The 135,015-nt window shown below is 44.6% G+C and overlaps 41 protein-coding genes across 41 annotated transcripts in view; 16 read left to right on the top strand and 25 right to left on the bottom strand.

The window, feature by feature from the left end:
* KVR01_012226 (uncharacterized protein) overlaps window positions 1-1,461 on the bottom strand; it is a 2,311-nt gene extending 850 nt beyond the window's left edge. Inside the window, exons 1-4 of the mRNA XM_044788709.1 lie at window positions 1,297-1,461; window positions 1,078-1,124; window positions 655-1,013; window positions 1-487 (exon numbers count right to left, since the gene is read on the bottom strand). The exon at window positions 1-487 is cut by the window's left edge and continues 850 nt beyond it. Of these exons, the coding sequence (XP_044638804.1) occupies window positions 1-487; window positions 655-1,013; window positions 1,078-1,124; window positions 1,297-1,375 (972 nt within the window). The 5' untranslated portion in view covers window positions 1,376-1,461. The remainder of the gene's footprint in view (window positions 488-654; window positions 1,014-1,077; window positions 1,125-1,296) is intronic.
* A 2,368-nt stretch (window positions 1,462-3,829) lies between these two features.
* On the bottom strand, window positions 3,830-6,279 carry KVR01_012175 (uncharacterized protein). The gene is made up of 2 exons (XM_044789891.1): window positions 5,366-6,279; window positions 3,830-5,312 (listed from the first exon to the last, which is right to left on the bottom strand). Exons 1-2 carry the CDS (start codon window positions 6,104-6,106, stop codon window positions 3,960-3,962), a joined length of 2,094 nt encoding a protein of 697 aa, XP_044638753.1. The 5' UTR covers window positions 6,107-6,279; the 3' UTR covers window positions 3,830-3,959.
* Window positions 6,280-23,690: 17,411 nt separating this feature from the next.
* Window positions 23,691-25,784, bottom strand: KVR01_012206 (uncharacterized protein). Its single transcript, XM_044792402.1, has 3 exons — window positions 24,613-25,784; window positions 23,948-24,518; window positions 23,691-23,812 (listed from the first exon to the last, which is right to left on the bottom strand). The coding sequence occupies exons 1-3, from the start codon at window positions 25,032-25,034 to the stop codon at window positions 23,732-23,734; spliced, it is 1,074 nt and encodes a 357-aa protein (XP_044638784.1). The 5' UTR covers window positions 25,035-25,784; the 3' UTR covers window positions 23,691-23,731.
* A 1,274-nt stretch (window positions 25,785-27,058) lies between these two features.
* Window positions 27,059-28,859, bottom strand: KVR01_012201 (uncharacterized protein). Its single transcript, XM_044783521.1, has 2 exons — window positions 28,661-28,859; window positions 27,059-28,596 (listed from the first exon to the last, which is right to left on the bottom strand). The coding sequence occupies exons 1-2, from the start codon at window positions 28,778-28,780 to the stop codon at window positions 27,307-27,309; spliced, it is 1,410 nt and encodes a 469-aa protein (XP_044638779.1). The 5' UTR covers window positions 28,781-28,859; the 3' UTR covers window positions 27,059-27,306.
* A 328-nt stretch (window positions 28,860-29,187) lies between these two features.
* On the bottom strand, window positions 29,188-30,370 carry KVR01_012307 (uncharacterized protein). Its single transcript, XM_044784145.1, has one exon. It carries the CDS (start codon window positions 30,192-30,194, stop codon window positions 29,397-29,399), a length of 798 nt encoding a protein of 265 aa, XP_044638885.1. The 5' UTR covers window positions 30,195-30,370; the 3' UTR covers window positions 29,188-29,396.
* Window positions 30,371-31,550: 1,180 nt separating this feature from the next.
* Window positions 31,551-34,286, top strand: KVR01_012143 (uncharacterized protein). The gene is made up of 3 exons (XM_044791503.1): window positions 31,551-31,792; window positions 31,876-32,074; window positions 32,141-34,286. The coding sequence occupies exons 1-3, from the start codon at window positions 31,589-31,591 to the stop codon at window positions 34,093-34,095; spliced, it is 2,358 nt and encodes a 785-aa protein (XP_044638721.1). The 5' UTR covers window positions 31,551-31,588; the 3' UTR covers window positions 34,096-34,286.
* Window positions 34,287-40,293: 6,007 nt separating this feature from the next.
* KVR01_012171 (uncharacterized protein) lies at window positions 40,294-41,184 on the top strand (the record flags this gene model as incomplete). Its single annotated transcript, XM_044782998.1, has 2 exons — window positions 40,294-40,356; window positions 40,435-41,184. 2 exons carry the CDS (start codon window positions 40,294-40,296, stop codon window positions 41,182-41,184), a joined length of 813 nt encoding a protein of 270 aa, XP_044638749.1.
* Window positions 41,185-43,090: 1,906 nt separating this feature from the next.
* Window positions 43,091-44,037, top strand: KVR01_012273 (uncharacterized protein; the record flags this gene model as incomplete). Its single annotated transcript, XM_044789162.1, has 2 exons — window positions 43,091-43,110; window positions 43,272-44,037. The coding sequence occupies 2 exons, from the start codon at window positions 43,091-43,093 to the stop codon at window positions 44,035-44,037; spliced, it is 786 nt and encodes a 261-aa protein (XP_044638851.1).
* A 402-nt stretch (window positions 44,038-44,439) lies between these two features.
* Window positions 44,440-45,084, bottom strand: KVR01_012283 (uncharacterized protein; the record flags this gene model as incomplete). Its single annotated transcript, XM_044788264.1, has 1 exon — window positions 44,440-45,084. The coding sequence occupies one exon, from the start codon at window positions 45,082-45,084 to the stop codon at window positions 44,440-44,442; it is 645 nt and encodes a 214-aa protein (XP_044638861.1).
* A 1,287-nt stretch (window positions 45,085-46,371) lies between these two features.
* KVR01_012128 (uncharacterized protein) lies at window positions 46,372-46,614 on the top strand (the record flags this gene model as incomplete). Its single annotated transcript, XM_044782017.1, has 1 exon — window positions 46,372-46,614. One exon carries the CDS (start codon window positions 46,372-46,374, stop codon window positions 46,612-46,614), a length of 243 nt encoding a protein of 80 aa, XP_044638706.1.
* A 507-nt stretch (window positions 46,615-47,121) lies between these two features.
* Window positions 47,122-48,325, bottom strand: KVR01_012181 (uncharacterized protein). The gene is made up of 2 exons (XM_044784510.1): window positions 47,847-48,325; window positions 47,122-47,777 (listed from the first exon to the last, which is right to left on the bottom strand). The coding sequence occupies exons 1-2, from the start codon at window positions 48,224-48,226 to the stop codon at window positions 47,231-47,233; spliced, it is 927 nt and encodes a 308-aa protein (XP_044638759.1). The 5' UTR covers window positions 48,227-48,325; the 3' UTR covers window positions 47,122-47,230.
* Window positions 48,326-49,010: 685 nt separating this feature from the next.
* KVR01_012177 (uncharacterized protein) lies at window positions 49,011-52,115 on the bottom strand (the record flags this gene model as incomplete). The annotated part of the gene is made up of 3 exons (XM_044785854.1): window positions 49,011-50,470; window positions 50,893-51,245; window positions 52,045-52,115. The coding sequence occupies 3 exons, from the start codon at window positions 52,113-52,115 to the stop codon at window positions 49,011-49,013; spliced, it is 1,884 nt and encodes a 627-aa protein (XP_044638755.1).
* A 118-nt stretch (window positions 52,116-52,233) lies between these two features.
* On the bottom strand, window positions 52,234-53,109 carry KVR01_012140 (uncharacterized protein; the record flags this gene model as incomplete). Its single annotated transcript, XM_044794272.1, has 1 exon — window positions 52,234-53,109. One exon carries the CDS (start codon window positions 53,107-53,109, stop codon window positions 52,234-52,236), a length of 876 nt encoding a protein of 291 aa, XP_044638718.1.
* A 1,671-nt stretch (window positions 53,110-54,780) lies between these two features.
* Window positions 54,781-56,755, top strand: KVR01_012197 (uncharacterized protein; the record flags this gene model as incomplete). The annotated part of the gene is made up of 2 exons (XM_044782153.1): window positions 54,781-55,711; window positions 55,770-56,755. The coding sequence occupies exons 1-2, from the start codon at window positions 54,841-54,843 to the stop codon at window positions 56,753-56,755; spliced, it is 1,857 nt and encodes a 618-aa protein (XP_044638775.1). The 5' UTR covers window positions 54,781-54,840.
* Window positions 56,756-58,432: 1,677 nt separating this feature from the next.
* Window positions 58,433-59,782, top strand: KVR01_012310 (uncharacterized protein; the record flags this gene model as incomplete). Its single annotated transcript, XM_044787954.1, has 2 exons — window positions 58,433-58,784; window positions 58,853-59,782. Exon 2 carries the CDS (start codon window positions 58,877-58,879, stop codon window positions 59,780-59,782), a length of 906 nt encoding a protein of 301 aa, XP_044638888.1. The 5' UTR covers window positions 58,433-58,784; window positions 58,853-58,876.
* Window positions 59,783-61,500: 1,718 nt separating this feature from the next.
* KVR01_012309 (uncharacterized protein) lies at window positions 61,501-62,474 on the bottom strand (the record flags this gene model as incomplete). The annotated part of the gene is made up of 2 exons (XM_044791893.1): window positions 61,501-61,537; window positions 61,600-62,474. The coding sequence occupies 2 exons, from the start codon at window positions 62,472-62,474 to the stop codon at window positions 61,501-61,503; spliced, it is 912 nt and encodes a 303-aa protein (XP_044638887.1).
* Window positions 62,475-63,962: 1,488 nt separating this feature from the next.
* KVR01_012159 (uncharacterized protein) lies at window positions 63,963-67,046 on the bottom strand. Its single transcript, XM_044793126.1, has 3 exons — window positions 66,787-67,046; window positions 66,622-66,705; window positions 63,963-66,526 (listed from the first exon to the last, which is right to left on the bottom strand). The coding sequence occupies exons 1-3, from the start codon at window positions 66,806-66,808 to the stop codon at window positions 64,326-64,328; spliced, it is 2,307 nt and encodes a 768-aa protein (XP_044638737.1). The 5' UTR covers window positions 66,809-67,046; the 3' UTR covers window positions 63,963-64,325.
* A 211-nt stretch (window positions 67,047-67,257) lies between these two features.
* Window positions 67,258-68,801, top strand: KVR01_012262 (uncharacterized protein). Its single transcript, XM_044781737.1, has 2 exons — window positions 67,258-67,398; window positions 67,512-68,801. Exon 2 carries the CDS (start codon window positions 67,515-67,517, stop codon window positions 68,355-68,357), a length of 843 nt encoding a protein of 280 aa, XP_044638840.1. The 5' UTR covers window positions 67,258-67,398; window positions 67,512-67,514; the 3' UTR covers window positions 68,358-68,801.
* A 101-nt stretch (window positions 68,802-68,902) lies between these two features.
* KVR01_012217 (uncharacterized protein) lies at window positions 68,903-72,206 on the bottom strand. Its single transcript, XM_044785246.1, has 2 exons — window positions 71,747-72,206; window positions 68,903-71,687 (listed from the first exon to the last, which is right to left on the bottom strand). Exons 1-2 carry the CDS (start codon window positions 72,071-72,073, stop codon window positions 69,627-69,629), a joined length of 2,388 nt encoding a protein of 795 aa, XP_044638795.1. The 5' UTR covers window positions 72,074-72,206; the 3' UTR covers window positions 68,903-69,626.
* A 358-nt stretch (window positions 72,207-72,564) lies between these two features.
* On the bottom strand, window positions 72,565-75,380 carry KVR01_012270 (uncharacterized protein). The gene has a single exon (XM_044783093.1). It carries the CDS (start codon window positions 75,284-75,286, stop codon window positions 72,752-72,754), a length of 2,535 nt encoding a protein of 844 aa, XP_044638848.1. The 5' UTR covers window positions 75,287-75,380; the 3' UTR covers window positions 72,565-72,751.
* A 1,018-nt stretch (window positions 75,381-76,398) lies between these two features.
* KVR01_012167 (uncharacterized protein) lies at window positions 76,399-77,091 on the bottom strand (the record flags this gene model as incomplete). Its single annotated transcript, XM_044785198.1, has 1 exon — window positions 76,399-77,091. The coding sequence occupies one exon, from the start codon at window positions 77,089-77,091 to the stop codon at window positions 76,399-76,401; it is 693 nt and encodes a 230-aa protein (XP_044638745.1).
* A 2,156-nt stretch (window positions 77,092-79,247) lies between these two features.
* Window positions 79,248-80,735, top strand: KVR01_012268 (uncharacterized protein; the record flags this gene model as incomplete). The annotated part of the gene is made up of 1 exon (XM_044786350.1): window positions 79,248-80,735. One exon carries the CDS (start codon window positions 79,248-79,250, stop codon window positions 80,733-80,735), a length of 1,488 nt encoding a protein of 495 aa, XP_044638846.1.
* Window positions 80,736-81,959: 1,224 nt separating this feature from the next.
* Window positions 81,960-83,303, bottom strand: KVR01_012258 (uncharacterized protein). Its single transcript, XM_044794031.1, has 2 exons — window positions 82,906-83,303; window positions 81,960-82,834 (listed from the first exon to the last, which is right to left on the bottom strand). The coding sequence occupies exons 1-2, from the start codon at window positions 83,081-83,083 to the stop codon at window positions 82,053-82,055; spliced, it is 960 nt and encodes a 319-aa protein (XP_044638836.1). The 5' UTR covers window positions 83,084-83,303; the 3' UTR covers window positions 81,960-82,052.
* Window positions 83,304-85,653: 2,350 nt separating this feature from the next.
* Window positions 85,654-86,346, top strand: KVR01_012306 (uncharacterized protein; the record flags this gene model as incomplete). Its single annotated transcript, XM_044793711.1, has 2 exons — window positions 85,654-86,009; window positions 86,037-86,346. The coding sequence occupies 2 exons, from the start codon at window positions 85,654-85,656 to the stop codon at window positions 86,344-86,346; spliced, it is 666 nt and encodes a 221-aa protein (XP_044638884.1).
* Window positions 86,347-87,055: 709 nt separating this feature from the next.
* Window positions 87,056-87,994, bottom strand: KVR01_012195 (uncharacterized protein; the record flags this gene model as incomplete). The annotated part of the gene is made up of 1 exon (XM_044787264.1): window positions 87,056-87,994. One exon carries the CDS (start codon window positions 87,992-87,994, stop codon window positions 87,056-87,058), a length of 939 nt encoding a protein of 312 aa, XP_044638773.1.
* Window positions 87,995-88,414: 420 nt separating this feature from the next.
* On the bottom strand, window positions 88,415-90,705 carry KVR01_012280 (uncharacterized protein; the record flags this gene model as incomplete). The annotated part of the gene is made up of 4 exons (XM_044789021.1): window positions 88,415-88,678; window positions 88,749-89,537; window positions 89,606-90,499; window positions 90,571-90,705. The coding sequence occupies 4 exons, from the start codon at window positions 90,703-90,705 to the stop codon at window positions 88,415-88,417; spliced, it is 2,082 nt and encodes a 693-aa protein (XP_044638858.1).
* A 2,241-nt stretch (window positions 90,706-92,946) lies between these two features.
* Window positions 92,947-94,183, top strand: KVR01_012250 (uncharacterized protein; the record flags this gene model as incomplete). Its single annotated transcript, XM_044790818.1, has 3 exons — window positions 92,947-93,555; window positions 93,612-94,085; window positions 94,157-94,183. The coding sequence occupies 3 exons, from the start codon at window positions 92,947-92,949 to the stop codon at window positions 94,181-94,183; spliced, it is 1,110 nt and encodes a 369-aa protein (XP_044638828.1).
* Window positions 94,184-94,915: 732 nt separating this feature from the next.
* On the top strand, window positions 94,916-97,354 carry KVR01_012223 (uncharacterized protein; the record flags this gene model as incomplete). The annotated part of the gene is made up of 5 exons (XM_044786563.1): window positions 94,916-95,072; window positions 95,135-95,194; window positions 95,266-95,664; window positions 95,722-96,493; window positions 96,574-97,354. Exons 3-5 carry the CDS (start codon window positions 95,310-95,312, stop codon window positions 97,352-97,354), a joined length of 1,908 nt encoding a protein of 635 aa, XP_044638801.1. The 5' UTR covers window positions 94,916-95,072; window positions 95,135-95,194; window positions 95,266-95,309.
* A 251-nt stretch (window positions 97,355-97,605) lies between these two features.
* KVR01_012284 (uncharacterized protein) lies at window positions 97,606-99,283 on the bottom strand (the record flags this gene model as incomplete). Its single annotated transcript, XM_044784323.1, has 2 exons — window positions 97,606-99,099; window positions 99,164-99,283. 2 exons carry the CDS (start codon window positions 99,281-99,283, stop codon window positions 97,606-97,608), a joined length of 1,614 nt encoding a protein of 537 aa, XP_044638862.1.
* Window positions 99,284-101,414: 2,131 nt separating this feature from the next.
* KVR01_012304 (uncharacterized protein) lies at window positions 101,415-101,876 on the bottom strand (the record flags this gene model as incomplete). The annotated part of the gene is made up of 1 exon (XM_044787455.1): window positions 101,415-101,876. The coding sequence occupies one exon, from the start codon at window positions 101,874-101,876 to the stop codon at window positions 101,415-101,417; it is 462 nt and encodes a 153-aa protein (XP_044638882.1).
* Window positions 101,877-103,853: 1,977 nt separating this feature from the next.
* On the top strand, window positions 103,854-105,965 carry KVR01_012156 (uncharacterized protein). The gene is made up of 5 exons (XM_044789006.1): window positions 103,854-104,021; window positions 104,070-104,144; window positions 104,203-104,272; window positions 104,331-104,991; window positions 105,065-105,965. Exons 1-5 carry the CDS (start codon window positions 103,965-103,967, stop codon window positions 105,666-105,668), a joined length of 1,467 nt encoding a protein of 488 aa, XP_044638734.1. The 5' UTR covers window positions 103,854-103,964; the 3' UTR covers window positions 105,669-105,965.
* Window positions 105,966-106,366: 401 nt separating this feature from the next.
* KVR01_012265 (uncharacterized protein) lies at window positions 106,367-107,178 on the top strand (the record flags this gene model as incomplete). Its single annotated transcript, XM_044791269.1, has 2 exons — window positions 106,367-106,557; window positions 106,710-107,178. 2 exons carry the CDS (start codon window positions 106,367-106,369, stop codon window positions 107,176-107,178), a joined length of 660 nt encoding a protein of 219 aa, XP_044638843.1.
* Window positions 107,179-107,873: 695 nt separating this feature from the next.
* On the top strand, window positions 107,874-110,263 carry KVR01_012189 (uncharacterized protein; the record flags this gene model as incomplete). Its single annotated transcript, XM_044783290.1, has 2 exons — window positions 107,874-108,234; window positions 108,342-110,263. 2 exons carry the CDS (start codon window positions 107,874-107,876, stop codon window positions 110,261-110,263), a joined length of 2,283 nt encoding a protein of 760 aa, XP_044638767.1.
* Window positions 110,264-110,686: 423 nt separating this feature from the next.
* On the bottom strand, window positions 110,687-111,870 carry KVR01_012218 (uncharacterized protein; the record flags this gene model as incomplete). The annotated part of the gene is made up of 1 exon (XM_044784004.1): window positions 110,687-111,870. The coding sequence occupies exon 1, from the start codon at window positions 111,752-111,754 to the stop codon at window positions 110,687-110,689; it is 1,068 nt and encodes a 355-aa protein (XP_044638796.1). The 5' UTR covers window positions 111,755-111,870.
* Window positions 111,871-112,141: 271 nt separating this feature from the next.
* KVR01_012247 (uncharacterized protein) lies at window positions 112,142-113,354 on the bottom strand. The gene is made up of 3 exons (XM_044782439.1): window positions 113,249-113,354; window positions 112,629-113,195; window positions 112,142-112,566 (listed from the first exon to the last, which is right to left on the bottom strand). Exons 2-3 carry the CDS (start codon window positions 113,187-113,189, stop codon window positions 112,294-112,296), a joined length of 834 nt encoding a protein of 277 aa, XP_044638825.1. The 5' UTR covers window positions 113,190-113,195; window positions 113,249-113,354; the 3' UTR covers window positions 112,142-112,293.
* A 570-nt stretch (window positions 113,355-113,924) lies between these two features.
* On the bottom strand, window positions 113,925-114,884 carry KVR01_012147 (uncharacterized protein; the record flags this gene model as incomplete). The annotated part of the gene is made up of 1 exon (XM_044789004.1): window positions 113,925-114,884. The coding sequence occupies one exon, from the start codon at window positions 114,882-114,884 to the stop codon at window positions 113,925-113,927; it is 960 nt and encodes a 319-aa protein (XP_044638725.1).
* Window positions 114,885-115,379: 495 nt separating this feature from the next.
* KVR01_012138 (uncharacterized protein) lies at window positions 115,380-116,117 on the bottom strand (the record flags this gene model as incomplete). Its single annotated transcript, XM_044782447.1, has 1 exon — window positions 115,380-116,117. The coding sequence occupies one exon, from the start codon at window positions 116,115-116,117 to the stop codon at window positions 115,380-115,382; it is 738 nt and encodes a 245-aa protein (XP_044638716.1).
* A 421-nt stretch (window positions 116,118-116,538) lies between these two features.
* KVR01_012238 (uncharacterized protein) lies at window positions 116,539-117,802 on the bottom strand (the record flags this gene model as incomplete). Its single annotated transcript, XM_044781284.1, has 3 exons — window positions 116,539-116,737; window positions 116,817-117,446; window positions 117,489-117,802. 3 exons carry the CDS (start codon window positions 117,800-117,802, stop codon window positions 116,539-116,541), a joined length of 1,143 nt encoding a protein of 380 aa, XP_044638816.1.
* Window positions 117,803-118,863: 1,061 nt separating this feature from the next.
* KVR01_012301 (uncharacterized protein) lies at window positions 118,864-119,777 on the top strand (the record flags this gene model as incomplete). Its single annotated transcript, XM_044794836.1, has 3 exons — window positions 118,864-119,326; window positions 119,429-119,713; window positions 119,773-119,777. 3 exons carry the CDS (start codon window positions 118,864-118,866, stop codon window positions 119,775-119,777), a joined length of 753 nt encoding a protein of 250 aa, XP_044638879.1.
* Window positions 119,778-123,135: 3,358 nt separating this feature from the next.
* KVR01_012163 (uncharacterized protein) lies at window positions 123,136-127,437 on the top strand. The gene is made up of 3 exons (XM_044792996.1): window positions 123,136-123,533; window positions 123,586-123,806; window positions 123,868-127,437. The coding sequence occupies exons 1-3, from the start codon at window positions 123,241-123,243 to the stop codon at window positions 127,230-127,232; spliced, it is 3,879 nt and encodes a 1,292-aa protein (XP_044638741.1). The 5' UTR covers window positions 123,136-123,240; the 3' UTR covers window positions 127,233-127,437.
* A 54-nt stretch (window positions 127,438-127,491) lies between these two features.
* KVR01_012221 (uncharacterized protein) lies at window positions 127,492-127,866 on the bottom strand (the record flags this gene model as incomplete). Its single annotated transcript, XM_044792502.1, has 1 exon — window positions 127,492-127,866. The coding sequence occupies one exon, from the start codon at window positions 127,864-127,866 to the stop codon at window positions 127,492-127,494; it is 375 nt and encodes a 124-aa protein (XP_044638799.1).
* Between the last annotated feature and the right edge of the window lie 7,149 nt (window positions 127,867-135,015).

Genomic DNA, 135,015 nt, shown 5'->3' with positions numbered 1-135,015 from the left:
GTTTTCCAGGAAGTGGATGGCGATTGATGCGGCTGATAGGAAATGTCTGTTCCAATAGCGTGGGTCGAAGTTTTCGTGGGGTTCGCGTTCATAATCTTCCTGAGTTTTATGTTCATCACGATAATGTGCTGGATGGCGACGATCATGTTCAATCCCATCGCCTTCAGCGTCTTCAATAATGGTCCATGGCTTGTACAATGAGTGATATCTGATAATATCAGCAGCACGGTCAGTCGTGGGAACCCGATAAGACCCTGCTCTCCAACCAGGATCATCCTCCACGTCTGACCACGCCTTCTCTGACCAGGACTCTCGTGACGAGATCAGCTCCAGCGTCTTTAGCGCTGCTTGCCGCTGAAGAGATGGCACTTCGCCCCAGTAGATGGGGTAGCCTATGTTTGGCCAGTATACTTGTCGACCTGTGAAGTCGTGCTCTTCATCATTGAAGACATCAAATCGTGCGGCATAATTAGAAGGTTCGGAAGCCCTGAGAGCCAAGTTAGTCTTGATCATACGTCAATACGACTGGAAAAAGGTTGTGTGGGTCTTGCCGCAGCCAATCACCAAGGTGAGACGCGAGGGCCATGCCATGCTTAGAATATTGAAAAACAACGGTTGCATTGTGGAAGGAAAGATGATTTAGTGGCAACTTACAACCTCTGAATAAGCCGTAAGTGAGGCTCGAATTTGGGAAATTCTTCGGACACCGTTCGGCAAATTGATTCGTCAAAGTTTGGCACAGGCCACCAGTCCTTGCGAGACGAGCGTAAGGGGTGGTTGAAATTTTTCTCCTGGAGGCTTTGGAAGACAGCGTCCCACCATTCATCCTTGCTGTTGAGAAGATATTGCAAGTTGCTCTGCTTCGCAGGGGGAGCAACAGGGCGGAAGGTGATGACATTGGTCTTCAGTGCGAGGCCCCTCATCTCTGCTGCGATCTGCCGGCACGAGAGCATAAGCTCCAAGTCGATAGGCGCTCGAGTCCCGGTCGAAGTGGCACATCTGAGCTTGCCAGACTGTGATAGGTTTTCAGCACGTGCCCACCATCATGGGACATATAAATGAAAGGGGGGCTCTGACCTCAAAGTTATACACATAACCACCTTCGACTCGTAGATAGTGTTTGTCTGTTGTATGGTGTGTTAGATTCCAGTCATGCGAAAAACAAAAAATCCATCTAAACCAATAATGCGTCCCTTTAATCGACCGCAGAGGGCATCTGAAGCCTTCCGAGACCGGTAAGGAGCTTGGATCGGGAGGGGCGAGCAAACCTCCACGGGTGTCTATCTAGTTACTCACAGATGTCGTCCCTCAGCTCTCTGGGAAGGGCCAGCAGCATGCAGTCATCGCTTGGGTTCGATTTCTTCGAGTCCGCCATCGTGGAGGTTGTGAAGGCTGCGATATGGTGATGGTGGATGAGCGGGTGTGAGAGGTCGATTGTTAGTGGTCGACTGTGACCACGAAAAAGGTGCGGCTGATGAGAGCGACGGGCCGAAACATCGGAGTGCGGGGACCAGGCCTTATTATACGCTGTGGTACCCGGGTACGTTTTTACCGTTCCCGGGTGAGTCATCTGGCGAACTTGTAGGCGCTTAGGCCTTCTGGCACCTCGCTAACAAGGTAGTGGATCGACCATTGTAGACACTAAGTATTTGGGTTGGGACAGTGTGTGAATCGTAAAAAGGTAAAAAGGCAATCACAGTGTCAATGCGACGGCACGCCACGCCATGGAGAACCTATTCAGTTTTCGCTGCAGGCTGGTGGTGTCCGTCGTTCGATTAGCCCTGCTGCGTCCTCAAACACCCGGCCACCTAGGAATGAAGGACGTTCTTGATTAGTCCCTATTTAGATACACAGAGCGATTTCGTTGTTCTTTTTTTTTTTTTTTTTTTTTTTGAAAAAAAAAGTGTTCCCCTTTTCTTTCAGCATGGTTCTACTGTAGCCCTGTAAGTAGTCTCCTTTCTAATCCTTATATATATATATATATATAGAGCGTATGCGGCGCCATCACACAGTTGCAAACGCTCAAGACCCAGCGTTCAAAAAACAAACAGTATCGATTTCGTTCTTGGGTGGTTTCGTTCTTAATCCGTATACAGCCCGAAGGATTACACCACGACGCTCGTTCTGCAATAGAGTCACACCAGACTTCGTCGGATCGTCCGTTATTGACGCAATGCTGAAAATGAATAAAGCGAGAAAATATATGTCCTTGGCCGGAGGCCGGTCAGGATGGTGGAGGACGCAAAAGACCCCCGTGTCACATCACCACCCACGAAGACTTTGAAAACTGCGGCCCCAATCTGACAAGCAAGCTGAGTGATGCCGTCTGATGTGTCCGGGCGCTAGGAATCAGCCCGACACGGGGCGGCAAGGAGTAAGCTCACCGTGGCGGCAGACATTCGCAAGGGACGACGAAGCCCTCGAGTACGTCGTTGCTAACCGGGCGCGTGCCCCCAGGCAATACGTCAAGATCCCAAAGGACCACCCCGATACGCCCTCCTTGCGACGGCAGCCCTCCTTGCGCCGCCCGAGATGCGCGGCGCAGAGTAAGAACGCCACCGCGTGTATGACCTGGGAGGGTGGGTGAGCCTGGGGTCTCCCATAATAGCACAGAATATAAGTGAGGTTTGACATAGCGTTCTGTACGAGGGGATCGCATGCACAGTGCACACTCGTATGTGCCCTGAGGTATACACATTGCCCCTGGCAGACCTTTTTAAAAGTTGGCAAATGGCGGTTCCGTCACTCTGACCACCTGAACTCACTGCCGTCAACTCCGCTGTATCATATCGAAACAAAACGGAAGTTTTAAATAAAGGTAATGTCAGGGCCATGGGCTGAACGCCCGCAGGACCAACCAGTGGGTCCGTGCACTCTGCTTATCTTATCAGCCCAAGTGGCCTCCATACCTCTCGCGACGCGGGATTGCAGCTTCGCTGCCTCCCCCATACTATTCCTTAGGCAACTCTAGTTTTGAATCAACAATTCTTCGCAGACAATTTGAGCCTTCTTTTGCCATAGGTCGCGAGGACCGTCTCAGGTAACAAGGAGCCAACATCCACTCACCCAGCAATTATATCCACTCACCTAGTTTTTTTTTAAATCACTCACCCAATACAAGAATTTATATATAGAATCTATATAAAACTATACACCTAACTAGGATTCTTTAAATTTTTAATACTTTTAATATAAGCCCCTTTTAATACCCCTTCTAGTACACCTTTTAGCACTCCTTTTAATATACCTTCTAATATACCTACTAACTAAATATTTAAATATTAACTAAGTATTTAAATATTAATTAATTATTAGAAGATTAAAAAATAAAAAAATAAAAATAAAAACTATATTATTTCTAACCTTTTAACCCTTCTTTTAACTTTTTAATTCTTTAAACTTTTAACCTTTTAATATTAAATTAATATTTAAATATATATAGATTAAAAGGCTTAAAAAAGTATTAAAAGATATATTAAAAGATATATTAAAAAGTATATTTAAAAGTATATTAAAAAGGGGTTTATACTTAAAGTATTAAAAATTAAAGAAGGAAATTATACTATAAGGTCTTTTAATATTAACTTAAGAGGTACTTATAAATATAAGGGAGTTATTTAGAAAACTTAATACTAAATAAGCGGTTAATAGGAACTAGGTGAGTGGATATAATTGCTAGGTGAGTAGATGTTGGCTTGGTGATAAGGCTTGAAGTCTTTACCTGACCTCACACTTCATATATAGCACAGCACCCTGAGCGTTCTTGATGACATTGCCGAAGCCGACTCACTCACCAAAACATACTGTGGTCCATATTCTATATAAAACCATGAGGTAGATAGTTCTGTCTCTCTATATGTATATGTCTTTAAATCTCTGAAAAGTATTGTCATAATCTAGTACCAGACACATTGACGAGTCGCATGATGAATAACACGTCATTCCCCCTCCGCTCGCAATTACAGCTTGCTCTTGGCCCGGTTGTCCCGCCTGATCAGGTCAGGACTGTCCGGGTTGGAGTCATACACAACATCATTGAGGGGGTTGAGCGTGCTCGCGCGGAAGAACATGTCCTCGTACACGCGGCCGTCATACCGGCCCAGGCTCGAGTCGAGCTGCCAGTCCGGGAACCTCCACGCGTCGACGAGGCGCACGGCGTGGGGCCTGACCTCCTCGAGCAGCTTCATGACCTGCTTGCGCGCGAGCGAGATCTGCCGGATCGTCGTCGCCGCGCTGCTGAAGAACTCGCTGCTCTCCTTCTCGAGGGTGTGCAGCGCAAACAGCTTGAACAGCGTGTGCAGCACCGACCTGGTCCCGTCGGCCACCGCGCCGCCCATGCCCGGGCCGTGCAGCGCGTCCTTGAAACTCTTGACCACCATGTACTGCGCGTGCGCCGTGCTCAGCCGGTAGAAGTCCACCAGCAGCGAGTTCCAGGGCTGCTTCTCCTCGTCGCGCTTCTTGAGCGCGTCGAACGTCAGGTACGCCACCCGCCACGCGAAGGCGTCCACCAGCTCCTGGTCCGATCCGAGCACGTCGAAGGCGGCGCCGATGTCCTGGCGCTTGAGGAAGACCTTGAGGAACCGTGTCGTGTCGTTGTCGGCGGCCTTGCCGCTCAGCACCGCGCGTGCGGACTTGAGAAGGTACCGCGCCACCTGCTGCGTGAGCATGTAGTTGTCTCCCTCCCAGGTCACTGTCGGCAGGTAGTCGGCGTAGTATGAGCCGATTCCGCTGAACGAGCTGTAGCCGTGTCCGCCACATGCACGGCGGCAGACCTCAAGGCCCTCGGCCGCCACGGTGGAAGAGAAGGCCTTCAGCGCGCAGGACGTGCTGTGCAGGTCAGCGAGGAGGTCTGCGCCGGGGGTCAGCTCCTCGGGGCCGGGTCGTCGCTTGGAGTCGTTGCTGGGCGGCGGGTTGCCGGCTGCCAGGCGCTTCTGGTTCTCCTGGTACAAGCTGATCATGTTGCGACCTGTGAAGTGCAGGGCAAAGGTCGCGGCAAGCAGGGGCAACAGGCGGAACTGCACCATGCTGTAGTTGAGCACCTGGTTCTCGCCCACGTCGCTTCCCTTGGCGTCGAGATCCTGGAATTGCCGGCGCACCGCACAGTACCGTGTGGCAATTGTGACGCCACGAGCCAGGACGGCGCCGGACTCGAGCACGATGGTGCTTCGGACATAGGTCAGGGTGCCGTAGACAAGAGCTGGGGTTGGTGGGCGGATGTATTTGCTGGTCTCGGGGTCCACCTTGGAGAAGCGGGAGAGCATGTTCACATGCGGGATCTTGACGTTGTTAAGGAGCAAAAAGCCATTGTCCATCTGCAGAGGTGTCAGTCGAGGTCCGGTGGCTGTCACCAAGAGCTGTTACTGACCGTGTTGAAGCCGAATTTGGGACCGATATCTCCAATGTGGACATTCTCCAGCGGCTCGTGGGTCTTCAGGTCCCTGATGGGAACGATAAAGGGGTGGGGCCCGTACGCCTTGCCCTTGACCACCAGCTGCGCCATCACGACAGCATGGTTGGCGACCTTGCCCAGCGAACCGATCCACCACTTGGACGCCGTCAGGTGAGGGCTGTGCATCGTGAAGGTCTTGTCCTCAGGGTTCCACGTGGCCGTTGTCTCGAGGCCCCTGACGTTGGAGCCGTGGCCCAGCTCTGTCTGCGCGTAGCAGCCGATGATCTCGAACTTCTGTGCCTTCTCCAGGAAAAGCTTGTGCTGCTCTGGCGTGCCCTGCTCGCGAATCGTGGGGATAAACATCTTGTAATGCATGGCCAAAGGCGTGGCCTCGCCGGTGAGCTGGTATGCGTAGTCGAACTCATCCTGGGACCACTTGTGCTTGCGCGAGAGCTGCTCGATGCGCTTGCCGCGGGCCAGGGCGGCCACGAAGCGGTCCTCACGGCTCTGGAAATAGTTCTTGGACTTGTCGAAGACGGGCTCTGAAGAGAGCGCCTTCACAATTGCATCCTTCTGCTCCAGGGTCTTCTTGGTGAAGAGGAACTCGGCGAGTTGGTCGACGTCAATGTTGCTCTTGGCCCGCTCCTCCACGAGGATGTCAGCCCCTTGGGGAGACGCCGGCTTCAGCTGCTTGACCCAGTCTGGATTCGGAGGCATTGTGGGTCTTTGCTTTTGGTGGTGGTGCTGAGGTGACTGCGGCGGGATCGTGATCAGCAACACATCGGGGAAAGGGATGGGTTAAGGAATGCAGTTGGTAACAGCACGAGTGGCTTGGACGTCCGAGTGTGTGCTAGAGATGCCGAGGTTAAAGGAGTGAGCGATGGCGGATCGATGACATGGCCGAAAGTGTGTCCGAAAGATCCACATGAATCATGGTAGCGTCCGGCTGGGGTACCCCGTGCTGTTATCTGCGCCTGATTGATAAAAATGCCATGTGAAATGCGACAGGTTTACATTCAACTTGCTGGGCACCAAACTGGGTTACTATAACTTGTGAGTCCGCGACTTCCTCATGATGGCGGGGGCCACGTAGGCATGAAAAATCACGCGCAAATTCGAGACACAAGACAATTCGAGACACACAACTGTGGTCAACAGGAATGTAGAGCCGGTATCGGGCTCAGGGGCCAGGGCACGATGTAGTACACATCCATCGGTGCCCAGGCCGCTCGGTACAGAGCCGCGCCACACTACTGTGTACCCTGAATGAGTCCATGACGTGCGGCAAGTTATTAGTATAGCGTGGATCATAGCTCGGCTCCGTCAAGCTGGGAATGGCGCGCCGTGCCGAGGCGACAACCCCGTGGTTCAAGTTAGCTATAACTAAAGATCCTATTATTATATAATATATCTATTATTATTATAATAATTATATAATATTAAAATTAATAATATAATTAAACTTAAAATTCCTATTTTATTTAAATAATATAATATTAAAATTATAAATATTTATTCTTTATTAAATATAAAATTAAAATTTATAATTATAATTTTTAATTAATTTTAATTAATAAATTTATATTATTATAACTTAGTTCAACTTTATTTAAACTTTTTTAAGCTTTTAATATTATTCTCTTTAAAAGTTAAACAAAAAAATACTTTTAAGTTTAAATTTAAAATTCTTATAAGTTTTAATTTATTTAAAATTAACTTATAATCTTTAACTTTTAAAAATATATTAATTATTTTAAATATTAATAGCTTTTTAAAAATAAAAATTTACTTTTATATAATTATAAATTTAATTATTAATAATTATTACTTTTTATAAAGTTATTAAAATTATAAACTTAAATAATAAAAGTATAATTACTTTATTTAATTATATTTTAATTTATATAATAGATTAAGTAATTACTTTTAAATAGTTTCATTTATCTTTTAAGTTTATTAAAAAAATATTTATTTAAATAAAGTTAGAATTTTAAAAATAAAGCTTTATTTTATTTATTTTAATTAATTTATATTATAAAAGTTTAAGTTATATAGTAATTTTATATATAGTATTTAATAGTATTAAAATTAACTAATAGTTTAAAATAGTTTAAACTTTAAATAAATTAATAATATTATTAAATTAATATAATTTAATATAATAATATAAAAAATTTTAATATAATAAATAATATTATAAATATAAATTATAAAATTATTATAAAATGTTTTATATAATAAAATTATTAAATTAATCTTTTAAAAATATATTATATTTATTTCTTTAAAACTTTAATTATTTTATTTAATTTTAATAATAGAATTTAAAAATATATAATAACTTATAAATATTTATTATAAATTATTTATATTTTTAGTTTTAATATTAAAATTAAAAGTAAATATTAAAGTTTTAAAATAAAATATAATATATTTTTAAAATTACTTAATTAAGTTTATTATATAAAATTTATAATACTATAATTTATATTTATATATATTTATTATTAAAATATCTTTTATATTAATATTTTAAGTTATATTTAATTTATTTAAACTAATATTATTAATTTATTAAAATTAAGTTATTATAAATTATAAATTAATTTTAATATTATTAAATTATTATATATAATATTATTATATAATTTAAATAATTTAATTAAAATAGATAAAAATAAAGTTATTATTCTTTAAAGTTTAACTTTATTTAGTATAATTATTTATAACTCTATTATATTATAAGTAAAATACAAATAGTTATTTAATTTACTATATATTAATAAAGATAACCTTATTTTAATAAAGTAATTATATTCTATACTACTTTAGTTATAATCTAATATTTATAAAAATACTATATAATAATTATATTTATAACTATATAAAGGTAGAATTTTATTTTAAAGAAGTTATTAATATTTAAAATAGTTAATATATTTTTAAAGTTAAAGTTATAAATTAATTTAAAGGAAATTAAATCTATAAAATTTTAAACTTAAACTTAAAAGCTTTTTAAATTTAATCTTTTAGGAAAAATATTAAAAAGTTTAAGAAAAAGTTATAAATTAAAATAAATAAAGTTATAATATAATAAAATAATTAAATAAAATTAATTAAATTTTATAATTATAAATCTTTTAACTTATATTTAAAAGATAAAATATTATTATAATTTAAATTAAAAATTATAACTTTTAATATTTTTTATATATTTAATTTTAAAGTTTAATTTATAATTATATATTATTAATTTTTATAATATTAAAATTAAAATATTAATAATATTATTTATAAATTTATATAATAAATATTATAAAAATATAATAATTTAAAATTTAATAATTTATTATATTTTATTTTATATATTTTTAATAATATATAAAGACTTTTTAATATAAATATATTAATTATTATAATATTTAAATATTTTAAATATTTATATTTTATATTAAAAATAATTTTAATTTCTATTATATATTAATATTATATAAATAATATTATATAAAAAATAATATTTTATAAATAATAATATTAATTATATAATTTTAAAGCTATATTTACTTACTTAATAATTATATTTATTTATTAATTTCTACTATTTATTTATTAATATAAGATTTATATATAAAACCTATATAATTCTATATAATTACTAAACTTACCCTATATTAACTTTAATATTTAATATATAATATATTTAATTTATATTTATTAAATTAATAATAAATATTAAATAAAAATTTAAAATAATTACTATTTATTTATTTAATTATTATATATTATTTTATATTATTTTAACTATTATTACTTTATTATAAAAACGTTATTTATTATTTATCTATTTACTTTATTTAAATATTAATACTTATTTTTTATAATAATATACTTAATTTAATTTTAATAATTTATAAATCTCCTTTATTCTCTATTTTTTATTTTATTATATTATAAATAATAAATATTAATATATTATTATAAGTACTTTAATTTAATAAATTAATATATTAAATTATATTTATAATATATAATTATTAATTTTAAAAAAACTTTACTTTATTATTTAATATTATAATATATTAATTAATTTTATTAAATAACTTTAATATCTATTATTTAAAACTAATTTAATAATTATAATTTTTATAATATTATAAAAACTAATAATTATTATTTTAAATAATATAACCTTTTAAATTAAATATTATAAATATATAATATTTATTAATTATTTTAAAATAATTTATTATAATATAATTATTATCTAATATATTTTAAATAATAATAATATTATTTTAAAAGAATTTATATTTAAAAATATTAAAAAAAATATTAAAATAATTTAAAAATATAATTAAAATAAATATAAGAAAGTTAAAAAGCTATTTATTTTATATAAAATAAATTATTTTTTTAATTTATAATTAAAAAATAAATAAATATTAAATAAATATTTTTAATTATATTTTAATTATTTATTTTATATTTAATATATTTTAAATTTTTAAATTATTAAAATAAATAATTTATATAATTATTTATTATTTTAAATTATTATATTATATTATTAAAATAATATAATATTTTTATAAATTAATTTTAAATAAATTAAAATTATTAATTTATATATTTTATAAATAAATTATATTTAAAGATATTAATTAATAAAAGTTTCTTAATAATTAAGTTTTTAAGGTTAATTATTTATTAAATATTTTAATACTTTAATTAAATTATTATCTATTAATTTTTATATAAATAAATATTATATTTAATATATTATATTCTTTTTAATTAAAGTAATTTAATTTTATAACTTTTAATAATCTATTATTCTTTTATAATTTTATATTTATTAATTAATATAACCTTTTATTTATTTTATATTATTAATATAATATTTAAATATTACCTTTATATTTACTTTTTAACTTTTATTAATAAGTTAAATATTAATATATTTAATTTTATAATTTAAAAAGTTTAATATTATTATAATTTTAATTAATAAATATAAAACTTATTAAAAGTAATATTATATATAAATATATTTAAATATTTAAATTATTATATATTAATAATATTTAATAAATATTAAATAATATTTATAAAATTAATATATTTTAATATAATAAAAATATTTAAAAGTAAAAGAAAGTTTTTAAAATTTTTTATTATATATATAATAGATATATTATTTATAAAATAACTTTTAATAATAATAATAATATTTAAAAATAAAGTAATTAATTATATTTAAAATATAATAATTTAATATATTATTAAAATATCTATTAAATATTCTTTTAAATATAATATATTTTAATATACTTTATATATTAATTATAAAAGTTTTTATTATTATTTAAAGATATAATTTAGTTATTAAAAGTATATATATAATAATAATAAATATTTTTTTATTTTTAATTATATTACTTTAAAAGTTTAAAAATATTTTAATAAAAGCTATAATAGTTAAAAGTTAATATAATTTATTAATATTCTTTATTATTTATTATTAATAATTTTTAATTTTATAATAAAGTTATTATAAAACTATTATAATATAAAGTTTAAATTAACTTATCTCTCTTTATATAAAAGCTTTTAATATATTATAAATTATTTATATATTTATAAAGCTTATATTATAATAAAAATTAATAATATATTTTAATAATTAACTTTTATTTATATTAATATTAATTAGATATAATAATTAAAACTTTTATATTTTATAAAACTATTAGTTATAATAAATTATTTTAAACTTTTATATATTTAATTATTTATTTATAATTAAATATATAATAATATTTATTAAATAAAAATAAATACTTTTAAACTTTTATTATTAAAGTTATAATTTTATTTTAATAAATTAATTATTTAAAAAGTTAAGGTTTTAAAGTTTTATTAAAATATAATTTTAATAAAACCTTTTATTATTATATTTCTTATTTAATAAATATTTAATTATTATATATATTAATATTATTATTAAAGTTTATTAATAAAATTTTAACTATTTTAATAAAATTTATTATAATTAAATAAAATTATAATATTTTAATTATATCTTTTATAAAATAAAAATTAAATAGTTAAAAATAAATTTAAAATAAAAATAAATTACTATATATATAGGTTTAATACTTTATTTACTATATTAAATTATATTAATAAATAAAATTATAAAAAAATTATAATATAAAAATATAGACTTTATAATTAATTTAAATATAATTAATAAATATATTTAACTATACTATTTTAATTTATTTAATAATAAACTTATTATTAAGCTTTTAATCTCTTTATAATAAATTTAATATTATCTCTTAAAATTAATTAACTTTATTTTATTTTATTAATTAAAAAGTTATTTAAAGTTAATTATAAAAAATATAAACTTTATTATTAGTTTAAATATAATTAATAAATATATTTAATTATATTATTTTTTTAATTAATTTAATAATAAATTTATTATTAAACTTTTAATATTTTATAATAAATTAATATTATTTTTTTAAATTATTTAAATTTAAATTTAAATTTTATTTTATTAATTAAAAGCTTTTAAATTAATATTATCTTATTATTTATTTAATTAAAAATTAATTTTAATTAAATATAAAAATATATATATTAATTAAATATAATTTATATTTTCTTTTTTTATATTTTATTAAACTTATTTAATATATTTATTTATTTATTATATTTTCTTAACTATTTATATTAATATACTTTATATTACTATCTTTTAATATATTATAATTAAAAATACTTTTATTATTATTTATATTTTATAAATAAACTATAAAATATCTTTTAAATTAAAAAATATATAAAAAAACTAAATTAAACTATTTATTAAAATATATAAATAATATTAAATAATATAAAATTAATATAAAAATATTAATTAATAAATTTAATAAAAATATAAATTAATTTAATAAATTTTTAAATTAAAGAAATATATATAAATTATATTATTAAATAATATATTAATATAATAAAATATTAAAATAAAAGTATTAATTATAATTTTAATTAAATAAATAAAATAATAATAAATTTAAATAAACTATTATATTTATTAATTAATTATAAAATAATAAATACTATTATAAATTAAGGACTTTTAAGTTTAAACTATTTTAATAAAAATAATAATTAAAATATAAAATTAAAAAAATTATAAAAATAAAATATTTAATTATATAATTAAAATATAAAAATATATTAATAAATACTATTATTATAACTTAATAATAATTTATAAATTAATAATTATATTAAAAAAATTTATATAAATATAAAACTCTTTACTTTAATATAATATAATAAATATTATATTATAAAAATATTTTAAATAAAAATAATATATTAATATTATTATATTAAATATAATAAATAAAATATAATATTTTAATTATTATAATATATAATATAATTTATAAAAACTAAAACTTAAAATATAAATATTTAATATTATAATTTTAATTAATAACTTTTACTATAATTTATAAATATATTTTTATTTTATTTTTTAAAACTTTATTATTATATTATTTCTTTTTAAACTATTTATATTTTATATAATATCTTTTAATTTTAATTTTATAATAAAAATATTTAAATTATTATTTTATTAAAATTATCTTTTAATTATAAGTAAAAATAAATTATATAAATATAAATATTATTTCTTTTTAATTTTTAAAACTAATTATAATATTTTAAATTTATTAATAATATTAACTTTATATTTTAATATTAATTTATTTAAAATTATAATTATATTATTTATTTTATATTATTTATTTTATTAATAATATATTTAATAATTTTATATTTAATTTAATATTATTATAATTAAATTCTTTAATTATATTTATATATATACTTTTTAAATAAACTATATAAATTAATTTAAATTTTTATATTTATATTTAATATTATATTTTAACTAATATTAATAATTAAACCTTATAATATTAATTATTTTATAATTAAAAGTTTAATTTATTAATAATTTTCTTTTAAATAAACTTTAATTATTTAAATTATTTTAAAATTAATATATTTATTAATAAGTTTAAAATATTTATATTTATTAAATTATTAATTATTAAAATATTCTATTTTATAAATAATTAGTTAAAACTTTTAAAATTAAATAAAATTTTAAATTTAAATTAAAATATTTAATTTATTAATAATTCTTTAATTTTTAATAAACTTTAAATATAAATATTACTTTTATATTATATTTTTAAAAAGCTTATATAATTCTTTTTTAAATTATAAAAACTATATAAACTCTTTAAAAATATAATATATTTTTATTATTATTATAAATAATAATAAAAATTAAATTTAATTCTCTTTAAAATTTATTTCTAATTAAAATAAACTTATTTATAATTTATTTATTTATATAAAGTTAATATAAACTATTAAAATATTAATAATTTTTAAATTTTCTTTTTAAAAAATTAAATAATTTATTTAAATTTTAAATATATTAAAAAATTATTTACCTTTATAAATAATTATTATATCTCTATTATTTTTATTATACTTTTAACTTTAATATATAGTTATTAAAAGTTTTTATTTTAATATTCTTTTTTATTTTTATTTTCTTTCTTTTTTTCTTTTTTTTATTTCTTCTTTTCTTCTTTTCTTTTTTTTTTTATTTTTAATCTTATTATTTTTAATAATATTTTATTCTTTTAAAAAATAATTATATTTCTTTTACTTTTTTATTTTAAAATCTTTATAATTTATATTATATTTATCTCTTTTTACTTTTTCTTTATAACTTATTTTTAATTTTTTTATTCTTATAATAATTATTTAAAATATTTTAATTAAATAATATATATTATTATTTTATTTTTATTTATTTAACTTTTTATAATAAACTTTTAATATAATATAATATTATTTTTATTATTATCTTTAATTTTAATTATTATAAATTATTATTAAAATTAATATATATTTTTATAATATTTTAATTATTATATATATAAAATATTTAATATTATATTTTAAAATTATAAATTTAAATACTTCTTTTATTTAACTTTAAATACTATTTTTAATTTTAATTTTATAAATAATTATTAAAACTAATATATACTTTTAATAATATATTTATTATTATATAATAATTATCTTTATTTATTATTATTTATTTTATTTATTATTATTTTTATTATTATTTTTATTATTATATTTATTTTTATTATTTTCCTTATTATTATCTTTCTTATTATTATTTTTATTATTATCTTTTTATTATTATTTTTATTATATCTTTTTTTATTATTTTTTTATTATTATCTTTTATTATTATTTTTATTATTTTAAGTTTTAATTTTATAATAATAATATAATATAAAATATTTATATATAATATATATAATAATATAATATTAAAATATAATTAATATAAATAAATATAATATTTATACCTTTAAATACTTTATATAATTTAATTATACCTTTAATTTATAAATAAATTAAAAATAGTAATATAATTTATTATTATATAATATTACTTTTAATATTATTATAATAAATATATAAAACTAAATTATACTATTAAAATCTCTTTTAAAAATAAAATATTAATAAATTAAATATCCTTAAAAATAATAATAATAAAAATAATATTATAATATTTTTATATTTTATTTATAATAACTTTATATAAAATTAATTATTAATAAAAGAATATATAATAAATTATATATTTTAAAAAAATAAATTTTAAAGTTAAATTAATATAATATTATAAAAACTTTATAAAAATTAAATTATATATAATAAATTTAATAAATATATTAAATTTATTTATATTAAATAATTTAATTTATAATATAAAGAGTTTTTTATTTATTTTATAAATTATTTAATTATTAATAATATTATAATTAATATTTATAATATAATTTAATATTATTTTTATAATAAATATTATTATTATAAAATATATTTAATTTTATTTTAACTCTTTTTATCTTTTTTACTTTCTTTTTCTTTTATTTAAACTTAAATATAATATCCTAAATAAAAAAAATATTTTAAATAATCCTAAAATAAAATTATAATAATAATATTTTTAATAATAATATAAGTTTATTAAATAACTTTAAATCTTTACTTTAATTTAAATTTTAATAATAAATATTAATTAATAAAGTTAAAAATACTTTAAATATAAATTTATAAAAGTAAATATTCTTTTATAACTTAAAACTTAAGTTTTAATTAAATAATATTCTTTTTTAAATTAAACTTATTAAATCTATTATATATAATATATAAAAAAACTAAAAATTAATTTATATTTAAAAATATTATTAAAAAAAATAAAGTTTATTTATTAATTTCTATTTAAATAACTTTAAATATATCTTAAAATTTTATTTTATATTTAAAATAAAATAACTTTTATTAATATTTAAAATAAAAATAAATTTCTATTTTAATATTTAAAATAAAATAGCTTTATATAATTCTTAAAGTAAAATTATAATAATATTTTAAAATAATTTTAATAATATTAATTTATAATATAATTATAATTTTTACTTTAATTTAAACTTTAAATAATAAATATTAATAATTAAAATTAATAAATATTTAAAATATATTTATAAAAGTTAATAAAAATATTAATATTTAAATAATAATACTTTTAATATTTCTTATTTTAAAATTAATAAACTATATTAAATTAATAATAAATAATATATAATATAAATAATAATATTTAAATATTAATACTTTTAATATTTATATTATATATATATAATCTTAAAAATATAATAAATAAAAACTTTTATAATAAATTATATATTTATAATAAAGTATTAATTTAAAATATAAATATATATAAACCCTTTTATATTTTAATAAATTAATAAATATTTAATATTATATAAAATTTAATATTATTTATAATAAAAATAATTTAATATATAAAATTTAAATTTATATAAATTAACTAAATAAAAATATTTTATAAATAAAATAACTCTTTAAACTCTATTTAACCTTTAATTTATAAATAATAAATAATTAATTAATAATAATTAATACTTTATAATATAATTTAAAATTAAACTTTTATTTTATAATAATATTTTTAAAGTATTATTATAATAAATAAAATATTATATAAATATTTTAAAGAGTTATATTTAATAATTATAATTATTTAATATTTATTAAATAAATAATATTTTATTATTTATTTTATATATTTTAATAAAAATATTAATATTTATAAAAATATATATATAATTAAGTTATATATATATTATTAATAAAATTATTAAAATAAATTTATTTATAATATTATTTTAATTATAAACTTTTATAATTAAAGTTATTAAATTATTAAATTATTAAAAATATATAATTAAAAATAAAAATATAAAATAAACTTTAAATATTATAATATAAAATTATATATTTTAAATTTTAAAATTATTAAACTATTAATATTTTAAATTTAATTTATTATTTATTATTTATTAATTTTAAAAATATTATTAAATATACTTAATTAAATATATTTAATTTTATAAAAATAAATTAATATTAATTACTATATTTTAAAAAAACTATTAACTATTTTAATAAAGTTTATTAATTTATAAAATACTTTATATAAAAATAACTTAAATATAGTTAATTATTAATAATTAATAAAATAAAAATTAATTTTATATAAAAGTTTATATTTAGAAATAAAAAATTAAAAGTTAAACTTCCTCTTTTAAATAAAACTAATAATAAAGTTTTAAATAACTATTAAAACCTTTAAATTTAACTTATTATTTACTTTTATTAAATAAACCTTTAAAAAATCTTAACTTTATAAAAAAGTTATTTATATTAATACTTTATACTTTTAAAAAATTATTAACTATTATTTTAATAAAATTTATTAATAATTATAAAATATATTATATAAAAATAAATTAAACTTAAATTTAATAAAATAAAAAAATTACTTTTAATAAAATTTATATTTAAAAATAAAATATTTAATAAACTAAATATCCTCTTTTAAATACTATAAAATATATTACTATTAAAGGTTAAAATAAGCTTTAACTTTTATAATTTTATATATTTTTATAATCCTTTAACTATCTTACTTATTAAAATATTTTAATAAACTTTATTATAAGTTTAATTATATTAAAAATTAAAATATAAAAATTTAAAAATTAATTTATAATTATTAAATTTATTTTTAATATATATATTATTATTTTAATATTATTATTTTAATTAATCTTAATTTTTATAATATTTATAATAATTATTTAATAAAATTACTATTAAAAGTCTATTAATATTTATTTTATCTTTTTATTAATTTTTTATAATTTTAACTTTATCTTACCTATTAAAATATTTTAATAAACTTTATTATAATTTTAATTATATTAAAAATTAAATAATATAAAATTTTAAAAATTAATTTATAATTATTAAATTTATCTTTTAATATATATATATTAAATTAACTATTATTTTTAATTTTATTATTTTTAACTTTATTATTTTTAACTATTATTTTTAACTTTATTATTTTTAATTTTATTATTTTTAACTTTATATATTTAATTATTATTTTAAAAACTATATATATAAAATCATTATATTATATATTTAAAAATAAAGTATTTAATAAACTAAATATTTTTATTTAAATATAAATTAAGTAATAAATAATAAAATATATTAAAACTTTAAATAAATTATATATATAACTTTTAATAATTACTTTAATAAACTTATTATTATTATAAAATATTTAATTATTTATAATATATTTAATTATTAATTAAATAATCTTATAATATATTAAATATTATTTAAAATATTAATAATTTAATTATTAATTAAATAATTCATAATATATATAATAATTAATTTAAAATTCATATAATATTTTAATTATTAATTAAATAGTTTTAATATATATAATAATTAATTTAAAATCTTTTATATATTTAATTATTAATTAAATAATTTCTTAATATATATAATAATTAATTTAAAATCCTTAATATATTTAATTATTAATTAAATAATTCCTTATAAGTTTATTATTAATTAAATAATTTTTAATATATTAATAATATTTAAAATCCTTAATATATTTAATAAATAATTTAAAATCCTTAATATATTTAATTATTAATTAAATAATCCTTTAATATATTTAATTATAATTAAATAATTATTTAATATATTTATAAATAGTTTATTCTTTAATTATATTATAGATAATTTAAAATCTTTTAATATATTTAATTATTAATTAAATAATCTTTTAATATATTTAATTATTAATTAAATAATTTTTAATATATTTATTAAATAATTTAAAATATTAATATATTTAATTATTAATTAAATAATATATAATAGTTATTATAAATATTAAAAGTATTTTAAACTTTTAACTTTATTAAAGTTATAATTATTTTAATTTTTTCTCCCTTTTATAATCTTTTAATATTATATTATCTATTAATATACTTTTAATAATATATAAAAATATATTAAAAATTTATTTATATATAAATTTAAAAATTAATTATAATTATTAAACTTATCTTTTAATATATATATTATTTAAACTTAAATAAAATTTTAAATTCTTATAAAATAATTATTATAAATAATAAAAGTATTTCTTTATTATTATTAATTATATTTATTTTATATTATTATTAATATTTTATAAATTAATATACTTTATTAATTAATAATATATTAAATATAATATATATTAAAATATATATTTTAAGATTTATTAAATAATATAATTTTATAATTATAAAATTTATAATAAATTATAATACTTTTATATTTAATATTTTATAAATATAATATAGTTTTATAAATTAAAGTAACTATATAAATAAATATTATTATAATAAATAATATATTAAATATAATATATATTAAAATATATTTAAAGATTTATTAAATAATATAGTTTTATAATTATAAAATTTATAATATATTATATAACTACTTTTATATTTAATATTTTAAATATAATATAATTTTATAAAATAAAATAACTTTATATAAATAATATTAAAATAATAAGTATATATATTATATATAATATATATTTAAATATATATTTTAAAAAATCTATTAAATAATATAATTTTATAATTATAAAATTTATAATATATTATATAACTACTTTTAATAAATTTATATTATATAAATATACCTTTAAAGTTTAAAGTAACTTTTATTATTAAATATTTATATAATAAGTTAATATTATATTATATTATATTATATTAATTTATTATAACTTTTTTATTTAAATAAAACTTTTAAAAAAATAATATTATTATTTATTATAATAAAACTTTTTTATTAATATGATTTATTTCTATAAAGTCTTTAATAGTATATAATAATTAAAACCTATAAATTAATTTTTAAAATTTTATATAAATAAATTTTTAATATATATTCTATTAAAGTTTATTAAAATATATTAATAAATAAAAATAGTTAAAGGGACTATAGAAACTATAAGTTAAATATTAAATTAATAGTTATTAAATTATTAAAGACTTTATTATAAAGTTATTTAAACTTTAATTAAATATTAAGTTAATAATTATTAAATTATAAACCTTATTATAAGGTTATTTAAACTTTAATTAAATATTAAGTTAATAATTATTAAACTATTAAAAACTTTATTATAAAGCTATTTAAATTCTAATTAAATATTAAGTTAATAGCTATTAAGTTATAAACTTTATTATAAGGCTATTTAAACTTTAATTAAATATTAAATTAATAATTATTAAACTATTAAAACCTTATTATAAGGCTATTTAAACCTAATTAAATATTAAGTTAATAGTTATTAAACTATTAAAAACTTTATTATAAATTATTTAAATATAATTAAATATTAAGTTAATAATTATTAAACTATTAAAAACTTTATTATAAAACTATTTAAACTTTAATTAAATATTAAATTAGTAATTATTAAGTTATATACTTTAAACATTAATTAATATATAATATATTTATAAATATTTAATTTTTAAACTTTAATTAAAAATATATTTTAAATTTTATAATATTTTAATATTAATTTACTTACTATAATTAATATTAAACTATTAATTTATTTATATACTTTATTATAATTTAAATAAATAATTTTATTTTATTATAATAAAAGTATATAAAATCTTTTATTATATATATTATAATCTATATTATACTTTATATATATTAATTATAATTTATTTTATAATTATATATTTATTTAAATAAATAATTATATATCTTAATTTATTTAAATTATAATATATATAGTTTTAAAAGTAATATATTAAATAATTATTTTATTTAACTTTTAATAATAATAAAAGATATATATAAATATAAAAAACTTAATATATTTTAATTCTTTTAAACTATTTAAGTAATTTTAAAAGTAATATATTAAATAGTTTACTTTATTTAACCTTTAAATAATAATATAAAATATTATATTTATATATAATAAAAGTATTTTTATATAATATAAATTCTAATAAAATAAACTTAATATATATATAATAATAAACCTATATTTATATTATTAAAATAACTTTTACTTTTATAAAAATATTATATAAAATTTAATTAATATAAATTATATTAAGTTTTCTTATTTTAAAAGTAAGTATTTTAAACCTATATTTATTTTATATATATATAATAATTATCTTTTATTTATTATTATTATATTAATATATAAAATCTCTTTTACTTAAACCTTAACTTTATTTATATTAATTTCTTTTCTCTTTTAACTATACTTTATAATTAATTTTATAACTTTTCTATATAATCCTCTATACTTCCTCCTTTTATAACTTATATTTTACTAAATTAATAAAATTTTAACTTTAAAAATAATATTATATTAAAAAACTTAATAACTATACTTTTTATATATACATTATATAATTTAATTATAATATATATTAATATATACTTTATTAATTAACTCTTAATTATAAAAACTATAATATTTAAATTAAATATAGTTTTTATATAAATAATTACCTTTTATATATAATCTTCAATTTTAATTATTTTAAAATTATATTATTAAATTTATAAATTTCTCTCTATAAATTAACTATTTAAAAAATAAATAATCCTTAATCTACCTTTTACTTTATATTAATAAATCTTTAAATAACTTAACAACTTACTATTATTTATTTTAAAATAAATATAAAATTCCTATTATAATTATACTAACCTTTATTTTATTTATAAAAACTAATAATCTTTAAAGCTTTTATTATATTTATTATAATATACTATCTTATAAAAGTTTTCTTTATTATTTATTTATTAATATAATATTTATTATAATATAAATATATAATTAACTATATATTTTAATTATATTATAATTATTACTTTTAATAAATTCTTTTAATAATACTTTAATAATATCTCTTAATAAATTATTTAATATTATTATAAATATTAAAATTAATTTAAAACTATAATAATATTTTATATATAAATCTTTAAAGCTTTTATTAATTAATATAATATTTATAATAAAAATAAATTAATTAATTAATAATAAAGTCTCTAATATTAATTATAATAATATAGTATTAAAAATATTAACTTATATATTTTAACTAATTAAATTTATAAATAATATCCTCTTACTCTATAAATACTTATAACCTTAATATTTATTATAAAATATTATTATATAATACTACTAATTTAAAATATAAAAATATTTATTAAATATAATTAATATAATAATCTTAAAATTTAAATTATAACTTAATACTTTAATATAACTATTTTATAAATTAAAATTATAAAAATATTAATTATATAAAATCTTTATTTATTTATTAATAAATTAATAAAATATAACTTTAATATTTAATATAATAACCTTATTTAAACTCTTAATTTTAAATTATTTAATTCTCTTTTATTATTAAAAGTTAATATATAAAATATAAATAATTAATAAATATAATAAAAACTAAAAATAAAATTAATTAATAAACTATTATTATCTTTTTTAACTTTTATTAATATAATTATAAACTTAATATAATTATAATTATATAATTATTAATATAATTATTATTAAAATAATAAAATAATAAAATAAGTAATAATTAAATATTAAAATAAAAAAATTATTATATTTAATTAAAAAGAAGAATTTCTTTATTTCTTATTTAACTTAAAAATAAATATATAAATATTTAATTTAATTTATATAAATTAATTTTATTTTATTTCTATTAAATAATATATTTATTATAAAAATATAGTAATAAAAGTACTTAATATATAATTTTTAGGTTATTATAAAATAGGTTTAATAGATATATAATATTATATAAACTATATATATTAAAAGAGGTATTAAATAAGTAGATAATAAAAACTAGATAAATGGATATAATTATTAGGTAAGTAGATATTAGCTTTATAATTTTATTTAATATTATTATTAAAGTAATATTTTTAACTTTATTTATATATAATAAAATTATAACTATTAATATTAATATTATTTTATATATAAATAATATTTTATTTTATATTTTATAATTAAATAATAAAATTTATTAAAAACTTCTTTTTATTTTTTTTATTTTTTATATTAAGTTAAATAAGTTAATAACTACTTATACTATATTTTTAAAATTATTTATTATAGAACCTTCTTTTCCTTTCTATCTTATTAGAGTTATATTAAATTAATAAGTGTCTAAGCATACCTAGTAAATAATAAAACCCCTACCTATGCCCATGAAAGGAACCAACTCTGCGCCTCCCGTGATTGAGAAATAAATAGGTACATGTTATACACACAACCACCCTCTCCCCGTTCAAAATACCTAGCAGAAATGAGTTCCCACCCAAATCAGCACATATGCCGCGGCCGCGGCGTCGAATGTCCACGGCGAAACAGTCGAGACGCGGGGCGAGGGTAGCAAGTATCTCTCCCACCACCATCATACAACACCAAAAATCATGCCCCGCCTCCCCTAGCAACACACCACTCCTCATCCTAACATCTCTCCCATCCCCCGTTATCCGCCCAAGCAATACATCCCTAACAATATAATGGATTTACCCCCACCATCATGATCCCCCCCTTCAACACGAGATCGTCCCCCCTTCGTCCCCCTCTCCCGCCCTCACCCCCGCCCCCGCCCCTTCCCATCGCCCCCTGGATCACGCATACTGCGGCATGACCCTGTCGTGCGCCTGGTTCCACAGGGTATGGGTCCAGTTCTCCGGGAGGACATGCGATATCTGCAACACAAGGAAAAAAGCAGACACAGACGTCAGCATTTCGATTCGGAAAAAAACAAAAGGGGGGAAAAAAGAAAGAAAAAGAAAAAAAAAGAGTTCGGCCTAGTGCCGACGGAGCAGGTGCGCTTGACTGACCCTGGAGAGATGCAGCTGCCAGTTGTTGGGCCTGGGCCCCCTCACGACGACGGCGGCGCAGCCGGCCCCGGCCCCGCCGCCGCCGGGCAGGCCGTCGCCGTCCCAGTCCCCGTCCCCGAGGTACGTGCCCGGCAGGCCCTGCAGCGGGGCGTCGGCGGGGACGGCGGGCAGGTAGAGGACGAAGCGGCGCCTGGCGCGGGCGCGGAGCAGCCGGCGCAGGAAGGCGCGCTCGCTGACGCGCTTGTGCCAGGGCCGCAGGTCCTCGGAGTCGAGGTAGGCGTGCAGCTCGCGCAGGCGCGGCAGGGCGGCGAGGCGGCGGCTCAGGTCCTCCCAGGGGTTGTCGGCGGCGGTGACGGGGGCGCCGGCGACGTGGGGCTGGGGCCCGCCGCCGCCGCCGCCGTCCGGGCCCGGGAGGTAGAGCTCCGTGATGAGGGGCTTGACGCGCAGGCTGAGCTCGACGTTGCGGATGTCGCGGGCGGGGGCGTGGGCGCGCAGGAAGTCCCTGGCGACGATGATGTCGGTGAAGACGAAGGTGAGGGCGTCCTCGAGGGGCCCGATGCTCTCGGCGTACCTGGTGGGCGTGTTAGTCTTGAGTGTGGTATCAGATATGGGTATATATGTATGTGATATCAAGACACGGGAGATTCCATATGAAGGCTGCCTACCATCGCTTGCAGACCAGGAGGGGCGAGGACGGCGATGCGAAGCCGGGCCGGCGCCGCACAATGTCCCTGGGCGAGGCGGTCCTCCCCGTCCTGGGGTTCGTGGCCCTGACGGCGGCAGCCTCGGCGCACCGCCAGTGGGCGTTCCAGGGCGAGCGCAGGCGGGACTCCCAGGTGAGGGCCTCGACGCCGCGGGAGGCCTGGAAGCGGGCGTAGCGGATGTCGTCGTCGTCGGGGGCGGTGATGCAGGGGAAGGCGGGGACGACGTGGTCGCCGGCCGAGTGGACGTGCCAGCGCGTGTCGTGCAGGGCCCACAGCTCGTCGAAGATCTTTTCGCGGATCTCAAAGGGCAGGCGGTCGAAGAAGGGCGACGAGGCCTGCGGGTCGGCCGTCGCGGCCATGTCGGAGCGGAGCGTGCTGGCCATGCCAGGCTGGGAGCTAGGGCGGTCTGTAGTTTTGGGCTGGGCTGTGGGTTGTGGTTTTTGTCTGATGGGCAGAGCTCGGTCGGTAGCGTGGGTTGGTTGGTTGGTTGGTTGGCTGGTTGGCTGACGAGACGAGACGAGGCGGGCTGGTGAGGTCGACAAAGAGAGGGACAGAGCTGCAGGAGACTACGCTTGACTATGGTACAAGCTAGCTGGGTAACTGGGGCGTGCCTGTCTGGGTCATGGATGATGATTGATGGTTGCTGTTTGACGGGACGGATTGAAGGACGTCAGTCTGTCGCGGTCTCATGTGACCGTCTTGGCCAGACGAGATTAGAATGAGAAGCCGTCTGGAGCGAGACCCCCAGGGCGAGAAACCATGATGGGAGACGAGGCAAGAAAAGACAAAGCCCGAAAAGGGTGGGTGGAGAGGGCAGGTGGGAAATAGAACGGGCAAGATACGGCAGGACGGATGCTGAGCTGAGAGAGGTGCAGCCAAAAAAAAAGAGGGGAATGTCGGGATTTGATGGGTTTGGATAATTCCCCTGTTGGTCCCTCCTGTCATCGGCCTCTTTTCTCTCGCTCTCACCTCCTGCTGTCTGTGTTCGTGCACCTGCTGGGGAGGCGCCACTGCGGGCAGACTGGCAGAGTGGGCACACTTGAAAAGGGAAATGCTGCCTGACAATCCTCACCCCAGGTACGCACACGGTTGAGGACGTATGACGCCATTGCCCCCCAAGGTCCCCCAAGGCCCCCCAAAGAACACTGGACCCTGGATCACCCGCCCGCCTTTTTGGGGGTCCAAGTCTTGGCCACCCTGGGCGCTGCCTGCCAGCCCTGCCCTGCCAGACTGCCTGCCACCCAATTGCACGCGGCGGTTGGTGCCCGCCCCCGGGCTTGCCCCGTTTCAGCCTAGCCTTAACTCCCACCGTTGCACCCTAGGTCGCTCCTGCCCAGGTCCAGGGGTGAGATGTTAGTTAGTGCCTGCTCCCGCAGACCGGGTGCGTGCCAAACAGCCAAACAGGGCAGCAGGCATCGGACGGCGCAGACGGCCTGGGGATGTAACCCTGAAGGTTTAGTTATTCCCGAGGGCGTGTCAAAGATCTAGGTTAGGGTTCGACCTGCGCCCGTACTCGAAATTATACCCGCTAATATGACGATAATTACTCTGGTCGTGCCGGCCTGCCAGGAGTGCCTGACTCGCCGCACCACCGGTAAACCTGGCCGAAGGGGACGGAGCCGCAGTGGGATCGGACAGGGGTGCATCAGTCATGGGCTCATGTTGGTGCAGACGTATAATTCTCTCTCCATGGTTCCGAGGTTCCAAGGCTCCCTTCCGAGGTTTCCTCCCCAAGGCCTGATACGGCGTGACACCAACCGCACCTGAGCCGAATAATGTTTCAGCGCCTGCAACCTGCAACCTGCAGCATGCATCCTCACCACTCGCACGAACCAGCCTCTAAACCTTGTGATGGTTGGTTGGTCCCTGACCCGCCCTGGATGTATATCATGTGATGCCTGCTTACTTACGGATACCAAAGTACTTACCCACAACCTACCTTGTACATTGGACCCATCCGGTATTCAGCTCCTGTTCCAGAATACCGAGCCCCCACCGTGACACTCACTACTCGTTCCTCCCGCATCGGCAGTACGCAGCAGGGCCGAGTGGCAGTTGTGGGTACATACACGTGTAGTACGGGGCATGCCTGGCGATCTCCCTCAACTCTGCTCCCCACTTCGATCCCACCTCGATCGTGCTGAGATCGGGTATTATGGTGGCCGTCGGTCCTCCTTGACTCGGCACGGCGGTCACACGAACGACGAGTTTGTGCACTGGCACACTGTGTACGACAAGCTTCAAGCTTTGAGCGCAGTGACGGGCGGTCAGAGTCGATAAGCTGTGTCCTTGTGTCCTTGTGTGCTTGTGCTCCTGAAGTCCTTTCCGATCTGATGTTTGGGTTCATGTCCGAATCAGTGGCATCATGGCATGCAATAATATGCAATAGGACTGACTGACTGACTGACAGTCTCTATTTACCCGACCCCGGCAGAGAAATACCATGGCCGTAACGTCGAGGGCAGAAGAAAGTTGAACGGTGATATCGTCGTGGATACTTAGTCTTATTAGTCTACCCACAATAGGCACCCAACGTCTATCTATACCCAGCAACAACTTCAGACCCACTACCCATAACACCACTAGTAACATATCATCGATATACACCAACACCAACTGACTCGATATACACCAACACCAACTGACCAGTTGTCATCAAGCCAGCTTCCACAGCTTGTCAAACCGGTTCTCCGGGTCATACCGCCGCTTCAGCTCCCTCAGCCGCGCCGCATTCGCCCCAAACGCCCCCTCGGCGCTGATGCTGCCGTCGAGGTAGTTATTATACTGCCCGACGCCCTCGCCCCCGACCTCGTCCCCGCTGAACCCCCTCCGCCGTATCATCCCCGCCACCTCCTGCTTGAACGCCCGCACCGCCGCGTCCGACCGCGCGTCCCGCCAGCTCATCAGCACCGCGACGTTGAAGTACCGCCCGCGGTTCGCAAACGCCGTCGCCGAGGCCGGCACGCCGCGCGCCACGTCGCTGGGGAACAGCTCGTACCCGATGATGCTGCCGCGGAGGTCCTCCCCCCCGGCGCTGAGCCGCTCGATGCCGCCCCACCACGCCGCCGCCGCGTCCGCCACCACGCCCGCGTCCACCGGGTACGTCACGTTCGCCGCGCCGAACTGGTACCGCCCGCCGTGCGGCACCCCGCCGTTCGCGAGCCCGTTGACGGCCGCGTAGGGGATCGCCGCCGCCGTGTTGACGTGGGGCCCCACCCGGAGCAGCGGCGCGTACCGCTCCTCGCCCTCGGCCGCGCTCCCGTTGTGGAACACCTGCGCCACGATGGCCCGCCCCCGCTCCCCGCCCGGCCCCGGCGGCGAGTACCCGAACGCCAGCAGCATCGCCTGGCCGCCGTCCTGGGCCGCGAGCACCTCGTTGGCGCCCGCGACGACACCCTCCAGCTGCTCGGGCGAGAAGACCAGCACGCCGGCCCAGACGTCGCGCTGCGGGAACGCGCGCGACGTGAAGCGCGTCACGGCCGCGAAGCTGGTCCCCGCGCCGCGCAGGGCCCAGAAGAGGTCGGGGTTCTCCGTCTCGGACGCGGTGACGACGGTGCCGTCGGCGAGCACGGCCTCGGCCTCGAGGAGCACGTCGATCGTCAGGCCGTGGCGCGGCGAGAGGAAGCCGAACCCGCCGCCGAGCACGAGCCCGCCCACCCCCGTGTGGTTGACCGTGCCCCCCGGCGTGGCGAGCCCGTGCCGCGCCGCGGCGGCGTCGACGTCGGCCCAGAGGCAGCCGCCGCCGTAGGTTATCGTCTGGGCGGCCGGGTCGACCGTGACGGCGCGCATGAGGGACAGGTCGACCACCACGCCCTCTGGGCCCTTGGACGACTGGCCCGAGGTCGAGTGCCCGCCGCCGCAGACCGTGAAGGGGAGCGCGTGGCTGTTTGCCCACCTGATCGCCGTGCTGACTTCTTCTGCCGAGGTGGGCTTGATCACTGCGGCCTGGTCTCATGGTTCAGTGAGTGTTTGTTGTTGCGAGCCGGGCCGGTATCAGATAAGAACTCACAGTTCGCTGGACGCAGCTCGCGCTCCAGCGCTTGATGCTGTCCTCGTAGTCGGCATCGCCCGGCACGATGACCTTGCCGGCCTTGAGGTCCTGCTTCAGAGACTCGTAGATCGATGCCATGGTTTCTTGGGTTTTTCTCAGGTCGTGCAACACACCATTTACTGGTGGTTCAAAACTGTTGCGGATGTCTGGATACCAGCCCCTATAAAGACTCAATCAATATGAGCCAGCTCAGCTCGCAGGAGCGGGGGTGACAAAACAGCCCCCACTAAATGAGACGAACGGTCAGGGTCCAATCCTCATTGGGCAATTGCCCAGGATCGACAGTCAAGGATCCTCTCTAGGGCTTACACGATTCCTCGCCAAAGTGCCCTGCAATCCGAGGCTCTCGGGTGTTGATACTAATCACAACGGCCACGAGATACTAATTGTGCCCACAGGTGGCGAGACTTGGCCGGGCAAGAGTGGGGCGGCAGTGCTCACTGTGTCAGTCATGCCTATACGGGCAGTCAATATTCCAATCAATTGATGATCCAATGCTTGCAAATAGCCTGCTCAATCAATCCACCGAAGATGACGACTAATCACCACCCGCGATAGTTGCCTCTTGTCACGATACAGGAGACTATATGCCTATGGCAAATACCGGCATCACTTCTGCATGAATAGCGCAGTGGCATCACTCGTGACACCTCTCCTATGCCGTAGTAGACAATACTAGATAGTACCAGCGCACTCACCTCAGCGAAACATAAACCTTCGTAACCTCCTGCACCGACCCCTTAAACAACCTCCTCACCTCCCCATCCCCATCCTCAGAGCAGTGAAACCGCGCCACGACCTCCGCCCTGAACGGCGCGGGCGGGCGGCTCCACACCCGGTGCACAGAATCGTGCAGGCACTGTATCTGGACGCCCCGGAACCCCATCCCCGCCAGCCGCCGCATCATCTGCCGCGCCAGGTGGCCCATGAACCCCTTCCCCTCCTCCCCAGCCTTGGTGGCCGTCGAGTTCCGCAGCGCCACCTGGCCGGGGCCCGTCGCCTCCCGCGCGCCCGGGTCCCGCCCGTCGCGCGCGCTGAGGATCCTGTTGCGGTCGGCGAGCAGCGGCATCACCCCCACGAGCGGCGCGAGGCGCGCCGCGTCGATTTGGTTGAAGGCGTCGAAGGCCAGGGCCACCGAGAGGAGGGGGAAGTCCATCTGGCGCACGAGGTCCGCCTCGCCCGCGCCGCTGCCCGTGTCGTCCAGGTCCCAGTGGAGCTTGCCGCCCGCCGCGTCCGAGTCTGCGTGTTGGAATGTGTACTGGGTGTCGAAGATCCCCAGGGAGAGGCCCGAGGCGACCGCGTGGCTGACGAGGTAGTCCGAGTGGCGGAAGAGGTCGTAGCAGAGGCGCGTCTTGTTGTCGGGGTAGAGCCGGGACCAGACTGGGGAGGCGAAGGCGGTGCTGTGCATTATTATTGCGTTCGCCCAGGCTATGTGCTCGCGTGTTAGGGTGCGGATCTCGTAGCGGGGTGGGAGGGTGCGTTCGGTTAACATTTTATCGTGGGGGTTGTTGATTCAGATGAGGAGCTTGGTGGATATGTTTGTAAGTATGTATGTGGGTGATTGTGGTTTAATGAATAGTGGTCGTTGTGAAGTGTCTTATTTTTTGCGTGCGACACGTGGAGTGGTTGTCGCGGTCTCCGAGGGCGGCTGATAATGCAGGGTGCGTGCCGTTGCCTTGTTGCTGTGATACAACGGTCTGCTTTATGCTGCCGCTTCGGCCGATGTAATACATACAGGGTCTGCTTGTACGTAAGCCCTCGGTGTCACGCCGGGGCGACGTGCAGCATGTAGTAAGCAGGATGGTGACTATCGTAAGCTGGTCAGCACCCTTGATATCAATCCGAGCGAGCCAGTATCAGCCGCCAGAATGTTGCACTAGTTGGCGAGCTGTTGCCTAACTGTAAAGAGGTGGAGACTATACGAATTGAGACGAAAACTCACTGCAAACCTTGGAAGACATGCAACATTTGAAGAGCTTATAAACTTCCAAGTTAGTAGCAAACAGTTCATTCAAGTATGCGGATGATTATGTTTCACTTGAGCGACAACGTGCATAGCGGCTATTAGTTCTTAAATGTCTCTATGAGTAGACTTGAACACCCTGACTCGGCTTAGTATACAGTTAGCTTTAAAACCTTCACAAGCTTCGGACTCATTACTTGTTTTCTCACATTAGGTACCTAGGTAATGAGAGTAAATGTAGGATTTTAAGTGGTTTCGTTTTTTAATCCCCATACATATAAAATGTATGTGGCGCCTTCATGCAGTGGTAAATAGTTAATAAGGCAAGGTTTAAAAAAAAATACAGTGTTAATAACAGTGCAGAGAGAATACAGTACGTCTGTGGGCACGTGACCTCAGCCTCGTGCCGCACTGTAGGATTTCAAGGCGCTAGCACTAGCATGAGTCGTGGGCCTCAATGTGGACGACCATGTATCTTCATCAGTCTAATGTGTAAAAAGGTGAGCCATTTCTCCGTTGACGACAAGTTGCTTGCAGCGACGAGAGCAGAGTCACTGCGGATTGTGTGTGGTCAATAGACGCGACAAGTCGCTGGCAGGGTTTGGTCGAGGCGAGCGTATAATAATCGCCGATTGGGTATGGTCGAGCGGCGCGACACGCTTAAAATGGACCTCAGCCTTCGGAGCTGTCTTGATCAGGAAATTTTATGCTGTTGAACCGGTGGCTTGTAAAGCCTATTGGTTGCCATACGATGCGGCTGAAATTGTGGCTAGCTGCAAACTATATTGGTAGCACTAATCTATCCGACCTGTAAACTGCTCTATAAATGCTTCTTTTTCTCTTCTTTTGGTCTTAAATTTAGCATTATATTATCAGCACCATCGTGCGGCCCTCTCGCCTGCTCTCCGTCTCACTAAAGCAACATGTGCCTCGACGAGGACGCTGGGTTAACGCATTCTTGCATCCAGGCCTGTACAGCCTGCTATGTCTTCCAATATGACGCCCTTGAGCTTCTCGCAGACGGCAGGAGTGTGAACTTAGGAACGCTATCAGAGCTCCTGATAATCGCGAATCAGGGCTGCAACTTTTGCAAGTTCCTGCTCAAAGTAGCTATTGATTCCGGCAGGGTAAGAGATCCCTATCGTCCATGAGGTTGGGTGAGTTGAAATTTTCTGGTTCGATTTTAACATGGCATGCATTTGGCGTACAGCCTTTCAAGAACGACGCCAGAGTTGAAGCCATTCCCGTGGAGTCGTTCAATAGAAGCCCCGATCTTTCCAGCAGGCAACTAGATAAGATCAGCATTAGAGTTGCCGATCCATTCACATTTGGCCGGTCGGGCGGTACTGGGTTTATTCAGCAAGAAGAGTTCCACCAGTTCTCGGTGGACCTGGGTATTTTTACTCAAAGTGAGGCCCATCGGCTATTCAAGACCCATACACCACATAGGTATCTAATCAGTCAGTATGAAACAGCACCCGAGCTAAAACATCTCATCCCGAAGTTTCCCGCGAACCCCAGGGTGGCCACGGAAGATGTATTTGGAGAGATCGGTACTTGGATATCCGAATGTATTAATAACCACGACGGCTGTCCGAAATTTGTGGAGTCAACCCTCCCAACGCGAGTGTTAGATGTCGGGACTGCTACAGACCTACAACCCGACCATGTGAAGCTCCATGTCACCGCGAAAGGGGAATGTGGTCGCTACGCAGCACTCAGTTACTGCTGGGGCCCCGGCACGCAGGTTAAGACGCTGCAGGGCAACCTAGAGGAACACAAGAGGTCGATCCGGGTCACACAGCTCCCTCAGACCGTACAGGATGCGATTCGGGTCACGCGCGAAGTAGGAATCCGCTATCTCTGGGTCGATGCACTCTGCATCATCCAGGACTCACCAGACGACGACTGGCCGCGCGAGGCCGCTCAAATGCCTGAGATATACAAGAATGCCATGGTCACCATCTCGGCTGCGGCAGCCACAGACACCACCCAGGGATTCTTGGGAGACCGAGAACCCGTCTTGCAGTCTATCCTCCAATCTTCCCGTCTGCCGGTCTACAAGTACGTGTCGGACGACGACCAGGACGAGACGTTGGCGAATTTTGAGCTACTCGGTGAAATATTCCTCGCCCGGGATGAAAATCTTGGGTACGACATCAAAAAGTTTGATGACGAGGCAATCAACACTCGAGCATGGTGCCTGCAGGAATCCTGGCTGTCGCCTCGACTGCTGGTCTTTGGCTCAGGCCTTCCACGGTGGATATGTCTGGAGCACGAGAGAATGTATGGTGTGGACCACCCTAAGGATAGATACGACTGGGACACGCAGGACAAAGTCAGAAGACAGATTTTCAACGACCCAGTAAATTCCACATTGGTCGGCCATTCCCAACGAGCGAGAAGCGAGTACCTCCAGCAGTGGGGAAGCCTTTTCCACAACTACACTCGAAGAAATCTCACCTTCAAGACGGACAAAATGGCAGCCATATCGGGAATTGCCAAAGAGATGCAAAAGCTGCTCCAGGACCGGTATGTCGCTGGTCTTTGGGAGAGTTCCCTACCTCATTCATTGCTTTGGAATCATGTGAATGACGGGGACCCACCAACCGCCGTTGCCACAACAAGCAAAGAGAAGAGGAGGAAAAGAGACAAAATTCGCGGTCTCCTTACGTCACTCCTTTCCTCCACAGAAGCCTCTTCTTCTACTTCCTCCGCACCATACATTGCCCCGAGCTGGTCACCATTCGCCAACAACGGCACCGTATCCATGCATAGCTCCTGGGGACCCGAAGGACAGACCCTAGCCTCGATCACAGAGTTGGACCTGAAGCCAGCCAACCCCCTCGCACCCTTCCTAGCCCTGGATAAGCTACACGACCGCATGCAAATCACCGCACCCATGGCACAGATGTCCTATGAGGAGGTAGTCAGCAATTTCGTGATAGTAACAGATGGCAGCCCCCACATGTTCTGGGACTACATCATCCCCGACGGTGGGGCTGCGAACGAGCACCTCGGCCACGCGGGGGAACTACAGTGGAAATATCCAGAGATCAACCCCCAAGTGGCTGTCGATGCCCGCGTCGTTCTGGACCTGATCGGCGGCGGCGGCGGCGCGAGACCCCTGGCGCGACAACCCTCGGAACGTCCTGTCCCGCCTGATGCAAACCCAGACGATTGGCCGGCGCCCGCCGGGGGTAGTAAGAAACAAGCAGACCTGTGGCTTCTTGAAATTTCGCACACAAATTCTCCTTCAGGACTCGTCCTGGTGCGGATCAAAGGTTGCGAATTCAGGAGAATAGGGATGTTCGTCATGGCGCGAAATCAAGACCCTACTTATCAGTGGGTAAATGGCTATGAGGTCTCTGGACCGCGGAGGTGGGACTGGGATACGAGACTTAGAATGAGGTCTTGTATAGTCTTTTGAACACTCTTCGTTACTTTATAGGTTTACCTATTGGAAACCTTCGTCTAAGAGGTTTGTTGGGCGGGGGAGTGTTTTGAAACAACTGCCCGCTTTCCTTAGTGACAAAGGATATCAGATAGGCTCTGCAAACAAACTACAAGAATTTAGTACTTGAATCGATAAGTTTATTTAATAAAGGTTTTATTAATATATACATATATTTAAAAGAATAATTTTTAATTAAACTTCCTTTAATATAATTTATTTATATAATAATTATTTTTAAACTTAATTGTATTATATAATTCTTTTATAATATTTTAATTAATATTATTATTAAAATAATATCTTTTAATTATTTATATATTATAAAGTTAAAATTATAAATATTTATTTTATTATAATTATTATTATTAATATTATATTCTTTTAAAATATTAAAAGGTATTTTTAAATATATATATATAATAAAATCCTTATATAATAAATTAATATTACAATTCTTATTTAAATATATAATTATTAATTTTAAGATAAATTAAAATAAAAAGAATTTATAATACTTTATTTTTAAAACTTTTAAAGAAATATAATAACTTAATTTCCTTTTAATTTATATTTTTATTATAAATAATTATTAACTTTTTAAGAATTTAAAAACTATAAAAAAAAATTTTTAAAGTTTCTTTATAAAAAGATTATAAGAATATATATAAAGTTATTAAAGACTTTATATATAACTTTTAAGAAAGAAATAAGTAATTAAATAAAAAAATATTTATAAAATAAAGTAAAAACATAGTATAGCTGAAGCTATTGCTACTAATAGGACCGTTAATTATAAGGGGTGTGTTGGCACGGTATCAATCTGTAAGCTTATCTAGCGCTGACGCTCGCTTACTTCTATGGTTGCAATTGCCAGCTCGTCCCCAGCATACGCAGTTTGTACTTTTTTAGTACCAAGTACCTCCACTTGCGCTCAAATCCCAACTCATATCCGCAATTGTATTTGAACTTTGCTTGGATGCGGAGCTGAGAACTGCCACATCCACTCACCCCCTCACCAAGAAAGACGAGAGGATCCTGTTGGTCACCATAAAAGTGTTCTCCGTTTATACAGCCTTTAGAGAAATCCTGTGCAGTGTCTTCCTGCTTAGCGCCCGTTGAATAGACGATCTCAGACACGCCATGAATCGAAGCCCCCACTGAACACCCAGCTGGCCCCCGAGCGTTACTACTGTGTACCAGTGGTGACACCAGCTGCCAGCACCATCGCAACCTAACTATGGTTCACACAGCGAATCAATATCAACTTCACCCGGTTTCTCCACTCCATAATGGCGGCCTTCCCAGATACTGTTACCTTGGCACTGGCATCGACGATGAGAGAAGCGCCCAGGTCTATCTCACCCCCACTCGTGACTGACACTTCGTCGGACGTAGATGATATAGTCCGATGCCCCTCAGGAGCAATCTTGTCGACCGTGAGTGGCTCGTTGTCCGGGGCTGCGGCGACGAACACAATACTAACGAAGGCCCGCGCCACACGACTCGCATTATCGTGCGAGTCGGGGCGGAAGCAGAAGACCAACAGCGTAGCCTCATCGCCAGCCTCAGCATATGTTCCATGTGTAACTTTCTGGAGAACGACTCGCATCTGAACGTCATCTCCTATCCGCTCAATGACGTTTCAGCGTCCAAAGTCAGCCAGTGACGTATTTTGAGTTCTGAACGTCTTTCCTCCGCCCTCGGATGCATCCTGAAGAAGAGCGTCGAGGGCCAGGAGGGGCTCTTCGTTCGTCTCCCTGTGAGACTTTGACATCCGTCGTATATGTAGACATTGCACCCAGGCTAACTTTAAAGCCGACACGAGAGAGTGATAGTTTCAACGGCGGGGCTGAGACTAGGGAGGAGTGTAGACTGAGCAACGGTTGTACGTTACGAGTCCAGAGCGTCGGATGTTGGGGGGCGCCTGGAAATCTGTTGTTGTGGCCGCGATTATTTAGAGTACCAGGTACTTATGCAAGTCCGAGTACGGCAGTCAGCCAAGATCAATGCCCTGTCAGTCAGCAACTAGGTAGCCTTCGGGTCGGACAACTTTCCCCTGAGACAGGCGGTTATCCTGGTGGCTTGACTACCTAGGTATCCAGCCAGCTGGCGCCAATCAAGAGCACACTTTACAGGCGGGTGGGCAGCCTTCACGGACGACTTTCCCGATTCACCAAATCACGAGCGGCAAGCGACATCTGGACACGCCGCAGATTACAGGCGGCAAGCGACACGCCGCATGTTACAGGCGGCAAGCGACACGCCGCATGTTACAGGCGGCAAGCGACACGCCGCACATTACATGCGACAAAACTGCGATTGTAATCCAGTGCCAGTATAAAATGAAACACCTGATCCCAAATAAGTTTCCCGCGAGCCAATTTGTGTTCTTCCACGCCGAGGACCATAACCGAAGGTATTTTTTACGCATTGTTATCAGCATTTGCTTTTTCAACTAGAACAAATATTCACAGGGCAACAAACAGATAGTACAGAGCAACAACTTGAAGTATTGCTAGCCAACCGAGCACGCCATTCAACAAATTACACACCCATACCACCCCAACCAAGTACATCTAATACCCTCGCCAGCGACGATGCCCGTCCAAGCGACAACACCCAAGCCAGCAACAACGCCCCAGGCGCCCTCGCCAGTGGATCCAGCATCCAAGAAGGGGAAGCCCGTACAGAACTACCCCCCGAAGCAGCAATGATGAGAGAAGTAGCAAACCCAGTGAACCGCTAGGGTAGAAGCCATGAGAGGGAAGATATGGAATTACACAGTGATGCTGTGTTATGAATTAAGGTTGGGGCTTCAGGGATACATCTGGTTTCGCTTCTATTCCGCATACATCCGAGGACATACATGGTGCCTTCATGCGGTGGTAAGCGCTTAAGACCCAGCGCTTGAAAAGGATACAGTGTCGATAACTATAGTTTAAATACAATGGGTGCTGCAAGGATAGTACATGTTGCCCAATACCATCCGAATTCGACCTTGAATTTTTCATTTATTGCCCTATGAATATTCGTTCTCCTCTCAATCTAACGTTAGGTCTCAGAGGGGCTACTATTGTATCAAAGCGCAACCTACTGTTTGTTAACTGGGTTTTACGGATAAAAATACAGCCACCCTATACGTGGATCAATACACACTGGCCTGCCTTTAAACTCGCTGGGTCTGGCGATGAAGTCCATCCCTGAGAGCCTGAATGCTTTAAAGCGAAAGGGCACAGCGGATTTGATTTTGAATTGGATATTGCTGCCCTCGGTGACTTGCCAACTGGCCACAATAATGAGGAGCCCGAGCAAGTCGACTATGTGCTGGCCCAATTCGAAATTCAGTTGGCCACCCAAAAGGACGGTGAAATACAAGAGCTGCGGAAAGATAAACGCCGGGAGGTCCGGAATTCTCATAGCTGCAATCTTTTGAGCGACAACGGAATCAAGCAACTGACTCATTCAGAGGAAACCAAAATCCTCATGGACAGGCGTTTGGCCATGATCGGAAGAGCCACTGGCACTTTCAAACCCAGGAGGGACAGAATTTCCTGCACCACTTGGCATGCCAGCCCGGGGTGCGCAGTCGTCGGCCCTACCCAGCTTGGACGGTAATCGCTGCTATCTCAGCGCGGCCGGATTTGATGGCTGCGATGGATAACAAGGGCCGCACGCCACAGACAGGTAAGTTCTCATCCTGGCTCTCTTTATCCGAGGCCTTCATTCTGCAAGGCCTGGTGCTGATGGATCACCAGCGGCGATCGCGGAAAACAATGTCGTGTTCTGCAGCGCCTTTGTCTTCTCGAAAACAGAGGTATTACTAGAGTTACACCTATCGTATTATAACTATTGTTATCGGCATCGTGTTCTTTCTAAGCGCTGGGTCTTGAGTGCTTACCACCGTATGAAGGCGCCATGTATGTCCTCGGACGTATACGGAATAGAAGTGAAACCACATTGTTAGAGTTAGGCAAACACTTGCGGCGGGAATGCATACCACGCGACACCTATAACATTAGTGACACTGAAGTCACATGCTTACACGCAGCCCTGTCACCGCGACACCTCTATTATCAAAGCAGCTTGAATCGGCAAAGTTTCCTTGCCAGCCTTATCAGTATTGTCCCCAAGGAAATGTTCACTTTTAGAGATTCACAGGGTCGTACACCTCTCCATTTGGCTGTCCAATTCGAGAATTGCAACCTTCCCGCACAAGTCAAGGTCGTGGAGGCGTTATTACAACATGGACCAGAAGCTTTGGATGTCGAAAAGACGCTCGAATCAGGAAGATTGGTCTCAATCTATCAGTACCACCAACATTCACGGAGAAATGCAGAAGAGAGGTACAAAGTCAGACAAAGAGAGTTGATGGATCAAGAAGAGATGCAGGCCCAGCGGCTGCTGGGCCAGCTGGGAGACTTAAAAAAACAGGAAGGGACGATGATCGAGCACACTAGAATTGATGCGGAAGCTCTTGAGCCTCATGAGACACGTGTGAGTTCCAAGAAAGCAGATTCGATCCTCAAAGGCTCCAAGGAACCGCCGCCACCACCTTCTGAAAGCAGGGCCAGCGCCAATGCCTTTTCAAGAGGAAATGTTATGAAAGTCACGGAGGTGCCCTCCCGATCAGGAACTTCAACTCCTGCAAACATGACAGTTTCAAATTCTGTCGACAGCAGGCGAAGGGAAGCCGAGGAGCGCTTGCACCAAGAGCGGAAGGATGCGTCAGACAAGATTTTGGACTACATCAAGTTACTCTGTCTCAGGACCATGGGACCATGGAGCCAGAAAAAGCGTCACAATTTCTTCTATCTTCAGAAGGTGCTGAAGGTGAGTGCCTGGACCGAGACTGCGATGGAATGAACCGTTGATCTAACGCTCTATTAAGATAAGGCTCTGTGGTTTGACTTTGGGCCAAGGAAAGACATAACAAAGGCCAAGTTTGAAAAGGTGTTCGACCACCTCCGGTTCGAATCGGTGCTACAATATGTTGCTTTCCCTCAAATTCAACTGGAATCTACAGAAGAGGATGGTCGCGTCCAAGGTCAGAAGAAATGGAAACAAGACCCTTTGGTCGTCTTTTTCAAGTGGTTCAGGGACAAGAAACGGGGAGTGAAAAAGATCATCAGAGTCATAGTGGACGACTTCGAGGAACCTGCCCTCTCTCACCTTCCGCACAGTGATGAAGGCATAGAGCAGGCCCTTGATGGTTTTGTTAGTCGATCTGGAGCATGCTGGTGTGCGGTCGTTTTGGTACATAGGCGGATCTAACCCTCCCTATTAGGAAGTCGAGATCTTGGACTGGGCTAGACCGGACCTGTGCCCCTCGTCTTTGGACAAGATTGGGCAATCTCTAAGAGAAGTCAATCTGTACTGGAGTGGCAGCAATCCAGTCCTGAGAGCCTGGTCAGAAGCTGAAGGCCTCTGCAAATTGCGACACTTGAAACGGATAAACGTGATCAGAGTAGGAGTAAGGAAACATTTACACCCGTCATGTCTCTGGTATCTTCTCTCAATATTGCAATTAATACTGATCATGAATTCTAGGGTGTCCAATCGGAAAAGAGAATTGAAGATAACCTGAACAAATTCAAAGAACGATTGCATCAATCCTGGTTCCAGGTCTGGGAACATGTGAAACCTAGGCCTGAGTCTCCGGCTATCCACATCCATGCCAGCATTCCTGGGCGCCTGGGGGGAACTCTATCATATCATGGTAGAGGCTTACAGCACGGAGACGTGAACCCGAGTGGGATGAGTCCCCAGCATCTCAACCATCACAGGTGGATTGAATGCATGAGGAAATTCAGCGCGGAGTTCCGACAAGTCGTTGCAAGGCTGAAGACCGATACCAAATCCACCCACTCAAACATTCCAAGCCCCGTCGTCGTAGCTCTGATAGATGATGGTAATCTCCCTGCTCAAGATGCTCGCGACTTACCGTGTACTCTAAAAGGATTTTATTCTGACCATTTTCGGTGTTAGGTACGGATATGTGGCATAGTGATCTCAGCTTTAACAGACCTTCTAGGGGTAAAAGCTTTCAAAAATACGAACTAGGGTCTAGTTATAGCGGTGTGTCGCCCTGGTGGCACTCTTCAAGCGGGTTCGTACTTTTCTCCCAAGATGGTCTTGGACATTGGCTGACACGATCTTAGGCACGGCACATTAATGGCGCGTCTGATTGCTGGCATCTGTCCAAGTGCTGTTATATATGTGATCAAATTACGCACGGTATGTTCCCACGGTCCACGCTAGGGATTTAGCTCAGGGATCAAAGAGTAATTACTGATTATTTACGGCCCACGCCAGTTCGCTGCGCATAATTCGGAAAAGCTGCAGATTGACACCAAGAGTGCAATCGAAGGGATCAAACACGCTACGAAGCTGGGAGCCGAGATTATATCCATGTCCTGGACGGTGAAGCCGCCAGAGGAAGAGGAGACCGACTTCAGGACCGCGCTCCACGAAGCGCTCACGAGAGGATCATCCATGTTCTGTGCGGCTTCTGACCAGGGCAACTTCGCCGACCGGACGTTCCCACACGCTGGCAACCGCGATACCTTCCGGATCGGCGGGGCGACGGCGATGGGCAAAGCCTCGGACACGGTGGGCGACAGGATGGGGCTGAGCTTCCTCTTCCCGGGCTACGAGGTGGTGGTCGACCACTGGGACGAGGATAAGGGCAGCGGCGGGCCGTTTGACAAATTCGACGCGCACTCTGGCTCCTCCGTGGCCACGGCCTTGGCGGCTGGGCTCGCCGCGCTCATCGTCGAGTGCGTGCGCCTGGGCATGGTGCACACGAACGAGAGCCCAGAGAAGCAGAATGACCCGAATATCGCCATCACGCTTGGCGACCTGGCCCGGATCCGGAAGCCCCAGGCCATGAAGGAGGCAATGCTGTCCATCGGCATTGACATGAACACGGGAAATCAGTACCTGGAGGTCTGGCGACTGTTCGAGGCTAAGACCGCCAAGCTTACTGAATATGGGCGCGTAGCGGATACTAAGGGACAGATGGAGGTAATCGCGGGCCTAGCGCGTCATTTTCTAAGGAAGTGACCTTATATTAGTAGGGGCTATGTGCCATTCTTTAGAATGTGGAGGCTTTGGCTATATTGTATATTTTATTTAACTATTTATCTATTTATTATCTTCTTAACTTTTAGACTAACTATTAGCTTATACTTTAAGTATAAAGTTAATAATTACTTAATATATACTTTTAAACTTATTTATATATAGTAGAGTTACTAGCTTTCTCTATAGGGCTCTCTCTTCTATTATATTCCTTATATATTATATAAAAGTAAATAAATCCTTAATAATAAAATAGTATACTTAAAGAAGGAAGATTTAATTCTTAAATATTTAAACTTCTACTTTCCTTATATAGTATTTATTTAATATATAATAAATAAACTTTATTTAACTTTTAAAAGGTTTTAATTTTTTATAAAATTTATATAGAAAGGCTTTCTTAAATAAGTTTATTATTATAATATTATTATTTTATTAATAACTATATATTTAAGATAAAGATTATAATATACTTAACTTATTTAATAAAGGTAGATTTAAATAACTATATAATAAGTATATTAATAAAAAGAGTTAACTTATTAAGTTTTATATTATAAAATTCTTTTTTATAAAAGCTATTTTAAAATTATTTTAATCTTATTATATAACTACTTTACTAACTTATTATAGTAAATTAACTCTTAAACTATTTATATTAATAATTTTAATATAATACTATTAAAAGTAATACCTTCTAACCTTATTTATATAATATAAAGTTTAACTATATACTTATATATTATATTCTCTTTCTATTATTATTAATATTATATTTTTTTAAATATTAAGTTTTAAATATTTATTATTATATAAAAGTATTATATATATTTTATATATATAAAGATTAAAAATAAAACTATTTAGAATGTAGAGTACTTATTAGTACTAGGGATAATATAACTAACGACTAAGGGAATAAATAGGCCTTAGTATTTATTAGGGCTAGAAGGGTGGCTAATAGGATTAATAGCATAGTTTCCTAGCATTTAAAAATTTAATAATAGTTGTATCGACCCGAACAAAAATGAGGGAGTAATAAGGTAGTTAAAGTGGGTAAGTGAAAGAAATAATGTAAATATAATCCACTAGCAACAAGTAAACTGAGGTCGAATTTTGAAAGGTAGAACCTAACTTGATTAAAAGGCGTTGTAGACATCTGGAAGAGGTCTGAAATTGGGTCACTAGTGAGCTCCTGAAGTCTGGTATGAAAATAATGAATTTGAGGGAGTTGGCCACCAGCTGGGGCCAGACCTAGTCAGATTCTCCTTGGCACAAAATTTCAAACCGTTAAGAGTCGGTATGACGGATTTTGCACTCCCCTACTTAAATATCGACTCGCTCTTCCCAGAGAGGACTAGTCTACCCCACCACCACCCCACCCAATTGCAACCTCAAATGCCAAGCCTTTCAGGTACTTAAAAGTACCTCAACCACTTTTTATTGGGGGGTTTGGGGGTGAAGCCCCTATGGTTAGTGTTAGGGTTAGTGGTTAGTGTTAGGGTTAGTGGTTAGGGTTGGGTTAGTGGTTAGGGTCCTGGAATGTGAAAAAGAAGAGGGAGGAGGTACTGGCAAGTATTTTTGAGGATGTGAAAATTGAAGTCGAATTGACCTTTCCTTTTTGGGAAGAGCGAGTCGATATTTAAGCAGGGGAGTGCAAAATTAGTCATATCGGTCAAGAGTCGCTGCGATTTGTGTGGCCGTAAACTCACGATGCTCAGCGTACCGAGATCCGATGCGACATGCTAGGTACGCGTATTCTGTAAACATGGGTAACGACTTTATCCGGTCTAGCTCAAGGGTCTAGTGCCTACGAGTAACAGGAGGCAGGAAATGGGCCAAGCTGTCGCCAAGAGGGCGATATTCATGGGACCCGGGTACACACGTAATGTCCCTTCTGATCAGATTGTGAGTGCCGGGGAGAATAATAAGGGGAGGAAGTTGGCTGCTGTTGTCCCATTGACTCAAGTCCTCACAACCAAAAGTCACCACGTGTTGTACCCTCACAGCACCGAACACGGAAAGGTTCTAGTCCTGCACCACTGTATACTTACCTAGGTAACTATCAGAAAGGCCATGAGCACCACTTTCGCGGCAACATTCCACCCCTTCCCATGTCTCCCCATCGAGCTCCGCGCTCGCATCTGGGAGCTTACCGTCGAGCCGCGCATCGTCGAGGTGCGCGTGGTCTACCACCAGCCACACCCAATCAATATCAAGGGAACCGAGCCAGGCATGCAGACCGTGAGCTGGACAGTCAAGCGGCCGCCGCCGATGCGCCATCTGCGCTCATCTACCCCCGCCCCAGCCCAGCTGCAAACCTGCCGTGAAGCGCGCAGGCACCTGACGGCGCACCTCAGGACTAGTACCGAAGGTCGATATGAGAAGTCTTTTTTCGAGATCGCTGTGCGGCCCTACGAGGGTTTTGACCCAGTGCCTGAGGGTGACCCGGAGCGTGAGCGCTATGTCTGGTTCAACTTCGACAAGGACACGGTCTCCATTGGGGACACAGATATGAACGACTTTCGGGCTGTGGCCCACCAGATCCCACGGCTACGGCTTGAGCGGGCCCTCTCGAACGAGTACTTTGCCCGCAACGAGTCGCGGTTGATTGGCTGGTTGTTTAGGAATGTTGTTGAGGTTCATTTGGTCTGTCTGGAGGGAATCAGGTCGGGCTACTCGGTGGCCGGGGATATTGAATTTCCCTGTGGGCCCGAAAACGTGTACTTCGTTGACCCCGAAGGGATGGGCGGGGCCATCATGAACAGCATCGAACTGGACGCTATGGTGCTCAGGGAGTGCGAGGAGCTTTATGGGCCGGTAGAATATGACTGAAGAGGGATCCGGAAAGGGGTAATTTCCGGTGCGACTGCTATTGTATTCATAGTACTGATTTACCACAACTTCACCTTAAGAGGTACAGATGCCATCCCTACTAAGTCTAATCAAGAATCCAACTCAACGGGTCAAACTAGTATTTCGGTCCATCCTTCCAGCGCACCAGTCCGCAGTCAGGGAATTTGCGCCAGAGAATGGCATTGACCTCATGCAACGGCCGCTGCTCCATTGCAGAGTGAGCGCAGTGATCCGTATGGTCCCACTGTGACAGGTAGGAATCTAGAGTGTGCAGGCCTCTCCTGGATACAGCAGTGAAAAGCCTCCTATTCATCTCAGCGCAATGTCTTTGGTGATCTGTGGGTTGTTGGCAGGTGTTAGAACATTTCTCAAGGGGTGAGATCATGGGGAAAAGATATACTCACATTCCCACTCCACCAGCACATACTCGTGCTCGCCCTTGGCCACTTCATCCCAACTGACCTCCTCGGTCCGGTTCGCCTGCAGCCAGAACCTCCAATTTGTGTACTTCTTGAAATTCTCCTCCGTCTCTTCATCGTAGCAGTCTTCAGGTAGCCACGCACCGTACAGCATGCCATATCGACAGCCACGTGCCCTCGCTTCCTCAGCGCTATGGCCACAGGGATTAATCTGGGAGAACTCCGCGCTAGGATCCTTGTACACAGCAGGAATTACTCCCTCGAAGCCATACCGTACGTGGGTACTGTCAGTCTGGCAGGAGCTGCTACCATGTGCACCATGACTGTGTTGTCCGGCCATGCTGCTCGAGTCGTCTGTCGTTTTGCTGCTGGAGCCGCCCCAGACAACAATTCCAAACCAATTCATGAGGAAGGCTACCAGTCCTGCGTGTGCTATCAACACTAACAGGGAGGCAAATGACTTGAGTACAAAGTTCATGCGCCTCTTGGCGGGCCGCCTCCTGTTGATTTCGGGTATTTTTTCATCGTGGGATAGTAATGACTGAGACCCGTCATCAGCACTGAAAGATCTTCGGCCGATTGGTGAGTAGTCGTCTGTGTTTGCCATCTTGATCAATTTACTTGGAGGGACGAGTGAAGTTAAGACTTAATGAGGTACAGCAAGAAATAGATGCGAGGGAAGATGGACCTCTAAGAAAAGTTGGGCTAAGGGGACCTGAGGAGATCCCATGTCAAACCCTCGACAACCCCCCAACGCAGACGCCTAATTATGTTATAACAATAACTATCGGAGCGATCACCTCGGAATCAAGGGTTCGATCCAGACAAGGGTATTCTCCATCCCCACAGGGCTCTGAAAGGATTCACAGGATCCACATCTGCAGTAGTGGTTTCACGGGGAGCCATATCGAAGACAAATCCAACAATCCCAATTGGTTCGTATGGCGGTGACGGGCTGTATGAAGCGCGGAGAAGCGGATATTTGACCATGAGCAGTCGACCGGATGTCTCGGCTGCCAATTAGGAGAGGCAGGTCGTGATGCTGACAAGTCCGAAGCTTCGACAGGACAAGCTTATGGCCAAGAAATATAAGCAGTAGCAGTTATCTAGTTTCCGCTGTGTAACAATCATCACTTGTGAGATCCCATCACACAAATATCGCTTTGTATCACTCTCAAATGCCCAATTGAGCGGTGAAGTGGAACACTCACCAGCCATACCTCATCTGTCACACTTCAAGCTGATAGCCCACGCGGAAAGCCAAGGCGAAGGTGACAGCCGCTGCATATCGGGTCAGCTGATGGCTTCGGCGCGTGAAGCATCAAACCCGCGGATATTGACATATCCAGCTAGCAGCTGCTGCACCGCAAGGCGTCTCATGAGGGGTTCACAGCCTCGTAAGGGGCTATTCGCTGATCCAAGGTCAAATGATCCATGCAAGGAGGCACATTTCACTTCCCTCAGGTCACAGAAATAAGCGCTACAGCCTTCGTGGACAGTCTTGGCCGCTACTCGAGCAGCCACTGCGAAAGAGGGGCGGCGCGGCTAGGCTGGTGAAGGCAAATGCCGGTGGACTGAAAGGAATACATGGCGTTCTCCCAGGACTTGGCGTGTTTCAATAGACATCGGGGGGCAGAGCAATAGTGAGGACGCTGAAAATGTTGTCCGCGGGCGTGGGTTTCATTCGTGGGCTCGGTTTCCGAACAGGAATTGGCAAGTCGCGACAATTTCCGTCACGTTATGACAACATTAGACCTCCGGCCGCTCGGTGACACGCTTTAAAGCAGATATATGTTCTTGCTCGCCCTAGTAGAGTTCACCCTTATCGCGGTCCAGAAAACAGATTACAATTCATTATCAACTTGTCGAAAACCCTTGGCATACTATCTTCATCATGCATGCTTCATTCACTGCCTTTGTGGCCACACTTCTCATCGCCACTGCGGTGGCGGCTCCGGTTGTCAAAGACGATATCGAGCCATTCGCAGGTATCAAACGGGACGACGACATCGAGCCATTTGCTGGTATAAAGCGAGAGGAGGAGGTTGAGCCTTTCGCAGGCATCAAGCGTGACGACGATATTGAACCATTCGCGGGAATTAAGCGAGAGGACATTGAGCCCTTCGCTGGGATCTAGGCTCTAGAACCAAAAGGTACCATATTATGTGCTCATCCTCTGAATAAAAGGCTGACAGTTGATTCTCACGAAGTCACATCTATCAAGCACCATAATAGCCGCGCCTTCAACTCGAACATTGGCTGATCTGAGACCGACTCTACTGGGCTGGTAGTGATTGTGCGTGCGATATGGAAGCTAGCAGCACTTGTGTGGTCTTGAGAAATCTGAATCGTCCATTAGCTAAGAACTGGGCATGATGAGGCAGATACGTTGTCTCCCAAATACACACTCGTTGTCAAACAGCTCGTCATTCATTAGGTCTGACCTTCTCTGTGGTTGCAAAGAACCTACTCCTATTCTTGTCCTGATCACTGTGTGCCTATATTGTTGCCACCGATGCCTCCTGTCATGCAGGTGGTTGGAGCTGTCAATCTTGCCCGAGGTTGCCCCGGCGTGCACTGGTCAATGCAACTCCCCATTACGGTAAGTAAGACAGGTGAATCGATAGAGTAGTGCTTTACAATTCTCGAAGTATTTTCTTTTCAATTGAGACCAACCGTGAAAAGGTCAAGTTCACCGTCATCAGTCATAAAGACACACAAAATATATGACATGTGGAACAAGCTCCCCCCAATCAGGTGAAGATGATGCCTCCATCAACGATCTGCGTCTGCCCAGTGACGAAATCGCTGTCGCTGCTGCACAGGAAGCTCACCAGCTTCGCAACGTCCTCAGGCACGCTCACTCTTCCCAGCGCTGTAAGCTCCGAGACCATCTTGTCCATCATAGCGCCCTTCTTGACCTCCCGCCCTTGCTTCTTGGCAAGACCCTCATCGATGAGCTCCCACATTCCCGTGCCCACGATGCCCGGCGCGTATGCGTTGACGGTGATGTTGTGCTCCGCCAGCTCCATCGCGTAGGCCTGCGTGAGACCCCGGACGGCCCACTTGGATGCGCTGTAGTGTGAGAGCAGGGCGAACGGCTTGAAACCGACGATGGAGGATGCACCGATGATCTTTCCGGGGGCGTCTGGCTTGCAGGTGCCCTGGCTGATCATCTGCTTGGCGGCTTCAGCGTAACAGTTTTGAACGCCGTGTACGTTGACGGAGAACATCCGGGAGAAGTCCTCCTCCGTGAGATCCAGCAGGGCCTTGACCTGGGCAATGCCGGCGTTGGCAATCCTGATGTAGAAGAGGATGTCAGCTACGAATGTCCTGTAGTATTGCCTGTCACCAGCACATGCAACTTACATTGTGTGAAGGGGGCCTAGCTCCTTGACGCTCTTCTGGATCACATCTTTGACATCGCTTCGCTTCGTCACGTCACCAACGGCCGTGCATGCCTTCCTTCCCATAGATGTGATCTCCTTGACGACTTCATCGGCGCTGCTCTCCAGGGCGGGGATGTCATTGATACAGACATTGTATCCATCAGAAGCGAGCCGTAGGGCGATTGACTTGCCGATGCCCCTAGCTGAACCCGTGATTATGACATTCTTGCCGTCGACCTTCTTCCGGAGCAACTCGGCCGGTGCAGCTTTACTGGCAAAGCCAAGACGGGATGTCTGCCGCAGGACTTGAGGCTTGAAAGCCGCCCTCGCGATCGGCGCTGATTTCGTGATGGTGCTCATGGTGCTGGTTTTCTTGAAGCCGTGACGTCGATGCAGTTAACACATAATAGTGTAGTGTGCTTCTCCCTTGCGCTGTAAATAAGGGATTGCTGGATTCACATTTTATAGTGATCCGTGGCTCTCCCCGCATCGTCAACATGTCACCCTATCCCCTCCCCACTCCTATTCGCTCGTGTTGCTCGGGATACCCAGATAGGCCTTGTCATACGACACAGGATCTCCCCCGCATGAACTTGCGGGGACGCTAACTAAACTGTACGCCAACACGCGATATTATGGACCTTTCCAGATCAAAGGTCTGGAGCCTCCCTCCACTTTGGATTCTTTAATAAGTAGATTTCACTTGTTTCACGGTGAATAACCTTGGCAGGGAGCCACCTCTGTCGATTCTGGGAACCCTTGGGAATATGGGTTTCTTCAATTCAAATGCGGGCCATGTACTAGTATGGATTGCCAAGATTGAATCATATCCAACATCCGACCAATCCTCTGACCAGCTGGCCACTTTTCAAGCCAACCACACGTGCACCAACCGACATGTCATGGAACCATGCGCCGATTACCTTGAGCCTTCCCCGGCTGAAGACTGCACAGACATTCCCGCTGTATTCTCCGCCAACACAGCTACGGGGCTTCTTACTGTGCGAATTTTAAGAAAAGGTATAGTAGCATGATCGAGACTTTACATTTTACAATATTATGCTCACCCCGTTTCAACAGCATATACATATACTCCTAGCTGACCGGGCTGACGTAGTAGCAGTGTTGTGGAATTGTGGATCTCTCAAATTAAGCGCACCCGATCAGTCTCCCAATCCTTGAGCATGTGCCTATCGCTCCACTCTGTGGCTGGCCTGGATATGCTGTCGGCCTCTCTGCCCATTCTGTGGGAGGAATTCCAGGCGACCCCCAGCCTGCGGAAGCAACGTAAATGATCAAAGCTGCCCACCATCTCCACGAGAAGGGCGTGGTTGAGCAGTTCAAGAACATGGCCGTCATCTAACTTGTGAATGATTGTCGCCACATGTAAAAGATAAAGACTTCCCTCGACATAGTTTATGCCAGTAGTCTCTAATGATTCATCAAATATTCCAGTCCAGTATGCTTTCTCGTGGCTTGGGTGAGTATATAACACAACAAATGTTTGACGGTAATCGTTTGCATAGCCTGAGTGAATTGTCGCAGCGTCCTGAGGTGCGTGAGCGTAGGTGTAAGCTTGCTCCAGGTGACCTGAAGCGATGATCCAAGCGGTCTGGACCAGGGACAACGACTCAGGTGGGTCAAAGAAACAATTGGCGGCTTCCACCTTAAGTAGGTTTATCACCTTGAACGCGTTTTTGTTGTCTGAGGTAGATATAAGAGGCCACTGGACACGGAAAAGCTCCACCGGCCCGTCCAAGGCAGCCCAGCTCCATGAAGGGGCTCTGTACGCAGCGGGTGATCGCATGAAGCCCGCACCGGACCGTCTCCACAGTAATCCTAATGGTATTTGCGATATGGGATGTGCTCCACCACGGAATGGGTTGACACCCTTGTAGTACCAGAGGCCCGCAAGGTATATGGCATCGGGTGCCTTCACGTGGGCATGTTCCATGAACTTTTTTGCAAGTCCCGCTATGGCAGGCATCTTATCCATCTCGCAACTGAGGGTCCTGGATGTAAAGTCTTCCACCACACGAGCCCAGTGGGTGTCGAAGCCACCTTTCCTGGTCTCCGGATCAAGACGGGACATCCTGGCAACTATGTGAGATGACAAGCCATCTCGCAGAATTTTATTGTCATTGAGAGGTGAAGTCGACGTGCTAGTCCAGGTCATACGACTCTCTGTGTGCCAAGTCTCGTGGCAATCCCACACTCTCTCACGTCCGCAGTGAAGTACCCGGGGGGAAAGGAGCCACTCTTGCAGAGTCCAGCCCCGAGTCATCCAAGGAGAGTCTTTCTTCCCGTTTGATAACGGGAAGGGCTCACCACTCGGAATCGCCACTCTTGGCCGCACTGTAACAGAACCCGTGACCGTCATTTCGCCGCGACGATGTTCCCATCGTAGCCGAGGCCAAGATGAATCATCTTGGTTTTCGTTGGGCGCGTTCAGGCTCTGATCACACTGGCTGTTATATGGCGTGGTTATAGTCAGCGCCGACCGACTATAGATAACTCCCATCTCAGAAGCCTCCTGACGCCAATCTTCCGCATCATCTTGGAGGATGCAGAGTGAGTCAACCCAGAGATATGGTATTTCCAGTGCTTGGCATAGCCTTATAGCGTCTTGAATCGTAGACGGCAACGTTGTAGTACAGATGCCCGCCATATGTTCTTCGAGCGTGGATTTGGTTGTCCTCTTTTGTGGAAATATACCCCAACAGTAAGAGAGAGCAGCATAGAAACCACTCTTGCCTTTCGTGTCTCGAAGTCTGACCGTGGTAATAGTTGGCCAAGCGGGGACTTCTATGGCGCGGCTTGGCAGAGGCTGCGGGCCACTGGTTCCGCGACATTTTGTATGGTGAGATAGACAGTAGTCACGCCACCCACGTATACGTTGTAAAAGGTGTTTATTGAATAAATTCGGGGAGGTACTCCGTATGTGAGCCAGCGGTTCCAGTGGGTCGCCTTAGTCTCGAATAGTCAGCAAACCTTCCAGTATGCAAGAAGTTGGCTGGCTTCCATACCTGGGTCGGGTATCAGCTCAAAGGACGACCCCGTAAGCAACGGGTTATGAGAATTGTCGAGCTGGACATCTGAGGTGCCAACATGGCGCAGGACCACGGCGTGCAAGTTTGAGGGAAGGCGATTTATTGAAGGGGTTCCAGTCAAGATCACTCTTCCATAACCACACAGCTGTGACAAAAGGCGGAGTTCCCTCAGCCTGGCTTCCCTCAGAATGTCATCCCCCGAGAACATGTCTGCACTCTCCAATGAGACTCGCACGTCATGCGTGATTGCCGATGAGAACTCGTGGCTATGCTTTTCAAACAGACTCTTCCAGTCGGTCACCTCCAATTCATTGCTGATCTCAACCTTCCTACTCTCAAAGACACCGTCATCAAGTGTGGCTACGTTGCCGGCGTCAATGCCGCCCACGATTGTCCTGAAGAGAAACTGGCACATCATACATCCTTGGAGGGCGGTGGCCTTGAGACAATGCAAGTCAGGGTGGTGAATGTATATTGCCAGATGATTGTTTTCCGTTCTGATAAACCAACGACCATCTGATGTGCCGATTTGATCACATACTTGGCAAAGTCCGAGTCGTCGTGCTTGCGGACCTGCGGCGCCGTCGAGAAGTGGGGCTGCAGGATTGCTCATGTTTAATCCTGCGCCAGGCTCACGCAGGCGATGGGCAAGTCAGATGGAAATATGGATTTTGAAAGAAGCGCAGCTTCTCAAATCTTGGTAGCTAGATATGCTCTAGGCTTGACTGGGACTGGATATTGGTTTGGCTCTGATGAAGGGATCTGCCAGCTCCCTCGGGTGTTGTGATTCAAAAAAATGGGTTCATCATTAGAAGGCCTGGTTGTTGGGAGCAACCCCCCTGGCCGCCAACTGGGATGCCTCCAGCCCTGAGCCGGAAAAGCGGGGAGGGGTCTGTAGGGTTAACACAGCACCTCAAGCGCTAGGAAACTCAATTTTGAGATGTGGATATCAGTCGACATGCTCCAAGTGAGCTTACATCCATGCAAGATAGGCTGTAAAATGCCGAACAACGTCTACATCCGAAAATAGATAGCCGACGATGTGCCCATTTATCTATGTCAGATCAACTACCGCCTTGTGTGACGGTACGGGCTTTTGTGACTGCTGGATTTTCAAGTCGCGGGAACCTGGAACTGTTCTGTTTGTCTTCTTCCTTCTTTCTTTTGAGGACGGCTACACTGATAATATCACCTTTCATAACCCTCAGTTAATAATCAATGTCGTATAGAGAGTTTGACAGCCCGGCTTCAGGTACTGAGCTCCCATCCCAGTTTGGAATATACACAAATATATGACCAGAAGCCTAACCCCTTCATTCAGAGCTTGCTATCCCTCCACACCGGCTTCCTTTTTTCCACGAAACTCATGACACCCTCTCGCATATTGTCACCCGCGTCGATCCGGCCAAACATTCCGCGCTCGACGAGCTCCGTCCCCATCACTGGACCAACCTCCCAGCCCAGCTTCAGTCCCTCACGGCTCACAATGATAGAGTCGGGGCTGTTGCCAGCAATCTCCTCGGCAATACCGACCGCCTCCTTGACCACATCACCCGGCTTGACGACCTTATTCACCACACCCCACTCATACATCTTCTGCGCCGTGTACATCCCACCGACAAGCGCCATCTCCGCAGCCCTCTGCTTACCAAGCGTCTTCTGAATCCGCGGCAGCGCGCCAGCCAGCGCAACCACGCCCCGCTTGACCTCAGGCAGCCCGAACTTGGCGGTCTCGCTCGCGACGATCATGTCGCAGTTGACGGCTATCTCCATGCCGCCGCCGAGGCAGAGGCCGTTCACGGCCGCGATCACGGGCTTCTTGCCCGTACGGTTGCTGAGCCCGCCGAAACCGGACGAGGCCCACCTGTCCTTGGCCCGCCCGGACGTCTCGGGCGGCTGCTGGCTGCCACTTGCGGCGGCCGCCGCTGCGGTGTTCCGGTCGTTCCACTCTTTCAGATCCGCGCCGGCGCAGAACGCCCGCCCCGTGCCGGTCAGGATGGCGCAGCGGAGGGACGGCTGGGAGTCATACCAGCGCCAGAGGGCGTCGTAGAGAACGTGATTTGTGGACGGGATGGCGTTTAGGGCATCTGGCCGGTTAATGGTGACGAGGAAAACATGCGGCGCGGGGAAGGAGGTGATCACGTCTGGGACGGGAGGAGGTGGTGATGTCAGGCCCTTGGGCAATGAGGCCATAATTGCTATGATATAGATATCGGTACTGTTATAACCCGAGGCCTGTCGTTGACTGCTTAAGGTAGATCAATGATGCCGACAAAAGTGCGGATGATGACGATTGCTGCAGTTGGCCGCGGCGCCGAGATGTGTCGATGAGGCTCAAGTTGAAATGTTCAGGTCCTTCGCATAAGCAATCAACATCAAGCAGGGCTAGTAGGACGTTGTGGGCTGTCTGTGCAGAAACGTGGAGTTAGTATGGGGTAGAGACGAGATGCCTCGGCTCAACGGGCGATGTTGATGTGGAGAACCCCTGTGCCTGAGCGATGATCTACCCCTGTCCTTGTGCTGGCTAGATGAGTAAGCAACGGCCTTCTCTTCAACGTCAAGTGATGAAGAAGCGTGTCTACTGCAGTCTTCTCATGGGCCATGAAGTCTGAGAACCAGCGCCGAACAACTAGTGCGGAGTTCCTATCTTCAACCTGATATGGTGTCTCCGGGGGTGGCTTTTATACCGGCCATCTCGAGCTCTGGTTTGCGAGAAATATGTCTCTTAGACAAGCCGGACGGATATGCTGCAAAGCCTTAGAAGCCGGCTCCAAGCTTTGTTCGCCGTATAGATATGGGCTACATTCCATCATTTGATCGTGGAAGTATATTGTACGACTGTATTACGGCATCATGTATGTCCTCGGACGTATACGGAATAGAAGCGAAACCACAGAGGTCTGAGGGACCTCGCCAATTGCTTCAGTGGAAGAGACCGGATATTCACACCCACAAAGACGAAAGGTACACCCCTACTAGGCAACTTAGAGATCAAAGTACTCCATTTAACACCAAACCAATTATCTCATAAACTTTTCCCATAGAATGTTATCCCAAAGAAGGTTATCATAGAGGAGGTCACTCTATAGGAGGTTGTCCTATAGGAGGTTGTCCCATAGGAGGTTGTCTAATAGGAGATTGTCCTGCAGGAGTTTATTCCTTAGGGTTTGGGTGTGTCCTCCCCTTTTGCGGGTGCGAATATCCGATCTCCAATGGAAGGGCGCCCGGCCATTGTGCAGACGGAATGCTACATTTTTCAGCCACGGCAGACCTCAAGCCATTTTCGAGGGCTGGATTTGGAACACTTGTGCACCCTCCGAAGTGTTGCTGCCTTGGATGCTGCCTGAGATCTGCAAGACCCCGCATGCAGTCACATTATGTGTGATACAGGACCAACCAGGACACGCACATGCAATACATGGCTGCGGTATTCCATGCTCTGTAACACTATGCTCACTTGGATTGGGTAAGCGTCGTATCACAAGCAGCTCTCGCGTTTGCCTTTCAGTGATCAGCTGTGCCCATAGTATCTGTTGAGACGTTGCAGGATTCTTTTTAAAGAACAAGAACATTCAAGAGCCGAGGTGAAGGTGCATATTCAGTTGGGCACAAGTCAGGCCGCATAAATATGTGGCCGGACTGTGCATCCAAATCAAATCGGTGCAGCGAACTGTCTGGCCACCGCATACTGCATTTTCGGCAGTCTCACGGGCGTGTGTTTGTTCAGTTCTATTTTCAATCTTTCGACCCCGCAGCTGCAGCCTTCGACCAATAGTCTGCAGATTTGTGAAGCTGAATTTTCGACGGCTGCAGGTGTCTCGGTATCATAAATATGGGCGTGCTCCCAATCAGCGGCTGCCGGGTACTGAAATCTTGATGACGTCCTTATCTTCGAATACCCAGCCTATTTACTCAATCTGACTCATGAAAATGTGCAACTCGACGACAACTCGCATGCCAGAAAGGGAACGATGGTTCGACGAGAAACTGAGAAACAAAAATTACAACTATTTTGGAGACGCTTACGATGATAGCAAATATCATGAGCTTGCGCGTGAGTGGAACAAGGAAACGCAGGACGGCCAGGACTACCTTCGATTCGTTAAACAGGCATCGAAGACGCAATGGATCCATCTCAGACTTCTAGCAGACTTCATGCAGATTGGCAAAATGCCCCGGGAATGGAAGAAGGACAAAGATCTGTCAGGACCCACCAAGGACAATATCAAGATTCGCGTACTAGAGTACTTCGCGGACGACCAGAACACGGAGGTGATGCATTGTATCGATACAGCCCAGTGCAAACGCCATTCCGAGACTGAGAGTTTGGAAGGTCAAATTGAAGCAAGGACTACCAACGGAGCATCCTTCCGCCTGTACGTTGTGGAAGATCTTTCGGCAGAAGTAATTGAGCTTTTGGGTACAAAGTTTGGAATCGAGCCAGATTTCTTCCGAGCTCACATTGTCGACTACGCGTGGTACAATATCCGCGATCGCTGGAGAGACAACCAGCCATTAGAGCTGGTCAGAAGGCGGCGGAATTGGTGGCAGATGCGTTATGTCGCGGCAAGGTACTTCGAGAACGAGGGCGACCTGAATGACGCCGCAACAGAGGCCAAGGAGAGCTTCAACATTCTTCGACGTCCAGACAACGATAAAAGCAGAGGTTGGTGGGATATAGTATCTGGGCCTTCAAGCTCCGGTGGTCCATGCAGGTCAGCTGCTGTCGCCCTGACTCGTTCCAGAGCAACGTTCTGGTTGAAGCCAAATGCCAGCGACAAAGAAACAGCAATAGGTAATGTTTTAACATCCATACTCTAGCACGATACGATTATTCTGACTCTGCTTTGCAGGGGTGCTTCTTCTCGACCCAACCGTCTCCAATGGTTTCCCCCTGTGGCGTGGCCACGGGAATTTCCACCCGGTCCCCTGGCCTTCGGCAATTCAAGATAAGCCATCCGAGTGGCCTAGCTGGACAAGTCCCAGTCATGAAGATTCTTGCAAGAGGAGCTTTTTTGAAGACTTTGTCTACTGGGCGCGGCGACCAGGGCTTTCTGCTTTGGGGCTAGAAGAGGCGCCCAGAGAACACATACCGGTCTTGGTGCTGCTCAATCTGGTCGGCTCTGAATGGCTTATCATGTGCGAATACATTAAGACACGGCTGAATCAGATCGATATGGAGACTATCGACCCGAACCATCTTTCCGACAAGAAGCTCATAGACACGACTTTGGAAAAGTTACACATATGGCGACGACTAATACCGCTCTACCGTGAGATGGTAGCGGAGACCCTTCAGCATTTCTTCGGCTTGAGTCGCTCCAAACTCAACATGACCCAGTCCCAAGATCCTTCAGGTCAGTCGGCAACTACTGGCTGTCCGAATTGCTCCCAGACGGCGGCATCACTGAAGATGTGTGACATCAAGGTCTACGAGGAAGACTACAAGCTGGTCCTGGCACACCTTGAAGAGTACCAATCACGGATAGATCGACTCACCTCTGTCGTTACGGCTGTCATGGCCGTCGAAGACACGCGAAGAGCCATCACAGACGCTCGAAACATAGGCTTTCTCACCTGGCTAGCAACATTCTTTATTCCCTTTGGCGTCTTTTCCGGCATTTTCAGCATGCAGAAGCGCGAGGATATGAGCATCGACACCATTCAACTGTACTTTGCGGTCACTTTGCCCTTTGTTGTTGTCACTTTAGTGATTGCGTGGACACTGCACTCTTCTACTGCGGCCATTTGGTTTAACCAGAGATATGCAAGTATCATAGCCTTGTTCAAGAGAAACACCAATCGTCGAGTCCAGGGACAGCATAAAGAAACAGAATAGCGACTGCGTATCCCTTGATCATACAGGTCTAACAATCAGCTACTCGAATCCGAAACGTCGGAGCGTCTCACATGAGACAACCCCATTCATAAATGGCCAGAATTAATTTTGACTCGTCCAATGGGCCATTATCTGTTGAATAATAATTCGTGTTTCAGCTAAAACTCGAGCCTCTTTGTTTGTTGACGTGCATCGATGCCAATACCGGTACCACCATCGGTTGTAACATGTTTGTCTCCCTCGGGGCCTACCTTTGAAGGGGGTGCTATAAATCAGGTGAATCGCTCCCTCGAGCGACCATTGAGACTTGTCCACATTACCTCAATCACCACAATCCGATCTACTGCGAAATCATTTACCACATTCATCGCCAACATGTTCGAGGGCAAGATGTTCAACCGTGACCCGAAAGTCGACCTCTGCGAGTGCCTGAAGGCCTACTTGCCGATTATTGTCGAGATGGCTTTTGTACTTGCCATCTGTATCGCCTTTTTTCTGCTCAGAAACCGCCGGGCACAGGGATATTTCAAGCGGAAACGGGAGCGCAGCTTTGAAGAAGAAGAATTCACTCCTTGTAGCAAAATGACTTGAGATCTGATCAGATTCGCCGCGACACGTTCACAGGGATAATTGCTCACAACAATGCTGTAATCCCCTCTCTCAACGCGATAACCTTTCTCGAAACCGACCGGACCTATTTAGTGTTTGATTCCTCCTGCTGCAAGACGAGACTGACACCGTTACTTGCTGTCATGGTCGTATGAGTTGACAAATGCTTCGTTCGACTTTGAAACAGTCTCCTGGTACAAATTTATGACGTCCGAATGCTCGCTGAAAAAAGAAAAACGCATTTTGTGGAGGATCGGGGCACCTGGGAGTTTGGGGGAATTGCATGGATGCCTCAAGCTCGTGCTGACTGCCCGTTAGTGGCTACGCATGTGTGTGCAACAAGGAAATAGAGGCTCAGGGTTTCATAGGAAACATTCTTTAGGAGACCTGTATGTGACTTCGCCCATGAGCAGGTCAGAGGGCTCGTTACTAATCTGAATTTCATCTTTATCTTGATTATCCTTACTATACTTGACACCAATGTGTTTGGGAATGCAGCAAATCGTCCACAACTCCAGGTGACCCCAGCTGTATGACGAAAGTCACCTTAGCTACAAGTAATAAGCCAGCAAGCTCCGCTTATAATCAATCTCTGGGGCCCAGTAACTGACTAGAATCAAGTATTGTGCAACCTACGGACCTTCAAGCTGAGCTCCCCAATTGCTGCCGACAGCCACGGTTAGAGCCCGTCACATTGGACCCCGCCTTTGCCGTGACACATAGGTGCTGTTGAATGAATGGCTACCTAGGTGACTACCTAAGTACCTAGGTAGGTAGTCACAACTACCTAGGTACCTAGGTATATTTACACATGCCCCCGCCCCCGCCCAAGCTGACGCAGCTTATCATGTCATGTTAAAATCAGGCTGTGCAGAGTCGGCGCGGTGCAGACTATATCTGAACCTCTACTTCAACAACACGATGAGCTGCTCGTAGTTGCCCGGCCCATTTCCTCTTTTTAACACGCGCAAAGGTTCTCCATTAGTTCTGAGTGGTACGCTGTCCTAACGAGAGACTTGTGCCAGGCACCACATACATCTACAAACTGGCGTCGGGGAATCCGTGACGTCTTTCACCGGCGCAATGCCTTCAAACTATGAATACGAACGCATTGATCTCGCTACGGACGCTATACGACTCCTCAGATTACGAAAGGGAGCCCGGTCCGAGCCAATCCGATGTGAGATGTTCGAGGCCTTTCTACACCAGATCGAGGGCGTCCCATACGAAGCCTTGTCCTATGTTTGGGGCGAACCACCCCCAAACAACAAAGAATTTGCAGATCGAATATTTCTCCACGGGTGTGAATTTATTGTGACTAAAAACTTATACGAAGCCCTCATACACTTACGACGAGAGGACGAAGATAGAGACTTATGGGTGGATGCTATTTGCATTGACCAGAGCCATAACAAGGTAGGTAAGATCATCTGGGGTATCAATGTATCATACTTGCAATGCTAACACCTTCATTGGGGCACTTCCCAGGAGCGTGGACACCAGGTTCGCCAGATGGGCCTTGTTTACCAGGCTGCCCAGAGAGTCATCATCTGGCTCGGGGCCAGCAACAAAGACATCGACGAATTGTTTCACTGGATGATCGCGCTTGACCAGCAAATGCTCCCAGTAGCGAAGCCGCACACGATCACAAAGTGGGAAATCCAATGGGAACTTGCCCTCTGGACACTACCTGGCAGAACTTTGCCGGAGGATATCTCTGGAGCATTTGCCGAATTGTTGGAACGAGATTGGTTCTCCAGAATCTGGGTCCTCCAGGAGGCAGCACTTGCTAAATCAGCCATGATAAAGTGTGGACTGAAAGAGATAAATTCACGGACGTTTGTTGTTATGCCTTTGCTTCTCAAAATACGCTGTCCCCATGGTGTTCAGGCTCGCTTAGACATCATGCCTGGGTTACTGCGTGCGGAATCCTGGTGGGGCGAGAGATCTGGGAGAGATCTATTGACCCTTCTTCGAAAGTTTGGCGGAAGCAAGGCCACTGAACCGCGCGACATAGTTTACGCGCTCCTCGGACTCTCCGCAGACGCCCATTCGTCCGAACTCCTGCGGCCAGATTACGAAATTTCCACTGAGTTGGTTATCCAACGAGTTATTGCATACTTCCTGGTTCAACAGGGCAAACTATCAAAGGGACACCCCCCCCAGACATTGCCGAAATGGACCATGGACAAATTCCTGGACGTGCTGGATTGTCTGGACGATGAAGTCTTCATATGGGAACAGAATGAGGGACTTGATACGCGGTTAATAAACGATCTAAGAATTAGGCGGCAAGCAGAGGAAAATCCCGACACCTATCAATGTATAATAATCAATGCACCCTGCCGGAGAAGAGATTACTCCTCAAGCACGAGCACCCCCGAAATGTACTTACCTAATGTATACTACTATACATAACGATTCTATTAGCTAATCTAGATTTTATATTAAAATAATTAGTTTAGTTTAGTTTATATTTTATTTGTCTATTATTTATAAATAATATATAAATTATTATATTTAATAATAATTTTAATTAAACTTATAAAAATAACTTACTTATAAGTTTATTAACTTACTTAAAAATAATAATAATATTTATAATATAAATATAATACTTAAATTAATATTATTATTAAAATAATATCTTTTAACTTTATTTATATATTATAAAATTAAGATTATAAGTATTTATGTTTATTATATTATTTATTGTTCTATTATTTTATTATTCTTATTATTCTTATTTTTTATTATTCTTAATATTTTATTATTTTTATTTTATTATATATATATTTATATATATATATAAATATGTATAAAATAAAGTAAGATTATTTATAAAGTTATAAAAGTTTTATATATAAATTTAAGATTATTAATAAAGAAAGAAAGAATTAAATAAAAATAATTTATAATTAAATAAAATAATTTATTATAATTAATACTTAAAGTAATTAAATATATATAATAAATCTAGCTCTAATTACACTATATTCTTTTATATTATAAGTAATTATTCCTTTTAAATATAAGGTTAAAAGATCTATAATTATAATTTTTAATTTCCTTTTAAATATAAGATTAAAAGACTTATAATTATAATTTTTAATTAATTTTTATTTAATTATTTTATTATATTATAACTTAATTTAATTTTTAATATTATTTTAACCCTTTTCTAAAGTCTATTTAATATTCTTCTCTTTAAATAAATTAAATTTAAATTAAAACCCTTAAGCTTAAATTTAAAATTCTTATAAATCTTAATTTACTTTAAATTAAGTTTATAATCTATTAACGTTTTTAAAAATATATTAATTATTTTAAATAATAATAACTTCTCTTTAAAATAAAGATTTATCTTTATATAATTATAAATTTAATTATTAATAATTATTTTATTTCTATTTATAATAGAGCTATTAAAACTATAAACTTAAATAATAAAGTATAGTTACCTTACTTAATTATTTCTTAGTTTAATAGTGTAATAATAAAATTAAATTTAAAAATAATTACTATATAAATAAATTATATTAAAAAGCCTAACTAAAAATTATCCTTTAAATATATATATATATATATATATATATATATATATATATATATTCTATAATAAAACTTTTATTAAATAAACTTATAAAGTTAATATTATAACCTTTATTTAAATATATAATTAACTTTAAAAGAACTTAAAATAAAGAAATAATTTATAATATATTATCTTTAAAACTTTTATAATAAAGTATTAAAACTTTTAAAAGAGTTTTAAAATAATTTATAAAAACAAGGAAGGTATAATAAGCTTATCCTCCTTTAAATCTATACTTTTATTATTAATAATTATTAACTTTTTAATAATATAGAAAAATATAATAGAAATATAAAAAAACTTTAAAGTTCCTTTATAAGAGAATTATAAGAATATATATAAAGTTATTAAAAACTTTATATATAAACTTGAAAGTATTAAAGAAGAAATAAATAGCTAAATTCAAAGATAATTATATAATATAAAGGAAAAATATAATATAGTTAAAGCTAAAGGTATTATATATATCTATAAATGTATATAGAATAGAAGTAAAACTATATAAATATAATAAGTCTCTCTATCTAGACTTTATACATCTTTAGATCTCGTTCATTTCTCCTTTACCGGTGCTGACCCTAATGTTTAACTCTTCCGATTGCTTACACATCAATTCATGCTGATAGCCTCCTTTTCTCACATCAAACAACAGAACGACAATTTGCTCCATTCATATTGCAGCAGATCTTCCTTTTCCTTTACAAGAGCCCACAGAAGCTTGACATAAGCAGCATCTTTCTCGATGATCTCATCTCTAATGTTCACCTTCCGGTGCAGGCTCTCGATAGTCCTCACCTGAGTTCCCACCTCACGCTCCAATTTGTCTATACGCTCTCGTTGAAATACCAGTAGCGCGGTGTCGGAATGATAATCTTCAATGCTGCCCCCGACCGCGTCTGATGCCGTGGAGCGCGACCTGGGGTTTGTGATGGACCTTGTTATCTCCACGGGGGGTTGAATCTCCCCCATCTCCCTCAGTAAATGCGAGATAACTCTTGTTGCGTTCTGTCGTCGGATCTCACGCTGTTCTGCTGTGCGGCTGCTCTCCTCAGGCGAGGCCTCCGTGGAATGAACCTCCTGAAGTTCCCTCACCGCATACGAGAGCATCATTTCTGCGTTCCATCGTCGGTTCTCCCGCTGTTCTGCTGTGTGGCCGTTCTCTTCAGGCGTGACCTCCGTGGGTTGAGCCGCCTGCGGGATGGTGGTCTGAGACGAGGCGGCGTATAGCTGTGCTGATGACGTTGAGGGATTTGAAGAATGCCTCTGACGGTCTTCAGGATATGCTGAGGCGGGGACAACATCTTCTGTGCGAGGAACTGTCGCTGTGTTCATGGTCTCATTATATGATGGGGGTGGATCTATCTGGTCTGAACGCTGTTGCCTACTACGTCGCAGGAGTTCGACGGCGTAGTCCCCAGCCACAGTCGCAAGATCATGAGACCGGTCTTGCAGTGGGATGTCAGTCGCAGCTCCAATAGCGTTAAGCTGTTCTCGTAGTTGGTCTAGTCGGTCCATATTGCAGTAGTTGCCCGGGTGCTCGTGATCCTGATCACTGGTAATAGCTAGCTGTATGTTTCAGGTCGAGGCTTCTGTTTCTGGTCTTCGCGATAACACCGGCGAGATGAGTGTTAATTTTCGTGTGAGGTCGTCGAAAGGTGCTAGGTTGCTGTGTGGTATGGCCAGTTTCTTCCGCTTCGAATGGAGATAGATATATTTCCAAGCTGTGCGGCCTCCATATGACTTAAAAGTGCCGGCGTCAGGACCATGTACAACGAACATTCTGAAGTCTTTCATTACTGTTGGTAGTGCGTGACGGTCTGAAACTAGCAGTGGCTCCAGCCCTGCCAGGTTGGCACTTTGTCAATAGTGCTGCTGTGAGTGGATGCTGGCCAACGCTTGGAACCCTTTTGGAGTACATAATTGAGCCGCCACAATGAAAACCCAACGAAGTAGTTCCGTTTACCAGTCTGCAAAGAGATGTACGAGCCAGGACGTAGCTGGAAGAGCCCGAGGTGGGGGGGTCTTTCGGTCTGCACGATATCCATGGATGGTTTCTCTTTTAGCCTTTCGGCAGGCCAAATCACGCTTAGTCTAACATTGGAGTTAGGTTCTATAATAATACACTAACATTTATTCTATTATTAAAGAAAACCTTAAATTTACTTAAATTTAGCTATATACTATATAATTATAATTATATTATAAGTTAAGAGAAAAATATACACTTTTGAAAATATTATAATTACTATAATTTAAATATCTTTATACTTACTCTTTTATATAATAATAATAGTATAGCATCCTTGAATAAGTTGACTAGATGTCATTGTTCTTGTGAAATAAAGAGCGTACGTAGATATATAAGTACTCTTCTAGGCGCCTGGTCAAGGTCCAGGTCATTCAGCGCGGCCCGGAATCTGGCCACGGGTCCCTTCGAGGGACGGTCCACCGTGTAAAGGCGCCATGCGCAATATATCTTCGGACGTAGGGGCGGTAGCGGCGAAACCAGTTAGGTTCACACATAAGCTGTACTATCGCAGTGAACAAGTCAAGCCTGGTGCTCTTGGATCTCCTACTACAAATTCCAGCTGCGCACTTGAAGTCTGAAGAGTCCCAGGCTCGGCGAGAACCCCGTTCTGCTTCCCAGGTGCCGATGGTATGCGGTCGGTCGCGCCATCGTGAGAACCCGCCGGCCGAGGGCGGATCCCAACCTCGTGCTGGACATTTCAGCACAGAACAGCCAGCCAGCCGTCAGACGAGAGAAGCCGGGGGATGGCAGGCCAGCAGGGCGGTTGGTGGTGCTCAACCACTCGCACTCGGAGTATCTGAAGGTCGGCCGAGGCTACTGTGTACCTAGGCAGGTACCATCTGCGCGGGTTCTGGCCGCCCATCACCTTTCGCACACACAAACCGCACACACACACACACACATATCACACATAAACAACACCAATAACTCCCACAGATAAGACACAGATAAACATGGGGGTATGTATGCACACACACATGCATCAAGTCCAATTTTCACGTTCACACACCAAAGCCGTCCCCGGCCAGGTCGACTCCTATCTACAACGTACACACCCCGGACCAACCCACCTCCTCGCCTCGCCCCGCCTCGTAGCGTCTCCATCCCACAACAGGGAGAACACACACACATACTAGACCAGGACCCCCCAAAGATTGCAAATCGCCACGCGTCCGACTGATACTCATACAGGGGCAGACTACCTACCTACTATTCAACAACCCGCCCAACCAACCATCCACCTAATCATGACCCCCCCCATGGCCCCCTTCATCGATCCACAACCACTGTCCCCGGTAGCCCACACAGACCAGACCAGGCAGGCAGACACACACAAACTAAGCAGGCAGCCCCCTCTTCTCACTCTCCGTAAAAAAGATAACCATCCTCCAGAGCTTCTTAACAAGATCCTCAGCATCGTCCTCAAGCGGGCCCTCGAGCTCCTCAACAAGCTCGGCAGGCCGCGACCGGCGCCGCAGGTGCTCCTCGACCACGTCGACGAGCAGCTGCTCCTGCACGCCCAGGTACTCGACGACCTTCTTCTCGATGAAGGGCCGCAGCTTGTCCGACACGGCCGAGTCGTCCAGGTGGTCCCACTGCACGTCCCACGCCCACAGGCCCTCGCGGGTCGTGGGGATCTCCTGCGCCAGCGACTTGACCGCCGCCTGCACCTCCTCCTCGCTCATGGCCTTGGCGTCGTCCGGCCCCAGCGGCTCGAACTTGATCGGCACCAGCGTCCGCTTCGTCGCCTGCTCGTTCTCCTCGTCGTCCAGCAGGCCCTCCACCTCCGCCATCGTCCGCCGCTGCGGGCCCGCGCGCTGCTGCGCCTTCTGCGCCGCCGCGCCCAGCGACATCGTGAACCGGGCCGGCGCGGCGGTGGCCGCCTGCTGCTGCTGCTGCTGCTGCTGCTGTCGCTGCTCCATCTCCTCGGCCTGCTTGTCGAGGAACGAGTCGGCCATGTCCCTGGCCTGCTCGATCTCGGCCGCCTCGCGCCGCCGCTCCGACTGCTCGGCGCGGCGGTCCTGCTCGTCGCGGCCCTCCTCCTCGGCGCGGTCCTGGGCCCGTTTCCGCGCCCATGCCGCGTGGTCGCGGTAGTAGGGGTGTGACTTGCGGGCGGCCTCCTTCTCGTCGTCCCAGTCCTTCTCGCGCTCGAGCTGCTCCTCGACGCGCTGGTTTATGCTGTCGGCCTCGGCCTTCTCCCGGTCCGTCTCGCGCTCCAGGGCGGCGGCGCGCTGCCTCTCCCTGTTGACCCACTTCCGCTCGGCCTCCAGGTACTGCTTGTCGTCCTCGGACCTGTGCTTGGCTAGCTCCCTGCGGTGGAGCTCATTGTCGCTCGCGTCTGTGTCTTCGTCGTCTCTCGAGTATGAGCCGTCACCGTTCGCACCATTCACGAAAGCCACACCCCTGCCCGCGCCTCGAGGGCCGGATGGCGCATTAGGCACACCCCTTGGTCCGAGCGGGATGGAGTTGGCACCGGGTGGGGGTGAGCCTCGGGATGGTCGTACAGGACCGTTGCGCGCCCGCTCCATCTCCTCCATCTCCTCTTCTCGCCTCAGCCGCTCCAGATCCCGCTGGATGCTCCTGTCGCGGAATGCGGCTATCTCCTGGGCGACAACCTCTCTCATCTCGGCCGGGATATCAGCCAATTCGTCTTCTTGGGCAATGGGGATGTTGATAACCTCGACATTTTCACCCGAACCGTTGGCATCGCCCATGTTGACATCGCCCTCGCCGTCCTGGGTCTTACGCAGTGGCGGGTAGAACAGTTCGTGGACTGCTTGTTTCAACGCGGCTCTTGGTGCTTCGAGTCTGGCCTCCTTGCCACTGTCATCGGGCCTGTTCTCCTCGTATGTCTCTAGGAATTTGAGGGTGCTCTCGTCGACGGTGACCTGCAGCTTGGCCTTCTCGATGCCCTTGTACGGCTCGTCGTCGCCAGACTCGTCCTTGGCGGGGCCGTCGGTGGGCTCCTGCTTCTTGACGGGCAACTCGATGTCCTTGAGTAGCTCGACAGCAGCAGCCAGAGAGTCAGGATCGTCATACTGGGCGAAACCGAAAAGCTCACCCTTGTGGTCTGATAGATTTGACTTTGCCGAGTCCCAGCGGCGCAGCCTGCCGACGAGGTTCAAGAACTTCTCGACTCCCTCGTCGCCGCCGAGGGTCTCGGGGATCTTGTGCAAGAATATTGTTCGCAGGCGCTCTTCTTGTGTTGGTGCCTGCAGGGCCTGCATGCTCTCCCTGACGGCGGCGCGGGACTGCTCTATGTTCCTGTCTGCGCCAAGGCCGGGCCTGCCACCGCCTGCCGAGGGCGGCGCATTGGACTCCCTGCGGTCGGGCCCCGCGGAGGGCGCCGGCTTGGGGGGTAATGACGAGGAGCCGAGGCGGATCACGGGGGCGTTGAAGTTGATGTTTGGCAGGTTTGGGGGCGGCTGGAAGGAGGCGGGCAGCCCACTTGGTCGATTAGCTTGTGCGGGAGAATTGGCTTGCTGGACACCTGGAGGAGGTGCCATCCCGGGGGCAGAGGACATGCCTGGTGGAGGGCCTGTTGAGGGAGGTATCTGTCAGCCTGCGGCCAAGTCCAACGACATGGGAGAACGAACAGGACCAGAGACGGGGTGAGAGTGCATCACAACATACCTAGGCCGGGCGGCGGGGCCATGCCAGGCGCACCGCCTACTCCAGGGAAGCCATTGAAGGAGGGAGGAGGCCCATATGGATTGCCTTGTTGAATGCCATGTTAGCTGCTGCTGCTGCTGCGACCGCAGAGTGATGTTCTGCGACGATGGGCCTGCCTGCACTCACCTCCGTATGGATTGTATGCCATGTTGTGCTGTGCCTGTGCTTGTCCGTTTCCCTTTCCTCGTAATTTACTGCTCGATGCAACTGTCGCGTGTCGATTATATCGGGTCGAGTAAGAATTACGTAGTCGCACGACACAAATAACAGGAGTCGATACTGGTCTGAAGCTGCTGGCGAGGCGTGTCCGGGGTGCGACTGAGTGAGGGACCTGGGAAGCAGCTTGGGTCAAGGAAAATGCAGGCTACGGTTGCAGTCGACTTGAGGTCTCACTAGACTTTTGTTACCAGGGCTGCAGGGCAGGGCGGGCGGCGCGTTGTCGGCTCCAAGCGCCAAGTCCAGAGCTTGGGCCATCTAGCTGCAGGCAGGCAGGCAGGCAGGCGAGCAATCGATCACCCTAGCCGGAAGAGGCTAGGGCGTACCCGACAAAATTTCCCCGGCAGGCGCATTTCAACACTTAGCAACGCGCCAATTGCAGCAGCAGCCACCATCCGACCGACGGCTCCTTGATCCTGAACACCTCTTCTTCTCCACCGGCGCCGTCGACCTGTCCACCTATCCGGGAGCATCGGGCAGGAGATCCATTGTTGTGGCCAGTTTGGTCTCAACTACAATCCGGTATGGCCTCAAGACACCGTCAATTGCACTCCCATCGTCATCATCATCAACATCATCATCATCATCATCATCACCACCGAGCAGCTTGCTGACGAGCGCACCCGCGCCACCAGGACATGATGGAGCTCCGACCAATACAGGCAGCCCTGCTCGCGGGCCGGGCTGCCTCGCGACGGGCCGCCGCAGGCCCATCACCACTCTCACACCCCCTCGCCGCGCCCTCCTTCTACCGATGCTTCTCCTCGACCAGGCCGTCCCTCTCCGAGGCAGAGGCAGCCGCGCCCCCTCCCACGCCCTCGATGCAGGAGTGGAGCCGGCAGCAGCAGCAAAAACAACCACAACAGCCGGCCCAGCCGGCATGGGGGAGACCAGCCGGCACCAGCCCAGGCGCCTCAGCAGGCCTGGCGTCCCTCCTCCAGCCCACAGCCCCACCATCGACACAGCCCTCCTCGACGACAACAACGACGACGACGACACCCACAACAGCAGCCGCCCCCGCGCCGGCCCGGTCCCCCTGGGCGTCCCCCTCGAGCCCGGCCCTGCGCCACGCCCAGGAGAAGCGCCTGGCGGCCAGGCAGCGCCCGACGCTGACGGACGACCTGATGGGCGAGCTGGGGCTGACGATCGGCTCGGGCCCGACGAGCGAGGACCTCCTCATGACCGGCCTGCGCCTGTCCAACGAGGAGCCCATCGCCAACGTGAAATACCGCCTGCGGCCCTCGGTCGGCCGCACCGTCCACCTCGTCAAGGACAAGGTCGACCTCGCGCGCGGCCTGGCCCTGCTCAACCTGCGCGTGCGCACCAACAAGGTCTCGCAGGACGTCAGCCGGCAGCGCTTCCACGAGCGGCCCGGCCTCAAGCGCAAGCGGCTCCGCCGCGAGCGGTGGAGGACCAACTTCAAGGAGGGGTTCAAGGCCACGTGCAAGAGGGTGACGGAGCTCGCCCGCCAGGGGTGGTGAGTCTTGTTGGGGGTGGCCCTTGGGGTGGTTGACATATGCGCGATGAGGAGGAGGGGGTCAGCAAATCTTGGCAGGGCTTTGGCTTCGCGTTCTATGGCTCTATATTTCTCTCCATGTACAATCTGGGGTAGATGTGCTGTAAGATGCACCTGTGGGGGGCAAGACCAAAAAAATAAGCTAGCTGGTTGCCGGCTGGGTGGATTTGGGTAGATACGTGTCTGTGCAAAAGCGATTGTGCCCACGCAACGGCGGCTCTCTGCTTGAATGGAATATACTGCAACATAGGTTCGATCGAGACATGACCAGTACCCTCGGACCTGAAACGCCAGTGCCACCGACAGACTCCATAGTCCTCGCGCCTTCAAGTACATGGTCTGAAGACTACCATACATGTTACTGCCATGATTCAGTCCCCCAGCTACCTACCTAGGTACCTAGGTAGGTAGTAAGACAGTAATCCAACAGGAGAATAGATGCACCCACACCTCATGGAGTGGATTTGATACTTACCTAGCCAGGATTCTCAACCAAGACTGGGACAACCGTCCGAACTCAAGGGAACAAAGATACAGTGTCCCCCTCAACTCCTTTTGTCTATACGAATCGACCGGCCACGAGGATCCCACCAGCTCGCAGAACCCCTCAACGCTGGACCCCAGGACGTCATGACGCGAACCGTCTCATACTCCAAGGACTAGAGTCCATCATCGCTAGCAATCGCCCTTCCAGATCTTGTCAAATCACAGGTACACGTGGGGAACATATCGGTGGACGGCGGCCCAAGGACGACACCACAAGCACCCAGCAAAGAACCACACACGGACGGATCGTACCCATATCACCAACCACATATCCGTCCAGCGCGGTCATGATAAAAGCTCAGACATACCAACCAGCCATGTCATCATTTCACCCAGGCCGTTCATACATCGGCCCATGAACGGGACACTGATCCCCAACAAGCACGACCAACCGACCCAGCGGCCGGCTGGGGGCCCGCGAATCCCACCACCGGGAGGCAGACAGTGCCATGACCGACCAGAGCACACACCATCATGTGGGCTCTACCCAACAACGGCATGGTCTGCCTCTCAAAGGTGCGGTCCGCGGCCCCAAACCAACCGCCCAGGTCAGGACGCGGGCAGTGCCTAACTAAGCATATGGGTATGGCACAACCGACAACCAGCCAGCCCACCACCATCGTTCCCCAAAGGGCACACATGAACATCCCTCCAATCCCAACATCCCACACCCATCCCATCACATCAATCACCACCCCCCACCCCCCGCAGCAGGCGTCCCAGGCGGACTAGCCTTAACCCTTGGCCGGCTCCGAAACACAGAATCATAGTCCACGCCCCCTCCGCCCCCCTCCGCCTCCCGCGCGATGAGCGCCTCCAGCACCGCGGCCGACGAGTCCCCCTCCCCCTCCCCCTCCCCCTCGTCAACCGCCGTGGTGTCGGGGAAGTACGCCTGCCGCGCAATCTCCCCGCTCCGGTTGGAAAGCCTCTTCTCCCGCGCCTCGCGCCGCGCGCGCCGCTCCTTCTCCTGCCGCACGCGCTGCTGCGTCGCGTGCAAGTTGGCCATCGACCGCCGCGTGCGCGCGACGATGTCGTCCCCGTCTTGGGCCCTGCCCCCACCCCCCTCCTCCTCCTCCGCGGGGGCCGGGGTCGTCGGCGTCGCTGGCTTGGTGGGTGACCGCGACGCGGTGTTGCGCCGGCGGGACGGCCTGGACGGCTCGTCGTCGTCATCGAGGAGGTCGGCGCTCGAGCCGCGCGCCATGGAGAGGCGGGTGCGCTCTGCCAGGGAGAGGGTGTGCCGCGGGCGCTGCTGCTTGGCTGGCGAGGGCGAAGCGGCGCTCATGGACGCCAGGATCCGGTCCGCTTGTTGCTGTGTCGGCGAGGGCGTGATCTCCTCCGGCGACTGTGTCATGTCCGGTGAGGAGCAGCCGCCGCCCCGCGCCGGGGAGGGCGGTGGCGATAGCCTGGCTGGGCGGGTGGGGGGCCGCGGTGCGTTCTCCTGCTCCCGGCGTGGGGACGGCAGCTGGGGCTTCGGGGGCTCTGTCGGGGAGATCTCGGTCGGGACTGTCCTTGGCCTGAAGGCTTGCATCGTCTTGAGGGGCTGCGGGAGGCGCGGCCGCTGTGCTTTCTGTGGTGGCTTGGGATCCATGTCCGAGTGCGTTGGGTCTCCCGTGCCCCGTGAGGATAGCCCTGGAGGTTTACTCCGGAATGGCAGTGTTGTCTTTGCCAGCTCTTCCTCCAGCTCGCTCAGCTCGGACACGGTCTCTTCTGCCGGCTTCTCGCTGGAGCTGCTGTGGACCGTCGACTCCACGGGCTGCTCACGCCGTTTCCGGAAACCAAATTTGGGGAGAGCATGTCCCTGGCCATCTTTCAACTCCTCCTGCAGACCGTCTACCAGCATCCTGTACTCTTGTGTGAGCTCCGCCGCCCCGGGCGATGCCAGCTTCCCGGGGCTGGCCCGCCGCAGGTGCAGTGCCTCGTGGACCCCAAAACCAAGGTCGATGCCCCTTTGAGGGCCCACGCGCCCGGCTGCTCCCTCCTGGGGCTGGTCCCCGACGTCGCTGAACATCTCCTTCCTAAAGTCCTGCCACCTGTCAAGCCGTGCCTGCTGGGCGCGCACGCGGTTGTCAAGCTGCTCGAGCAGGCCGCCGCTCTCGTCCTCGAGCTCGCCGAGACGGTTCGCGCGCACGCGGCGCCAGACACGATCGAAAGGTACTGTCAGCACGCCGTCCTTCTGCGACTTGGTGTCGCCATACAGCAGGGCACCCATCCATTGCTCGTTCCCGGACCAGTTTGTCCTGACTGCGCGTCGGACTTCCTGCTTGGAGGCATTGGAGAGTTTCGGGATCTTGCTCTGGTGTGCCTTTGAGTTGGTGTGGTCCCGTCTGTTGGTGATGCCCTGCTCCTTTGAATCGAGGACCCGGGCGAAGTTGTTGTATTGGGCCCGGTACGCCTTCTTGTGGTCCAGCTTGTTCCTCAGGGACACCTTGTGAGCGATGATCAGGCTGCTCAGGTCCGTTCGCTCCCCGGTGTAGCCGCGGTTCTCCAGCGCCAGTGTCTGCGCAAGAGACGGGTGGGCCCTGCGGTTCAGCTGCTCTTCCGTAGCGGCTTTCTTCAGTACCGCCGACGAGAAGACGGCCAGCACCTCCTCAAGCCTCTCGCCCCTGCACTCATCAAGCATGGTCTTGCGCAGGACCGTGTCCCTTCCCAATATGCCATTCTTCTTGGCTTGCTCGAGGCATCGTAGGAGCGCGGCCCGCAGGTTGACGGACTGGACCTGTTCGAGGGGCGGAAAGAAGGGCTGTAGCTTCTGCAGAGGGGTTTGTCAGTGATTACGGTGGTTACGGAAGAGCAGGGGAGATCACACACATTGCGCGCCTCGTCAGGGTCCCACAGGGCGAAGAGCTGGTACAGCGCCCACTCGACGCACTGGACCCTCTTCTTCTGCCCCTGGGTGGCATCCTTGTTTGTGAAGGTCAGGGTGTTGATGCCAGGCCAGTCGGGGAGCAGGTCCAGGTCTAGGAGGTGCAGATTCGTGAGGAACAGCGAGACGTTGGAGGGGGAGGGCACGACGGCTGCGTGGTGTTTTGAGGGCGCCGCAGTTTCGTTTGTCGAGGATGGGTTCTTGGTCGACTTGGGGGCGGCAACGCGGGCCGATCTCGTGCGAGACAGCAGGTTGTTCTGAGCTGCTGCCATTGTAGTGGTATCACCGTTGGCCAATGGGTAGCGTGGGCAGTACCGGTGAGTCCATCATCTCCATAAAGTAGAGGGGGGTTGTTGGATTGTGAGGGAGGAAGGACGGCAAGTCGGCTGGACCCGAGTAAACAAGGAAGGACGTCTAAGGGTGCAGAGGTGGTGGGGCAGTTGCAGTTCACGCAAGGCACCAGACACCCCTGCAAAGCAACCCCAGATTCCCACCCCAGCCAAGCGGCCCCCACCCTGCCTAAAATGACCCCTGAGACCAACTCCCTGGTAATGGCTACCACAAACCCCCACGACACGTTCTTCCTTGCTACGTCTTGGGGCGTTCTTCCTGCCGAAAAAAGCAAAAATAAACATATAAAAACACACAGCGCTGCATTGGACTTTTGTGCAAACCAACGACATACATCTGGTTCAGAAACGACCTTCCCCTCAACCACCTGGCAACGATGATCTTTCACGTCTCAACGCACATTCAAATACCCGACCTTTCAACCCGACGGAATGTCTGCAAAAGACTGGGGAAAAGCGAGCTGATACGAGGCTGTCTCTAATATACTCCACTGTTTGTATCCATAAGATGCTGGCCCGGAAGTGGTTATAGTCTGGATCCTGTGACAGGCTCACTCACCACCTTCACCTTTGCCGTCAGAGACTGACTCAAAATACTCCTCAAGGAAACCAGACCCCCGCTGCACTGCCATTCAACCCCAGATCAGTAACCCGGATCTCCTCACTCTCATACCTCCTCTCCAGGTCCGGCTCCAGCGCCTCAAGAGGCACGTTGACCCCCTCGGTATAAGGCGTGCCAAAGTAATTCGCCCCCTCGCGCATCTTGTACCCGCCCTTGTCCCCCCTCTTCTTCTCCTCACGACTCCTCAGGTCCTCCGTGCCCGACTGCTCATCCCTCTCATCGTCAGGGGCAGGGAACCCCGCAAACCCGCCGCTCCGCGTGCCCTTCAGCTGCAGCCTCACGCCCTGCACGCCCTCGCGGCTGGGGTCGCGGTCGGCAAAGTTGTGCGGCACAAACATGACGCCCGACGCGCTCGTGTGCATGAGCGTGTTGGGGATGTCGCCGGCGTGCGGCACGTGGTGGCTGCCGACGTTGAAGTACACCACGAGGTCGCCGTCATATCCCTCCTCGTCGCCGTGGTCCAGCCCCTCCCCGTCCGCGATCTTGCCAAAGTCCACCAGCGGGTCCAGCGTGTCCAGCCACGCCGTCGGGTCCGCGGCCCGCGGCTCGGCGTCCTTGTGCCGCACCACCCACACGTCGTGCTCGGCCCACCGCGCGCTGGGCCCCAGCGCCGTCGAGTTGCGCACCGTCAGGTGCGGCGTGTTGCCCATGCCCGTCCCCGGGGCGATCCGGTAGCCCTTGCGCTCGCCCCACGCGTTTGTCTTGTCGGCCGAGTAGACGAGGAGGAACTCGCCCGAGTTGGGCGGCCAGTCCAGCCCGGCCTCGTGCGTCACGGGGTACTCGACGAGGTGCATCGTGTTGCGCTGCTTCACGTACGGCTGGTCCCATGGGTAGCTGGCCGTGGTGGGCTCGACGGCCAGCCGGACCATGTCGTTTGCCGTCCCGGCGACGTCGAGGTCGGCCTTGAAGCTGATGACGTGGTCGTGCAGCGAGGACTGCAGGGCGTCGTGCACGCGGTGGCCGTACTCGTCCTCCGTCCTGTTGAGGGACGGGTTGTGGGCATAAAACGCCCCGTATATGTACCCCGACGCGCGCACCTTGACCTCGACCGCGCCGTCGAGGTAGAAGACGTAGTCGACCGTGTAGTCGTAGTTGCCGACCGTCGACACGGACCGCACCGTCAGGTACGTGTTGCGCGACGCCGTCACCGAGTACTGCGCCGTATGCCGCGAGAGGAGGTGGTCCGCCGTGAACTCGAACACGCACACGTTGCCGGGCAGCCTCTCGGTCCGCCCGCCGCGGTGCACCTCCGTGTCGAGGTAGTCAGCGTACCCCGGGCAGTCGTAGCCCGGCACCAGCTCGAAGGCCATGGTGCCCATGCCGAAGAAGGCGTCCAGGAACTCCTGCCCGCCCGACATCGGGTCGTCGCCCGCGTAGTGCGCCAGCGCCTCCTGCAGGCTGAGCTCGTACATGACCCGCTCGCCCCGGAAGCGTATGTCGAACACGCCGACCCCCGTCGCCTGCGTGCTGGTCAGGTAGAACTCGAACCCGAACCACGACACGAACCTCTCGGCCCTGTCGAGCCTGTACCGCGGCCCCAGCGGCTGGATCGACACGGGCGGCGGCAGCTCGCGCCCCGCGGGATGGGCGTCAAAGTCCTCCGTGTCCGTCCACCCCCCGCCGTCCAGGTTCGGCGGCGTCCGCACGAACCCGCTGCCGTCGGGGTCGCGCATCGCGGCGCGCAGCTCCTCCGCGCTGCCGAACATCTGCCCGTTGTAGAACCACTCCCCGGCCGTCCACTCGCTGACCTCCCTGCTGGCGTCGACCCGCACGTACAGGCCCTGCGGCAGCAGCGTGCGCCCCGAGCTGCCCATGCCGGGCCGGAAGAACTGGATCCACCCGACGACCAGGTCCGGCGCCAGGCGGACGAACCGCGGGAACGCCTCCAGGTTGTCCGGGTCGAAGGGGTCCTCCCTGTTCACCGTGGCGCCGAGCAGTGAGGCCGTGATGTCCGAGATGTTCTCCGCCAGCGACAGCGCGAAGGCCGAGCTGCCCGCGAAGTCGGCCATCAGGTTGGGGACCGAGTGGCGGCCCGGGCCCGAGTTGAAGGGGTAGGTCAGCGGCTGGACGGTCGTCGTGTTGGCCGAGACGGGGAGGGGCCCGACGGCGTAGTAGCTGAGGAGGGATCCTTGTTCCTCTGTCATGTGGGACAGCACCACCTTGGCCCACCGGTCTGGCTTGGTGCCGTCCCCGAGGATGTACGGGAGGGCGCGGGACTTGTTTGGCTGCAGTGTCTCGACCGAGACGATGAAGTTGTCCGCGACGCTCCTTGGCGTCTTGGTCAGGTTGAGGTCGGACCACTCTCTCGACAGGAAGCCGTATACGTCCTCGGCCTCCCCCCGGCTGAGGTCGGACCAGACATTCTGCCTCGGTGCCCTGAAGCGTGCCGGCGGTGCCGGCTCGACGTTGAGGTGCTGGTTGGCCTCGCGGCCCGGCCGCAGCAGGAAGCCGGCGGTGAAGACAAACAGGAGAGCGGCGAGGAGTGCCAAGGTTGTCCTCCCACGTCGTTCCATGGCGATCAAATGGTTCGGTCAAATATTCTGAATTGCCACATTGAAATGGAGAAAAAGATGGGGATCAATGGGTGGTTGGAATCAGCGATGGGGCGTTGTTGGCCCGCACTTATATCATGCGGAGAGCAAAGGCGCCGAGACTGATAAGCATCGGACGCGGGAACTACCCCAGCTCTTGAGACTTGTAATAAATGACGTCCTCCAATGCCGCCACCGGCTCCGGACGCCGGCCCCGCTGATTCGGCCGTTGCGCCAGGGACCGCATTCCTTCGATGCTACCGTCGGTGCGTACATGTGTACGACTCAGGTAGTCGAATACAATAATAACCTGCAAGGTTGTTAGTGCCCGTATCTCGCTCGCCGGATGCAGCACTTACATAAATACATAAATACTTAAGTACCAATGTACTTGCATATCTGGATCGACAGGGCTCGGGAAGCCGGATGAGCGCGGCCCGGTTCTGACATCGGACCTCGAGACCGAGGGGACCAACCAGCGTTTTGTGCCACCCCAGCCCATCAAGACCCCAGCCACGGCTTTTCTCTTCCTGGGAAATTCGTAAGGGAACAATCGAGCGTTTCGCTGCCTGCACGTGGGAATAGCTGCAACAGGAGGCGTAACTACCTCTTAGAATAAACACTACCTTCTTAGTAGTATAATCACTAGGAGCTAAGAGGAGAGTAAGACTTTGAAATATAAAAGCTTAAGTAGTTTCACTTATGTTTTATATATTTTTAAAAATATATATAATATCTTTATATAATACTTATTATTTAAAACTTAATATTTGAAAAATATAATATTAATAATATTAATTATAATGTAATAAATATTTATACACTAAAAGCCTTTGTTTAATTTATATTCCTCCATGGAAGCATGTCTTTCGAGAAGCCGAATCTAGAGAGCAAATCCGAGCCAGCCAAATATCTTTTTGAGTACGTTTGATGCCGCCTTGCAGGGAATAGAGAAGACAACGAATTTTGCTAAACCCGATTCAAGCTAACGTTAAGCAGGCGTACCTGAGAGCTTGGAAGCTTATGAATAGAAATAAAAGTTCGCATAAGGTTCTCGCCTTGAGGACACCCGTAGTCCTGTGAGGTCAAACATCCTATCTAGCCACAGCAGGAGATTTTCCAATAACGCCCAATCCTCGAAGTCCCGCCAATATTAGCCCAAACGACGTGAGTCCAAACGCAAAATTTACCCAGCAGCCCGCCCTCAGCCCTGCCAACGAGGCCTCATCCCACGGCTGCACCTGCTGCACGTCCTGGACACCAACGCCATCTTCCCTTGCCATCACAGCCATCTGCGCCGCTGTGGCGATAGCCAGCCCGATCGCGCGACCAAGCTGCATCGTAGTGAAGAGCAGGCCTCCACCGAGCGCCTGGTGCTCGGGCGGCAGGGTAAGCGATGTGAACAGCGCCAGGCAAGGGCCCAGCATGTCGGCTCCAAAGGTGGAGAGCATCATTGCCCAGAGCCCGTAGGCAAAGTATGAAGTTGTCCTGGCAGGGATGGGCACGGCAAAGAGGATTGAGGAGATGCTGACGCACAGGGCGGAAGTGAAGAGGATGTGGGAGGCGGGGATGCGGAGGAGCAACTGAGAGGCAATAATAGCTGTGATAATCCCGGTGACTCCCGTCGGAATAAACCGGAGTGTTGTTTGGAGAGGCGATAGGTCCTGGTAGTCTTGGTAGAAGGTTGTGGTGAAGATGAGATAGCCATTGAAGGACGCGTTAAAGAAGCCGTTAGTGAGTAGTGCAACGCCGAATCGTCGGTCGGTACCGAAGATGGACGGTTTCATGAGGGGGGTGCGTGTGGTTCTATTCTCGAGATAGCGTTGCCAGAGGACGAAGAAAATCATGAGGAGCACCGACAGTACGATCAGGCCAGGAACCCAGGCTGTTGCCCATCCGACGACATTCCCTTCTGTCAGAGAAAACAGTAGACATATGAGGCTGGCGGTGACAAGGAAAGCCCCAAGCCAATCCACAGTTCCTCGGACTGACGTACTCTCCTGGCGATTGCCCTCTTTGGGAACCGGAATGACAAATGTTGCCGCAATGGTCACAAGCCCAGCAAGCATGGCCATAGCGCCGAACACCCATTTCCAGCTTGCGAAGGAAGCAATGAAGCCTCCGGTGATATTGCCTATCACACTCCCTACAGGAGCACCAGCGGCTGTGATCATGTCGATTGAATTTCAGCCCGGATGTCAATTGTCCACTTTCGATTCTAAAGCTGGCTTTTTGATCACTTACAATAGACAGTAAATGCATATGTCTTGGCCTTTCCGGGCAAAAAAGAGGTGCCCAAAATACCTATCGCCGTCTGGACGTTTGCGGCGGCACCCTAGAGCAATCAATACGTTGTCTCATAATTGAGGCTAGAATAATACCTACAAGCCCTTGCAACCCCCTGAAGAAATCAAACAAAATTTCGTTGGGCAGAAAGGGGTTCGCAGCTGTTGTGAGAGTCATCCAAGCAGTTCCGACTATGAAGACGGTTCGTTTGCCGTAGAGATCCGCCATCCTCCCCCAAAAGAGAAGAAAGCAGCCAAATGTAAGCGTGCATGATGATACTATCCATTGCATTCGGCTTGCGGGTATATCAAGATCTTTTGCAATAGTCGGAAGTATAATGACAGCTGATTGAACAGCAAATGTCTGTAAGTCATGTCAAGGAGGGGGCTCGGGCCAAGCAAGAGTTGGTGTAGATTTACATTCAGAAATGTTGCTCCCGTAACTGTCGCGACAAGGGCGATGGATCTTGCCTTCGAAGTGGGCAGTGCTGGGGATGAGACCAGGTCATTGTCCGCGTCACGCAGGTCTTGAACCCTGCTGTCCAGTGCTTCTGGCTGTTCGGATGACGATTCGCATTGTATATTTCCGTGTAGTGCATGGAAGTTGGTTACAGATTCAGCTTTCTCATTAGAAACATGGCTCTCAGTCTGGGTACTCATTGAGTTGGCGATCGAATTACCCTAGGGTAGACGTAACTTGAGAAAGTACGAATCCGAGAAGGGCTTTGAGATGGACACACGCAGTAGGACATTCCCGATCGTGGAAGAGACATGCCACTAAAGTCGGTCACAGGAGAATTGCGTAGTCCGAGAATATCTTTAGAATTAGTAATAGACCATGTGAGCCCCTCACTTGATTACAGTGTATTCTAAAGTTTGCCTATGGGGTTAGAGGGTGGTCAGAAGCAGTACTCACACACATATGACACATACTACGACGACTGCCGAGAAGTTAAGCAAATGCACCTCGTCAGACCCACAAAAGGAATGGATAGCCAAGGTCGTAAAAGCTATGGCCCAGCCTTTTATACTGATTAGATCAGTTGCATATAGACATGCATCATTCTAGAGTTTCGTTTGATGCAAAGCTGCGGCCAATCCTCGGTTCTTCCGTGCTTGTGGCCCCGCATCGCATGGAAACCGTATTCCGAGGCTCGATATCCTTGGTCGGAACATTGCTTATAAGGGTTTTCTGTTACCTAAGAAGCTGCAAAAGTGTTTGCGATGGTTTGCTTCCAAGGCTACGGGGTAGGCGATCGAGTCCGAAGAGCCGGGTAAGCCGGCGTTGGTTCATGAACGCAAGGCATCGTGCGCCCTTTACTTTTGTGGTTGCTGGGCATGATAAAATTGGGCGATTATCCTGGATCTATGTGGAAACCTGGCAGTCTATCATTTGAGTAAGAAAGAAAAACACCAGTGATCATATTCGCTAAGTATTTGTAAATGTCAGCATGAATAACATTATTTGGGACATTCTCAGGGCTTGCCAGGATTCATGGCAATATTTGCTCATTCCTGGGCCCGTTCTGTTCATTCTGTTCAGTCTCTGGAAATACTTTTACGCGCCTTACGCATCCCCACTCACTTGCATACGAGGTCCAAGGAACAAACACTGGTTCTACGGCTTCCTCAGTCCGTCCGAGGCAACACGATTCCAAATGTCCCCGAAGCTCCTTGAGTATTGTTCAGAGTACGATGGGGTTTGGTATGCTACTTTCACTAATCGCAGGCCAACACTTGTTCTCGGAGACCAGGAGGCAATCAATTATGTTCTCAACAATGCCCAGACATACGTCAGAGCTGAAGCTCAAATGCGGGTGACAAGGCTTCTCTTCGGGGAGGGTCTGGTTGGTGTGGATGGCGCCCAACATAAACGACAACGCAAAGTAGTAGGGCCAGCTTTCAGCAGCACTGCAGTAGACGGGATGGCCCCAACCTTTTATTGCATGGCGGAGAGGCTTGCCAGCAACTGGGAAGCAAGATTATCAAGAGATACACGGTTTGAGACAAACGCATATCAGGACTTTGAAGCTCTCTCCATCGACATCATTGGACAAGCAGGCTTCAAATACGAATTCAAGTCCCTTCGAGGGGAGCGGTCTGACTTGGAAGCAGCCTTTGTCAACGTCACTAAAAGCGCGGCCACAGGTTCTGTGTATGCGTCACTGAGATCACAATTCCCAATGATTGGAGCACTTGGCCATTTTTTGAGCAGGGAGCAGATACAGCTTGACAGCCACAAAGGTGACATCGAGAAGATCAGCGAGAAACTGGTCCAATGTGCCAAGAGCACAATGAAGCAATCAGGACCTGGGCCGGCCGAGAAGCACAGCCCCCAGACTCATCAGGGCAGGGACATTTTGACGCTCCTCGTACAATCCAACATGTCAAGCGATGTGAAGGATCGTCTATCTGAAAAAGAAATCGTCTCTTTGATTCCGACGTTCCTATCTGGCGGATACGACAACAACGCAGCCGCAATGTCCTACGCAGTCTACGGCCTGGCATGTTTCCCCGAAACCCAGGCCCGTTTGAGGGACGAACTTCTACACCCCCCAAGCGCATTTTCCGGCTGGCGCGACAGCCTCCGCGCTCTGGATTCCCTCCCTTACCTCGACGCCGTGACACGGGAAGTCTTGCGGCTGTATAGCCCTGCGCACTCGATCCCACGAACCTGCGCCAGGGAGGACATCATCCACCTCGGCAAGCCTATCCGGCTTCGTGACGGGACATGGATGGAGCAGGTCCGCGTCGCTGCCGGTGACGACATCGTGATACCTCAGAAGTGGATGAACATCGACCCGGCCAGATGGGGCGCCGATGCGCACGTGTTCAGGCCGGAGCGTTGGATCGAAGATCCGAGGCACCCATACTACGTGGGCGGCCTTCCTCCGAGGGTCAGAAATTGCAAAAGCTCGGGATGGAGCCATCTGATGACATTTTCTATCGGGCCAAGGAGCTGCATCGGGTACAGGATGGGCGTCGCCGAGTTCAAGGTTGGCCTTGCGGTTTTGGTGTCGAAGTTTGAGTTCCTGAAGCATCATGAGATGGAAGATGTCTATGGTGAGGTCCAGATCGTTGACAGGCCGCGTGTTCGTGGGAGAGATGGATATTGTATGCCTGTGTGGGTCAAAACTGCAGAATAAGAAACAGACATGAGCCAGATAAGGACGACACACTGGTAGAAATGAACAATGGGAAGGTGAAAAAATCTTTTACTGGAACGCATCGTGCATTCTCATACCAAGGTCCGAGAGCAAATCACACAAATAACTCGTCGCGTGGATGATCCTTCAGTGGACTCTGTCAGCTGCCGGACCTATGACAACACTGAATACTTAAGTAGGCTGAGAGAGGCCTGAGTTTGCAAACACCCATGACAAACGACTTCTGTAGGTGGGAGCCATGAGCCCAGATATTCGATCTCGACAATGAATACGTGGGCCTGCACAAGTTGGTTTCCGAAGCAATATTATGGGATGCGTCACCTTTCAAGGAGAATGGATTCGGATTCGGAGCACCTACCTGGCAAGTTCGTGCTGTTCACAGGGATCATCTCGAAGCCTTGTACGACGATGTCCTCGACTATTTTCAAAATTGCGGCCTACCCCCTCATGACAGTGATCCCTTTTCATGCACGGCATATGTCCGAAATTTTGTCAGGTCTGCCTGGGAGGAGGCTGCCTGGCGATGGACACGGAGCTCCATGATAAAATAGCGGAATATAACGGCAAAATCGACAACCAACGAAAGCGTGGACTGCTCACCGGCGCTAAGTCTGTCACGTCTTACCACGATCTAATGCAGGAGAACTCCAGCATAAAGGACTCCCGACAACGTCTTCGCAGAGTTATGCGAGCTTTTCGGTGCACGAACGGTATGCATCCAAGCCCCAATGCAGACTGCTCCTCCTCATGGACGTCATCAGGTCCTTTAGTGGCTCAGTTGCTGGACTCGGAGCGCCGAAGCTGGCGAACTATTCTTGAGAAGCTTGAGATGACGGAGATGAACTTGTGCGATCATATGGAGATGTAATCCCAGCGCGCAGCAATGTTCCAGGCGGTGGAAGCGGAAAAGCAGACGCTCGAGGCGGCGCGGCATGCGAAAAGCTCAGGCCAGCTCACCAAGATCGCCACTGTCATCGTGCCGTGCAGTTTCGTGGCCTCCATCTTCTCCATAGGAGATGAGTTTGCTGCAGGCAAGTAACCGTAGTCATCATCTCAATTACCTACAAGGACCTTTTGCTTTGGATCCATTGTTTCCGTTTTTGGCGTACACAGACGTGGAGGAGCAGGACAGGCACGCAGACGCTGGAGAGGACGAGTCTAAACTCCAAGAGTGGTGGCATGCTCAGGGACAATGATGGACAATCAAGTGCACAGGAGAGGCTGGCTTTAAAACCGTTGCGAGCGTACATTAGATATCCCTTCAAGGTTCTGCCACAATCCTGTCGGTGATCCAGCTCAGAAGTAGGAAGTCTTGAGGTCGAAATCAGTGACATCCAGCGGAGTGAGCCCCATCCTCTCGTTGAGGGTCACCTTGCGTACGGGGTAAAAAATACATGCGAAAACGTTCTCTCGAAAGTTACAGATGACCGGCAGCCGACTCGTCTCCACAATACGGCCAGTCACACTGGGGCGATTCTTTTCCCAGTCGGCATAGACAATACCAAAGGCCGCCATAACGAGCATGGGTTTCCTCGACCATGCGACTGCAGGATCGATGGGCGGGGACTGCATCCACGCCTTTGTCGGATACATCAGGTCGGAGTTGATGGCCAGGAACACGGCCGTTGCCTTGGGAGAGCCGTCGGGGAAGTATAAGAAGGCCCGCGTGTCTGTCTTGGCGTCCAGTGGCGGGCCGTTGATGCTGATGGGCTGGCTCGGAGTCGCCCATGGTACCTTGCCCAGCGACATAGGACCCAGGTCCTCCAGGCGAAAGCGAGGGGCTTCCTTGTTCAGCCGTGCCAGCTGATGGGGAACGTGAAAGGTTGCCTCCCGGAATTTCGCGTGGCGCTGGTGCTCTGGAGCACTGCGTGCCATGTTGAAGGCCATGCCCGTGGTCGCCTCGACCTCCCTTCGCGTCTTCTGGTGGGCAGTGCGGGCCCAAGTATGTGGTGGTAGCGTTGAGTATCCTGTGAAAAGTCTGAAGACAAAAACCGTGACAGCGGCGCCAAGGCAGCAGAGTGCAATTTGGTCTAGATCAATCACATGTATTCGCCGGGCAGATGTCGGGTGAAACGAGCCTGTGTTGCTTAGGTTAGGAGAATATGATCTTCAAGGGACGGTGGAAACTTTACAAGAAAACATGACATACGCCTCTGGGCGAGAACAGCTTCACTACAACTAGCTGGAAGCGGACCTACGGTCAAGTTTGGTGTCAAGCATGATTTTAAGGTACTTGGATAATGCGTTGAGGCAGCAATAACCGGCAATCGTCGCGTTATGCTGTTTGGGCCCCACCGTCGCAGTGTCCTATGAGAGATGAGGGACATGGTTGCTGCTGTATGCCCGTGATGGGCAAAACACACAATCGCGTGGAACGGTCTCCGAGTTCCAGATTTGGTTTTCGTGAGTCAATTCGTGTTGGGCGGCGAGAATACGTGAACATTGAATCAGCCTGGGTATAGCACCCGAAAAGCAGTCATACAAACAAAGCCCAGATGAGCTAGTAGTGCGGTTTGCACCGGTGGTGGGTGTGGCTGTCTCAGTGGCAGGAGGAAGTCAAGTGGAGCGCGGGAGCTAGCTGTAGCTTCCGGGTCAGTGCTCGAACTGATGGCCCGTGCGGGGTGACAGCTGGGACCAGCTGTCAACAGCTATCTTCCAACAGATGTCAAGTGGCTTTCTATGGCTCGGCAGGGTAATTTATACCAAGCACGGAAGTAATGTAATATGTAGTAATAATAGCCTAATAGTTGAAGAACACGGCTCTAGATAATCTTAGTAGAAGTAGCTTAGAGATATAATTTATTAATATATATTTATAATTAGTAAAAGATTTAAAAAAAATTTATAATATAATTATTATTTTATATTATAATAAATATTAATAATATTTAAATTAATTATTTATAAAGATAATATTTATTAATATAATTTTATATATATAATAAATAATAATATTTATTTATATTATTTTATTATAATAATAAAGTAATATAAAGTATATAAACTATTTATATTTTTTTAATTCTATTACTAAGCTAAAAGTAAATAATTAGAGTTTTAAAAGAATAAAATATAATATATCTTTTAAAAATTAACTTAGCTAAGTTTATTATATAAAACTTTTTATAATAACTTTATAATCTACTATATTTATAATATTATCTATTATTAGAAGATATCTTTTTATATTAGTGTACTAAGCTATACTTAGTCTATTTAAGCTAGTATATTAAAGGTTAAAGTTATTATAAACTATAAGCTACCTAGTCTTAACACTATTAAGTATTATATATAAAGTTACTATATAACTTAGGCCTTTTAAATATAAATTAGTTAAAATAGGTAAAGATAAAGCTACTATTCCCCTAAAGGTTTTAACTTTACTTAAGTAAACACCTATTTAGCAAATCTAAGAGACTATTAACTTTATAAATAAAACCACTTAAAAGTAATTACTTAGCCTACTATATAAACTAAGAGATAACTAGGTAAGGTAACTATACTCTATTATCTAGGTTTATAATTCTAATAGCTCTACTATAAATAAAAGAAGAAATAACTATTAATAATTAGGTTTATAATTATATAAAGGTAGACCTCTACTTTAAAAAGAAGTTATTAATATTTAAGATAGTTAATATATTTTTAGAAAAGTTAAGGAATTATAAGCTTAATTTAAAGTATATTAAGATTTATAAAAATCTTAAACTTAAGTTTAAAGCTTTTAAAATTAAAGTTTATATTTATAGAAATAAAAGCTTTTATAAAGCTTAAGAGGAGGTTTAAATAAGGTTAGAGATTAGATTAAGTTATAGTATAATAAAATAATTAAATAAAAATTAGTTAGAAAATTATAATTATAAGTTTTTTAACCTTATATTTAAGAGGGGAATATAAAGTATATAAAATAAATATTTATATATAGTTATATATTACTTATTATTGAATATTTTATATTTTTAAAATACCTTAATATACATCTCTTTTTATTAAGTATTAAAAGAATATAATAGCTAAACTCAATAATTTTATACATTTAATTCTATTTTTTTATGCTCCGTCCCCACTCTTAATAAAGAGTATACGTGTGTGGCGCCTTCATACGGTGATGGACGTTCCAGACATACAATCAAGTAATGCAAGAATTCACCTTGTGCGCGGACCTGTGGATTAAATGGATCTAGTTTCAATTTAGTGTGCATCACCGGACCGCGATTAGTGTTGCTACTTGAGTGTCTAGATAGTAGTAGGCGTAACAAAACGCTACTAGTAAAGTAATGATGGTTGAGCTTGTCCACTAATGTGGCCGCCAGTCCAATAGACTTCGAAGTTAGTACTCCAGTCACTTCGAAACTGACTTGGTGCGGAACTTTGCCCCCTTTTGAAGCTGACCCAGTCTGTCATTTGCATATTCCATTCTTTTCACCATCGAGACACTATCTGTCAATACTCAAGATCCAACCTCAGGTCAAGCAAAACCACTCCGCAAGAGAATATGTAATCCCGCAAAGCGCCAATGGACGATCAACGGTCCAAAGGGAAAGAATGCCTAGACATAGTGATGTCTCGCACAGAGTCCAACGACGCGGAACAAAATACCCCGGATACGTCAATGATGTCACCTCAACTCCACAATCGATACCAACCAGAATCAAAATTCATGGATCTTCCACTGGACTTAATTTCGACGGTCTTTGATCAACTACAAAATGCGCGTGACTCGATAGCTCTCTCACTCGCATGCAGGGGTCTCTTCGAAACCCTTTTCCCCACAGCCAGAGACCGGTTCGCCAGCACCGACATATTCGACGAATTGATGACCCTGCTGATGGTGCAGTATGATGCCCCGCCAGGTGTCATCCATTGTCACTTCTGTAAGACGATCCATACAGCGGACATGGAGTATCGTCGTGCCTTCTGCGCCGAGAGCCGGCACCCCAAAAGTTCATTCGACAGACAGCTTCCGGGTGGGGGGACCCGGAAGCTCATGTTTATCGACGCCCACGTTGTCGCGAACGCGTCTCACTTCAACAAACCGGGCGCGGACAAACTGCTCCAATCCCTGCAATGGAAAAGCGTGACAACAGTGGGGAGATCTCAATGGACTCACCAAGCCGAGGCGAGGATCGCGAGTTCATCTCGCCAATTATGGCTGGAGACGACGTCGACGCACGTGCACCCCGACCAGCCATTCGAAGAATTCACATACAGCGTGTGCAAACATCTCGTTATCTACGCCAAGTACCCTTTCATGTATGCCGAATTTGCCAGACTCCACAGGCAGGGCGGCTCCGACAACTGGTCCCGCGTCGGGTCAAGCTGTGCCGTTTGTCGCGCCCAGTGGGAGATCACGACGGAGTGGGACGTGCGGCCTGAGAAGGTGGCCCGCGAAGGCTGGGGTCTCACGATTTGGTCGAGGCACTTCTTGGGCCTTCTCGGGAAGCCTCAGAGCAAGGAGTGGCGCCGTTGTGCGGGCGAATATACGACACCCGATGTCGGGAAAGATTTTCAGCAGAACAAGAGCAGATGGAAGTTGATCTATCAAGTTTACCCCTGGGAATCAGGAGGGGAACGGAGTGCGAGCCCGTGAGCTTGCAGAGAGTCCGGTAGTACTACTCAACACATCCAGATGACTGACGCAGTCAGCCTCCAGCGGTTTTACCAAACTACATTACTCAGGTTCTTAGGCAGCTGCTATTACTGCATGGAAATAATCTATTTTTTCCCGAAATATAATTGTGTCGGACTCTGCAACCCTCACGGAATGCTCGACTGCTAAATCTTCATTTTCCGGCTTTGCGCTGACGACACCATAGCTACCTACCTAGGTAGGTATCTCCGTCTTGTGCATAATCATCCCCCACCTGCGCATCATCCATAGCTCCATTGCCACCCCAGACGGCAGCGGGGGGTCTTGCCCACTTGAGCCCCCTTGGCCGTATTTTTAGCATCTGATAGGCAAATACGAATTCTCCACTGACTGTGGTCTTCAGGCCGAATTTATCAATCCCAGATTCACCTGCTGTCACCTTGGCCTCTATCTCAGAGGCGATAGGGCTCTGCTTCAATACGCCCTTGTCCACGTGAATGTCTGATATGTTCATATGTCATGCTCATGGCGTACTGGATACCAATGACCATATAGACCAGCCGGCTGAATGCTGGTCTGGTCTAGCCTCCGTCTTAGTGTCACTACCGCGATTGCGCAAGTGTCAGGGCCTTCTCGATTGCAGTTGACAAATGACAATGAGAGCGTTCAAACAACTGCATTATGTGATTGTTTCCTACCAAACGGCTCATTACTCCTGGGTCTCCTTTGCAGAGAACACACCTGTCCACACGTCCATGGTACGCGTCTTCTTCACGCCACCAGCAGCCTCCACGGCACTCAGCACCGATGCACGCATGGCTTCTAACATCGCATGAGACTTCCAATCCTTTCGAGCCACGGCTTCCTCCACCTCTTTGAGAAAGTGTTTGCTAGCGACAGACCCGGTTTCCCAGCTCCCATCCAGGAGACCCTCCCCGGGAACGAGCATGGCCTCCCTATCCAGGTCCCACCCACTCTCATGGGCTAGCTGCTTGATCTGCGGAGGGCTGAGGGGCACCTGGATATTCTCGCCGCTTTCCTCGCTCCTGAGCACCTGGAGCGTCCCCTGCGCCAGTGCAGCCAGGACGTGAGGCCAAGCGGCCTTTTCCGTGGCGTGCAGCGCATACTCAGCGATGCAAAGCTTGCCGCCCGGGAGGAGCCTCGCCTTCAGATTATTGAGCAAGTTGGAGAGGTCATCGCGCGTCTTGAAGTACCACACACAGTGCGCCAGCACGACAACGTCCCACTGCTGGGTATCCGGCACCTCCGCGCTCTTGTGACCCTCAGCTTCCCACGGCAACTTGTTGGTAAATTGAACCCGGCTGCCAATCTCGCTCTTGAGAATGTGCTGCTGCGCCTCCTCGAGCGTGAAAGGCGCCCCGTAGTCCAGAGGCGCGGGGTCGTAGGCGTCGACGTGGCCCGTGGGACCGACCGCCTCGGCCAGCACCGCGGTGCAGTTGCCTTGCCCGCAGCCGATCTCGAGGACCTTGCCACCTGGCTTGATCACGTCGGGGCCCCAGCTGTTGAGGATGTTGATGCGGTGCGTCGCCTGGGCTACCTCGATTGCTAGGCCGTTGGGTGCGGTGAGTTGGTACGTGGCGATTTTCTCTGCGGCTGAGAGCGGGAGGACGGTCTTTGAGTCGGTCATTTTGGTACTTTGCTGGAGAACCACAAGCTCGCTGGAGCTATGGTAGCGTCAAACACAGGGAGTCTTTTGGATTTTGGCTGACTCTTAATGTTGGGATTGGTGAGTCACTGCAGATGTGTGGTTGCGGATAAAGGGGTGGAATTGAAGCTTAGTAAAGGGCGGCTAAGACGCCAGAGATAAGTGGCAAGATAGGAACTGTTTAGTCTCGATTCATTTAGCTTCCAGGCAGCAGGATTTATGCTCTCCGAGGAATATGAAGGATGAAGACCGGATTAGGTCACCTGCTTACATCGCCGCAAAATCTTGTATTAGTTGTTCCGTTCTGATCTATCGGCGTATTCCGTTCCTTCATACAGCATTGAAGTGGTATACGCTCAAAGGCCCGGCCTTGCAAACAGACGACAACCTATGTCTCGGGTTTCATGACCTGGCAGCGTCGGCATAACTTTTCAGAAGCGTCTTACTAGGATCCTTAGCCCAGCTTGCCGGAGTTAAAGCATATTCTTCGTCCTGGCATTTTCTGCAGAGTTCAGCTAGCTTGGGATTAAGATCGTGGACGTCCACCCGGCTCTCCTTCAATATGGGGTCGTGCGGTATGACATGCAACATGTCGAATTGAATGAGGTTCAGAAATTGGTGCAGATACTCGGTACAGTTCGGGTGATCATGAAACTTGGCAATGAACTATTTACCTTTGATCAGAATGCGAAAGCAGCACCATTTTCGTACGGGGGCATATATGGGTTTGACTTACCCTGGTGACAGCCGGCTTGATAGTGGCTACTTTCCTTTGAGCTTCATTCGTTATATCGAAGTAGACATCTGTTTCCATGTTATGCCAACCCGAGTCTCGTGATTGTCTTGCACTTGTAAACTCCTGAATCAACTCCCAGCCTCCGAGTATCCAGGCAATGAAGTCCAGATACACGCACCCCAAAGCCCAGATATCATGAGAACGGCCATTACCTCCTTTTATGTCATACTCAGGAGGCCGAAAGCTTGGGGAGACAGGTGCCAGTCTTCCGGATTTATTGAAAGTCGTGCGACCAGCTTTGAACTCGGTTTGGCCAAAATCTGTGATTTTGAGTACCCCTTCATCGGGGCCCCCATCAGGGTTTTGAAACCAAAGCAGATTCTGCGGTTTGATATCTCCATGGTGTCCTATTAGCTCGCTACCGTGAGAGGTTGCCTCCGGCACTGTGAGGCTCCGGGGTCTCCGTTCATGCCCAGAGTGGGGAGGTGAATTCCATCGATGAATTTGGGTCAAACCATTGGCTAGGCCGCGACATTGATCCGCCATCCACCTAATGGTCGAGATCCGCATTTCAGGCTGTGGGTTTCGGTCCCTCCAGTACTCTTCCAGGTTGGCCTCTGCATGAGGGAAAATGAGATAGAACTTGTTGAACTGTTCGTATGTGGCCAGTAATGAGGTCAGATGTGGATGTGTTGCATCATTGAACTTCCGGAGAACATTTACTTCGCTGTCAAACCTTTCTCTGCTCGGTGAATGCAAACACTTGACTGCAAAGTACCGGCACGAGAACTGAGAGGAACAAGTCAGCCTAATACAAATCGTAATACGATCGGGCCCCACGCAGAAGGAAGACAGACCTTGGGGCCGTGGAACCCATGTTGCTCAGGATGTATGTCCACTTTAAACACACGGCTGAACCCGCTCTCAACTTCGTATTTCTCTCCGCCGGTCTTGTCATATCGGCTGTCGGATGTGAAAGGAAGTGGAACCTGGTCGGGTAATACGAAATGTCCAACCCGTGTGCGCTTCGTTTTGTAGAAAAACGGGGGCAATGTCGTCCACTGCCACTCCTCGAATCGCATCAACTCCAATTGGTCCCAGTCCTGGAAGCAGGCCAAGGGTCGATAGACTGCACCAGCATCTCCCTTCCGTACGAGCTGATACATGTTTGGATGTGCGAGGGGTGGGACCACCTTCTCTAATGGTAAGTGTTGATCTGCAACACCCTCATCAATAAAAAGTAGAATAGAGCTGAGCTTTCCACTCAATCTCAAGATGGCGAATATCTTCTTGAACGATAAGAGATACTTGGCGGCTTTTGAGTCATCCCGACCGCATATCATTCCGGTGTACAGGTGGAGTCTTGCGGGGGCAAGAACACCCCGAAAACACTGCTCGAGTTCTCTCTTGACGCATTCCTCGTTGATCAGACTGTTGAATGTCTTCTCTGGATAATACCCATGCTTCTCACTGTGGCCTGGAATCTTCTGGAGAGCAGTTACAAGACGATCTGAAAGTTTAGTATTCTGCGAAATGAAGATGGATTTCGATACTGAGTCGACTTGTGCAGTGTCGGTCTCGGCTGCTATGTCGCGGCCTCGAAGTCCCAAATCTGTGACGAGTGAATGTTCCGCGGTCAAGGCAGGGGAGTAACCAGGTCCACGTCCGAGGTCTGGGATGCCACGCCCTTTCATGGCGGCTATCGATATCACATCCGGCCCCGGCCAGGTTTCCGATCTGGCAGGCTCGCCCTGAAATGTGGCCAGGTAAAGTCAGGTCCCCGGTCTATCCTTTGCTGGCTTGCCTCCATGGTGAGACTTACGATCAACAGCTCATCATCCTCTTCGACTGATTGCTTGCGGTCTAATTGCTCTTCAGGACCATGCAAAACATACATGGGGTCAACAGCTGGGCGGATGCCATGTTGTCGTGTCCTAACCGGCAGTGTGTGGGCCATCTTGACTGTTTTCATTGAAATCAGTTGAGCATTTCTTCAATCTGTCAATAACCTGAGGTTATGCAAACAAAGGAGAGTACAGGCGACATCGGCTCAGGAATTCTATTCCTTTTCCCTCCTCCATTGAACTTACGGCCTTGGGAACCATGTATCTCACATGTTGATATGTTGGGGGCCATTGCTTCACTTTGAGGTCCCATGACACATGCAGGATCCTCACAGTCACCTACGGTAGCCCACCACAGAACTCAGAAGAAGTAACCCCAGAAGGGACCGAGTTTAAAATGAAAGATTTGTGCTCAAAATGTCAAGTGAAAGCAATGACATTGAGTGGAAGTCTGTTCTATTATTTGGTGTCGATGACCCATGGAGACATTGGGCTTTAAGACCCGCACCTGGCTATTATGACAAGGAGGACTTGGTTGAGTACTTAGTATATTCTTCTACTCTTCCTACCTAGGCACACACACCAACCGCACCGCCAGGGGCTCAGCCATCTCCTTACCCTCCCACCCAGTCACAGTCAATCCACGAGGCCACAGTTCTATGTGTAAAAACACACCCACCCGTCTAGCGACTTCAGCTCACACTTAGCACCCAGTTTTAGCTCCGAAACCGAGGCATGGGGCCAACATCGACCCCAGCCCCGGTATGGCTGCAGAACCATGCCACAATATGCAGGCAGCTGAGTGGTCCCACGGACTGCGCAGGATGGGTGTCATGGCCGCAGACCTGCCACCCAAACCAAGGCCATTTTGCCCAAATATTGGCATAAGCTATTTCTCCACCACAGATTGTAGGGCGAGGCTCTGAGGCTCCCGTGTCAGCCAAAGGGGCTGACACATCACACCACTGGCCTACAAAAGGCAAAGTGCATTTATTATCTCGTCACCTTCCTGATACGCAGGGGCGTCAGACGCCCGAAGGCTTTTGAGAAACTACAGGTCACCCGACTAGCCTAGCTCAGCCGGCCCCTTCGCGGCCACACCACCACAAAGGGAAACGGGTGCCTCCGGCTGTCCCTTGACGTTTTTCTACTTGCACAGCCTGCAGAGATTCGCTCCTTCTATTGAATATTTATATGAATACCTTGCTGCATCTCATGAATTCTGCTCTCAGTCTGGATCAGCGTTATCATCCAACGTCTTACCTAAGCAGCGGCTGCCAAAAATCATTCTCAAGAGCACTTGAACCTTTGAAATCATCCAGTCTGCAAGACCTCGTTGACCAAGTTCTATGGACCCGTGCCGCCAGGAACGACTGTCCAGCCTGGACGCAAGCTCATCCTCGAGCCATGCAAACGGCAGGCCTCCACAGGAAATTCCACATAGGCGAATAGATGCCGGCAAATTGATAGAGTTACTGAGCGCCAAATTCCCAGGATCTTACCAAATACGGGTACGTTACCCCGGGTATCGGTAGGCGCAATTCCAAGCTGATGTCAATGTAGGTTGTGAGGAACGTGTACAACATCTCTGCTCCAGCCGACTTGTCTTTGAGTGACATCGCGGCATGCGCAATTTGATAACGCGCGGCAACCAGAGGGGAGCCTGACGCGCCATAGTGGGTACGGACTTGCCAAGCCTGGCTGGCCCCTGGCGCCCACCATGAATGGGTGGGTGTGCTCGGCCACTCGGCACGAAAATAAACACCAGTAATCTGAGAGGTCGCTTGCGGCTGATGTGGGGGTTGGCTCCATCCAGCGCCATTTGGTGAATGTATACCTATCATTAATGCACTTTCCTTTATTACGCTAGACCTAGCTTTTCGAAATCGTTCTTTACCGCCCCCAATAAAGAGGGTGCTGAGAGGGGGTGCACATGTAATGTGGCGGCGGCAGTGTGCCGGACGTGGCTGGAGGGCTGGAGGACATATCGCTGGCGTGTGACACAAAGAGCTAGAACCGCATGGCGGATGCCGCATGATACTATGGACGGCCTGCAGCCCCTGACCACCCCCCCGGCTTCTGTCTGTCCAGTGTGCTCAATCTCACCAGATCCAGGTGGGATCTGCGACCCATCGGGACGATCCGATGGTTCGCCATCTCGCCTAGATGCCTGCTACATGCAGTGTGTCCTCCAAAACGGGCTCGGGGCGCGAAAGGTGGTTGACTGATAAACAACGAACACAGAAATCTTGACACTCAGAATCGATCAAGCCTTTGCTGAGTCCCAGTGTTCCTCCCGAATTATGTGTGGTCTTTCTTCAATCCTGCGTAAACGAGAATTGATGCGGCAAATCATGGCTCCTTCCGGAGACCCAACCTCCTCCCGCTCAGAGCAGGCGAAGAGTCTAAGAGATGCCCTTGCCACGTCTCTCCAATTTTCAGTATTTCCTGATTCAACCAATATTCACTTCATACCTAACGGCACTGTCGATACTCTCGTCACTCCGGCTTCCGTCGCGAATGAACTCTTCCCCATCAACCCCGCAGAACGATTGACCCCAAGCAAAAGAGAGGTTGACCAAGCTCTCGTTAACTACGTCGCTGCATCAGCCAAGAAGCTTCTAATAATCAGCATTCTGAACAATCCATCGTGTGGTCTACGGGCAGCAATGGAGGCTTTCAAAACACACCAGTTCGGAGACGACGACTTGCCCGTTATCGAGGCTGAAAATCAATTCCCACCCTGTTTCTACCAATGGGATCTGCTGAGTAGGAGAAATTTTCGGAGCGATCAGTGGAAAGTTTTGGTTCCCGTGTTTCCAAAAGTGTTCACAAGGTTCCATTTTGGAACGGAGATCATCCTACCATTCACATACGTCGACCCGGTGAGAAAGGAGGGCACGTTCGGGGATGTTTACCAAGTCACCATCCTCAAATCTCACCAAGAAGACCCAATGAGAAAGGTGATAAATTTCATTGGAAATTTGTATCATCCGTATGGCTGACTGAGAATTCACAGCATAATGGACTCTTGGCGAATGCTGCTATCAAAGAATTGAAAGCGTCAGCGGCCAGTGGTGAAAAAGGTGGCAAAGACGACAAAGCCAAGAAGGTCTTCAAGGCGTGGGAGGCTGAGGCCCAGGCGCTTGAGGATACTAGTCGTCTGAAACATAAGCACATTGTCACAGTGAAAAGCATTTTCACGAAAGGGCCGCGGCACTATTTCATGTTCCAGTGGGCAGACGGAGGGAGCCTGCGAGACCTCTACAAGGGAGATCTGTGGCCCAATGTGACGGCAAGACTAGTCGAAGAGGTCACAGGGCAGCTGGGAGGGTTGTTCTCCGCTCTATCGGCGCTACATACCTATCAAAAAGACGGGTCTTCAGCCCAGCCCGGACTTCTTGCCGTCCCAGGCCAGAACCAAGGATCCTACCGACATGGAGATTTGAAACCTGAAAACATCCTGATATTTAAGGATGCCACAAAGGTTGGGGTATGGAAGATTGCAGATATGGGCCTAGCAAAGCATCATGTTGCAGCAACGCAGGACCGAGGCCCTACTAGTACTCTCAACGCCACCCCATCCTATGAGCCGCCCGAGGTTTATACCTTACCGAATGCAGGTCGCTCTCGTCAATATGACTGCTGGTCTATGGGTTGCATAATACTGGAGCTGCTTGTCTGGCTTCTGTACGGACCGACCGCTTTAAGCAACTTCATCCAAAGCCTGAATGGTGATACAGGGCAGAGATTTCCCTACTGGGAGTTCGTTCCTGAAACGGGCAAGACACAGGCTCAGCTACGCAAGGTTGTATTGGACTGTATCTCACGCATTCAGAATGACCCAGAGTGCCAGCGGACGACAGCCACCAAAGACCTGTTGAGGATCGTAACAGACAGACTTCTGGTTGTCAACCTACCAGACAACAGGCCATCTAATATTTTGTCTGGTGGCTCGGTTTCAGCTCCAAATGACGGGCGGAAACGCGCTAAGGCTGAGAAATTATGTTCTGATTTGGAAGAAATCTGTGACAAGGGTAAAGACAACGAGGCTTACTGGTTTACAGGGAGGCCGCGAAGCGAATTGTCGGGACCATCCATCGTACAACAAGCATCCGGCCCTGCAACATCAAGGCAGCAGGAACATCAGGTGAGGTTGCGCGGTACTACTTAAAATATTTGGTAGAAACTTCATCCTTGGTCCTGTTCTCTTTTTCTGTTCCCTGTCAACGAAGTATTAGAAGCGGCAGTAGGCAACAGTGAGCCGAAAAGCTTCCGAAGCAAAATTGTACGTCAGCGGAAAGTCTTGCTGATCATGAGAATGCGCATTTGCAATAGTTACAAACCGTATGTACAAATCATTCTGCCCACACTGCGAGAAGCAACCACTGACTCTTATGTGGGCTTCAGTATGTGAGCAAATAGCCCAGCACTACTTCACACAACTAATATATAGCATTGTCTCACCAGCAAATAGACAGTATGTACCCATGCCCCTTGTCATTGAAACAAATTTGCACAGATTACTGAAGCTATTGACAGCATGTACGTATTTGAATGATTTTCATGACAGCTCACTAGCTAAACGAAAATATGCAGGAAGTAAGTGGGCAATATTCATTACGATACAGGTTGAATTAGGTTGAATTGCCGACTGACTATTTGAGCTGTAGCCTGTGAGTCATGATGATGATATTATAGATGCGTCGCAGGGTTAATGCCTCTACCACAGCTCCACAACACCTGGGAGTTCACGATTGACAATTCTCTCGTTCACACCCTCTTCTTGGATCCGACTCTGTGGGCTGAGGCGGTTGTCAGACCATACTCGCCCGCCATTCTGTGTACACGGTGCATGAAACTGGATCTTTGGCATGAAAAGTTCCAGATCCACGATAACACAAGAGAACTTGAGGCTCGATCAAGGAGCTGCGACTTCTGCAGCATGCTATGGGGGAAATGCAACGGAGTCATTCAGGGTCGTGACCAGAAGATCTACTTCGACAGAAGCGGGTCGCACCTGAGACTCAACGAAGGGTACCCACCCATATTGACACTCAATGAAGGCCCCAGTATGCTCTCATTGTTACAAAATTACACCACTGATTGGTTGCTGACTACGTTCCTAGGCCTGGTACAGAAAGTCAAGAATTTCGAAGGCCACCTTCAAGGAGGCCTTCCTCAACTTCCGCAACCTGGTGGAGCCGCTCACATCAAGCTCATCCGGCAATGGCTGACGGACTGCGACTTGAATCACGCTGCCTGTGGCAAGAACCAGAACAGGTCGCTTCCAACCAGACTTATTCATGTTGGAAACCAGGACACACCGGAACTCAGACTAATTGGTACAAAATCTACGGACAGTATGTCATATACTGCTCTATCGCATCCATGGGGAGATCCTCCGCATTTCCGCACTCTCCGATCCAATATCTCGCGCCACACCACGGGTATGGAATTTGATAGTCTGCCCCGTACATTCCGACACGCAGTCACAATCACCAGAGCCTTGGGATTGGAGTACCTGTGGATCGATTCCATATGCATCATTCAAGGCAAAGACGGCGATTTCAAGGAGGAGTCTACCCGTATGGAAGATGTCTTCAGCAATGCATACTGTGTCTTGGCAGCAAGCTCGTCCACGGGGCAGGATGATGGCTTCCTCAAGCAACGTTCCCAGAGACAAAGCATCTCGTTTCAGCAAGAAAACAAGCCGCCAGTGTTTGTGTCTGAATTTATTGATGACTTCAATCGGGACGTTCTAGAGAGCAATCTCAATGGTCGTGGCTGGGTTTTGCAAGAAAGGGCACTGGCGCGAAGAACCATTTATTTCACCGACACGCAGACATATTTCGAATGTGGCAAAGGCGTCTGGGCCGAGACCATGACAAAAATGCACAAGTGAGTGAATTAGCCTAGCCCTAGAGACCCGGTGAGGTCTGTCAGTATTGAACACTCGGCTCTAATGCTATTGCCTGCAGTACACTCGCGTCGTTTCTGGGCGACCCGAATTTTCCGACCGTCGCCATGGAGTCGTCCCGCGGGGGCAAAATCCTGCTGCATCAGGATCTGTGCATGAGGTACTCCCGCCTTGCTCTCACTAGGCAGACCGACCGCCCTTTTGCAATATCTGGACTGGAGAAACGACTCGTGGAGAGCTTTGCTTTCACTGGTGGCTTCGGAGCCCTGCACGATGAAAACAACCTCGGCATCCTCAGGAGAAGCATGCTCTGGCGTCGCGCTTCTGAATGCGTGTCGATGAAGAAAATCGAGTTTGACGGCGCCGCGCCACCGACGTGGTCATGGATGACATATGAAGGCCAGATTGAATACCTCGATCTGCCCTTCCGCAAGATGGACTGGGCCAGCTTCAAACACGATCTCCAACCGCCCTGGACAGGTAGTGGTCCGAAGAGGTGGTACAGCGGTAACGATCCTCCGAAGACTAGCATGATGACTGTCATTGTCAGGGATCTAGAGCCGTCTTCTTCCTTGATGGTTCAGGTGCCCCGAATCATACTGGATGTGACTGATGGAGCGAGCTCTCGAAAACCGACCAAATGTGTGGTGTTGGGTAGGCTCATGGAGCCCTCGGAGGGTCCTCAAGATGATGTTCGGACAAGTCTGGCCGTATTGCTAGTATCCGCCGAGTCATCGAGGGTAGATTTTGGAGTGCAGGTATATAACAGAGTTGGTGTTGCGTTTGTACCTAGTACCTTGGTGAACACAGCAAGAGATGGGTCGAAAGGATTTTTGACGTAGGCAGCATATTGGCATCATGACTGGCATTTCCTCACACCCAAATATACTCATTCCAGGTCAATCCTTAAAGATTCACTAATTGAGTAATACTAAATATTATAATATGCTAATCTACAGGGGACTACTTTATGCATTGAATGGCATAGATGTAGAATTCTGTTTCGGCTGCGGCCCAAGCATGATTCGATGATGCCTAGGTGGGACGGGCAAAACGACTGCATCCTTGACCTGCAATTGACATCGCTCCTAGTCTAGATGTCAATGAAACGCGCCATCCAGGTGTTGGTGATTTGTTTGGCTTCATCCACTAGGCCCATATCTAGAAGCAGCTGAACAGTTCCCCTGAGAGCACTCTCGAGAGCACTAAAAGTCCACGTATGCGTAAAGGTAGCCGCCTCGCCGATAAAGATGGTGTTGAATTGAGTCTCATAGAAAGCGGGAAGGTACAGATCTTGCTGTGAGAATATCTGCATCGTAAAGGCACCAGCATGATGTTCGTCCTGTTCCCAGCAGTGCCGAGCGGAGATGCCCGTCCAATTTTCTTCCACAACATCGCCGTGAACTTGAATAAGAGCCCGTTTGATATAAGCAAGGTGCTCCTGTTCCGACATGGCACAAGCAACGGTCGCCTCGTAGTCGGAGAGGTACGATGCAAGCATTGTGCCTGGTCCAGTAGCATTGAAATCCCACGAGGGGTAGCAGACCTGGCCGAGCTGCGGCTTGGTGATGCGGGTGCAACCGCCAAAAATGGGCCGCTCAAGGTGTTCCCAGAACCGAGTCTTGAACTGAATAGCGACCTTAACAGCGTTGGCGAATAGCGTTCGATCAACAGCTCGCTTCAACAAGCTTGAGTATGGGGGCAGATCCCAGAACTTTAACAAGTTAAGCGGGACACTGTTTAGTACGTAGTCGAAGTTCTCAACCCTGTCAGTAGTCTCGAAGGGCTCAGCTCCGGTAGGTTTCCAAGAGACAGACACAGTGTTGTTTTCGTTGTAGTGTAAACCGTTTACCTTGGCGCCGTACTGGACTCTTCCCTTCATCAGAGGCTCGAAGGCAGCTGGGAGCCTGCTGAGACCGCCTTGAACAGTAAGCCACCTGCTGGCCAGGAAGTAGACAGTTTCGTATTCCCACATGGGCCAGTAAATATGAGATAGTGCAACCTCGTCAGTGGTGTTGACGTCGGTTTTAATGACATCTCGCAGGTAGGAAACTTCCGAGTAGTCGAACATGCCGTCCTCCTTAGCTTGCTTGTAGGCTGCAAAAATGTTGGTGGCGAACAAGCGAATTCGTTCCGCGTCGAGGCCTTTAAAACTGTCCAGAGCATTGATGGCTTCTGCTGCAGCAGTGGCGTTATGATAGACAGTAGGGTTGAAGTAGGCCGGGTCGGTTGCTACCTCTGTCTTTCCGGGGAAGGTACCGTCAGACCGTCGGAATGGAGAATCAACAGGGGTGTTGGGAGAGCTCTGAATCCAATCCCAAAATTTGACTTGCACCGACTCATTCCCGCTGTTGAGCTCGTTGAGTACATCAGCCAGCTGGAAAATGATGCGTTGATCATTAAATGGAAACGTCTCATTGGTCTCAGAGTCTGTGATCTCGACCGGAAAACGCATAGGCCCAAGCTCGTGATACTGGCCTTCCTCAGGGGAGGTGCCGTTGAGATAGACAGTCCTGAAGCGGCCGCCAAGACGATCAGACGACTCCAAGATCTTCCAGTTGTGGATACCGACAGAGTCCAGCAGCAACTGCGATCGTAATAGTTAGTCCAAGCACATAGAGATCAATGAGAACCGGCAACTTAAGGCTCACAGAAGACATTAGTCCAGACATGCCAGCACCGAGGATACCAAAAGACTTGTTCTTTGCGGCGGCGACAAATGATCCATCAGGCTCTTTCTGTTCCAAATAGGCCACACCGTTGAACCACATGCTGTCGTCTCCTGCCACTTCCACGAACGACCTTTTTGCACTTCGTCGAGCCACGCGCTTGGCAACTGGAAGATCCTCGGATTGCCCCACCAGCTCACCGTCGAGGAAGGCATGAAGACATCCACCAGTCGTGTCAGTGGGAGTCAACCAGACGAACTTGGTTGGTCGCCTGCCTTCATGGTCTACATGTCGTGCGGCTAGGGGATGGCCACCGACATGAGTTGTACCGACAAGCTGCTTTGCATCCGAGACAACAGCAGCACCATCGCATGAGCCGTAAGTGATAGTAAGTTCGCCGTCGGCATTGGTTTCGTACGCGATAATAACGTTGTGAGCGCTTCCTGCGCTGATCTGTGAAGGAGAGAGGAATGTCACAAGAGGCCGATCCAGTGGCTTCGCCTCTGTCAGAGAATAAAAGCCCCCTAGCAAGGGAAGCAGATTGAGTAAGGATCGCATGGCTGATTCTGTAGAGGTTTGAATTACCAATAATAAAGAGTCCCGAGATGTTGTTTATGGAGGAGGCTTCCTTATAGACGCGCCTGCTTCCCCCTGTCTATGGGGTGGCCTTCGGAAATTTACTTTCTAGGACCATTGCCAAGGGAAAAGGGCCGGCATCGCCTTTCCTGACCTCGATCAGAGTCACAAAGTAGATTGATATTGTCAAACGTTGAAACTTTATGACTGCTCTAGGAAGAAAAAAAAATTATCTAATAAGATTATTATCTCATGTAAACAGGATCAAAAGATACGGCAATGTTTTCGGTGAAGGAAACCATGCGCGTTTCCGTCCGGCCCGGTCGGCTATAAAAGCAACAATTGATACGTACTCTTCTGTGGAGATAAGGAATAAACGCCAAGTAGTCTAGATAAACCATTTGCCGATGCCAAGCAGGCAAAAAAAAGCGACCCTTGTTGTTATGTGTCAGCCTCGACAAGATGTCCAGCATCGACAACGCTTGAGGGTTTCTTGCCAAGTAAATAGCTTGAATCGGCGCTCCGGAATGCGGCGACTGGCTTTTCATGTAGTGGAGCGCTACCGCCATGAGGTCGAGCTTACTGTCCAAATGCTACAACATGCATTATGTTCACTGTACAGAGCGGCATTCCCCTGTGAGGAAGCAATTATGCACAGAGTAGACCGCGGGTCAACTGACAATCCACGACGTACTGGCTTTGCAGAAGTCGCCAACATGGTGGAAGCAACCCAAATCACTCTCAAATCTGCCCCAATGGCAGCAGCAATATGTGACCCAATGTTCATATCAATTAGGTCAACCTGTCACGTCAGTCCTGACACACGGCGTCTGTGGAAGCCAGCATTTGAGTGCAATATATTACACAGAGGCATATGTGGTTTCGCTTCTATTCCGTATACGTCCGAGGACATAGAGGGGATGTGGTTAAGTAACATTTATCCCTATAGCTTTCATAATATTTTAATATAATATTTAATTATTTAATTATATTTTAAATTATTAACTTACTTTTTTATAAATTTAAATATTATGTAACTTTTTATATATTTAAGTATAATAGGGCTAAAGGAGGTTAAAAAGAAACCCTTTAAAAGTTAATAAATAAAGTTAATAGTTAGCGTTAAAGTTAGTAGTTAGTATTAAAGTTAGTAATTAAAGTTTAAAAATATATTTAAATATAGAAAAAGGTAGTGTAATATTTAAATATTATATTAAAATGTTATATAAGCTATAAGGATAAATGTTACTTAAATATAGTACTTAGGATATATATAGCGCCTTTATAAGGTGGTAAGCGCTCTAGGGGCTTAGCTTAGGTTCTTATTATACATACTCCCTATCTCCTAAGGTCCACACCACATACCCAATCCAGTAATTAGTAATAGAGCAGGCTCTACTTAACCTCTAATAACTTCCATTATGTTCTTTTGTTTCTTATTAGTAGTATACGCTGTTTAAACTCTTGGTCTTATGTGTTTACTACTTGATGAAGGTGTTAGTATGATGACAAACATGTGTGAAAAGAAAGTGAATCTAGATATTCATCTCGTTGGTTTCACGATCTATGTGAGATCATGTTATATACTAGTATCTGGCGTCGTAATCTGAGCTTCACGGTACCTAGTAACGTTGGTACCGAGTAATTTCAGGGCTCACTACTTGTCAAACGCTCCACCCACACCCAAAGTGCTCGAACTACCATCATCCGTCCCAAGTGCACCGTTGCTTGAGGCGTACGTAGATTGCGGATGTAGCTCCAGCTCCTTGCGAGACTCCCCGGTGGGCCAAAGCCTTTCCTCGTCATCCCGAACCACGGTTACCTCCTGTTTTGAGCTGTGTAAGATCGAGATACCATCTTGGATATTGAGTTCATGAAGCTCGTCACGCGTAGCCCGGCGTTTCCTATTCATGCTGAGGACGCTCGAGTACGGCATCTCTGGAGCATTCTCTTCTGACCCGACGACCGCACCACGGCTCCTCGTCAACACGGACCGCATGTACCGACTGGCCAACGGCCGAAGTGCTGGGACAGATGAGCATACTATGCCTGCGCCAACCTCGACGTAGCACCAGTAGTATGTGGGTATAACGTCCCATGTATAATCAGGCGAGCTCATGGTTCCTGTGAACATTATGATTGTCCTAATAATAGCCGCCGCACATCCACTACCGGATTGAAGTTAGCTCACAGATAATTTTGCGCGGTTTGGTATCCGGCTATTGTGTTGACTTACAGTCCTCCAGTCGCAAAGAGAAGTATCAGAGATATCTTTCGCCGGGTCTTCATCTGTAGAGGCAGCAGGATGGGGAGTGGCAGGATAAAAAGCGCTGCATCCACCAAAATATTTGAAATGCTCAAAACCAGCATCACGGTGACCTGGTTATAGCATCTTGCACCAACAATTGTCATGTCCCATGCGGCAGCAAGAGGAAAACATCGAAAGATCATGATCAAAATGTATGCCAGTGAGTATCCGGATACGAAGACAATGAGGAACCAAACCGCGATGCGGAACGATTCGACTGGCGAGAGTTGAAGATACAAAAGGAGTAGACTGAGTTTTGCAAATGTAATGGCAAGGCAGTAGAATGATGTGGAGACGATGGTCCACTGAACAAAGTCAGCTTATAGCTCCTCAAACTGCGCGAAACTGCGCAACTCACAACTTGTAAGCCTCGCGCGAAATCGTCATATAAAACATTCCAAACTAGGCTTGGGTTAGCAATTTTAAATATCGGCAAGGAGTTGTTCTCTGGTTCGGGGAGGTATTTACTGTGCAACCCGATCCCGAGATTTCGCTCTGTTTGATACACATCAGTGATCGCGATACTTGTAGATCCCAGGAGTCGGTGGCATACGTATTGCATTGGTGACAGTCAAGAGAATCGTCGCAATTAGTGCAGCAATCGCAAAGTCTGGAATACCAATGGTTAGTTCAATGTGCCGGGGCTCCAAGGTTTCTAGCGGAACCCACAGTCGTCTACCCGCAACCGCATTTTAACCACGTATTTCCTTGTCAGGACACGAAGTGCTACCACCGCAAACACTATGAATGTCATGACTACACTCGCGAGGCCCATTTCGAATTTTCGGTTTGCACTTCCGTCGAATCGCGGTCTACCATCTGGTGGTGATGCCATGTAGACAGGAGTCTCTCGGTTGGTTGCCATCTCAGGAGATTTGGTGTAGGATCATTGAAAACGAAAAGAAAAAGGAACTAGGGAAAGGCACCTAAAATGAAATTCTAATCAAATACGTCTAAAAAAGAACGTGTAGTATCTCAGAAGCCCGAACGACTGCTTTTGTGTGCGAGCTGGAATCTTCCGACCAGTCGATGGTGGCACAGCGGCGCGAGACATCCCAAAGTCGGTAGTTGCCTTTCTTCCATGGGGACAGATCTTCAGAGGTCACCACAGTAGCAAAAGGACTGAGGATATTGCTGCTTTATAAACGGTGACGTCGATGCAGTCTACTTGTTCGACCATAACTGAACAGTCCTGTCTAATAGCCTATGCGTGCTGGCCCGGGGCACATATTCTGTTGAGGTGCTTGTCACGCTGTTGGTGCTGATTACTGAAAGTTAAGATCCACATCAGATCAAAAGTCCCGCTCATGCATGTAATGAGAGGGCTCTGAATATGCTGTTGGTTTCCGGACGCCCCATATTGAGGTTTCAAACCTTCCGGACCGACATTTCCGGACCAACACTACCTAGGTAGCAGACTGATATGTGACGAGAGGCATGTCGGCAGACCCTCAACTCATTGGCAAGGTAACACAACCTGGCTATCAGACGATTCCACAATCTACCAGCGCTTATTGGATCTTGTGATATTATATATGGGCCGTGCAGCTTGTCCTGCCTGCCTGCCTTGATCGCTGCATTGAGGCCGGTGACACCAACAGGTGCAGTGCAACCTCCAACGGCCGAGCGCACACATATCAGAGTGGATCTCAATATGTATGCCCCTCTCGTCTCCCCATTTTTTTGTGATGCATAACAATTATTTCCTCGTTCAGAGCGCAAGAAGACCGTCCTTAGCGAGTACTTTCGATATTTTAATCGTCCCATCCTGATTCTTCTCCGCCATACCTGACTTGAATCGTGTCTCACTAGTACTTCCGAGATTCAACTTGTGCACTGAATGCCCCTGGACTGCTTTTCTGACCCTCTGAATTTGGCCAGTATTTCCAGCTGCTTATCATGTTTGGTTTCTCGATTTGGTGGGCCCCTTTATTGGCATTGGCTGCCATTGTGGTGGTACGTAAACCAAGAAGATCTGATGGATTCCTCTAACAGAATCTCCAGGCTCGGTATGCGTACCTACTTTGGTTTCACCCACTTTCCAAGTATCCGGGGCCGAAACTCGCTGCATGTACTGAAGTAAGCCGTGAAACGCACACAATATTTCTGGGAGCTTGTAGCTAACCACACGGCATAGCTTTGGTATGCGAGAAGTTGGACTGGAGGGAGATGGCATTTAAGGATCAGCGAAGCTCATCGAAAATATGGTTGGTACAACCTGCGGTCCGAATAGTTTATGACCACCAGCTAAAGAGTTTGTTGCAGGGGACGTCATACGGATTGCGCCCAACGAGTTGTCATTCGCGTCCGTGCAGGCGTTCAAAGACATATACGGGCCCCCTTCCAAGACCAGGAAGCTATTCCCAAAATCTGACCTGTTTTATGACACCGGCATCCAGAGCATGGTGTTTGAGATGGACCCAGAGGAGCACGCGAAACAGTACAAACTATTTGCCCCGTCATTCCGGGCATCTGCGGTGCGCTCGCAGGAACACGTGGTGCAGGAACACGTGGACCTCTTCGTGTCTCAGCTTAGGTCCCTGGGGGAAGCTGGCATTGACGCGACATCATGGTTCGAATGGCTCGCTTTCGACATCATCGGCCAGCTTGCCTTCGGGGAGTCATTTGGTGCTGTGAAGAGCGCTCAGCCAAACTACTGGGTCTCACTTCTGCACGGCGCGACGTACGGAGGTACCATTGGCCTACTTGCCAAACGGATTGCCATCTTGGGCCCGATAATGCGCTGGGCGCCACGTTTTTCCCAAGGTGCTGCAGATGCTATCGAGGACATGGGGAAGCATGGGTCACTGACGCTTGAGAAGACGAGGGCCAGGATCAAGATGGGCAACGAGCATGGCGTCGAGGACTTCCTCGCGCCGGCGATCGGCAGTCTCGACGAGACGCAGCTCGCCCAACAGGCATTCGTGTAAGTGCAGTTGTGAATCCACCCGCTCTCATCAAAATATGCCATTTCGGCTGACGACTATATTGATTGGCAGCTTCCTCACAGCCGGCGCTGAAACCAGCGCAACCGCCCTCGCCGCCACACTCTGGTTTCTGTCCCGGCCAGCCTACGCTCACTGCCTTTCCCGGCTGCAGAACGAGGTGCGCAGCGGATTTCTACGCTACGATGACATCACGGGCGATGCCGTTGCCCAGCTTCCATATCTTAATGCCGTGCTTGAGGAGACAATGCGCATCATGCCGCCTTCGCCTGTTGGCCCACCCCGTGTTAGCCCTGGTGAAATGGTCGACGGCGTCTACGTACCCAAGGGAGTGTATGTATCCGCTGATATATGGTCTTTCACGCGTGATCCGCGCAATGTAGATGGTGAGCCCGAGGTATTTGAGCCCTCGCGCTGGACCGATCCGGGCAGGACAAGACCCTATTCGGCCCCATTTATCATTGGGCCGAGGATGTGTATTGGAGTCAACATTGCATGGCTGGAGATGCGTGTTACGCTTGCCAAGATGGTTTACGCATTTAATTGGGAGTTGAAGGACGCTGATGCCAACGACTGGCTGGAGCGCTGCAAGCTGCTGCAGCTGTGGAAGAAGCCCAAGTTGATGGTTCGGGTTATTCCGAGGACGGACGCTTCATAGGGAAGAGTTGTTCAAAAGGTTGAACTGGATTGCTGGGTCACAACATGGTGGCTTGAAGAATACAAGCTCTAGTACCTAGGTAGAGACCCTTGCAGTTGCCTTGAAACAGCAGACATGCCTGCATTAGGTGACATGGCTCGGTAGGAACATCACCAACATGTAGTAGCGCATTGGTCCAACCAACATACTACCCTAGGGTCAACTGGTAGCTGCGGTCTCAGGGTGTGCACAGCGGCTTGGCTATTGGCTTCGGCGGCGGGATTGGCTAAACATTTAATCAAGGTCCTTTGAATCCTACCCTCAAGTGCTACGGTACTGCGGCACAGCATGCGACGTGTCCCGATGATCAACTCGTAGCCTCGGTACCCGGTGTCTCAATGCTTATGTATCAGGAGAAGCCCACATTCGGGTGAAAATTGATAGGGACGCGGAGTCAAGCATTGCATTTGACACCCTTTCGTTTGTTTACACGTACTCTGCGATATACATGATCCCGTAAAAGATGTGCAGCATTCTCGAAAAACAAATTGGCTTACGCCAGCTGTCCAACGACACATTCGCTGCTGGGTGGCACAGTGATTGGGCCATTGGACCAAGTGAGCCGCCCATTTTTCAAACTTGTATCGTCGTGATACCATCGCCTCTTCTCCGTCAGCTGACAATACATTCCCATCACTACAGCCATCCTGGGCGGTTGCATGGTCTCTATCATTCAACTCGCCGCACAGGAATTTCTAAGAACAGATCCTGCTCTAGTCAAAGTCAACCAACCGGACGTTTTAAGTTTACATGCCGAGTTCCTTCGTGTCTGCGGTCACGATGACAGCATCATCAAAGTCACGCCGTTGAAGGTCGGCAGTACCGTGAGCACACTACAACTACAGCTGCTGTACGTGAACCATTGCTGGCTGAGCTTTGTTTCCCCCGTTTTGGGCTTCTAGTCGGAAGAAATCGTCGCCCTCCTTTCAGTTTCCATATCGAAGCCAAGTGTTATTGTCATTGCGTGACCCTCTCTTTACTCGCTCACACGGATGTGCACAGGCAGAACGACAAAGTCAAAATAATTGCACTGGCCAATTCAACAAATTTTGACATCCCTCTGGGACCGACAGCGCCAGAAACCGACAGCTGGAAACTCTCACCGCCTCCTAAACCCAAGCCAGATTTCGATGCCGTACTCGCCCATAAGCCCGACCCTAACTGGATTCCAGCCATGTACACCGGCGAGCTTCTGCCCATGACCGGCCGTTTGCTCTTCTTAAACCCCTGCCACGACTTTCCAGATCAGGGTGTCTGTGATGCCTGGAATGGCTGGATAGGTGACGAGCGAATGAATGAGACCTACATGCCTGTGATGGCCGAGGTCATGCCGTCGTTGTCTGATACGCTCCTACGCACTGGTGGGCCGTACGACGCCCGTGTGTTCCATGGAAAAGCAGCGCTATGGGCTGAAGCGAATCCCGGTGTGCCTTTGGTGATGGATTCGAATACTAATGCTGAGGTCGGTTGATTGCACATGTGAATGGAGAGCATCATGTTCTAACAATCTTCAGACCATGAAAGTCGCTACTGTTAATATTACGCTCAGCTTGGATATCGAGTATAAGCGTCGGTTGCCGAAGGAGGGTCTACGCTTTACCTTCACCCGGGCAATAGCCAAGACGTTGCTTGACGGTAGGATGGATGCGCATCTGACTATCTGTAACGAGGATATGGAGGTTGTTTGTCTGTCACGACAACTGATACTGGTTCTCGGGATGAACCGAAAATTCGGTGGCGACGCGCAACAGCCTGGATCAAAGTTGTAGGACCATTATCTGTCTTGAATGAGTCTTATGACTGCCTTACAGTCGCAGTGTGATTGGGAATACTTTCAATGGATTGCACATGTAATTCGAAAATGTGGCCGATAGACATCATAAACGTTAGGTAGGTAGATAAGCTCGGGACCAATACTTAAGTATGGAATCTGAGATGAGACAAGCGTCGGTTACACAACATTTCCCCTCAACTTGACAGGCAAACGGGCCAGTGAACGTCTCGAAGTGAGCCACAACACGCCTCGATGACCGTCAGACTGGTTGGTGATATCCACAAGCTGAGGCTGCTAGATGCCCGTCCGTCACACAGAAGCAATGCTTGCGCCGACAAATCTTGAGAATATCGCTCTAATGGTTACTTGGCTTTTTCGTTCCATCCAACACCATGGGAAATCCCGCCTCTCTGTCCTGTGCCGAGAACATCGCTCTGTTTCACTTCCTTCATGCTGATCGCGGAAGAGACGGGGAACTTCGGAAAGACGCTGTTCCTTCACTCCCATCAGTCGCGCCTGTTGAAGCCCTGCCTACCGACCACAAGAATTATATTCTTTCATTTGACAGGGAACGTAGCCTCGCTAGCGCGCTCGCCTTCATATCCCAGATCGAGGACGACCCCGACCACATCCCTGCCGTTTGCATTCGGGAGGATCATTCCTTGCCGGCAAAGCCATCACTCCGCATACTGCTGGCTGTGAACAAATCCGAATTCGATGATGGCGACGATACTCTGAAGAAAATAAGACAAGGTTTTGAGGGAATTTTCGGGGAGCTTGCTCGATCGATGGACCACAGCAAGTTCATATCTCCTTCTGCTAATCCCCCGTCAACTGCTAAATCAAACGGTGCCAAACAGACAATCATCACGTAGAGATTGAACATAAGATACGCCGGTTGATTATATCCATGTGCTTGGAACGGATTCTGAGCCGATTACGCTTGACGACCATCGAGAGGAGGAAGACGAAGCAGCATCCCAGGACTAGATTTCACAACATCATTCAGGCTCTCCCATCACATGGCAGTGCCTTCATGGAATCGTCAAATGGCGAAATGGTGTCAGAGAAAGAGCTAGAAGTGTTTGTCCAAAGGCTGAAGGAAGTTGTGTCCCTGATTGACGCGTATACGAACCACCCGAGGGAGCAGCAGGCCGAGGACCTGGTTGTCGCAATTGCTCGTCTCCGCCGGCTAGATTGCGAGACCATGCTAAACACGATATCGGATGACCAAATCGAGGCCAACAACAAGAAAAGCACATTGAACATGATAAGGAAAGTTGCTCGGTACGCAGAAGCTGCGCGGTTCCTCATCCGAACATGCAAGAAATTCCCGATTGCTCGACGGATGCAAGTGGTGATTGTAAATCTCCCGAGAGATGCATCGGCTCGCGCACCTTTGAAACCCGAATACAGTATTGATATAGCGTCTATGCTATTGAGGGTCAAAGCACCGAAGAGGAGCAATCGTATGACGCAGCAATCACGGATGAACACCATCTGCCGCTTGCTCGGTACGACTCCGGACCGGGCGGACGAAGACCTTACCAAGCAAGCCGCCAAAACTCACGAGACTGGAAAGGTACATGCTGAAGTCCAAATGATCGCTCATTACGAGACCACCAGGAAGGCGGAACTGGAAAATAGCAAACTCCTCCCGCCTAGGATTGTCTCATCCTGCAAAAAAGCATGTTTTCTCTGCGACCTGCTAGTCAAGGTGCATGGCAAGATGCAAACACCTTGGTCACATGGGAAATTGTATCCGGGGTGGCGGCTGCCCGACTGTCCAGGGCTCGATCTCCAGGAGCGTTTCAACGGCGTTCTAGAGAATTGTATCAGAAATAGTATCGCGCTACTGTTTGAGAGGGGTGAAAGAACAACCTACCCAGCACCAAGCGAGAGTACACTTATCACGCTGCCTTCACTAGCATCAGAGCCAGTCAGCGTGCCGGTCCCGAAGAACGACGACAAGGTCGAAATGACCGAGCCGCATATCGAAGGCACCCAAACTATGAGCGATGTTGATGGAAATACAAAAGAAGTCGACCAGACGGATTCCAACCCCAATTCCGGACCTCCATCAAGTTTGACGAGTATGAGATCCGCTGATGGAAAGACCTCCCATGAATATAATGCTCGCATTAAGCCAGATCGCGCATCTCAGTATTTCCCGGTCAATCAGTCGCACCAAATTGAGAAGACTGTGGAGGGGCCCAGTCTACAAGGCGAGTCTGTTCAACAGGAACATTCATCATGTGGCAAGGTGGGAAAGGAAGCGAAATACGACCACGACACCTCGCCACAAAAGGATTCGGAAGACTCGGCACACGACGGCACTGAGCTGGGGAATGAGGATCTACGCGACACCTCCAATGAGGCTGTTATTTCTTCGGACTCAGATGAGCGGTCTTTCCAACCAACTGAATCTTGCGTGGACAGCGTCAACTTACTCGGTGCATACCATCATTTGAAACCGGGTCAGAAGGTTTCGGACACTGTTCATACCATGCAGATGAAAACCTTCTTTACCAGGTCTCTAGTGGTCCAAGTTGAATACTCCATTGGACCAAATCTGCAAGCAGCGGGAGGGAAGCAACGGCGAGAGCTTCCATTCAGCATAGAGCGGTTGGGTGTGGATGAGGTTGCAAGATTGAAGAATGAAGGTATTTTGACAATCGGAAAAGAAGAGGCAGTCATTGGCGAGGCACCGACAGTTCTGCCTAGCATGGAACATGTTTACGTGGCTGCCGGAGGGGTTGTGTTCAGGATGGACTTCCACTGAATTGCGGCGTGTCTCACTCAAGCGCAAATACAGGCGCAGAGAACTTCAAGTTGACCGACGAGTCCCGAAAAGGCGTTGTTGGGGGGGGGGGGGTGTAAGCGGCGTACTGTAGAAAGCTTTGACAAAAAAAGACATTCCTTTTCCTTCTTGTCGTCGAGATATGTCCAAGCCATGGACCTTATAAATAAGGGCAGGCCAGCTTCCCCAATTTGCTTTTGATTTGGCGGTATCACTGATACTAGTACAGTCCGGCGGGTATCAAAACCCAGGGCGACTTGCCGAGAGCAAGGAATAATATCAATATGGACAGGGTGGCAAGTTGACTACATGGCCTAATAGTAACGGGTACCTAGGTAATGAATCAGGAGCTCTTATTACACCAGTATATTAACGGCTTAGAAAAAAAGGAAAAATGCCCCACAACTACAGAACGACCCAGAAACCGATTGTGAGTACAGATAACATGAAAAGGACATGGTCAAAGTAAACCGAGGGTGCCGAGGACTGAAGATTAATGGCAACAGGGGCTCCACTGCCAGGAGCGCAAGTGAGGTTGAACTTGGCCGTGGAGCTCAAGTCGTCGGTGATGGCAAACTTCTCCTTGTTCGCAGGATTGGAGTCCCTCAGAGTATACCACCACGTATTGACCCGTCCAAAGAGCCTGTCGCACCCAATCTCCTGCCAGTACTGACCGGCGTTGGATACGCTGGCGACGGCCTGTCCAAAATCCGGGCCCGAGCCCGGGTAGCCCGTCTCGGTCACCCAGACAGGCTTCCCCTGGGAGGCATTGAGAGATTGTCCGTAGATGTAATCGAAGATGGTCGTGGCGTTGCTGAAGTCGTTGCCCTTGTCTCGTTCGTAGTAAGGGTAGACGTCGGTCCCCAGCCAGTCGACCTCCTGGACGACGGCACTGTTGCTCTCGTTCGCCCACGCGCTCCACGAGTCGACGTGCCCAACCGGCTTATCGCTGAGGATTGTGCCATTGATGGCAGCACGGACATCGCGGATAAACTTCACGATTGTGTCTGGTCCCTGTCCTATTCCTGCATCGTTCTGTACGCCGGATTCTGAGGCACGGTAGAGGTCCTCGCTTCCAACAGAGATGGCCACGACAAGGTCGGCGAATTGTTGACCATGCTGGTCGATGGCCTTTTGCATCGCAGTCAGTTCTTTCTCAATTGATTCAGTGCCCGAGCACCAAATGCCAAGCAGCATCGAGGTGTTGGTTGCAAGGGCTGCAGGAAAAGCCGAGATGGGGTCGGTCTGGGTGCCGGCTTGGATCATGGTGTACAGCCGCACGCTGTTGAAGAGCCCCGGGGACCCCCGGAGATCCTGGGCCGTCGTGAACTCGTCTTGGAAATCGGACTGAGCCTTGGCGGCATTGTTGTCCTTGGTGGCGCCCGAGTTGAAACCCAGGATCCCAGATGGCATCTGCTGGCCATTGCAGCGGATGGCGAGCAGTGCCAGGAGAGCGGCGTTCAAAGAATGCATCGTCAAAATTGCGAAGAAGCACCTAACGAATGTGGAGAGCCGAAGTGAGAGAAGAGGCGGGACACGCGGTTTGGGAGCTGGATGGTGGATGGCTTGCTTTAATCACAGAAATAAGGGAGAAAGGGCATGTTTGAGTTTGCCAGGCAAGGTTACTGCTGGCCGGGGGTTTAAACTCTGAATATGGCTGATCAGCCCCTTCTTCAGCATAAAGTTGGCTTGCAATTTCGAATGTAACTTCTCCCCCTGGCCTCTTTTACTTTCATGCCGAACCTCTCAACGTTTTAGGTCGGAACTCAGCTCCTCGCGCCCAGGCAGGCTAGCGCGCAGTCTAAATTTCCATAACGAATCGTCTCGCACAAGTAGAAGCCGACTTGAGATGGGCGTGCATGAGGAAGCGAATCAAATGATAGAGTTTCATGACATGCACAGCTGGAAATCCCGCGGTTCAGCCGCAATCATCCCATCATCGACTCCGATAATTTGCAGCTTCGGACAGCGCCTCCAACCTTTTAGTTTGCTCCATTTTATTCGTCCAAAACTTAGGCAGGTACCTTGTACAAGATTTCACCGTTTGGTATCACGATGAAATTGTCCTCCTCGGCGGCCCACTGCTTCCACACGGCACTGATCCTGTCCAAATCCTGCTGTGTGCCAACATCATGCCTCAAGAACTCCTTCGCAAAATCCGACTTCAGGGCACGGTCCGTCCAGCTCTCGCCAAAAACCCTCGCTGCCTCCCCGGTATAGTACCAAGAGCTGAACCCGCTCGACATGTGCGCTTCATCTGTCTTGCATCCAGCCTGTTTCGCCCACTATAGCCAAATTGTGTCAGCAGTCAACTCTGACAATGTCTTCCAATGGAGGGAGATCTCACCTGTCGGACGTAACGACCAGCATCAGGCTGGCCGCCACAAAGCCTCGCGGTCTTCCGGTAAGCGTCCAGCCACTCATCAAGCCCCTGTGGCTCAGGGAACCACGCAAAACTCTTGTAGTCAGCCTCGCGGGCTGCAACTATGCCTCCCGGCTTGGCCACCCGCTTCATCTCCCTGAGGACGCCAACCGGGTCCTGGACGTGCTGCAGGACCTGGTGACAGAAGACGACGTCGAAGGAGGCGTCTGGGTAGGGGAGGGCGTTGGCATCTGCGACCTCAAAAGTGCAATTTGTGATGTTGCTGCGGCCTGCCACGTGCGCCCGCGCGCGTTCGAGAACTGCCTCGACGGCATCTACCCCGGTGACCTTTCCCTGAGGGACGAGCTCGGCGAGGTCTGCGGTGATGGTCCCTGGGCCGCAGCCAATGTCCAGGATGGTGTGATGTGGTTTCAGGTGCGGCAGGAGGAAGGCGGCGCTGTCTTGCGCGGTGCGTCTGGCGTGGCTGTTTACTACACTGGCATGGTGGCCGTGGGTGTAGATGGCCTTTTCCTGGGTAGCGGCCATTTTTGACTTGTAGTTCGTAAGTTGTGTGATAAAAAATTGGAAGGGCGGGTCTCAGTTACCAAGAAGGAGTTGATATTCGGGTCCGACGAGGCGCCTTAAATGCTGTAAAAATCAATTCAAACGAGGAGTGTCTAAGATAGCAGCAAAAGATTGATTCGAGTTGAGACTCATTAGATGGTTTGAGGACGTTGACGGTTGGCGAGCTATGGAGACAGGCGCCGGTATCGGGGCTTGTTCGCTGCACTATGCACGGATGCCATAAACGGCAACCGAATAAATCAACCGTTTTGGTTTAAAGATGTAGAAATCTTCCCAGCTCGAAACAGAATAGCCCAATCTCAGTAAGTCAATATCGTGGCCGCATTGTTGTTGCTGTATCAGACGGACGAGAAATGCATTGAGTAGACCCTGAAATATTACGAACCGGGGAGAGTTGCGAGGCGAACCGCTTGACATACATCTGCCGTTCTGCTGCCTGGCGAGAAGTGATCGATGGAATTATTTATCTCCCTTTTTTTTTTTTTTTTTTTTTACAAGATATCAATCAGTTCCTCGTGTATCCACTGATACGCACACCATATAGCGCCGTGAGTGCTACCACCAATCAATATTGGCTGAGTGCTGATTTGCATGGGACACGTGGAAAGCATGGCCGGATGTTCGAAGAGAATGGCCGATTAGAAACCAGAGGTTTTGACTTGGTGCGTGATTATCGATTCGGTCAATCTCTCATTCTCATAGTTTTCCCAGGCCTCCAGATCTGCCTGCTCCTTGAACATGGACGACCCGGCCTGTTCGCATCGCCTCTCTGACAGCTTCCGCAACTCTCACAGCGGCCAAGCCATCCTCCCCGGTACACAAAGGCTTCTCGCCGTCCCGGATGACCCTGACAAAATGCGCAACCTGCAACTCAAATGGCACCTTGGTCCTCTCTTCCTCGGTCAGCCATGCATCCAGTGTCTCAGTCTCTTCACTGAGCTCGTTGTTCCACGACCTTTCTCCCCCATCGGCCACGTCGTAAAAGCTTCGCCGCAAATCAGGCACGCTGAACGTGCCATTCGTACCTAGTATCCGATATACATCCCTTCCCGTCCTGGGGATCGCAGGATTCTCCCCGGTGCCCATCTCAAATGCGTGTGGACTCACGACAGCATCGCTGAGCAGGAACGTCCCGGCCACGCCGTTCTCAAAATGCAGGATTATGGCGCCCCCCTCCTCAGCATCATGACCGCGCCGCCTGGGTGTTTCAAAAGCGGCAACCCGCACGACCTTGCTGCCCAGCAAAAAGTGGAGGATGTCGATCTCGTGGATGAGATTGATCCAGACCGGCCCGCCGCTCTCGCCGCTGCGGCGCCATTCCGCCGGGGGCTCGAAGTAGGACGGCGGTTTGTACAGTGCCCAGAGGCCAGATACTGCTGTTATCTCTCCGATCGAATGGGTCTTGGATTCCAGTATTCGCTTCGTCGCCACCACGTACGGGTTGAATCGCCTGTGGTGGCCGGCGAGCAGGCGTAGGGTGGGGTGTGCCCTGGCGTGTGCTACGAGGGACTCCCCCGAGGGTATGTCGACGGACAGTGGCTTCTCGCACAGCACGTGGATGCCTGCGGAGAGGAGCTCTTTCGAGAGGGTGACGTGGGTCTTGTTCGGCGTGCAGACTATGGCGGCGTCAGGCTTTCCGGATGGTGATGCGAGCATGTGTGAGATGGAGGGATAATGGGTCGTTCCCAGCTCTTTTGCGACGGAAGCTCCTGCTGGTCTCGGATCGACTATGCAGTGCAACACGGCATCGTGGTCTTGTATCACGGCTTTTGCGTGTCTCGGGCCTATCAACCCCGAGCCAATGATCGCTATGGCGATAGTTGCTCGTGGAGCTGCGGCCATTGCGGAACGTTTCCAGGAGAATGGATTCCAGTCATGCCAATTCGAGTGGGGGTAAGCAAGAACTTTGGTGTCATAGAAATCATCTCATGTCGCATAGCCGCCGGTTTGCGATGACGGACTGTGGGCTGCGTCGGCTAATCAGCTCTCTTCCGGCCGCCCGACCTGGGATTTGGATCCTGCCGAGTTCGGGACCCTTTAACGCCGTCCCGCATTCTTCCGCACCGACGACAATCGGAGCTCCGGGCGGTTTCGACACATGTGCAGACGGTCGCGCATCTTGGCCCGGGAGAAGCAACAACGAGACGAGCCTCACAGGTCTTTCCACTTCCACACGCACCACTCGTGAAGCTTCTCGTCGTCCCAGTCCTTGAGGTCGATTTCCGCCCGGCCCTCCTGCACGGCAACCAGGCCGCCGGCCTCCATCAGCTCCCAGAACTCCCTGATATGGTCGATGTATGCGATCCGCATCGCATACATGACAACAGCCCGGGCATCTTTCGTCCTCCGTAGGCATTTTAGGATCGTCTGGCTCACCAGCTGAGGGTGGTCTTCGGTATACATGGTGTCGGCCGTGACGATAACGGGGAACGCCGTGTCGTCGTTCACCTCGATTGTCGCCTGTCCGGCCTCGCCCGATGTCCCATGGATAAAAATCTTATCCGGGCTCTTCCAGTCCAGGGTTCCGCATCCCACCTTCGCGCCGTATGCTGCAACGGCCTCCTTGTTAAGGTCTGCGTTCACTTGCACCCCGGGGACGATAGTGGGTAGGTCTGTGAGCAGGGCGTTCCCCCCCCAAACGGCGGCAGCAGCAATGCCAGTGAGACCGGTGCCAGCGCCGAGCTCGAGAATAGAGTAGCCAGTGGTGGGATTCTTCAGTTGTAACCGGTCGATTTCTAGCTTGTACAGCTCCTTGGAGAGGAGAAAGGCTGAGCTCCAAGTTACGAGGGACAGCCCCTCGGCCGAACAGCTTGCTTCAGAAATTACGAGGGAGACATTGTTGTCCTCACTCGTAGGTACGATATAATTGGACGGTCTGGGAACGGCCATGGTGGATGTGAGTTGGGTGATACCGGTCGTGAGTTTAATATAAAAGTTCTTTGACAGTAGAAAATTTCATTCAGGGCGGGCCTTGACCATGAGAAAAATTGGTCGGGATGGCTTCTAATCTGATTTTGACGCTTGGTGGTCCGTGCCCTCTACTAGTATGTACACTGACACGATCCATAGCTCAAGAGCTGCTTCACCACAAACACCCCGCAGTGCCTTCACCCACGATTTCTTCCCAACAAAAATGACAACACCTCCTGCTACTAGTGAAGCGACCCTGTGAGCCTTGTAAAATTTGACTCTCACTGTTGCCAAGAATGTTTGCTCATCTTCACTCCGATGATGGCAACACCCTTCAATGTTGGATGTCCAGCAATGCCGGCACACCAATGTTCTGTGCCAGGTCTGCCAGCATCGCAAATCACCTGGTGCCCCTCAATTTCTGAGCTTCGGACAGGTCCTTCTCCAATCTCGCTTTCAGTGCTCGGCCTTGGCGTGATGGTGCCATGCGCTCAGCCGGCAGCTGTCCCTGTTCCAAAAACCTGACATGGCTCTTGAAATCTTCGGGGTTGCCTGTCCAGAGCCACATCTGCTTGCAAGCTATGCTTGACACGATATGACTATGTAAGATCAATGAAAGAAGGTTAGTCTCATGTCAGTGTGTCCAGTGTGGAAAATTGGATCGGGGTGAGGACATACTTGATCGTCCAGGTGTAGCTGTCACCAAAGACCTCAGCAATCTGGCTCCGCCGAATTGATCGATCGAGGACCTCTTCCAGTTCTCCCAACCACAGCCTTGTCGGGGCTCCAGAATACAAAGCATGAGATTCTGGATCCTTCTTCAACTGTCTGTATTCCGCCAGCATCTTCTCATGCGCTGCCGTGTCTACCGCAGGATTTTCAACATCGCAGGCTGGACAATTGCAAACGAACCCCCAGTTCTGCTTCAGAGCAGCCAACCTCCTGCCCCGCTCTTCGTAGTAGTTCAAGTATGTCAAGCAGAGCTCCTCTTCTGGCTGGATGTCCCGACTGGTTCGAATTGCGATCGTGATGCGGCGCTTGTCAGAGTCGGTCGTGTGCTCGTAGTCGCAGTTGGGGAGGCAGGAGTGGTTGAAGCGACTGGCTTGTAGATACAGGGAAGATGCTTCAGCAAACGTGTTGTCGAAAATGTTCGTCATGAAGACAGAACTCAGATGGGCGATGAGCTCGACTTGCTGCTCTGTGAGCTGGGGTTGGCCGCTCCCAGTGGCGAGAAGGCTCAACACGTTGGCCTTGAGGTCTGGACAGTCGCATGCGTGGAGGCCGAGCACCTGCTTTCGCACTTCAGCACTGCAAGAAACATATCGAGATACAAGGTCCGACAAGAATTACAGTGTTATGGGCTGCGGCATTGCGACTGTCAGGGTCGCGTCTTCCTGGAGAATGATGCTGCCAGCAGGGATCAAACGCGTCGCAACAACACCGATGCCTCGACCAGGCAGGCTCTTGAGAGTAATCGCACAGCCTTCAGCATTCTGGGGGTTCTTGAATCCACCAGAAGACACAGAATGGTGCTGCATCGGCGCTGCAGCCTGTTCAAGCTGTGTGCGACCAACTGGATTGGAGTCGTCTCGAGAGAGGTTGTCCTTCTCTATCGAGTCGAGAAGCTGCCTGATCTGTACAAGGCAATCCTTTGATGGATCCATGGTTTTATTGACTCTGCGTACTGGATGGGTGTTGATTTGATTAGCGATTGTAATGTTGTGCTTGGTGAGAATTGTAGACTGGGAGGGCTCAAATGTTGTTGTGGTGAGTGGGGCTGGCTGGCTGCTGGCAGTCGCGTTGTGGCTTTGCAGGGTTGGAGGGTGCCCAAGGTCAAGCGGTTTACAGCAGTAACTGTTGGCTAGATTTTGTCATGATTCTGTTGTTCGAGCTGCAAAGTGAAGGTCAACAACAATCATCATCATTGGCGAGCCATCTGTGCCGTAGTCACCACAAGGAGCTTCATGGTTGCACCCTTTATGGATGGATACAAACCTAAAGACAGTGGCTTGGTTATTCCATCTTATAAGGCTATCTTCTACAAAACAATCTCAATTCCTCCATTCTAACACATCACATTATCATGTCCAGGACGTTACAAACACTGGTGGCAATGTTTTCATTGAAGTGCACATGTGGTCCTACCTCTACAGAGAAAGTTCAAGCCCGTTATTAAGGAGTGAGTAATATAGTCTATTGTGTTCTACTTATGAAGACCTCTGCTTCAAGATTCTGTGAGCATTATGGATTACCGAATCAGATTGTATCTATCCTGTGGTACTTTGGATTTGGATCACTCACCAGATGTTGCACCCCATTTGTCATGGTTGTGATGTAAGAACAAGTAACAGATCCAAGTTTTGAGCAACAAAAGTTCACTGAGGTATCCCGAAGCTATAATCATGTGTTTATGACCCAAAGCAAATTATTATGGCCATTACTAGGTGGTTTCGCTTCTATTCTGTACACGTAAAAGGACATACATCACTCCATGGGTAGTGAACCACTAATTGAAGCGGACGGTGTCTAGTAATCTTTCGGTCAACTCACCAGTTTCCACCACTGGCATGTACTAACCACTCGACAAGTGATGGTTGGAGCTACCTGAAGCCACATGATATTTATTTGAAGGCCAGCACCCCGCAGTCCCATTTCAACTTTGGCACTGCCAGTCAATCTCTCCTTCCACACCATTCCACTCAGCCTCGATGACAGAAACTTCATCATGAACCCACATCTCGTGTCCACGGCTCCCCTCAATATTGTTTCAAAGGTCACAAAAGATCCCTTCCCACTTCTGGAACTGCCAATAGAGATCCGTAATATTGTGTATGAGTACGTACTCTTTGAACCAGGAAGGGTCGACCGCAGGGACGTGGAGCAACGCCTAGTGGACATCTATGGCGATGGTATCGAGATACCTACCGGAATGATTCTAGGTAGCCGGGAACTGCTCGATCAACACCTAGTGGACATCCACGGCTACGGCATCAAGATACCTACCAACATTCTTCTAGCTAGCCGCCAACTGTTCGAGGAAGCACGAAATGTGCTAATCGGCGCACAACTTGTAAAGGTTAACACATACGGTTGGAAAAACGAAGCCCTGCGCCTTGAAGCCGCAAGAAACGACAAGATTCCGATGTTCCATAAAATGTACGGGGAATTCTGCCTCTTGGAACACACCAGTGAGTAAATCTGGCAATGTGGCCCGCGCGGTCCACGCGCGTTTCGGTTTCGGCACAGCCTCAAAACCGTAGGTAGAGTTGAGATAACTAATGCTTGTTCAGTCGTCAATCGTGGCTTTGAGGAGATGGATATGGACCCCGATTCTACTTTCATTATACGAAAGCGGGATGTGTTCCGTTTCTGTGGTGGAATCCCTGGGTTGGACCTCGACAGCTACGTCCCGCAAATGCTGCACGGAATCACACACGGCCTGCAACTCCTCAATCCAGAGGCCAGGGAGCTACGGGCTCCTTTCAACATTCCCATGAGGGTCCCTGGCCACCGCCGCCTCCTTGAAGAATACCAGAGGGCGCTTGCTGGCTGTCGTAATGTCTACGGTCCTCCACGTCGGCCCCTGGAGCTTCATGACGGCACGGGAACCCATGTATATCAAACTGTTGAAAAGATTAGATCGAGTAATCCTTCAAGGTTCTGCTCAGGGGATGGGATAAGCGATTGAGGAATGGAGAAGACGATGGTGAGCAGCACTTTCCTTTCACGGCGCCTGTATATGCCCAGAATAATACCTACAGGTTGTCTGAAATACAATCCGATGCAATACAGCACATTCATGGATGAACGATGATTTTATAAATGCACTGAAAAGCTCAGACTGCGAAAAATCCATCCCTGAAGTCAGTCGATATCGTTTGAAACCAGGTCTTCGCCCCCACGCACAAAACTTGTGATAAGGATACTTGCAGTCTCCCGCGCCTAGATGAAGCTCCTTTATGGTCCTGGTAGGGCCTCCCCACCCGGTATTAAAATCTGTGATGCACCATGACACCACATCATCTTTTACACATGTGCGATGTAAGGGTGGTTTCGTTTTTAATCCCCATACATGTCAAATACACATAGCGCCTTTATACAGTAATAAACGCTTAAGACCCAGCATTTAAAGAAGTTTAATACTATTAATAATGGAAATAGAATACAGTACGTCTGTGGGCACGTGGCTAAGCCTCTTACCGTACAGACAAGGCTGGAAGGCATCGCTCCCGACGGCGTCGCTCACTAGAAAGCCGGCAAAGCAGTCATGCGGCGCATGTGCGATGTAAATCATGATCAAACTCGTATACCGGATTTCATATGACACAAATTTGGTGCCTATGTCAATTTGCAACCGGCCCAAAATTGCTGCGGCCACTTTGACTACTACACACTAACCCTCCCTCTGCTTGTGGCGCCGGCTTGTGGCGAGCGAGTTCGGTTAGTAACACTAATAATAAGTGCAGTAGCATCAGTTCAGTCCTCAAGCCGCCGCACAAAGCGTTATTCGCTACATCAACTTGCTCCAAAATGACATCTATTGGCCGGTCCGTAAATTAAAGACCCAGGACACCAACCCTTCCATTCCTACATTCCGTGATACGGACTTTCAATCTTTGCGAACTACCATACCGCCACCTTGCGCATCTCCGACACTGGTGCAATCATGGCCAAAAGACAAAAACGCGATGGTCAAGCTTCCCGTCTGTTGCAATGCCCTCGCGAAATCCGGGATCAAATTAATGCCGAGGTCCTGCTCGACTTTCCGACCCCCAGCTTGCGCGAGCAGCTGGATTGCTCAAAAGTAACGACCCACACCTGGTCAAGACACCGACCGCCGACTCGAGACAACCGCATCGAACGTATCCTGAGACGAATCAATGCCAGGCATAAAGTCGAGACAAACATTCTCTTGACCAGTCGCCAGATGTTTTCCGAGGGCAAAGAGGTTTTTCTGCGCCACGGCCGTCTTCTGAAGGTCACTTTCTCATGCGACGAGCTTGCTCTCCGTGTCGCTTCATGTGCGCTGTGTCTGATTGATGCGAAGTACAGCAACCTCTGTATGATGAGTTATGAACGTAAGTCCTTTTCACAAATAGGTGGTCCATAAAAACTTCCCCCGACTGGCTCGTAGTCGGGCTGAACGCGTCAGAAAGTGGATAAATCGCTGATAGATGACCTAGTACATGGTTCTCAACAAGGAGATTGGATGACTTCGCGGCGGCCTTTAGTGTTCGTTCTCTGCGAAAGGGACGTTCCAACCTTCTGCCGTGCTATCATGGGAGACACAACTTTCTCCATCAAGCCGCCACTGGATCTAGATGACCCCCGGCAGACACTGGCGTTCACCAGCAACTTCCATGAGGGAGGGATAACTCCTGCCTTCTTAACGAGACATACGGTGCACGAGCGAGCCCTCCAGCCTTTCAGAAGATATCTGCGTGAGTGTGGAAACTTGTCATTGCAGGGGTCATCTGTCGGATTGTGCAGAGTCCTCGCCGAAACTGCTTCGAGGGACTTCGCGTCTCAGTTTGACACGGATGCTATAGAGCTTCTGACCGAACTGAATGATGTGTACCACCTGCACAAACAGATTCGTGGAATCGGCTCGATAAATCCTGAGGAGCTCACCCTGCCTTTCCACAAGGTCTTACATCGATGGACACAAATGACCTGGAAATGGGATGCGGTAGAATGGGCGCGGCGCAAAACCGAAGACGACAAACGGTACTTGAACCAATGTATGGTTAAACTATATGAAGCCATCGTCTTGAGTTCGGAAATTGGTCTGGAATTTGAAGCAGGGCACCCCGAACTTGAAAATCTTCCAAACCGTGAATGGGTCATACGAACAACGCCGCGCATCGAATCTGCCTTGATAGCGTACGAAATGTGCCTTGCTTTACCGGAAGTTTTTCGCTGCCCCGAATGGAGTCCCCACCCTCAAGCGGAGATACGCTTGAAAGCGCACATTGCTAGCACTCTGGCGCCGCTTCGCATAGTGCAGGCAGAGGTTGATCGCGTCACCGCCCTGGCCCTCGGCTATGCATCGTATGAGCAGGCCCGAGAGCTCGCATCTGGCAGTGGGGTTGCTCAAGAATGGGTGGAGTGGGAGGAAGCGTGCAGACGTGAGGGATGGGCGGAGTGGTACGAAGAGTGGAAACGTGAAGGCGTTCAAGATGGGGTGTTTTATGAGATTGACGATGAGGTTATGAAGTCGAGAGGCATTATACGGTGGTCAGGGATGTTTCCTGGAATTCTCGACCTTTCTGCCGCGGCGGAATAAAACCCAAATGAAGTGTCTAAGACTACCCGCTGGCTTCGGCTCCCACTTACGGAGCTACCCGGTGGTGAGACCTTCGATTACCCCCTACGCCGTAAGGCGGCGAATATCTGACCCCGGGTAGGTATAGTTGCATTTATTGAATGTCAAAATTTCATCCGCTCGTCTCTAGGGACTTTTATGGTGACTAGACTATAATAGGGTTGGATGTAGGTAAAGCAACGCATAGGTTTTGATAGGTTGGTGGAAAACACAACCGCTCATAGTTGTTTCTTCTAGCCTTCCTGCAAGTGAAATATGCAATTCCACACCACTTTAAATGGCATTATTCCTAGTCACGGTACATTGATGATCTTATTCCGATCGTGTGTGTTGGATTGTCCTTCTAATACAACAGCAAAGCGGGGTAGCATTGGACATGTTGACCACTTGGTCCGCTTACAGGCTTGGCATTGATTTTGGGCACAGATTTTGGGCACAGATTTTGGGCGCAGATTTTGGGCGCAGAGTTCGGTCATGGATTCGATGTCGTGGTTGCACGGCTCAGCCACGAACAGATTCTGCCTCACGCCCACATTGCTACCAATCACAACCTTGCACTACCCCAGAATGGCCAGACCATGAGGTGCAGGATTGCTGACGGCAATAATCAAGTTGGAGGGGTAGTTGTTTATCTGGCCAGTCTATTGAGCGCATGTGCGGCGGGCGTGGCTGGCTGCATGTGGCAAAGTTGAACTAACAAATGCTCGTTTGGTGTTTTCATGTCTCGATCCCAACGCATAAATCCCGGGAGTCCCCCTCCTCCGATTCCCCCGACTGATGATCCCTACGCTCCGATTCCATCAACTTTTTCCAGTTTGTAGACCATACACTTATTGTGAGCATAACCTGTGGCAGCATAATCTCGGAATACCCCCAATCCGCAGCAAGCCGTCTTCCCAGTTCGAAATGGCGTCCTTTGAGCCGGTATCTGAAGGAGACTGGGAACGACACAAGGATGTTATAAAGGAAATGTACTGCAAGGACAAACGCCCCCTCTTGAATAGGAAAAAGGATGGCAATGAGCCAGGTGTTGTTGAGCTGATGCGACAGAGACACGGGTTTTCCGCCAGGTTAGGGCTGCCTCTAATTCTGTCGAATCCACTTTTTAACGCATGACCCTAGCCCCTCTCAGTACGAGCTGCAGTTCAAGAAATGGGGGTTCACCAAGAATCTCAAAAGCAGTGAATGGGTGGCTCTCATTGCACAATATGACCGACTTCGACAGACTAAGAGCGATGTGCGGATCACTATCTCTGGCTCAGTCCTTAACAAGAACAAGATTGACAGAGCACGGAGACGCTATAGGTCTGACCGCATCGGAATTCAAGGCGCTGGTTGCAAAGGTGAGATGACCAAGGGTTTGCGGTGTAGCGAGCGCAGCCAAGTTGACTCAGTAGTTTCCAGGTGGCTCTCTGCCAGCTTCTCGTCAAGCCCATGTCGAGTTCCTGGATGACTCTGGCGAGTGGACAAAAAGCACCGAATCTGAGGTTGAGACTTCAAGTTCGACTTCTGTGATACTCCGGAAAAACAGTCACATTGCGGTAGACGCGAGTCTTGATGTCAGAACTCGACCTAAGACACCACCGTTAGGCACAGATCCATCTCTATCGCATTACGAGCAACCAGTGGACCTCGCTCTTTCGTGTCCTGACGCCTTCTCAGGCTATGAGCCATTCAGCCCCATCATTAACCTCGACGAGATTCTTACACTTCCCATCTTCGATGTGGATGATTGTCCTTTCACCAACCTGGCATCCAGCTCCAGCAACCTCCATGGCCAGTCCCGGCTCTCAGCGATCTGTCCCGGCCCCACCGCGAACTCCATCTCTGCGTCGCATTCTGAATCAAGTGACCAACAAATAGTCCTCGGAAGAGATGAAACTATCACAACGAGTCGCTTGGACGGGGCCAGAACTTTGATAACGTCTTTGGTCCAGCACAGCAGATCGACATCGTCCTACACAACGGGTGCACCCACAGAAGCAGAGATACCAGGCGTGGAAGAGACTATTGAGAGCTTGGAATCACTGGTACCAGAAGACGTGACGCCATCATCAGTAAACTCTGACTCAACGTTGAGCACCAAGGGTTCCTTCCAAAGCTCAGACCTATTCAGGACCTTGCTTTACTCGTTCAAGAACAACTTCGCTGGCCTCCGTGATATCCCCCGGGCCTCTATCATGCAGCTGATCAGAGACCATCATGACATCCGCATCCAGTTGTTCGATATCATCAAAGGCGGAGAGCCCTGCGTCGCAAAGCCGCTGGCAGATAGCTTCTTCCGGGCAGCAGTCGAAGGCAGCGACGCCAACGCCGTCACTACGATCATTCACCATACCAAGTATAATCCAAGAATCGCCATCAATCCAGATGATGTCGTTTGTAGGTATGAAGAGGACGATTATACACCGATTGAGCTGGCTTCGAAGTTCCGAAACACGGAACTGGTGCGGACCCTTCTGGCAGCGGGAGCAGATCCGAACAAAACACACGCATCGAATCACGATGGAGCCCTTGGACTTGCGCTTGGTCGATGGGACAACGGGAGTCAATATCCGTTTCAGCCTTCGCCTCCCGGGGAGCCAGAACCCGTCAACCCCTGTCTTTTGAAGTTGCTCCTTGATTCCGGCGCTGAAGTCCACATCGACTTACTCGAGGACGCCATGCGGCCAGGCCCTGGCCACACGGCAATCGCCGAGGAGCTACTTTCACGTCTGTCAGCAAGCAGACATCAGATGTGCTTCCAGAGCCAATGGCTCCTCGTCAGTGCCGTCCATTATTTGGAGAACAGCAACGTGAATGGGATGGTCAGAGCTTTGTTCGCCCACTGTTCCATGTCACAGGGTTGCGGAAAATGCGTATCAGAGAACCCCATACTGATTGAGAAACTGCTTTGCCACGCGGCAAGACGAGCGAATGTGGATCTTGTCATGTTTCTCGTGCAGCATACATCGCAACTACAATCGGGTCTGGCCGCAGCCATCAGGGCTTCCAGTGACGAACTGGTCGAGTTTCTTCTCAATCAGGGGGCTCGAGTTGGTGACCCTGTGACATCTTGGCAGGATTGTAATTCGGAATGTTGCCCAGATTTATATGATGAGTGTGGGTACGATCGACAAATATTGCCGGGCATTCAGCATCACAGCCACGACTATGTGATCACCCCGATCAGGACGCCTCTCGCGGAGGGGATTCGATCCAGGAATGACCATCTGATCAGAACTGTCGAAAGGCTTGGAGCACATACTCGACTCTCTGATAAGCATCATTTCCATGCGGCTGTTGTTGCTGCAGCTGAAGTCGGCAACATCTCCTACCTGAGAATGGTACTCGACCATGCTTGTAATGACAATGAGGGATCGCGTTTGGCGCTCGCCTTAGCAGTTGCCATCCGGAATGAGGAAACAGACGCCGCGCTTATGCTCTTAGATGCTGGAGCAGACATGGACGCGTCCAAGCTCAGTCGCATGCACGGCGATCCATTTATCCTTGCGCTGGAGCGTTTCAACCAACGTGTTGTTGATTCTATGCTTGAATGTGACATTACATTGATGTCTATTTCTCATCCTAATAACAAGTCGGCACTCGAAGCTGCAGCTGCCTGGTGTGACATCGGCCTGATTAAGGATTTGTTGCAATTGGGCGCGGACCTCAACCTTGGGATCAAGGCGACACCACTGGGTGCAGCTGTCAAAACCAGGAACAAGAACTTTGTTTCCCAAATCTTAGACCTTGGAGCTAAACCTGAGGCGGAGCCGCGCGACCCAACTGGAATAACGCCTCTCCGGGCAGCTATTGAGATCGGCGACTACGAAATTGCTCGATTGTTGATTTCTAAAGGCGCCCCATCAGCTGACAACTGTGCTTTCCTATATGTCATGAGCCATGATCCAGTGGGGTACGAATATCTTCTATCTGAGTTCAAAACACAATATCCGCACGGCCTCCCTGGGTTTGGTTATCAACTCCTCGCTCGAGCCATCGAACTCGATAGTCGTCCTTTGATGGAGTCTTTACTCGAGGCAGGGGTAGATGTGAATAGCTGGGGACCGATGTTTGCAAGGAGTTTCCAATCGAAAGTCTCAGGCGTAATCAGTTTCGGTCACAGATCCAGGGTTTTAGGAGTCGCCATCCAGCATCGCAAAGCACAGAACTATGATCTAATACGCGAATTGTTACGCAGAGGCGCCAATGCTAATCTGATAGTATATGAATACAAACACGCCACCGTCTCTGGGTTGATTTGGTTCCGAAAGACGCCGCTGCATCTCGCCATCGAGTCGAAGAATCTCCAAGTCGCCCGCGTGCTCATTGAACACGGTGCCGAGATCAATCGCCCTGCACGCCGCGGAATCAAGCAAACACCACTGCAAGCCGCCTGTGAGATTGGCAGCTATAGCATGGTGGAGTTCCTCCTCAAGGAGGGGGCGAGGGTCAATGACGCAGCGGCCGAGAGACACGGAGGAACAGCCTTGCAGCTGGCGGCGAAAAGTGGGAGTCTCAAGATAGTCAGGCTCCTGCTCGACAACGGGGCTGATCTCTTCATGCCAAAGTCGAAGGTTGGGGGTCGAACGGCTTTTGAGGCGGCGGCTGAGAGTGGTTGCATCGATGTTCTTTGCCAGCTCTGGAATGCCGTCCTCCCTCTTGGATTCAGTGCCAAGGAATGCCAAAGTGCGAAGGAGCTTGCTAGGCAGAAGGGTCATAGGGGCTGTGTTGACTTCATTGATTTTCTCGGTGGTGGGTCTTCTCAGCCTTACTTACAAGGATGATGTGGTTCAGCTGGTGTTTCGATGAGAAGGGCATACTAGTATCTCTATCTCTGTTGCATCACGAATTTTCTGGGAAACAGATTGTGCTCATGATTTCTGGACCCCTACGTATCCTACTTTGCGCATTTTTCCTACGCCAGGCCGGTGGTAACAGCCTGGATTGCGCAGATAGCAAATTCAATATAAATAGATTCACATCTACTAACCCCGATAACCTCCCTATCAGACTACTTGGATATTCCTCATCGAGTCATTGACACTAAGCCCCCGCGTAACGAATATTTGGCTGCGGGGGAGTAGTCATCCCTTGACCAAGGAAGTAGTCCAGGTGGTGAGACTGCACGTAACCCTTGAGCGTCATGCAGTTGCGATAGGCAGGGTTATGTGGTAGAGTATACAGCCGGACGTCAGATGGACGGTCCGTGGTGAAGATGATAAGTTGGCTGTAATCCGAGTTGGTGACAATGACCTCCTCGCGCCAATCCCCCAGAATATCCCCGTGGAACGCCGGATTGACACCGTCCGCATTGATAGCGCCAAAGTCCGAGATCCTAAGCAGTCTCGGCAGACTGTTCGTCGTCTTTGGGTTCAACCAGTCCCACTTCTCGAACTTGCCGTCGTTGTAAAGCTCCATCAACACATCGCCATCCCACCACAGCCCGAGGTGTGGCCATGGACGCAGCGTGGTGTTGGTCTCGGTGAGTTGGTTGGTGCGAGCGTTGTAGATGCCTTCGAAGGACCAGACCTCCATCCCCGGGCTGCGTGGATCTATGTCACCTGCCATGCCTCGACCGACATCGGCCAGGGCCCCAGTGTGCTGCCATATCAATTCACCAGTGCGGGCGTCGTAGTAGTATTCGTGGAGGCCGCTTGGGTTATCTTGTTGCACGCCGTAGCCTTGCAGTCCGGCACGGCTGGGATCCATCTTGGCGATGTGAAATCTGTCACCATGCACGATGCCCTTCGGCCCCATAAGATAGCGGACGGTGCCGTTCCCATTGAGCATGAACCCAATCTCGCTGATCTCGTCCCGGCCATCACCGTCCACGTCAATGATACGGGTATTGTGCCCGTCAGGGGCATTTTGGCTACCTCGGAGCCACTTCCATGCCATGTTGACAGAACTGCCACTAAAGGTCCAAGCAGTCATCATCAAGTTGAAGTCTCCGGAGCCGATCCGGTTCTTCATATACGCCACCAGATGCGGCCGAGTCCCATCCAGGTAGCCCACTCCGAATCGCGCTGCGAGCGGTCCGTCGGCCAAGTAGTCCGTGGGGACTTGAGCACTCGCACGCAGAGCGCCCGTACGACCGTCCAGAATGGCGATGAATTGATGATTGTTGTTAGACGCGGAGAATGTGTTCCCGTCACCAAACCGTACCCCGTTGGCAATCCGAACCGCCACCTCGGCACGTCCGTCACTGTCCAAGTCGTAGACAGTGACACCGTCCCAGTGACCCAGGTAGAGTGCCGAGGATCCCGGCTCGATGTTATCCTGGTTCTCACTATTCGGCCCCATGTCGACATCCCAGAGGAATGTCCCGTCGCTGCGGTAGGCCTCCAGCTTCTGCCTAGTGCCCTGCCGTCCCACCAGGAAGTCATACTCTCCATCACCGTCGAAATCGCCCACCCAGACATACTTGATCGCGTTTCCAGCCTTGATTGGGATCCGAACCACCGGTTCAACCGCTTTGTTGGCCGGCAATGTGAAAGTACCGCTCGCCGCCTGCTCTCCGCCGCCCACGACGGGCCGAACGTGGTAAGTGTTGGATTGTGCCAGATTTGCAGTCGTGTCGAGATAGTTGGTCCCAGCCGTCAAGACATTGCCGTTCAGCTTAGTGGCTGAGCCGCTACCCGTTGCTCGGTACACGTTGAAGCCAATGCCGGATGGGTCGAGCCCGAGGAGGCGCCAAGAGACGAGAACATTTACGGTGCTGGCGCGAACTGCCACCACACCACGCCCGAGCTTCTCCATAGGGCGTTGGGCGCCAACGATGGGCACAAACAGGATGCTCATTGCGATGACCAGGGTCGCCATGAGGGCGACCCTGGATGCGAAGCCCATGCCAAGCACTCCGAATCTCATGGCGAAACACTTGAGGGTTGGATGATTTGAGAGACCTGAAGATCCCTAGAAAACAACTTAGGGACCCTGAGGAAATGCTTACGACTCATATCCTTTCCTTCGACCCGCATTTATTAGCTCTCTTCAGATTCGCGTTCAAACGGTCCCCGCACCTCGCCATGTTGAAAGCCGAATGTCACTCCCAAGCCAGAAACTCCGTCTTGGCGTGCCACTCCTAATATCGACGCAGAACAGCCACACCTAAAGATGCTACTGCAGTTGGCGAATCACTTACGCATCATGTCAATATAAACATGTCTTGTCACTCCAAACAAGGTGGGAAATCATACTTGGCCAATACTTTATGAAGTTCTTGTATGCTGGGGTTTGCGCTCATGATAGCACAGCCCGAGTCTAAGAGGCATTGTGAGTTCCATGTACTCTGTACTACATTGCTCTGTGCGCATGAAAAATCGTATTGCAACATTATTCACCGGAGGATGTATGTCTTGTCTATTTCGTTCAGGAACTTGCCGCGATCGTATGGCATGACACTTGAAATCGATGCTTGAAGGAACGGAAATGAGTACCTGGGCAGTGTTGTACGTCCAATAAGCCATTGCAGCTTTGTGTCATTGGCCCACCGGCGGTGTTTGGTGTGCTCGGGGCGTCTGCTGCGGGGGCCAGCCTCTCGGACACTTCGAGGGACTTGCCGGTAGTCATGGGCGTTGTCAACGCGACTCCGCAGGCTTGGCAAAAACCTTTTCTTCCCAATTTGTTCAGCGGAATGTGTGGCGGCGAGGTGGGGAATACGAGGCAGTTCTCCCACGAGTGCGATTGATGCCAAGATGGCGAAACAGCCAGTAAACTAATAGACTGGTTGCCCATACGGGATTGTGTCCGGACTACCTGTGGGCTTCGGCTTCTACTTACCCACTCCTGGCGGAGTGGGTGATAAAACCCCATAACGGCTAAAACCTCATAACACTTATACCTACCTATTTTTACTACTTTCCTTTATAAAATCCTACTTTTTAATTAAGTATATTTCCTTTATTAAATTTTATATAGTAAAAAAATAAATATTTTTAAAATCCTTATTTTATAAAGATTAATAATAAAATACTTTTAAATTTTTAGGGTTAGGGTTTAAGATTTTAGTTTTTTTAGTTAAAGGTTTTTTAAAATTAATATATTTCTTTATATAAATTATATAATAAAAAGTAATACCTATAGAATTTTAATAAAATTCTTTTTATATAAAAAAATATTTTTAAAATTAAAATCTAATTATAAAAGATTAAAAATTAAAGTTTTAAAAGATTTATTATATTAAAACTTTTATAAAAAATAAATTATAATAACCTTAATCTTAAAAGAGGAATTTTAAAAATATTATTTATATAAATAAAATAATTTTAAAAATAATTTATTATTTTTATTTTTTAAGAAAGAAAATATTTATAAAGGAATATATTAATTTTAAAAAACCTTTAACTAAAAAAACTAAAATCTTAAACCCTAACCCTAAAAATTTAAAAGTATTTTATTATTAATCTTTATAAAATAAGGATTTTAAAGGTATTTATTTTTTTATTATATAAAATTTAATAAAGGAAATGTACTTAATTAAAAAGTAGGATTTTATAGAGGAAAGTAGTAAAAATAGGTAGGTATAAGTGTTGTGAGGTTTTGGCTGTTGCGGGGTTTTGGTACCCCCTACGCCCTTGGCGTAGGGGGGTAGGGAAGGCCTGCCCCCCGGGTAAGAACTAGTCCACGGGTGCTTCCAGCTTTTGGATCAAGGGCCAATTACTATTAAGCAAGAAGACATAGTAACGTTATTAACGCGTACGGAGCTCAGTGAAATTATTCTTCAAAGCGGCCAGTGAGATGGCAAAGAGTGTCCTCCAAACATAGTGCTCTTTCAAGCATCAACTGCGTGGTAATCAGTCCATTCCTTCCCGTACCGGCTTTAGCTATATTATATTTTTTATTTAACTATATATTTATCTATTTATTATCTTCTTAACTTTTAAACTAACTATCAGTTTATACTTTAAATATAAAGTTAATAATTACTTAATATATATCCTTAAACTTATCTATATATAGTAGAGTTACTAGCTTCCTTTATAGAACTCCCTCTTTTATTATATTCTTTATATATTATATAAAAATAGATAAATCTTTAATAATAAAGTAATATATATAAAAAAGAAAGATTTAATTCTTAAATACTTAAACTTTTACTTTTCTTATATAGTATTTATTTAATATATAATAAATAAACTTTATTTAATTTTTAAAAAGTTTTAATCTTTTATAAAATTTATATAAAAGGCTTTCTTTTAAATAAGTTTATTATTATAATATTATTATTCTATTAATAACTATATATTTAAAATAAACATTATAATATATTTAATTTATTTAATAAAGGTAGATTTAAATAGTTATATAATAAATATATTAATAAGGAAGAATTAGTTTATTAAGTTTTATATTATAATAAAATAAACTATTAAAGTAAGTAAATAGTTTTAAAGGAATGCTTTATTTAATTTTTATAAAAGGATTAGTATATAAATAGATTTTAAGAAAAGAAAGGTTTAGAGAGAGAATAAAGAATAAAATTACTTAATAAAAGAATTCTTAAAAATAAAAAAAAAGTAGAGTTAATTTCTTTAAGAAAAAACTAAAATAATAAAAGAAGACCTCTCTTATAGGCTCTTTATTAAAAATTCTATATAACTTTTTTTTTATATTTTATTATATACCCTTTTAAACCTTTATAAATTAAATATATAAAGGTTTATTAAAATTAATAAAGTATTTAATTAAGAGTTCCTTTACTTTTATTTTATTTTTATTTATTTATTAATATAAATTACTTAAGTATTTATTTACTACTATTTATTATTAATTTTATTAACCTTTTATTTTTATACCTTTTTTAAAATATATATTTTAATTAAATTATTAATATAAAAACTTACTTTTAATAATATTATAATTTATTTAATAATAATTAATTTAATTATATTTTTAATTTTTAAATTTAACCTTTTTAATTTTTATAATTAACCTTTATATTAAATTAATAGTTTTTATATTTTTAATTAAAAGGATATTAAATAGTCTTTATTATTATTAGGAAATATTAACTAATTTCTATTTAAACTTTAAAGTATTAAGAGTTCCTTTATAAAAAATTAATACTTTAAATATAAACTTATTTAAGTAGATCTTTTATAATAAGTTTAAATAATCTTTTAATTAATAATATTATTATATTTTAAGTTTATAATATTTTATAGTTAGTTAGTTATTATAAATTAATTTAAAAAATTATTCTTTTAAGCTTTTATAATTATTTTATTTAAAAGTTATCTCTTTTTTTAATCTTTTATATTATTAATTCTAAATTTAATAATCTATTATTATAAAAAATTTTAATTTTTATAATTTTTTATTTTATTAAAAGTAATAATTAAATAATTCCTTAAAGAATTAACTTATTTTTAATTTCATTTATTTTTAATTAAATTATAAATATCTATATAAGGATTATAATAATTTCCTTTATTATATTTAAAAGCTATCTTTAAATAAGGTTAAACTTAATTTAATCTTTATATATTTAATTTTTATCCTTTAATCTTTTTTAAAAAAGTAATATAACTTATAATATATTACTTATAATTTATATTTAAAAATTAAAAGTAACTTTTATTTATATAATTTAAAGTTTTTTAAGTTAACTTTTTTAATAAAGCTTAACTTTAAATACTTTAATATTTATATTTTTATTATAATAAAGTTTTTTTATACCTTTAAATTAAAGTAAGTATTTATAATATTTAATATATAATAATTATAATTATAAATAGTAAATATTTAATAATTAAAATAATAAAAGGAAGTTATAATAAATTAATATACTTTTATAAGTTTAATTTATTAAAAATATTTAAAGGTTTTATATTATATTTAAAAGGTTAATTAATTAAATAAATAATATTTTAAAAGTTAATAAGTTATTATTAAAGAAGTATAATAATATAATTACTTTTTAACTTTTTATTTATAGTTAGAAGATTTTATAATTATAGAGTAAAAGAAGGAGGTAACTTTAATAGTACTTATAGAGATTATTAAATCTTATAAACTTTTAAATTTAAAGTATAGATTAATTTTTAAAAAGTCTTCCTTAATAATTATTTTTATTAAATTAAACTTTATATTATTAATATTATAATAAAAGGATTACTTTTTTTTATATTTTATATTTTTAAAATTTAAAGTTTATTTATAAAAACTTAGATCTTAAATAGGTTCTTTAATAAGTTAATATTTTTACTTTACTTAAATATAATTTAATTTTTAATATCTATTAAGTTTAAATATTATACTCTATAATAGTTATTAGTAAAATTATTATAAAAAAGTTATAATAAGTATATAATAAATATTTATTAATTAAGATTATTTTATTTTTAATAAAAGGTAAAGGAGTATTAAAATTAATATATAGTATAAACTTTAAGCTATTACTCTTTATTAATATATTAAAAGGGTATAAAAGTTCCTTTTTAACTCTTCTTTTAAATTTATTATTCTTTAATTTACTTATAATAATAAAATATAAATAAATTATATATAAAAGAATATAGATAATATAAAGGTTTTTATAAAATAAGGATTTTTATATTTCTAAAAGGTATTATATAAATAATTAAAAGTAATAAATAGGTTATAATTAAAGTATTAAAAACCTTTTAATTTATTTAACTTTATTAAATTAATATTATATTTAATTAAAAAGTTTAACTAAAAGGTAAATAAAGTTATTAAATTAATATTATTATTTAAAGGAGAGTTTATATAGTTTTATAAGAAGAGAGAAAAGGTAGTTTTATAAATTATTAATAGGGTTAACTTTAATATAAATAAAGTACTCCTTTAGGTTATAAGTACTTTTTTCTTTTTTCCTTTCTTTTATTAAATAAATCTTTTTTAAATTTAATTAAAGTTAAGTTACTTACCCTTTAGTTATTACTTATACTTTTAATATATTTAATACCTTTTATTATCTTAATTCTTCTATTACCTTCTTCTTCTTTCTATTTATAACCTTTATTATACCTTCCTTTTATATAAATTTTTTTATTCTCTATATAAATAAAACTTTATTAATTATTCTATTTATTATATTTAATAAAAGATAGCTTCTTTATATTAAATAGATTTATATAAAATAAATCTTTTATTTATTAAATTTTTATTATTAAAAGTTTAATAATAAAGAATCTAAATAAAAACTTAAAAATATATTTATATATAATAACTTAATATTCTTTATAAAGTATATTATATATTTTTAATTAAAATTATTATATATTTTTATAATTTAAAGTATTCTTTTATTAATTTTATCTTTAAAAATATTTATTATTATTTTTATTAAAAATATTAGAATTTATAATTTAAAGAGTTATAATAATAATTAATATTATATTTAATTATTTTATAATTAATTAAATTTAATAGTTTTAAAAGAGTTATTTTAATTATTTTTATTAAATAAAGATTTTAATTTTCTATATTATAATATTAAAGTCTTTATAATTACTTTAATTAATAAGATATTTATTAAGAAAACTAATAGATTACTATATAGTAAATATATATCTTTAATTTATAATAATAAAAACTTAT

This window comes from Diaporthe batatas (genome assembly GCF_019321695.1).
Source record: "Diaporthe batatas strain CRI 302-4 chromosome Unknown Contig00018, whole genome shotgun sequence".
NCBI lineage: Eukaryota > Fungi > Ascomycota > Sordariomycetes > Diaporthales > Diaporthaceae > Diaporthe > Diaporthe batatas.
The sequence above is the reverse complement of the archived record's forward strand: the minus strand, read 5'-3'. Positions and strand labels throughout refer to the sequence as shown.

Excerpts from the sequence above, each read along its gene's own strand:
- KVR01_012159 (XM_044793126.1), bottom strand. The coding sequence starts at position 66,808 with ATGGCATACAATCCATACGGAG. Across the intron at positions 66,706-66,786 it reads GGCATACAATCCATACGGAG|GCAATCCATATGGGCCTCCT; the intron begins GTGAGTGCAGGC and ends GCATTCAACAAG. Across the intron at positions 66,527-66,621 it reads GGCCCCGCCGCCCGGCCTAG|GCCCTCCACCAGGCATGTCC; the intron begins GTATGTTGTGAT and ends CTCCCTCAACAG.
- KVR01_012156 (XM_044789006.1), top strand. The coding sequence starts at position 103,965 with ATGTTTGGTTTCTCGATTTGGTGGGCCCCTTTATTGGCATTGGCTGCC. Across the intron at positions 104,022-104,069 it reads CATTGGCTGCCATTGTGGTG|GCTCGGTATGCGTACCTACT; the intron begins GTACGTAAACCA and ends CAGAATCTCCAG. Across the intron at positions 104,145-104,202 it reads AACTCGCTGCATGTACTGAA|CTTTGGTATGCGAGAAGTTG; the intron begins GTAAGCCGTGAA and ends CACACGGCATAG.
- KVR01_012262 (XM_044781737.1), top strand. The coding sequence starts at position 67,515 with ATGATGGAGCTCCGACCAATACAGGCAGCCCTGCTCGCGGGCCGGGCT.
- KVR01_012201 (XM_044783521.1), bottom strand. The coding sequence starts at position 28,780 with ATGGCATCGATCTACGAGTCTCTGAAGCAGGACCTCAAGGCCGGCAAG. Across the intron at positions 28,597-28,660 it reads CGAGCTGCGTCCAGCGAACT|GCCGCAGTGATCAAGCCCAC; the intron begins GTGAGTTCTTAT and ends CCATGAGACCAG.
- KVR01_012307 (XM_044784145.1), bottom strand. The coding sequence starts at position 30,194 with ATGTTAACCGAACGCACCCTCCCACCCCGCTACGAGATCCGCACCCTA.
- KVR01_012247 (XM_044782439.1), bottom strand. The coding sequence starts at position 113,189 with ATGGCCGCTACCCAGGAAAAGGCCATCTACACCCACGGCCACCATGCC. Across the intron at positions 112,567-112,628 it reads CTGGTCGTTACGTCCGACAG|TGGGCGAAACAGGCTGGATG; the intron begins GTGAGATCTCCC and ends ATTTGGCTATAG.
- KVR01_012181 (XM_044784510.1), bottom strand. The coding sequence starts at position 48,226 with ATGAGCACCATCACGAAATCAGCGCCGATCGCGAGGGCGGCTTTCAAG. Across the intron at positions 47,778-47,846 it reads CTAGGCCCCCTTCACACAAT|GATTGCCAACGCCGGCATTG; the intron begins GTAAGTTGCATG and ends CTTCTACATCAG.
- KVR01_012143 (XM_044791503.1), top strand. The coding sequence starts at position 31,589 with ATGTGCCTCGACGAGGACGCTGGGTTAACGCATTCTTGCATCCAGGCC. Across the intron at positions 31,793-31,875 it reads TAGCTATTGATTCCGGCAGG|CCTTTCAAGAACGACGCCAG; the intron begins GTAAGAGATCCC and ends TTTGGCGTACAG. Across the intron at positions 32,075-32,140 it reads CCTGGGTATTTTTACTCAAA|CACCCGAGCTAAAACATCTC; the intron begins GTGAGGCCCATC and ends AGTATGAAACAG.
- KVR01_012175 (XM_044789891.1), bottom strand. The coding sequence starts at position 6,106 with ATGCCTCCGAATCCAGACTGGGTCAAGCAGCTGAAGCCGGCGTCTCCC. Across the intron at positions 5,313-5,365 it reads CCAAATTCGGCTTCAACACG|ATGGACAATGGCTTTTTGCT; the intron begins GTCAGTAACAGC and ends ACACCTCTGCAG.
- KVR01_012258 (XM_044794031.1), bottom strand. The coding sequence starts at position 83,083 with ATGTCCCTCATCTCTCATAGGACACTGCGACGGTGGGGCCCAAACAGC. Across the intron at positions 82,835-82,905 it reads AGCTGTTCTCGCCCAGAGGC|GCTCGTTTCACCCGACATCT; the intron begins GTATGTCATGTT and ends TAAGCAACACAG.
- KVR01_012206 (XM_044792402.1), bottom strand. The coding sequence starts at position 25,034 with ATGGCCAGCACGCTCCGCTCCGACATGGCCGCGACGGCCGACCCGCAG. Across the intron at positions 24,519-24,612 it reads CTCCTGGTCTGCAAGCGATG|GTACGCCGAGAGCATCGGGC; the intron begins GTAGGCAGCCTT and ends CACGCCCACCAG. Across the intron at positions 23,813-23,947 it reads GGCAGCTGCATCTCTCCAGG|ATATCGCATGTCCTCCCGGA; the intron begins GTCAGTCAAGCG and ends CTTGTGTTGCAG.
- KVR01_012163 (XM_044792996.1), top strand. The coding sequence starts at position 123,241 with ATGATCCCTACGCTCCGATTCCATCAACTTTTTCCAGTTTGTAGACCA. Across the intron at positions 123,534-123,585 it reads AGACACGGGTTTTCCGCCAG|CCCCTCTCAGTACGAGCTGC; the intron begins GTTAGGGCTGCC and ends GCATGACCCTAG. Across the intron at positions 123,807-123,867 it reads TCAAGGCGCTGGTTGCAAAG|GTGGCTCTCTGCCAGCTTCT; the intron begins GTGAGATGACCA and ends AGTAGTTTCCAG.
- KVR01_012217 (XM_044785246.1), bottom strand. The coding sequence starts at position 72,073 with ATGGCAGCAGCTCAGAACAACCTGCTGTCTCGCACGAGATCGGCCCGC. Across the intron at positions 71,688-71,746 it reads ACCCTGACGAGGCGCGCAAT|AAGCTACAGCCCTTCTTTCC; the intron begins GTGTGTGATCTC and ends ACCCCTCTGCAG.
- KVR01_012270 (XM_044783093.1), bottom strand. The coding sequence starts at position 75,286 with ATGGAACGACGTGGGAGGACAACCTTGGCACTCCTCGCCGCTCTCCTG.